Source organism: Bos javanicus, chromosome 27 (assembly GCF_032452875.1).
Source record: "Bos javanicus breed banteng chromosome 27, ARS-OSU_banteng_1.0, whole genome shotgun sequence".
NCBI classification, from domain to species: Eukaryota; Metazoa; Chordata; class Mammalia; order Artiodactyla; family Bovidae; genus Bos; species Bos javanicus.
In genome coordinates this window covers 26,267,032-26,411,210 of record NC_083894.1, presented here as the reverse complement: position 1 = coordinate 26,411,210, position 144,179 = coordinate 26,267,032, and the positions used below count along the sequence as shown (strand labels likewise).

The window sequence follows — 144,179 nt, the reverse complement described above, 5'->3', positions numbered from 1 at the left end:
CATGTTGGCCTCAAGCCCACTTCCAGAGTCTGCATCAGCCTCTTCCTTGAGTCTGTCCTAAGACTCTAGCGAAATGGGTGTGGATGGAGGTTCGACTGGCTGGAGCATCCACACAGCTTGCAGAGGGGCCTTTCTGGTGTGGGAGAAAGTTTCAGGGTAAGATGAGAAGAAGAGGGGGACACAGGCCGGGGTCTTCCTTTGTATTTGCCTCTTGCCTCTCAAAAGGTAGGGGGTTGGGGGAGACTCTACCTTGAATCATGTCTGGCATACAGCAGGCACTTGGTGAACAGGAATAAATGAATGTGTGAGTTACTCTTCAAAGCTTTTTTTATTTGAATTACACAGTCCTTTAAAGAAAACATCAGAACTTCCCCGGTGGTCCAGTGGTTGAGACTTCACCTATGTTTTAATTAATTAATTTTAAAAATCTTCATAATTGCTTTACAATATTGTGTTAGTTTCTGCTGTATGATGAAGTGAACCAGCTGTATGTATACTACATCCCCTCCCTCTTGGAGCTCCCTCCCCTCTCACCCCCATCCCACCCATCTAGGTCATCACAGAGCACTGAGCTGAGCTTCCTGTGCTTTGTAGCAGGTTGTCACTAGCTATCTATTTTACACATGGTAGTATATACCTGTCAATTTCAATCTCCCACCCTCCCCTTCCTCCACCGGCTCCACATGTCTGTTCTCTTATGTCTGTGTCTCCGTTCCTATCTTGGAAATAGATTTAGCTGTACCATTTTTCTAGATCCCACATATATGCTTTAATATACAATATTTATTCTTCTCTTTCTGACTTACTTCACTCTGCATGACAGACTCCATCCATGTGAGACTCCCCTTCTAATGCAGGGAGTGTCGGTTAAATTCCTGGTCAAGCAGCTAAGATTCCATATGGCTCGTAGCCAAAAAACCAAAACATAAAACAGAAGCAATACTGTAAAAAATTCAATAAAGACTTTAAAAAAGATCCACATCAAAAAATAATCTTTTTTTTAATAAACAATATCAAATCCTCAATGATTCAAATCAAAAGCAGGGCATATTCCTGGCTTTCAGGCTTGACCCAGTCTCCTTCAACTGTGAAATCCACAAGGCACCCCCATCCCCCTGTGTCCTTCATCTTTGCCATCCAACCTTCTGGGGGCTGGGATAAAGGAACTGTTACATCAGTTCACAGGAGCCTGCTAATAATACAGGTAGTGAGAGAGACTTTTAAAACATTGCAGTAAAAGAACTGTAAGGAAAGGTCAATAACTTTACTAAAAGGATGAATTTCTAATGAGGGGATTTGGGGGGATGATCTGTGCTGTCTGGAATATGTCGGGGTAGATTAGGTTTTGGAGCTTGTTATCACCTATCCTGCATGTGGTCCACCTGGTTCTTGCTGCTCAGGTAAAAACAGAGTAGAAACTCCTTCTTTTGCCAGTAAACTATTGGGGAAATGGGATTCCCTGGTGGCTCAGCTGGTAAAGAATCCACCCGCAATGCAGAAGACCTGGGTTCAATCCCTGGGTTGGGGCGATCGCCTGGAGGAGGGCATGGCAACTCACTCCAGTATTCTTGCCTGGAGAATCCCCATGGACAGAGGAGCCTGGCGGGCTACAGTCCATAAGGGTCACAAAAAGTTGGACATGACTGAGCAATTAGTTGGGCAGGTGATTTTGTTTCTGATGCTCACCAACCTGGTTTGCCAATTCCTCCCACGTGGGGAATGCACATTGGATCATGTTTGGGTGTAAACATGTGATCGTGTTTGGATTTTAAGCCAGTTTTTAAATTGGGATTTGGGGCGGGGACATGACAATATTTATGCTAACTACTACCTAAGGCTTCCTGACCCAGGAGAAACCTCTGAAATTTCACAGGAAGGGGATCCTTGAGATGTTGGGCCCTGAAGACTCCCTGTGGTTCCTGCAGAGATCTAAGGACTGTGGTTGGAAGGCTCAGGGTCACACAGACCCTGAGCCTTGCCGGTCCCAGGGCCAGTACACTGCTGCCTGTGCTGGCCTGCAGCTTTGATGCGTGTAGTCGACTCACCAGCACAGCCCAGAGAGGCTCAGGAGCCAGGTCTGCTGACTTCCAACAAGTTAAACGCTCACCCTACAACACTGGCTTTGGGGCTTCATCAGATGGGATGAGTGAGCGAAGAATGCATACAACCAGGATACACATCTCATTTCTTTTCTTCTTTTAGAAACGAGGACTAGAAACTAGATTCATAATTTCTGCTAGTTTCTGCCTCAACCTCATAAAAGCGACTATTGGAATACTTTCAAAGGTAATACTCAGAAGTACTGTTTATTGAGCAATTACTATGTGCCAGGCACTTTGCCCCTGTCATTCATTCTTCACAATGAACCGTCCTGGTGAGAATGATAATTCTCCCCATTTTAGGCAGAGATAATGGAGTAAAACATTTATTTACTTTAAAGATCTTACCCAAGGACACACAAGTAACCATCTAGGAATCTGCAGATCAATCTAACCGCACAGCCCGTGCTGTGGACTGCTAAGCTACTCTGTCTTTGTGATGTGGTTGCATTCTCACACTCAGTTACTTCATTCCACATGTGTGCCGAGGGCCTGCTCTGTGCGGGGCACTTTCCTCCACTCTGAGGACTATGACGGTGAACAAAACTGGATCCAGTCCCAGACTTATAGAGCTAACAGGCTGGTGAGGAGACGAACGATCAAACACCCACGCGTACAAAAATAAAATTGCACACGTGGGCTTCCCTGGTGGCTCAGTCTGCCAACAAGGGAGACCTGGATTCAGTCCTCGTCTGGGAAGATCCCACATGCCCTGGAGCAACAAAGTCAGTGGGCCACAACTATTGAGCTTGCACTTTAGAGCCCGGGACCTGCAGCTGCTGAGCCCACGTGCTGGAACTACCGAAGCCCGCACCCTCTAGAGCAGTGCTCTGCAACGGGAGACGCCACGGCAAGGAGAAGTCCAAGCACCACAGCTAGACAGTATCTCCCGCTTACCACAACTAGAGAAAAGCCCACACGACAGTGAAGACCCAGCACCGCCAAAAAATTCAAATAAAATTATTTTAAAAAATAAATAAAATTTCACATGTGACAAATGCTATAAAGGGGACCTACGGGATACTGTACAAGCCTATTGTGTTTTTGTTTGTTTTTCAATTTTTTACAGTTTTTAAAAATCACACAAGATAGTTGTTTTTAAGATTTTTGGTTTTTTGATGTGGACCATTTTTAAAGTCTGTATTGAATCTGCTACAATACTGCTTCTGTTTTATGATTAGGTTTCTTTGGTCCTGCAGCATGTGAGTTTAGCTCCCTGACCAGGGATCAAACCTACACACCCTGCATTGGAAGGAGGAGTCTTAACCACTGGACCACCAGGGTGGTCCTAAGTTTGATTATTTAAATTCCTATATTATTCTGTAGTTGTTTGACAGGTATCCATCTTGTTATTAAGATGATAAACTGCCTTTGGTTGGAACTGTATCTTAGAACTGACTTCCACAGGTCTGGGCACACCATAGATTGTCCAAAAACACCCGCTGGCCATGGGGAAATGTCTTTTCCATTTCTGCAATTCTAACATTTCTCATTAAATACTCTAAAATGTAGACAATGATGTACAAAATACCTGATCAAATCCTTCCAACATCTGGAGAAGCAGAGCCGAGGATGCGTATCCCAGCACTCTTCTGGAGTCAGGTTTTACACATAAGCTCGTGCATGTTCGGTCAGTCGCTAAGTCACGTCCGATTCTCTGTGACCCCATGGACTGCAGCCTGCCAGGCTCCCCTGTCCATGGGGTTTTCCAGGCAAGAATACTGGAGTGGGTTGTCATTTCCTCCTCCAGGGGATCTTCCCAACCCAGAGATCAAACCTACATCTGCTGCATTGGCAGGTGGATTCCTTACCACTGAGCCACCTGGGAAGTCCCACATGTACCCATCTGCTAACCACTCCCACATCCGTCCCTGGCAGGACCATCCTCAGTTGAGCCCAGTTAGCAGCACAAAGGTATGTGTCAGCCTGACTCAGAAAGCAAGTTGAAGCTGAGCTTCTGAGGTGGATGGCTGAAAGCCTGGGGACGCTCTTCCTGTGGTAGTACATATTCAAAGTGTGCTTTCTCTGTCACGTCTGCGTTCTCGCTGAATTCATCCTTCTTACAGTCAGACGTTTATAGCACTTACTACCTCTCAACATATTGTATATTTATTTGTATTGTCTGCTCTGATGGGAATGTAAACTTTGAGAATAAGGACTTTTTATTTCTGCGTTTTACTTGGGGGAGCATTTTATTGAAGTAAAGACACAGCATGCATGCATCATAAACCTGGTCAATTTTAAAATGTATTTGGCTGCTCCCGGTCTTCCATGTGGCATGCAGGATCATCTAGTTACAGCACGAGGCATCTTGTCCGGGCCCGCTGCATTGGGAGCGTGGAGTCTTGGCCCCTGGACCACCAGGGAAGTCCCCAGCCTGGTAAAATTTTGCAACATAAACACACCTAGGTAACCAGTACCTGTTTATCTGGAATAAAACATTCCCTCTCCCTAGAAGCTTTGTCACACCAAGACTCCCAGGACTGCCTTGGTCTTGCCCACTGTTGTAATCTGACACCTCCTTTGGTACCTGGCATACAGCAGGTGCTTAATAAACACAGATGGCTCCCAACTTACAATGGTTTAACTTGCAGGGTTTTTTTTCTTTAACTTTCTGATGGTATGAAAAAGATACACATTCAATAGAAACCACACTTGGAATTTTGATCTTTCCTCTGGTTACATACTCTGACGCTGGGTAGTGGCACCTGCCACAGCTCCAAGTCAACCACGTGATACACTTACAACCATTCTGGACCCATCAAGCATCTGGTTTTTCACTCTCAGTGCAGCATTCAATAAATGACATATACCCAACACTTTGCTTTAACATCGGTTTGTGTTAGATGATTTGGCGCAATTGTAGGCTAGTTTCAGTGCTCTGAGTATGTTGAAGGCTAAGCTATGATGCATTTTATTTTTATTTTCTTGGCTATGCTATGAGGCACGCAGGATCTTAGTTCCCCAACCAGGGGTCAAACCTGTGCCCCTGCAATGGAAGTGTGGGGTCCTAACCACCAGAGAATACCGTATGGTGCATTTTAATTGTAAAAAATAACTGTATTTATTTACCTTTGGTTGTGCTGGGTCTTCGTTGCAGCACAGGCTTTTTCTAGTTGCCGGAAGCGAGGGCTACACTAATTGTGGTGCTCAGGCTTCTCAGGCGCTTCTCTTACTGTGAAGCACGGACTCTAGGGGCACGTGGACTCAGTCGTTGCCACTCCCCAGGCTCTAGAGCACAGGCTCAGTAATTGCAATGCACGGCTTAGTTACTCCAGGGCATGTGGGATCTTCACAGACCAGGGATTGAACCTGTGTCTCCTGCATTGGCAGGGAGATTCTTTACCACTGAGCCACCAGGGAAGCCCCTTATGATGCATTTTAAACTGACAATATTTTCAACTTATGATGGGCTTACTGGAACGTAACCACAGCATAAGTTGAGGAAGATCTGTAATTGTTAAATAAATAAATCCATCCATTCATACATTCATAGTAATTAGGGGCCTAGTCTTTGCCAGGCACTGTTCAAAGTGCTGAATGCACTAAGAAAAATAAGTTACTCTCCCTTTCTTTAAAGATTCTCGATCAAGTGAACTCTCAGAGAAATGTTGAGATGTATCCCTGGAACCCTGTGGAGGAGAAGAGGCTACTTTGAAGGATGTTTATAGTTGCAGAGAAAGAAGGAATGTAGGCTGTAGCTCTGCAGAATTCCTCTGGTGGTTTCAAGTTTTGCATACATGGTTGTCTTTTCTGATGTATGCAGTCCAACTTGGTTGCTCACATAGCAGAAATGTTTACTTTTCTGTTGCATTCTTAACGGGATCATTGAATGTTAAAGTCTCTCATTGATCATCACATTGAAATTCCAACTGTATTAGAAGTCTTTTGGTTGCAGGTAACAGAAAATTCAGCCCCAACCAGTTGACATGATAAATGGAATTTGCTGGCTCCTATAACTGTTAAGTTCAGCTATATGGTGGTTTTGGAGAAGGCAATGGCACCCCACTCCAGTAGTCTTGCCTGGAAAATCCCGTGGACGGAGGAGCCTGGTAGGCTGCAGTCCATGGGGTCCCTAAGAGTCCGACACGACGGAGCGACATCACTTTCACTTTTCACTTCCATGCATTGGAGAAGGCAATGGCAACCCACTCCAGTGTTCTTGCCTGGAGAATCCCAGGGACGGGGGAGCCTGGTGGGCTGCTGTCTATGGGGTCGCACAGAGTTGGACACGACTGAAGTGACTTAGCAGCAGGAGCATATGGTGGTTTTAAGGCAAACCATGATCCCAGGCTCAATAATTTCAACACTGATCCAGTTTAATTTCATGCCTTTCTCTGCCTTCCAGACTACCTGTTATGTCCCAAGCCTGGCTTCTTCATCATCTCAAGATGACTACTAGCAACGTTCCTGGACTGAATCTTTTTCATTCATGTCCAGGTGGATAAGAAGTCACTTCCATAGAAAAGTAAGAAAGTTTCTATTCTTGCAATCTCCAGCAAATGTCATCTCCTCTTGCATTTTATTGGCCTGGAGTTGGATATTTGCTCATTTTGAACCAAGCACTGTGACCAGCAACATGGCAGGGTGTGATGACTGGCTTAAACCAAATAGGGTTTGCCCTTGGTGATGGCTGATTCGATGTATCAACTTGACTGGGACACAGGGTTTCTATACACTGATCAAACATTATTTCTGACTGTGTCTGTGAGGGTGTTTCTGAAGGAGATGAATGTCTAAATTTGTAGACTGAGTAAAGTAGATTGCCCTCCCCAATGTGGGTGAGCCTTGTCTAATCTGTTGGAGGCTTGAATTGAATAAAGGTCTGGGGGGAAAGAAGAATTTGCTTTCTATCTGTTTTTGAGCAACAACATCAGTTTCCTCTTGTCTTTGGACTTGAACTCAATCCATCCACTCTCTTGAGCCTCCATCTGCAAGCTCCATCTTAACCCCACACGAGCCAATTCTTTATAATTAATCTCTTTATATATATATTTGTTCTGTTTCTCTGGAAAACCCTGACTAATACACCCCTGGAGCCAGGAGTGGGATCAGATTTTTCCCAAGGGGCGTTGACTGCATGAGAAAGGAATGGATAAGTGATGAAAATTGGGATTCTGTTGTCATTGAAAGGAAGAAAGGAAAGAAGAAAAAAAATTGGCGCGAGAAAAAGAACAAGCATCTGTGACACTTGTACCTCTCCTCTCTTTTTTAAAAAAGATTTTTATTTTATTTATTTATTTATTTGGCCTCACAGCATGTGGGATCTTAGTTCCCTGACCAGGGATTGAACCCTCACTCCCTGCATTGGAAGTACAGGGCCTTAACCACTGGACCACGAGGGAAGTCTCACATCTCTTCTGTCTTTAGTATCAGAGCCTTAGTACTTAATGCTCTACACCCCCATACTGCCTCTTGTGATTTATTGCCTGTCCAGTGCTAGGGGCTATGGGAAAATAAGGCCTCGGAATGTCCCAGAAAGTAGAGTTTAATATGATATAGAAGGCATCCACAAATAGCTACAGTGGAAGGTAGTATAATGACTACATGTCATCAAAGAAAAATCAGTAAGGTGCTCCCTGAAGAAAAACTCCCCTCTGTGGACACATGGTACTCCCCTCCTTAACTGGGTTGCATACAACTTCTTGTACGGGTGCTGAGCATCTTTACCCTGTGGACAGGGGGTTTCACAGAAACAGCACATTGTGCAACTTTCCTTAAAACTAAGACGTAAGGGACTTCCCTGATGGCCCAGTGGTTAGCAGTCCACCTGCCAATGCAGAGGACACGGGTTCCCTCCCTGCTCTGGGAAGATTCCACATGTTGAGGATAGCTAAGTCTGTGTGCCACAACCACTGAGCCCATGCTCTAGAACCCACAAGTCGCAACTACTGAGTTCCTACGCCCAGAACCCATGCTCCACGACAAGAGAAGCTACCACAGCGAGAAGCCCGAGCACTGCATTGAAGAGTCGCCCCGCTGGCCGCAACTCGAGAAAGCCCACATGAAGAAACGAAGATGCAGAGCAGCCAAAAATAAATACATAAGTAAATTTTTGGAAAATTAAAATGCAATATGAACTAACACGGCTAAAATGCAAATCTTTCACGTCCAGGACTCTTACCACATCTTTCAGAATAACTGGAGGCTTAATTGAATGGAATATTATACAAACTTGAGCTTTAAAATGTACCCCTGAGTCTCCAAATATATTCCTGAAATATTTTTCCCTACATGGGAGAATATCTAGTAAGAACTTTTCTTCCTTCCAGAGTCCTAAAATAGTTGTTGTTGTTTTTCACACCTCCCTGCTCAACACTAGAGAGGGGACATGATTTTTTTGTTTTGAATTTAATGAGTTGTATTTTTAAAAACGCTTGACCTAGGACCTTGTGCCTAACGGGTCCTTGATCAATGCTGATTGAACCCAAGTCTACAACTACAAATGATCATCATGTCTGCCTTCTCCTTAAGATATTCTGCTTAATCATGCTGCTCAATATAAAAAAATATCCAATCAAAAAATAGGCAGAAGACCTAAAGAGATATTTCTCCAAAGAAGACATACGGATGGCCAAGAGACACATGAAAACATGCTCAGATTGCTAATTATTAGAGAAATGCAGATCAAAACTACAATGAGATATCACCTCACACTAGTTAGAATGGCTATCACCAAAAATTTGCAAACAATAAATGCTGGAGAGAGTGTGGAGAAAAGGGAACCCTCCTACACTGTTGGTGGGCTTCTCTGGTGGCTCAGAGGGTAAAGCATCTGCCTGCAATGCTGGAGACCTGGGGTTGGTTCCTGGGTGGGGAAGATCCCCTGGAGAAGGAAACGGCACCCCACTCCAGTATTCTTGCCTAGAAAACCCCATGGACGGAGAAGCTTGGTGGGCTACAGTCCATGGGGTGGCAGAGAGTCGGACTTGACTGAGCGACTTCACTTTCACTTTATGGAGAGAAGGGCAAAGCATCTGAATGCCAAGAGACAAGACCATCAAATTCTTCATCTTTCCCCAGAAGATTTTCCCTGCCACCACTTTCCCTTTCTGTCTCCCCTTCCGCATACAATTTCTATGTGGATGTAGCAGGTTCTGAAATCAAGGATAGAACTCAACTCTGTCAGGTGCAAATACCTGTCTTTTGAGGCAGACTCCACCTGTGAGGAATAAAGTGTGGTAAACACTCTATCTACCGTGATGGACGCTGGACCACAGGGGAAGGCTACAGGAGACAGGCCACCCATCAGATGTTTCCTCTTTCCAAGTGTGGAGCTCAGATGTGGATTGAGGCCTTTTAGTACTGGATAGAAGAAGTATTAAGAGACTCCAGAATGGAAATTCTTCTCACTTCCATGTCCTTTTAAAATTATCTGCCTCAAGATGGTTATAAACCTCTAGTCCTCAAAAGTCATTAGACATTTGACTGACACGAAGCAGACTCTCTTGTCTTAGGGCAGAAGGTGCTGTGTTGACTCTCCCCGAGAAACGTGACACCGGCTGGAGGCCTGAGGAGCGAGCGCTCGGTCTATGTGGCCTGGCCTTGTTCTTTGTGGTGAGTTAGGTTATTCAGAGATACCCTTTGGCTAAGAGCATCTAAAAACTATGAGGAAAAGAAAAATGTTTCATAATCTTCACGAAAGCATCAAATTACTGATCAAATAAAAACAAAAAAATCAGGCCAAAAGCTAAGAGAAAGCAGAAATCCAGAGGTAAACAGAGCACTCTTCTGTCCTCACAAAAGCCAGATGGTTCCGAGGAACTGAGCTCTCAGTGTGAGAGGGACCGAAATTAAAGCCCAGGACAGAGGTTTAAATGGAAGCCTCCACAGGAAGCGGGACTTTCAAAGGGGACGCCACCTCCCTGCTTCCACCTCCATGGGGTTTGAGGAGATTAAACTGGGCCAGAAGGAGCAAAGGAGCAAAACAAAATGCATGAGAAGTTGTAATTTGAGGTAGTTACTCCCACGGATTCAAAAGACTTGGGTGGTCTGAGAAATCCTAAACCCTGAATGAAGTTAAAATGGTACCACACAGAAGGGTACCTATGTGCCCGAAAGAAGGAAAGACAAATTCAAGTTCTCCTGAGGAAGAGTCCCTTCATTTTAGGCCACAGAGCATCTCCATAAACAGTTTTCCAAGGCAGTGAGCAGCGTATAATTTAAAATATCCAAGATATCCAAGCACACACGGAAACCAACAGAAACAACAGAGAACCATAAAAAGAGCCATGTAGATTCTAGATGATTAAGTTAGAGATGATAAATTATAAGACATCCTTACTTAGTGTTTAAAGGATATATTTTAGAAATGTCTGCAGAGATTAGTAAACTATAAAAAGTGTCGTCGGGCTTTAAAAATAAAAAAGTTTAAGTTTTAACTGAAATTAAAAATTCAGGGGATAGATTAAGAGTGCAATTGAAGAAACAATTATTGAAAGAGCAATGAACTGTTCTGAATGCAACACAAAATAAAAAAGATGGAAAATATGAAATAGAGGTTAAGAGACATGCGAGATAATGTTACAGAGGAATTCCAGAAGGAGGGAGAAAAGAATTGGGCAAAGGCAATATGTGAAGACATAATGCTCAAACATTTTTACCACTGCTCCATATACTTATCCAGAGATTAAGGAATCTGCTGAATCCAAGCAATATAACATACTTAGATATATTCAGATGCATCATAGTGAAATTATAGATAACTAAAAATAAAGAAATTCTTAAAAATACTCAGAAAAAACAGAGAGAAAAGATTGCCAGGAGCTAGATTGACAGCAAGCTTTCAACAACAAACAATGGACACCAGAAAAATAACGCTATATTTTCAGCATATTAAAAAAAAACAATTTGCAAGCCTACCATTGTATATCTAGTGAAAACACATCTTTTAAGAATACGGACACAATTGGGACTTCCCTGATGGTCCAGTGGTTAAGAATTTGCCTGCTAATTCAGGGGACACGGGTTAGGTCCCTGGTTTTGGAACTAAGATCCCACACGCTGTGGAGCAGCTAAGCCCATACGCAGCAGCTACTGAAGCCCACATGCTCTAGAGCCTGTGCTAAGTAATGAGAGAAGCCACCGCAATGAGACGTCGCTGAAAGACAACTAGAGGGCAGCCCCCACTCACCGCAACTGGAGAAAGCCCTCTCTGCGTGTGGGAGTCGCTCCGTTGTGTCCGACTCTTTGTGACCCCATGGATTGTAGCCCACCAGGCTCCTCTGTCCATGGGATTTTCCAGGCAAGGATACTGGAGTGGGTTGCCATTGCCTTCTCCACGGGATCTTCCCAACCCAGGGATCAAACCCGGGTCTTCTGCTTTGCAGGTGGATGCTTTACCATCTGAGCTACTAGGGAAGCCCACACAGTAACAAAGACCCAGCACAGCCAAAAGTAAATAAGTAAATCAATTTTAAAAAGAATAAAGGCAAAATAAATAAATAAACATCTTAGGGAAATAAAGATTGTTCACTCCTCACTAACAAAATCTCCTAAGTGAAGTGAAATGAAGTGAAAGTCGCTCAGTCATGACTGACTCTTTGCACCCCCATGGACTATACAGTCCATGGAATTCTCCAGACCAGAATACTGGAGTCAGTAGCCTTTCTCTTCTCCAGGGGATCTTCCCAACTCAGGGATCGAACCCAGGTCTCCTGCATTGCAGGCAGATTCTTTACCAGCTGAGCCACCAGGGAAACCCAAAATCTCCTAAAGGAAATGCTAAAAGATACTTGACTTAGGGGGAAAAAAGTGATCTTATAGGGAATGTACAAGACACAGAAAGAATGAAAAACAAAGAAAATGGCAAGTGCAAATGAACATTGGCAATATAAAATTGTAATAAATAATTTTAGGTTATGCTTTAAAATTGAATTAAAATATATGAAAAAAGTCAGTTTACAAGTAGGTAAGTGGGAATGGAATTTAAGTATTTAAGGTTTTTATAATGCCTGAAAAGAGGGTAAAGATACTGATTAACCTAAATTTGGTAAATTAAGTTGGAATTTCTAGGGTAACCACCAGAAGAATATAAATCAAGTATGTAACTTCCAAATTAGTATTTGTGAGAAAGATGGAATAATTTAAAATTCTCAGTTAAACCAAAAGAAGGGATATAGCTGTATAAGCATCCAAGAAAGCAGCACTTCCAGCTAGTTTTGAGTATATTGGAGGCCTGGAAAGAAGAGGTGATTCTGTTGTGAGTTACGTCTGTACGATCTGGCTGTGCACAATGGGCAGAGAACCCTGGAGTGAGCTGTACTAGTAAGATTCTTTCATGGGAACTTGAAAACATGACCAGGATGATAAGTAAGGCTAAAACACATGAGTGCAGCAGCTAAGAAAAACAAACAAAAAAAACGTCTATGAGCTTTGGCCCCCGAGGTCCCTGGAGAAGCCCTGGTCTCTGTCCCCCTGTCCTTTCCAAGGCCTAGCTGGTCAGCTCTTCCTTTGAGTCTGTGAACTCTCCCCTGTGCTTCCAATACCTTCTCCCACCAATCCCTTTCCCCACATTCTCCCTCTCTCTCTCTTTTTTTCTTCTTGCTTAATCGGCTTTGATTTGCTTTAAAACAAAAGAAACTTAACTGATGCCAAGAACCATTGGCTCATGCCAGAAGTATCTTCACTCTCTTACATAAAAGTCCAAATGTTTGGCATGGATGGCGAGGTTGTCTTCTTAGCAACAACTTAATCTGAACTGCAGCTGGATTCTCTAACTTATACCAAACATGTGAGATGAACATTCCCAAGATGCAGCCCAGATGGGTGGGCCTCCCGTGGGGGCCTTGACTCTTACTTTACACTCGCTATGAGGCTATGCTCACCGCTCTGTCATATCCTCCAAAACACATCCAATACCACAATGTACTAATGAGAAAACTGATGTTTTATTGGGGATTCTTTGGAGCCTGTGAAAGAAGGATCACGTCTCACACATATCACTGGGCAGAAACTGAATCCATTACCCCAGAGGACATCTTTGTCTTTTCCCATCAAAGAGCCCAGCTCTGCTGGTTGCCTCTTTTCTCTTCTTTCTTTCCTCCCACTCAACTTGCCTTTGCTTAGAAAACAACTTATAGTTACCAGGGGGGAAGGGGAGGGGAGAGGGATAGTTAAGGAGTTTGAGATCGACATGTATACACTGCTCCATTTAAAATGGATAACTAACAATGTCTTCTGCTCAGTAGCACGGGCAACTCTGCTCAGTGTTATGTGGCAGCCCGGATGGGAAGGGAGTTTGGGAGTGAATAGACACGTGCATATTCAAAGGCTGAGTCCTTTTGCTGTTCACCTAAAACTATCACAACATTGTTAATCTGCTATACTCCAACACAAAATAAAAAGCTAAAACAAAAAAAGAAAAAAAAAAAGAATTAGTTTTGTCATCCTAAGAAAGTCAGACTTTGCCCTCAGCTTGTACCCTCCACTCAGCAAAACAAAACCCCTACTCTTTAGCAGAACACAGTCCCTTGGCGTTGGGGATCTTGGTGTCTTTTCACCACCTTATTGGATGTGTTCTTCCTTGATCAATGGCAAGTCCATCTACAGCACTACCAGCACCTTGAGTACTGCCTGCCACAGTAGATTCTCGGAGGGTCATTGATGAATTTCATACGTCTTTGTACATCTCATGGGGGTGCCCAGGTGGCACTAGTAGTAAAGAATCCGCCTGCCAATGCAGGAGACATAAGAGATGTGGGTTTGATCCCTGGGTAAGAAAGATCCCCTGGAGAAGGAAATGGCAACCTGCTCCAGTATGAGTGAGTGAGAGCTGCTCAGTGGTGTCCTACTCTTTGCAACCTCATGATCTATACAGTCAATGGAATTCTCCAGGCCAGAATACTGGAGTGGGTAGCCTTTCCCTTCTCCAGTGGATCTTTCCAACCCAGGGACTGAACCCAGATCTCCCACATTGCGGATGGATTCTTTACCAGCTGAGCCAGAAGGGAAGCCCAAATACTAGAGTGGGTAACCTATCCCTTCTTCAGCAGATCTTCCCAACCCGGGAATCAAACTGGGGTCTCCTGCATTGCAGGTGGATTCTTTACCAACTGAACAATCAGGGAAGCCCTCTCCAGTATTCTTGCCTGGAGGATTCCATGGACAGAGGATCCTGGTTGGCTACAGTGTGTAGGGCTGCAAAAAGTTGGACACGACTGAAACGACCTGGGATGCACGCATGCATCTCATAGAGCCTAGAAAGGAGCATTGCAGGGACTGTTTGACAACTGGTCCTTGAATAGATGACTGCATCACCACTATTTAGGAGATTTTGTGAGAGAACTAAAGGTTGTGACATTGGCCTAAACACTGTAATGTATTCAAAGTAAGAAGCAATCAAATTAACAATGAGTATGTTAACAGAATAGAGTATTAACTCAATTTATCCATTGATTAAACTGCTTTCGGGTTCCAGGATGTGAGCCATATGGAATAAAATTTGGAATTTAGAAGAACAGTCAAGTTTTTCATTTCAAAGATAGTGGAAAGATAAACCATGGGAAAGGCTTCATTTCTCTTCACATATACCTTTTGAAAATTTTTGTGTATTTATTTATTTTGGTTGCGCTGGGTCTTCATAGCTGTGAGTGCGCTTTCTCTAGTTGTGGTGAGCAGGGGCTACTCTCTAGCTGCAGTGAATGGGCTTCTCATTGCAGGGCTCCTCCTGCTGTGGAGCACAGGCTCTAGACCATACGAGCTTCAGCAGTTGTGACTCACAGTCTGAGTAGGTGCTGCTTCCAGGCTCTAGGACACAGGCTCAATAGTTTCGGCTCATGGGCTTAGTGGTCCTGTGGCATGTGGGATCTTCCCAGACCAGAGATACAACTGGTGTCCCCTGCATTGGCAGGCAGATTCCTAACTGCTGGACCACCCAGGAAATCCTATGTATATATATCTTTAAAAAAAAATTATTGACTTACAAGTAAAATTCATACTGTGTCTATATAAGGCCAAAGTACCTAATCTAAGTAGAACTACCAGATAAAATACAGGACACCTGATTAAATGTGAATTTCAGATACACTAAATTTTTTAGTGTAAGTTTGTCCTGAGAATCACATGGGAAATACTTATAGTTTAAAAATATCATTGTTTATTTCAAATTTAAATGGCATATTATATATTTTTTGTTAAGCCTGGCAACTCCAAATCTATGAAAAAAATGTTCAGTTCATGGTATGGTCTAGACATTTGACATATCATCTGGATAAATTAATCTCCTTTTCATATAGATGTTTGGCTATCGTGTGTAGTGTTAAGAGCCCACTTTCTGCTATCTTTAACATCTCTTTGCTTCTCTCCTCTCTTAATGATAAGTATTGGTTGAAATAAAAGATTTTTCTTGCCATCCCCCCAGCTTTCAAGGACTCAGGGACCAGAAGGTCTGGGTAATTCAGTTCTTATTGACTTTCAGTGGAGGTGACAATGATAAAAGGGGTCAAAATGGTTAGTAAATATCTCAAAGTGTGAAAAAGCTCAAAGTGAGAAAACCAATTCACCCTTGACCTACTTTCCAATCTGAGTCTCACAGCCCTGGCCATGAAGGCCCATCCCAGAAAAACCAGTCTTGAAGAATATGTTCATAATTTTTCATAATGAATAATGGTCAATTTGAGCAAAAGAAACAAACATGCATTCTACATAGCAAATCCACAAGTGCTGGGATTCAAGGTATAGGATGTTGATGAAAGTGGAAGAGAGAAAATTGGACAAAAATACAAGGAATTTGTGTACAACAACCAAAAGCTAGAATAAGCTTGATGCCATTTTTTCACTGGGGTCCAGCTACATACACATAGAAATTTCATCAACCCATTTTAGTTAGAGGTAAAATTTATCTAGATTAGAGGAAAGTTTGATTTTAAAGGATCTTTAGGAAGGAATTCACTGATGGTCCATTGGTTAGGACTCCATGCCTTCACTACCAAGGATGCCGATTCAATCCCTGGTTGGGAAACTAAGATCCCAGAAACCTCAAGTTGTGGCCAAAGGAAGAAAGAAGGAAAGAATCAATTTTCTTCCTTTCAGGTGTATATTCTATTAGGAGTGAGACTGACAAGTGGAATTACTAAAAGTCCTACTTTAATGAATAGAAATGGGCTTCCCTGGTAGCTCAGCTGGTAAAGAATCCGCGTGCAATGTGGGAGACCTGGGTTAGGAAGATCCCCTGGAGAAGGAAAAGGCGACCCATTCCAGTATTCTGGCCTGGAGAATTCCACGGACTGTATAGACCATGGGGTCCCAAAGAGTCAGACACGACTGAACGACTTTCCCTTTCAAGAAATGGGTATGTGGTTAATATGACAAAGAACAGCCCTGAGCAGTGACTGAATTCTTAGGGCACTACTACATACATTCTCATCAACAAAAATACTAATAACATGTTTGAAATAAATTTATTGGATACAAGAGTGCTATACTACTCAACCATAAAAAATGAAATAATGCCATTTGCAGCAACATGGTTGAACCTAGAGATTATCATACTTAGTGAAGTAAATCTGACAGAGAAAGGCAAATATCATATGGTGTCACTCGTATATGGAATCTAAAATACGATACAAATGGACTTCTTTACAAAACAGAAATACTCACAGACACAGAAAACAAACTTATTGTTACCAAAGAGGAGAGCTGGGGGAGGGATAAATTAGGAGTTTGGAGTTAGCAGATACACACTTTAATATATAAAATAAACAACAAGGTCCTACTGTATAATACAGGGAACTATATTTAATATCTTGTAATAACCTATAATTAAAAAGAAAATTATATATATGAGTCACTTTGCTGTATATCAGAATCTAATCTGTTAGATTAAAAAAAAAAAAAATCTAGCTCTTTTTGTGTGTAGCTCTTTTTCATGGCGCCTTGGAGGCTGTCAGCCGCTTCAGAATGAAGCTGAACATCTCTTTCCCGGCCACTGGCTGCCAGAAGCTCATTGAAGCGGACCATGAACGAAAACTTTGTACCTTCTACGAGAAGCGTATGGCCACAGAAGTTGCTGTTGACGCTCTGGGTGGAGAATGGAAGGGTTATGTGGTCCGAATAGGTGGCAGGAACGATAAGCAGGGTTTCTCCATGAAGCAGGGTGTCTTGACCCATGCGAGTTTGCCTGCTACTGAGTAAGCGGCATTCCTGTTACAGATCAAGGAGGACTGGAGAGAGAGCGCAAATCTGTACGGGGTTGCACTGTGGATGCAAATCTAAGTGTTCTCAATTTGGTCATCGTGAAAAAAGGGGAGGAGGATATTCCTGGACTCACCGATACTACAGTGCCTCGTCGCCTGGGTCCCCAAAGAGCTAGCAGAATCTGCAAACTTTTCAATCTCTCTAAAGAAGATGATGTCCACCAGTATGTTGTGCAAAAGCCCCTAAACAAAGACGGTAAGAAACCTAGGACTAAAGCACCCAAGATTCAGCATCTTGTGACTCCACGAGTTCTGCAACACAAACGCCCGCGTACTGCTCTGAAGAAACAGCGTACTAAGAAAAATAAAGAAGAGGCTGCAGAATATGCTAAACTTTTGGTCAAGAGAATGAAGGAGGCCAAAGAAAAACGGCAGGAACAGATTGCCAAGAGACGGAGGCTGTCCTCTTTGAGAGCTTCTACTTCTGAGTCCAGTCAAAAATGAGATGTTCTAAGAGTAACAAATAAATAAGATCAGACATCAAAAAAAAAAAAAAAAAAAACCAGCATTGTAAATCAACTATAGTACTTCTTTAAAAAAAAAAAAGGAGAAAAAGAATGCTCTAATTCTTGGGGTGCCTGCCTGGCTCATGAAAATTCCTCTTTTCTAAAAATCAGCTCCAGAACCCAGGAGTGAGCTCCTGAAAGACTGAGTCATGCAATCAACTGGCCAAGCTGATCGATTGAAGGAAGACCTCTGGTCCAGGCTGGACCAATCAGAGTAGTTCTCTAAGACAATTTTTCCAACTGCAACTTAAATTCCGGCCCTCTTTGGAGGTGGAAGCCTGGTATGTGAGTCCTGGGAGCTGTCAGTGCCATGCGGAGGGATCTTGATTGCAGAAGGAGAATGAATCCAACAGGTAGGGAGAAGCAGAGACATGGAGCCTGTGTCCTGCTGAATTCCAGTCCGTGGTTCCAGCTGTCCCCAGGCCCAGCTGTTCCCCTGTGCCTCCCACTGCTGTGTGACCTGCTGTGTTTGTTTATCTAATACGTTCTCTTTTCCTGGCCTGTTAGCGAGGTTCCTGTCACTTGTAATAAAAGCATCCCGAGTAGTCCAGCATTGTGTCATGTGCTATGCTGCTTGTAGGGGGCATGCGGAGATGAACAGACAAGGATGCACACCCTTAAAGGACTTACAGTTCTGTGTGTCAACCATAATACAGGGTGGAAAATTATAAATGTTTAAGAGGACTCAAAAGCTGTAGGAAAGTAAAGGTGGGAGAAATCACTTCTACGGGGAGTCTTTAGGGACAACTTGTCTGAGATGGCTTTTGAACTCACCTCTAAGGTAAGATGAATTTTGCTCATGTGGCCATGAAGGAGAGAAGGCCCTCAAGATGGAGAAAAGGGACTTCCCTGGAAGTCCAGTAGTTAAGACTTCACTTTCCAATGCAGGGGGTGCAGGTTCGATACCTGGTAGGGGAGCTAAGATGCCGCATGCTTCGCAGCCAAAAAAACCAAAACATAAAACAGAAGTGATGTGGTAACAAATGCAATAAAAGACTTTAAAAATGGTCCACATTCAAAAAAAAAAGAGAGAAAAAAAAACATGAGCAAAGATTAAGCAGCAAAGTGGGGTATGTGTGAAAAATAGGCTTGCCCAGTAGGTCAAAGCATTGAGCCTCAGTGGGGAAACATGAAGATTTTTAAGCAAGACAGGAATGTGGTCTTTGAACAGTAGGTTGGAATGGAGGAGACGATGGGATCATGCAGCTAGGAGGTTCTTACAGTGTGCCAAGCTGAAAATAATAAATGTTCTGATTAGGAGAAGGCCAATAGGGAATGGGGGAAATGAGGAAACTCCTTACTTTGGATAATCACAGGGTTTTCAGTCCAGAATGATATCTGAAGAGCAGGGAAAAGGGACGGCCTGGGGACCCACGTGGTGAAACAAAGGCTGAGACAGGCCCTGTGGGGAGTATATTGTTGTTTCGTCTGGTCAGGTCTGACTCTTTGTGACCCCAGGGACTGTCGCCCGCCAGGCTCCTCTGTCCATGCGGTTCTCCAGGCAAGAAGACTGGAGTGGGTTGCCATTTCCTCCTCCAGTGCAGGGTTTGAGGAGTGACTGGAGCATTGCGTCATTGACATCTTCCTTGAGACTAACTAGTAAGAACTAGAAGTAAAACCAGGAACCAGGCTCCACGGTGGTGACCTCACAGCAGAGGAGAGAAGGTAAAAGGCACAGGTTCCCCACCAGAGGGACCTCAGGAAGCCTGCGAAAGACAAACACAAAAGAATCAAAAAACAAAGAGGCACAGAGAGACCGTTGTAGAAACGGTGGAGGCTGGGAACAGCTTACACGGGAAACTGCGTGATTCAGAAGTGGGAACTTTCCAGCCTGGGTGAAGAGGCAAGGAAATCCAGGAGGACATTCAAGCCACAAGAAGGGGGGACTTCCCTGGAGGTCCAGTGGCCGAGACTCTGCACTCCCAGCGCAGGGGGTCTGGGTTCCCTCCCTGGCCCAGGAACTAGGTCCCACCTGCCGCAACTAAGACATGGCACAGCCAAATAAATAAATGTTTTTTTAAAAAACAAATAAAGAAAACAACAAGAAGGGTTCGGTAGGGATAGGGGGGAAATGTGAGAGCCTGCAGAGCCCAGTGGAGAATTTCCAGGCTTCAGAGTGTGGGCCAGGAGAGATCCTGTTTGATTATCTGCCTGTGTCTTGATGACATTAAGCAGTGCAGATAAAGCTCTCTCGACCCAAGAAGGCTGAGGAACTATAAGAAAAGATCTATGGGTGTTTCTAGAATGTTGAGGAGCAAGAGACATCTGAAGAGTACCCTAGAGGGTGGCAGGCAGGAAGAAGGACTGGGGAAGCTGAGGAAGCATAGCGGCGTGGACTTCCTTGGAGTTGATGATGGACCAAAAAATAGTCAGGAAAAGGAACCGGGGAAGCAAGCATCAGGAGACTCATGTCAGTTTGGAATGGGGAGGGTGGGGAAAGGAGGTATGTGTGTGGAATGCTGTGCAAAAAGAGGAGGAACGTATCCTCCTGCAGATAAAGTCAGATTTTGACAAAAGGTGATGAAACAAGCATCTGAAGCAAAGATTGAGGGTATCAGATGGTTTATTTCCAAGAGATGACTGGTTGCCCAGGGGGCCTGGAGGAGAGCTCAGACTGAGCTGCAGAGAACCAGGAATGCAGGGGAAAAAAAGATGAGCATGGTTGATAATTTTTACAGTAAATTTAATGAAGTGAGAGTAGCTCAAGACTCACATTAATGATAAAGAAGCAGACATAGGAGGGAGTCGGGGAGGGGGGCTGGATGAAGAGGGTCAAAAGGAACCAATCTCTAGTTAGAAGATAAATAAGTACCAGGTATGTCATGCACAACATGATAAATATAATTAGCCCTGCCATATGTTACATATGAAAGTCAAGACAGTAAATCCTAAGAGCACTCATCAGAACGAAAAAGATGTTTCTATTTTTTTATGTCACACCTATATGAGATGATGCACATTCACCAAATTTATTATGATAATCACTACATGTGTAAGTCAAATTGTTACATTGTACACTTAAACTTATACGGTGCCATGTGTCAGTTATGTCTTAATAAAACTGGAAGTAAAAAATAAAATCAATTAAAAAAAAAAAACCTGTAAAAGTCATTTTGCAGAAAGGGCTTCCCTGATGGTTCAGTGGTAAAAAGTCTGCCAGCTGATGGAGGAGACATGGGTTCGATCCCTGATCCAGGAAGATCCCATTGGAAATGGGGCAACCAAGCCCGTGGCATCACAACGACTGAGCCTGCGCTCTAGAGCCCGGGAACCATAACTACTGAAGCCAGAATACCCTAGAGCCTGCGCTCCGCAGTAAGAAGCAGCTGCAATAAGAGACCCGTGCATCGCAACTAGAGTAGGCCCCACTCACTGCAACTAGAGCAGAAAAAAGCCCTCACAGCAACGGAGACCCAGCATTGCCAAAAATGAATAAATAATAATAAAATTTTTAAGAGTCAGTTTAAAAAAAGGAGACATAGAGGGACTTCACTGGCAGTCCAGTGGTTAAGACTCCAAGCTCCCAATGCAAGGGGTGAGGGTTAGATCCCTGGGCAGGGAACTAACTGCACGGTGAGACCAAAAAAAAAAGGAGATGTAGGCAGATGGGATTCTTTTGACGAGATTGTTTTCACAAGTGTGACACATTCCGCTCTTCCATGCTTCCATGTTTGAGCCCTGTATCTGCTTGGCAAATCACGCGTGTGTGCATGCATGTGCGTATGTGTGTGTGGGAATGCACGCAAGGTAACAAGAGCTCACTGCACCTTTGCTATGTCTGGAGGTAAGGGACCTATGTCCCCCCTTTTGATCGCGGTGGTAAACAGAGAAGCGTAAAAGATTCTAGAGCAAACAGCTGCTTCCCTGACTCTTTATTCTCTACCAAAAAAAAAAAAAAAAAAATAAAGGAATGCCAGGGCTGAAGGTGGAAGCAAAGTTTATCCAGGGCTGCTTTTGGAGACAAGCCCATTTTCCCTTAACAGCTTCTTTCCCAAAGCCTCGTGATCTGAGGATTATCACCCCTTCGGTCTTCTCCCAGCAGCGTGGATGGAAGATAACTCTGCTCCATTCATTTTCAGACCCCATGGCTCCAGTTCCCATGTGCCAGATGCAGGGAACCTGTTGGGTGTGGGTAGAGTCCTACATACAGCGACTCAGGCACGGGTTCCAGAGTTACGCCCAGAGTCCGTGAAGGCGCCCTGCTCTTCCGTTCCCTGCTAGCAGCTGCCACCCGTGTCACGGATGGGGTGGCAGCACAGGGCAGTGAAGAGGCGCCCCAGCTGCATCCCCCACTGACTGTGACCTTGGAAAGGTTAGCCTTTCCAGAGACTTGCGGTCCTCACCTGGATCACGGTTATGATGGTCGTCTACCTCATTTGTGATGACAAACGGGCACGGAGTAGAGAAGGAAATGGCAACCCACTCCAGCGTTCTTGCCTGGAGAATCCCGTGGACAGAGGAGCCTGGCGGGCTATAGTCCAAAGGGTCCCAAAGAGTTGGACACAACTGTTGTGATGCACACAATGGGCATGGAATACCTATCAATAGTGCCCATGAGGAGGGGAGCAGTTGCGGTTACTATTGTTATGCACGCAGTAAGCTTTCAGTGGAAAGGAGGAGGCATGGTGAGCATGGTGTTCAAGGACAGGGTGTAGACCTGGAGCACTGGGGTGGCAGGAAGACCCCAGGTCCATGGAGAGGACGCGGAGCCTTACAAACAGAGCGAGGCAGAGGACAAAGCCTTCAGGTGTGCCCTGGGTGGTTCTGTGTTTCTGTAACAAGGTTCCCTGGGGTCAGGCCTCACTGCTCAAAATGTTGTCTGGACCAGAGCTCTGGTACCCCCTGGATGCTGGTAAGGAATGCTGATTCTCAGGCCCCACCCCTGGCTGCCGGAATCAGCACCTACATTTTATTTGTATTATTTATTTATTTTTGGCTATGCTGTGCATGCAGGATCTTAGTTCCCTGACCAGGGATGGATTCCGCAACCTCTGCATTAGAGTTTTAGCCATCGGACCATTAGGAAAGTCCCAGCATCTGCATTTAAACAAGATGTTCAGGTGGTTCACGAGCACTTGGGAGTTTGGAGCTGAGGGACTCAGTTAGCCCCATTTATTAACCAGCCCCACCTTCCCATGAAGGTGGGAGGAGCTCACAGCCCTCACGATGTTTCTGGGTGACTGAGAGAAGATGCTGGTCAGAGAAGAAACCTCCAGGCTGGCTGCCCCCTAGTCAAACACCTCTTGGGGGCCCCTCTCCAGGAAAACCATTCGTATGGGAGAAGAGGGGGACAGATCCACTGAAACCCTGAGCGGTGCCTGGTGAAGGGAGAATCCTGCATAAACCATGAAGCAAATTAACCTCGTGGCAAGACTGAAAGCACCACAGCCTTGGTCAGCCCCGAGAGGCTGTGTTTGCAAAGTGCCTGGAGCCTTAGCCCTGTGTGTGTTGTGTTGTAAACAATCCTCTCCACAGTATGCATGGTGAGGAAAAGGTCTGCTTTCTTTCATAAACAGAACCGCTGTGCCTGCGTAAAAGGAAATACTAGATGATTAAGACCTTTTCTGAGAGGGTACAGAAACCTCTCTCTCCAAAGAGAGGGAAGGGCTTTTTCTTTACTGTGAAGTGAAACCAGTCTCTGAATCCAGCTTTCTCTTTCTCACTGCCCTGTCCACAAGAGATTTTCTCTGTTGATATTTTTAACAGAGAACATAAGTTTCCCGTTGACAGAGCCCATGATCTGCTCCTTCACCGAACCCTGGACCCAAGATGTAGACCTCTGGCTGTCCCGTAAACAGACAGGGCAGGGGGACGCCAGGACTTCCAGCAATGGTGCTACCCCAGTCAGGTCCCTGCCCAGCGCCTCTGTGAGGCGCGAGGCCCTTCCTAAGGGTTCGCTCCAGGGAGCGGTCCTGGCGGGGCCCCCGAGCCCGGGGCCGGGCCTGTGTGCTCTGGGCAGAGGCCCTGTCCATCAGCACTCCTCTGGGGTCTGTCCTGTTTTAGTCAGGAATGTTCCCCAGATAAAGAACCTGGAGGAATGCAGGCCCTCCATCGCAGTGACCCAGGGACAGCGGATCTTTATCACGCGCTGGGCAAGTGCAGGCAGCCCCTCAGACTACTCCATGTGAAACCCCCAAACGGGGATGACACTGAACTCAGGGCACTGAGTCCAGGAAAAGAAGGCGCTGGTGACGCCTTCCCCAGCTCACCTCTGACCTGGGGGGCCCAACACCCACTTCTTTCCCGGCCTGGCTCCTCCTCTGAGCCTGACCCCCCTGGGACTGCAGATTACTGAACAGTTATATTTAGCAAGTCCAGGGAAGGGACGAGCTGGTCCAGCCCACGAGCCCTCTTCCTTCAGAGACCCGGATTCCTTTGTCTTCTCCCTTCCCCTCCCTTCCTAGTCCTTCCTGCCGGCTGGCCCTTAACCCCTTCCTGGCCTGAGGACTTGCCTACTGGCCTCACCCTTAGGCAGGACAGACAGACTCTGAGAGGTGTCACCCAAGTGTCCAGGGACCCAAACTCCTGCCTGAAATTCTGCTCCATAAACCTCTCTTCTGGAACCTGAATATTTTTTGTTATCCAGTGTTTCCTCATAAAATTATGCAAGTACTCTTGGGAAGGGAAATGACAAGCTTTTCTTTTATCGGCTCACAGACTCTGAAGAATGGGTCCAAGTCAAGGCTTTGGAGGAGAAAGAACACACTGGAGACTGATAAGCCGACTTTTGGTGACAAGAGGATTGATGAGTCTCCCAAACCCACTAAAATGGAGCGAAGGAGTGAAAAGGAAAAAAAAAGCATAAATCCACAAGGGCCAAAATCAATGGACGAGAACTCAGAGGAGAGAATACACAACTTTGCTACAGCTGTGAATAAAATGAAAGGTCACCAGAATGGAAACCCTAAATGTGGATTTAGGGTTTGTGAGCGGGATGAGGGGTGAGGTGGAGTGTGTGGGAGGCAGTGCGCGCGAGAGCCCTGGTGTTAGGGGAAACGCTGACTGAAACTGCCCACCCTAGTCAGGCACCGCAGTAACCGTGTGTGTGTGAGGTACTTTATGACAGGGAGATCCTGGTAAGGAACACAGGACTAACAAGCCACCACCGAAAGGTCAAAAAGGAGACAGCAGCCCATATGTCTTACCAACACATGGTAAGAATTACCATATGTAAGAATTACCCAGAATCCTTCTTGCTGGCATCCATCTTGGCTGAACAATGCAGGCACCACCAGGAAGGACCCTGAGTCAGAGTGATTGGCCAGAGACAGCCTGGAGACTAATAGCATCACCATAATACCAGCTAGATGGGAGAAAAGTCCTCCTGGGTTCCCTGACCCTCCTGCTCTCCGCCCAGCTGCCCCCTCCCAATAAAGTCTCTCGTTCTGTCAGCACGTGTGTATCCTTGAACAATTCATTTCCTGGTGTCAGACAAGAGCCCTCTCTCCGGGCCCAGAAGGGGTCTTCCTTCCTGTAACCCTAGATCTTGCTTTTCCGCTAGGAAGGCAATAGGCACTATCTAAAACTGAAAAATCAAGCTGTAGTTGAGTAGGCTTATATTTCAAAACCACAGAGTAAGTACCAGAAAAAACAAAAGCAGAGGCCTCAGAAGTGCAGAGGGCTACATCAGGGATTCCCGCTTTTCCTTCCAAATCCAGCAGTGTTCAGTTTTTCAACAAGTTAATGTTTCTTCTTGTAATAGACATAAAATTCCTTCCCCACCCCCTGTCCCAAATGAGAGACATGAGAAGGAATAAGAGAAATGCTTTTGACTTCAGGTTTCTACCTGGGGCTGGCTCAGCTGGGATGTTCTGAGGTTTGGCCATTCCGAGGCTGACTTGGTTGAAATTTTCACCGTCACACCCTCGGGAGGAGGGCACAGCGCCCTGCCAATGTTGTTCTGAAGAAATGGGACTAAGAAGACAGTATTCTGCTTTTTCCCTGTTGGTTTGAAAGGCGTGAAGCTATAGGCTGCAGGTTGAGGTGGAGGGTTGGGGGAGGGAAGAAGGGGTTGGTGTGGCGTGGTGGGGAGGCTACGAAGAAGGCTGAAAAGGCCAAATTCAAAAGGAAGAATTTGCATCTCCTTTACTTCCCAGGGGTTTTCTATCTTCTGTAGTGGACTCCACACACCAGGTTGCCCTGCCCTTGGCGCCTCAGCCTGTATCTGGAGCGGGCACCTGGCCAGCGCCGGCATGGGTACCAATTCCTCCCGGAGCCCCAGTGAGGCCCTGTGGTGGCTGGAGACTGCTGGTCTGGGTGGGTGAGCTGGCTGCTGATGGGCAAATCCAGTTCCCTGATTTTTCCTGCGCAGTCCTCTTTCACAAGTGCAATAAAATCCGGGATCAGGTTGCCAGGATCCCCAAGCTAATAACTGGGAAGTCTTCATCCCTCAGGGCCATCGTACCTACCTGGCTGGCAAAATGCTTAGGAGGGAAACAGATTGGAACACTCTAGCTTGGGCAGCCTTGCAAAATGTGTGCAATGAGAATAAAATAAGATGATATGGACCACTTGAGAAAGCCCCTGACATATAGTCAACATTCAATAAAACATCCCTGACTACTCTAATGATAATTGCTGTCACCTCCTTTGGCCAGGAAATGTGCTAGAAACTGATAAATCTACCCTGTAGTCATTTACCAGAAAAGGCTTTTCATTTCTTAATTTAAAAAATAGTTTAATAAGTCCATTGTTTGTTGATAAGCACATCCCTGGATTCCAGCGGTTTCAGCTTTACAACACTGTGTGTAAAACAAAACAGCCAATCCTGGCAGAGCTAACTGGAACCTTGTCCTCTCCTGTCTGTCTTTGTCCTAACAAAGGCAGCTGGGAGTTCCCTGGCAGTCCAGTGGTTAGAAGTCCTGCTTTCATTGCCAGCCTGAGGCCTGGGTTCCATCTCCAGTCCGGGAACTAAAATCCCGGAAGCCAAAAAAAAAAAAAGAAATAAATAAAAGAGAAAAAAGAAAGGGAGTTAGCTAGACGATCTAATATTCTGTTGAGTGAACCTGTCACAATTTTTGAAACCATTCCCTAAGTGCTAGGTATTTGCTTGTTTCTTACTTTACACATTACTTATTGCGCTGGCTGGGCATTTTTGTTTCAAAAGTCTTTTGCCATATTTAAGATGATTTCCTTGTATTAGACTCACTACAGGGAACTATTAAAGGGGAATCAAGATTTTTAAAAGCTCTTGAATTTTACCCTGTAAGACTTGTGCTAATTTATAGTCTCAATGGGAGTATTGGATTGGATTTTATTGGATTCATTTAAAAAATAAGTTTAATTATTTGAAAAATAGAAAGGGCATTTTCTTTTAACCTAGAAATATTTATTAGGCTAGTGAGATTGAACAGTTGCTTGTATGTCTGCTAATCAGTTGTATGTCTATGTGAATTTTCTATTCATACCTTTAAGGCACTTGTGCCTATTTAGGAACGAATATGATAAACATAAATAATTATTGGGGCTTCCCCTGTGGCTCAGTGGTAAAGAATCTGCCTGCAGTGCAGGAGCCAGAGGAGATGAGGGTTCGATCCTTGGGTGGGGAAGATGCCCTGGAGTAAGAAATGGCAACCCACTCCAGTATTCTTGCCTGGAGAAACCCATGGACAGTGAGCTACAATCCATGGGCTTGCAAAGTGTCAGACATGACTGAGTAACCAAGCACACACACAGCTCACACATATACATTCCCCTAAGATTAGGAGATTTTACTGTGTCTATATTCCCCAACCCCCTTCTCTCTCTCTATACACATTACATGCCTGCACTTTTTTCCCCTCATAAACTTACTTTTACAACCTCCATAAATCATCCTAAGGTCAAAACTCTAAGGATTCACAATAGCCCAGGGGGTTGGCTGTGCCATTGCAGAGTTTGAGGAAAAAGCAGCAGACGGCTTCCTGGGTTTTTCCCCTCTGTGTGGGAATCTAAGCAACAGAAGTCTGTTGTAAACACAGAGGGGGGAAAAAAACCTAGATTTTTCACAGGGCCATGAACCAGGAAATACTGTTAAGTCTACAAAGTTCTGGCTCTCACTGACCACACATTAAACCTGGAGCACGTGTGAAGTCAGAAGAGACTAGGAAGGGCTGGGAAGAGAGTTGGGGAGCTGGCTGTCAGAGACCAGGGTGTCTGTGGACGACCTCAGGTTGGTCTTCCAGGACCTTTCCTGTAAGGAAGCAGGCAAGATGCAAATACTCCTGGAGGACAGGAGAGCGAATGTTTAGAGTAGTGACCGCCTTGACTCTGCAAGATGTTCCACTAGAAGAAAAGATTAATTTTGTTGGATTTAGGCAAGGAAAGTAATTTAAACACGTGAGGGGTTTTCGTTGATAAATATTGGAGTCAAGGATGACCCAAGAGTTCAGTTAGCCAGAGCGCAGGAGCTCTGGATCTCCAGGCTCTAGGTCTGTGTTCCTACAACTGCTAAGAGTCCAACCTTGCGCTTCCCTGGTGGCCCAGTGGTTAAGAATCCACCTTGCAATGCAGGGGACACGGGTGGATCCCTGCTCCAGGAAGATTCCCCATTCCGAGAGGCACCAAAGTCCATGCGCCACAACTATTGAAGCCTGGGGTCTAGAGCCCGGATGCCACAGCTACTGAAGCCTGCGTGCCCTAGAGCCTGTGCTCTGCGACAAGTGAAGCCGCTGCAGTGAGAAACCTGAGCACCGCAACTGGAGAGCAGTACCCACTTGTTTCAACTAGAGAAAAAACCCCACCCCTCCCCCCGCCCCGCCCCGCCCACTCAGCAAAAAAAGACCCAGTGCAGCCAAAAATAAAAACAAACAAATAAAAAACCCCTTCAACTGGGACTTCCCTGGCCCTCCAGTAGTTAAGATGCCCCTCTTCAACTGCAGGGGGGCACGGGTTTGATCCCTGGGAGGGGAGTGGTTAACTATTCTTAGACGCATATATGTGTGTGTGTGTGTGTGTGTGTGTGTGTGTGTGTGTGTGTGCGCGCGCGCATGCTCAGTTGCTCAGTTATCGCCGACCCTGTGGGATCCTTTAGACTATAGCCCACAAGTCTCCTCTGTCCATGGGATTCTCCGGGCAAGAATACTGGAGTGAGTTGCCATGCCCTCCTCCAGGAGATCTTCCCAACCCAGGGACTGGACCTACGTCTCTTATGTCTCCTGCATTGGCAGGTGAGTTCTTTACTACTAGCGCCTCCTGGGAAGCCCGTATGTGTGTGTATGTATTTGTATACATATATATATGTGTGGAATTCTATTGTTGTTTGAGCATAAAAGAAGCAACAGAGTGCAAGGACCTGTTAAGAAGATAAACAGCATCTTATGACCTTATTGCCTTTCTGACTCCCTTTCCCTCCCCTAGGAAAACCTCATCTGACCTCCCAGGGTACAGAGTCGTCCGATTCTTCATCTGTTCTCTTTTCAGTCTATTGTTTATGGTACACGTTTTCTCATTCTTTCATGGTTTTGTTTTTGACACTTAAAAAACCAAGCATTTGGAACTAAAGGCTCTTTTATCTCTCAAAACGGCTGTCATTTATTTTGGGTTTCCAAGTTGGGTCATCAATTTAGTTTCTTTTGACTGCTATAACAAATGATGACATGCATGGTGGCTTAAAACAATACACGTACATTATCTTACAGCGCTGGAGATCCGAAGTCTAACACAGCTCTCACTGGACTAAAGTCGAGGTGTTGAGGTGTTGGCAGGGCTGCGTTTCTTCTGGGGGCTCTAGGACAGAATCCCTTTCTTGCCTCTTGCAGCTTCTTGAGGCAGCTTAGATTCACTGACTTGTGGCCCTCCTCCTCTGTCTCCAAAGCCAGGGGCACGCAGCTGAGCCCTGCTCATGCTGCCATCTTGCTGGTTCTCTCTTTTGCCACTTCTCTTCCGCTTGTAAGGATCCTTGTGACTACATTACCACCAGGACAATCTCCTCCACCCAAGATCAACTCATCACAAACTTAAGTCCATCTGTAACTTCACTTCCCCTTTGCCATGTAATCTAGCAAGTTCACAAATTCTAGGAATTAGGATGTGGACATCTTTGCCTCCCACAGTCACACCAAGCTGTATCCAATTAGCACAATCCATTGCCCTGGCTACAGTCCTAGACAATAGCCTAATGCAGTCCAATCAGAGTGGATGTCCATGCTAGCCGGAAACGCTGGGACAGAAGGACTTTTCCCCTGCTCTAGATCTGTCCTGCCCAGTACAGGAGCCACTGGGCACATGAGGCTATCGAACACTTGAAATGCGGGTGCTCTGACTTATGATGTTCTTTAAGTATGTGAAAGTGAAAATGGTTCAGTCATGTCCGACTCTTGGCAACCTCATGGACTTTACAGTTTATGGAATTCTCCAGGCCAGAATACTGGAGTGGGTAGCCTTTCCCTTCTCCAAGGGGCCTTCCCAACCGAGGGATCGAACCCAGGTCTCCTGCATTGCAGGCAGATTCAGCTAAGCCACAAGGGAAGCCCTCTTTAAGTGTAAAACACATGTGAAACGCAGGCTGGAACATCCCTGGTGGCCCAGTGGTTAGGAATCTGCCTGCCATTGCAGGGGACCTGGGCTCCATCCCTAGTCTGGGAAGATTCCGCATGCCAGGGGGCAACCAAGCCTGTGCACAACTCTTAAAGCCTGAGCTTAGAGCCTGTGAGCCACGACTACTAATGCCCACACCCCAGAGTTCGTGTTCCGCAACAGGAGAAGCCACTGCAGTGAGAAGCCTGCACGCTTCTAGAGAGTTGCCCCACTTGGCACAACTAGAGAAAGCCCTTGCACAGCAATGATGACCCAGTGCAGTCAAAAATACATTAATAAAAATATAAAATAAATACTTTAAAAAAACACTGCATTTTGAAGACTTAGTACAAAAAAATGAATGCAAAATAGGTTATGAATTTTTTAATGACTACACACTGAGATAATGTTTTGTATACATTGGGTGAAATAGCGTATGTTGCTGGAATTAACGTCACCTTTTTCTTCTTGCTTTTTAAAAACATGACTACTGGAAAATTTAAAATCACACACAGGGCTTGCATTATATTTCTACCAGACAGTGCTGTGCTGGACGGTGCCCTGCATAGATGTGAAGCCTGGAATGATTGGAGCAGTTTGTGCCAGAATGTGGGGAGTCAGATTTGGATGCAGCGGAAACTGATGAAGGCAGAACAGAGAGAGGAAGGATTCAGCTCCTTGATAATATCACTGGGCCACTGGTTTAAACAATCTAGAACCTTCCAATCATAATCTTCCCAGTCTAACATCCACCCAGACTGTGGGCCCCCTCTTCTTCAGCCCCCTGGACTTCCCCAGGCTGCATCTCCTTCCTTTAGTCTCAAATAGAATGTCTAAATACAGCTTTGAGTAATTACAATTTTTTTGAAGTAGTGCTTTATAAAATGTTAAAAGTAGCACATATTCATTGTAGACAGTTTGGCCAATATATTAAAGTAAGACGATAACACTTCTGACCCTGCCACTCAGAGACTGCCCCTGCTAATGTTGCTTCTTCCTAAGTCAAGCAAACGTTCAGTCCTGGAACATGTAAAACTCAAATGGTGTTTAAGTCAAAAGGACGACAATCATGACATCATCCGGTGACCAGCATCCAGAATGTGTTTGCCCGCAAGACAGAGCAGCTGAAAGGGGTGATCTCCCGCTTTCTTCTTCTGGTACCTTCTCCTTTTCTGGGTCCCTCTGTTCATCTCCAGGACTTTGGAGGATTTGGGGTCTCAGTTCTCAAACCATGTCATTGCCAAGTCATCTTCAGGGCACACAGCTGCCGCCTCCTTGAAGATAGAGGGTTCCTTTGTCATTCTGCCTTGCGGTGACTTTCAGCCCCTTCCAGGCCTGTTCTGTGGCTCCCATCGTGTAGAATTCCTTTCGCTGCTGCAGACGTGGCTAGTTCATCCCTACCATCAACAGCTGAAGTGCCTCTGTAAGCCTCCTGTTTTTAGCGCCTCTTTCAATTCCAGTGGCCTTAAAGCAGTGTCTGCTTCCACCCAAGCAGAGTTTAGGATGCCTTAGAAAATTCTTGATTTTTCAAGATTGGCATAAAGCTTTGCCTGTAATGATACAGAAATCCCATAAGCGTAGGGTGAGAATCTCAACAATAACAGAGATACACGACAGCAGAAGACAACCCTGCCCCAAGACCCGCCTCCTGCTGTGTGCTCTTGCTTATAAGAAATTGCCCCCCAGAGAGCTTCACGTCCCCAAAATTTCCTGTCTCCAAAATGATATTTCGCACCAGTTTAGAAGGGGGCGACAGAGGGTGAGATGGTTGGATGGCATCACTGACTCTATGGACATGAATATGAGCAAACTCCAGGAGACAGTGGAGGACAGAGGAGCCTGGCATGCTACAGTCCCTGAGGTTGCAAAGAGTCACATACGACTGACCGACTGAACAACAGCATTGACCCAGTTCACCTGTTTTGCTGGAGTGACTTTTTCATGTGGGTGGGAGCAGGTGCGAATCACAGATCTGAAATAAGGATATTCTAGGACATTTTTTATTCAATTACATACTACGTTTTACTAAAAATTTTAAATTACTTTTTTTTGGATGTTGAAGGGTTTTAAAATTTTTTTTAATTAAAACATTTTTTTTAATTTTTAAATTTTTTTAAATTTTACATTTATTTATTTTTTAATTGAAGGATAATTGCTTTACAGAATTTTGTTGGTTTCTGCAAAACATCAACATGAATCAACTTTAGGTATGCATGTGTTCCCTTCCTTTTGAACCTCCCAACAACTCAGCAGTTATTTTATTCATAAATAGATTTAAGATTAAAGTTATTCATATCAATAACCTCAGATATGCAGATGACACCACCCTTATGGCAGAAAGTGAAGAGGAACTAAAAAGCCTCTTGATGAAAGTGAAAGAGGAGAGTGAAAAAGTTGGCTTAAAGCTCAACATTCAGAAAACTAAGGTCATGGCATCTGGTCCTATCACTTCATGGCAAATAGATGGGGAAACGGTGGAAACAGTGTCAGACTTTATTTTTTTTGGCTCCAAAATCACTGCAGATGATGATTGCAGCCATGAAATTAAAAGACGCTTACTCCTTGGAAGGAAAGTTATGATCAACCTAGATAGCATATTGAAAAGCAGAGACATTACTTTGCCAACAAAGGTCCGTCTAGTCAAGGCTATGGTTTTTCCAGTGGTTATGTGTGGATGTGAGAGTTGGACTGTAAAGAAGGCTGAGCGCCAAAGAATTGATGCTTTTGAACTGTGGTGTTGGAGAAGATCTCCTTGGACTGCAAGGAGATCCAACCAGTCCATTCTGAAGGAGATCAGTCCTGGGTGTTCACTGGAAGGACTGATGCTGAAGTTGAAATTCCAATACTTTGGCCACCTCATGTAAAGAGTTGACTCATTGGAAAAGACCCTGATGCTGGGAGGGATTGGGGGCAGGAGGAGAAGGGGACGACAGAGGATGAGACGGCTGGATGGCATCACCGACTTGATGGACATGAGTTTGGGTAAACTCCGGGAGTTGGTGATGGACAGGGAGGCCTGGCTTGCTGCAATTCATGGGGTCGCAGAGAGTCAGACACAACTGAGCGACTGAACTGAACTGAACTGAAGACTTTAGAAAGGTTCTGTATTACTTAAACAAAGGCAGTATTATAAGTTAGAAGTGAGGTTTTGCCGGTGTTTATATCATGCCCAGGAGCATAGGACTTGCTCAGTCCTGTGGCCCACAGCTCCAGGGGGCTTGTCTGCAGGGAAGAATAATCAGATGGGAAACAAAGCATGATTTGGTCATAGTTGGCCAAGCCCTCCATACTCCCAGATGTGGGTTGTCTTGGGGGAAATGCACTGGAGAATATGGCTTAGACCAGAGAGACACAGGGGAACTCTCTGATCTCTGCCTTCTTGAATCCAAGAAGGTTATCTGCAGCCTCAAGGTAATCAATTCAGCCCATTGCAGGCAGAGAGGAGCAGGAACAGAGACTTGGACAAGCCTGATTGCTCAGAAAAACTGAACTTGACCCTCTCTGTGTATTTTCCTAGGATGCAGAAGTCAGAAAGAGCATGAATCGGCCTGGGGGATAAAAGCCCCTGCCATGGGTGCTCACTACAAGGGAACAGAAAGGGTGAAGGGGAGCACTGGGTACCACCTTGATCCTCACAGGTACCCCGCAATGGAGAAAGTCTTAGTCCCAGTTACAGGTGAAGAAACTCAGAGAGGTTAAGTCATGTTATGGTTAATTTTATGTGTGAACCTGACTGCCCAAGGTATGCACAGAGGCCAGGGAGAACAAGATTTCCAGGTGCGTCTCTGAGGATGTCTTCCCATCGGCCTGCGGGGATGAAAGGAATCAGCCTGAGGATGAGCTAAGTAGAAAGAAAGTTACCAGCCTAGCATCTTATAAGGGCAACTTACACTACATGCAGAGACATAAGTCTGCCAAGAAACCAAAGATTCCTCTTTATGTGATTGGGGAAGGAAAATTAACTGAATTCAAAACATCTGCTCCTTTCTTCTGATGAGATTATGGAGAAAGAAAAGCAGAAAGCTTTCTGAGTAGGTGTTTAGAGGAACAGCTTACTATCTCTTATGGAATGGAACCTCTAGCCAAGTGCCATGAAGACATTATGGCCCTGGGGCGGGGATGATAACCCTCCATCCCCTGGAATCCTAAGTATGACAGCAAGTTAGTCGTTCCCTCTGCCATTCATGGTCCTAGCTCTTCCTCCTAGCAACCCAGATGCCCAGAGGACTCTAGTCATTTCAATGAAAGCCACAAAGTTGCTTTAATTCCCTTCTCCCTCTCTTTTTTTTTCCTTGGCCACGCCCTGTGGCATGTGGGATCTTAGTTTCAAGACGAGTGATCAAATCCATGCCCCCTGCATTGGTGCTTTGGGAACATGGAGTCTTAACCACTGGACCGCCAGGGAAGTCCTTCATTCCCTTCTTTATTCCCTTGGCGTGATGCAGTCCATGGGGTCGCAAAGAGTCAGACACGACTGAACTGAAGGGTACCTATCTTGGACATCCAGTTTTTCTGTTGATTCCCCATCACTTTTCAGATGACAGAAGATGTGTACTTCCTTCCCAGCTGAAAAGCACATATTTCTAAAAGCTCCCTAATTGGTGTTCCTAATAGTAGGAGCTTTAGTGCCTGCGGAAAGCTCCAAGGGAGAACTGTGAAATGAGATGTTAGGTCAGAACTTTCTTATCAGGCTGGAATTGTGGCTAAGGCTCAAAGCTGAGGACAAGAGGAGCTAATACTGACACAATTAGCCAATAACGGGCCAGACACATCCACTCCGCCCGCTGGAGTTCACAGAAAGTGGCAGAACAGGTTCCGCTACCACGACTGTGCTGCTCCAGACGGTTTCTATCGGAGACTGGGGACGAGTCAGGGTGCATAATGAGGAGCGGTTCTCTCCCCACCCTCCAAGGGAGGGAGATGCTCGCGTTCTGTGAACCCAAGCAAAGAGTTGATACCTTCTAGGGAATCACTTACAGGCAATAAAGATACCCGTGAGAAGCCCTGCTCTGGTCACCTCATTTCCCCCGCTGGACATCAGCGTAGATGGCAGACTTCTGGCTGCCTGTGTTCTGGTAGGATCGGCAACAAGAGAGCTGGAAAGAGAGCTGGAAAGAGAGCTGCTCTCGGGGGAGGGGCAGCAGCTGGAGGCTCCATCCCTAGAGCCATCGGCTGCAATGTGGTGGCTTTGCAACCTGGCGGGGCTGAGTGAGGGCCCCCACAACTCCCTTTCTTCCATGTTTCTGGTGAGGGCTGCCCACAAGAGGCATCTGTACGTGATGTGGAAGATGGAGGTGGGCTGGCAGCTGTGACTATTCCCAGAGGGTCCAGACAGGGCAGGTCCGGTCACAGCTCCCACTGGGTTTTGTGGATCCAATAGATCCATTACTGGTGCGGGAAGCAAATGGGCTGAAGCTCCAGCTCAGTGGGATCTCTTCCTCCAGCTCTTCCAAACCCTCTCCTGCAGGTCACGGTGACAATGGAGATGGGGTGGCCTGACGTGGACTTCAGTGAGGGGCAGGAGGAGGTCAGCTGCCCGCCTTTCCCCCACTTTGCATTCATCTTTCTTACCTTCTCCATCACCCACCCTGAGACTTTGGGCTTGGCCCCAGATCCAGGAGGGACAGCTGGACTCAGACTGTTTAACTAGCTTTCTCAGTCAATTTAACGCCCTTATTCAACATCCTTCCTAGTGATTCGGCTTCTCAGAGCTAGCACTGCCTGATACATGTCGCTTCTATCCAAAACCAGTCATCAGACTTTCAGATCACGTAGGGAAACTTGGTACAATAAAAAGAGCACAGTTCTGGGATTCAGATATGTGTTCCAATTTCATCTTTCGACTGACTTGCTATGGTCATGTCACTTAACCCTCCGAGTGTCGGTTACATCACTGTTACATAAACAGGGTGTGGATTCGGTGTTCTCCAAAGATGTTCTCAACTTTAAACATATAAGGAAACACATGACATTAGATTTGTAGTTATCAGAGGCAGCAGGTAGAAGGAGGGAGAACTGGATAAAGGTGATCAAAAGGTATAAACTTCCAGTTATAAGATAAATAAGTACCAGTATGTAGTGCACAATACTGATAAGTGTAATTAACACTGCTGTATGTTATATACTGGAGAAGGAAATGACAACCCACTCCAGTACTCTTGCCTGGAACATCCCATGGACAGAGAAGCGTAGTAGGCTACAGTCCATGTGGTCGCAAAGAATCGGACACGACTGAGCGACTTCACTTCACTTCTATATTATATATGAAAGTTAAGAGAGTCAATCCTAAGAATTCCATCACAAGGAGAACAGTTTGTTTCTATTTCTTTACTTTTATATCTACTGAGGTTACAGATGCTCACTAAACTTCTTACAATATTCATTTCATGATGTATCCATGTCAAATCATTATGCTGTACATTTCAAATTTATACAGTTCCATGTGTCAGTTACATTGCAAAAAAACTGTAGGGAAAAAAGAGTTTCTGAACTCTTTATAAACAGTTAAGAAAATTAAGTCATACAGAACTATCACTAATGGTTAATTCCAAATTTTAAAAACAATTCTCCTGCAACTCAGTTATGATAAACACTTTTGAGGACACATACAAAGTGCAAAACTGCTCTTCTTCATCCTTTGGGAACTTCCCCTGGTTCATGGTGTTACTGTTATGGGACCAACTCCTCCCCTTGCTCCTGTTAATTAGAACAGAGGGGACACCAGACCCCAAGGTGGGGCCCAGGTTTTCTCTCCTGGGAATTGAGAATTGGGACCAAAAAGCTGCCTGTCAGCCTCTGCTGGTATCTCAAGCTGTGGAAATACTGGGTGGCCAAATTTCCATAATCCTCCTGGAGGGCCAGAGAGGCAGAAAAACCATGTCCAAATTGAGAACAGAAAGGAGACCACAGCACATGCTCGAAGGGAAGCAAAGACAAGAACTGGGGTGAAAATGTCCTAATGGTTTCTGGTCCTAGCCTGGCGGCCTTCTGCTCCTTGGTTCCTTGAGACAACCTGTGATTTTATTTATTCCTCCTTTTAGTTTATGCTAACCCAGGTTCATCTTTATTACTGGTCCTTGAACTTCAACTGATAATCCAGTAGGAAGATGTATTTTTTCTTTTTTAAACTTTCAGTTCAGTCCAGTCGCTCAGTTGTGTCTGACTCTTTGTGACCCCATGGACTGCAGCACGCCAGGCTTCCCTGTCTATCACCAACTCCCAAAGCTTGCTCAAACTCATGTCCATCAAGTTGGTGATGCCATCCAACCATCTCCTCCTCTGTCATCCCCTTCTCCTGTCTTCAATCTTTCCCAGCATCAGGGTCTCTTTTCCAGTGAGTCAGTTCTTTGCATCAGGTGGCCAAAGTGTTGGAGTTTCAGCTTCAGCATCAGTCCTTTCTGTATTTATAAATTTTCCTTATTTTTATTTTGACTGTTCTGGGTCTTCCTGATGGGTGCACAGGCTTAACTGCCCCGAGTCATGTGGAATCTTAGTTCCCTGACCAGGGATTGAACCCGAGTCCCTTGCATTGGAAGGCAGATTCTTAACCACTGGACTACCAGGAAAACCTCAAGGTATATTTTTTTCAGGATAAAAACTAGCTTCAAACTGCTCATTGATTCTTTATTATTATGCTGCTTCATCCAAAACAGAAATTTTGGCTTTGAAAAGTTGCCTAGCCCTGCTAGAAAATGGACATTCTCAAACAGCTAATAATACTGTGTTTGTCTGATAGCAAGAGTGACAACTGTTTATTAGTGTTTCTATGGCAAGAAAGCCTTAACCACCCACCTGAACATTCTCAAACGAAAACACAAGGAGTCACCAACAGTCTCATACTGGGGCAGCGACCTTGGCACACACATGTAGGGTTCAAGTCCCGGTACTGCCATTTCCTATCTGTGCGCCCTTGGGTAAATGTATACACTCTCTGGCCTGTAATTACTCCATCTATTAAACAGACAATGCCTTCTAAACAAAGCTGCTGTGATGTTTACACGAACTGCTGTATGCCAAAGAACTTTATAAATTATAAAGCTCTTTACCAACGAGAATGGTAGATACTGAATATTATGCCTGTGTCGAAACAGAGTAGAAAACACACACAATAGAAGGAAGACAAAGGAAATACCGTCAGACAACAGGCTTCCAAATGAACAGCCAAAAACTCGATGGAAAATTCTCTTCCCCCATCCCCCGATTAATGTAAAATAAGAGTAACTGAAACAGCAGAAAGGATCTCCTTCTTCATGTTTACACTACGGCAGAGAAGTCATGTCATTCTGTCCCAGAAGGGAATCGTGTGGACGTGGGCATGAGCAGAAACTCTAGCCTACACACCAAAATGCACGTTCCTGTGGTTAGTTCCATGAGCCGTGGCACGTCATCCAGATATACAAACACCTCTGAATGTACATAACGCCCTTATAGGGTATACACATGTTTGCACAGAGAGTGGGGTTTCCAGAGTGAGAGCATATCCTGGGATGTCCCCTGGAAATTCAGACATATTCAGACATGAAAGAAGGGCCAGATGTGAGGCCACCTGGGATCTATTTACATGAGATGGTGCACACAAGGGACAATGATGGGACGTGCTGGGACAGAGAGCAGACCCCTCCGAGAATAAGACCACCTGTCTTTGGGAAACAGAGCCACTTATGGTGCTTTGGTAATGAAGGGCAGAAAGATGTAGAAAGGGACATGTACGCAAACCCACACACACAAAACCATATAAACTCATGTCTAATGTGTCCAGGGGTCATGGTCAAAGAGATCCGTCAAGCTGTCCTTGCCCCAGACAGGCCTGCTGGTCCCAGAACTTTAGGGTGCAGTGGAGAGCCAGTTCTGTACAGCATGAATATGCTGCCTTGGTGTCACCCAGATGTCCTCAGGATCCTTCTCTTGTGACCAAGAACTAAGAAGACGGCTACATCGCTAGAGTCTGTGTGGGCCAAGTAAGAGCGTAAGAAGATACTGGTGGATCTCACTGCTTCCCCACTTTAATATGGTGCCTGTTTATCAAAAGCAACAAAACCAAGAAAAAGGGAGATGATCGACGGTCCATTGTGATCCAGCCCTGCTGATCTCTCTAGCTCACATCAATCTCCCCTCACTGGTTATCTGGCCAGTGCCCATGGCAACTTCCTCCCCACCCAAGGGTGAGGCTGCCTGCACCCTCTAGAAAAACCCCTGTGACTCCACTCAAATGCAGAGGTTTGCAGGGCCAGAGTGTCCTAATGTACTATGACCCCCTCGGAGTGGTGTAGTCTTAACAGGACACATGCACTATCCTTTAATGTTCAAAACACTCTGTCAGCTCCTGAAGAAAACAAAAGCACTAATTTGAAAAGATAGACAAACATCGGTGTTCAATGCAGTGTTATTCATAACAGGCAAGACATGGAAGCAACCATCGGCAGACGAATGGAAAAAGAAGATGTGGCATATATACACAATCGAATATTCAGTTCAGTTCAGTTCAGTTCAGTCGCTCAGTTGTGTCCGACTCTCTGTGACCCCATGAATCACAGCACGCCAGGCCTCCCTGTCCATCACCAACTCTCGGAGTTCACTCAGACTCACGTCCATTGAGTCAGTGATGCCATCCAGCCATCTCATCCTCTGTCATCCCCTTCTCCTCCTGCCCCCAATCCCTCCCAGCATCAGAGTCTTTTCCAATGAGTCAACTCTTCACATGAGGTGGCCAAAGTACTGGAGTTTCAGCTTTGGCATCATTCCTTCCAAAGAAATCCCAGGGCGATCTCCTTTAGAATGGACTGTTTGGATCTCCTTGCTGTCCAAGGGACTCTCAGGAGTCTTCTCCAACACCACAGTTCAAAAGCATCAATTCTTCGGCACTCAGCCTTCTTCACAGTCCAACTCTCACATCCATACATGACCACAGGAAAAACCATAACCTTGACTAGACGGACCTTTGTTGGCAAAGTATGTCTCTGCTTTTGAATATGCTATCTAGGTTGGTCATAACTTTCCTTCCAAGGAGTAAGCGTCTTTTAATTTCATGGCTGCAGTCACCATCTGCAGTGATTTTGGAGCCCAGAAAAATAAAGTCAGACACTGTTTCCACTGTTTCCCCATCTATTTCCCATGAAGTGATGGGACCAGACTCAGCCATAAAAAAGAATGGCTGAGAAAGACAAACATTGTATGATCTCACTTACATGTGGAATCTAAAAATCAAAGCAAACAAAGAAAGAAAACAAAACGGAAGCAGACTCACAGAGAACAAACAGGTAGTTTCCAGATGGGGTGAGTTCTGGGTGAAATAAGTGAAAGGGATTAAGATTTATAAACCTCCATTTATAAAATAAATAAGTCACAGGGATGTAGTACACAGCATAAGAAATATGGTCAATAATATTGCAATAACTTTGTACACTAATAGACTCATTGTGGTGAACATTTCCTAGTTTATGCAAATATCAGATCACTATGCAGTACTCCTGAAACTCACATAATATTGTATGTCAACAATATTTCAATTAAAAGACTTACAAGGATGGGTGCACAATAATGCAAATGAATTTAATATCCCTGAACTGCACACTTAAAAATTATTAAGATAGTGAAAGGGAAAAGGTTAGATAATAGCAGGAAAATCCATCCTCAAGGCGAGAGGGCATGTCGACCCAAAGACGCAAAGAGAAGAATGCCCCAGCGTGCGGGAGAGAGAGAGAAAGAGAGAGAGAGCCCTTTGGCTCCTCTTTTTATATGTTTTTCCCTCCCCCTGGGCCTGCCCTATGCAAATTGGGCTAGCCAGAAATTCTGTTTGTTCTACCTGAAGTCGTCACTCGGGTCCTCGGACTTTCCTTTGACCTTCCTTTGTTCTATTTTCGAGGGCTTTTCCCTTCCTTGTCTTTTAGCCAGCACCATTTTGGACTCCTATTTCCTATTCTAACCACCCAACAGTATCATTAGCTGTCAGGGAAGTGCAACTAAGAGGGTAGTTTTATGTCATTCTATTTTACCATAATAAAAGAAAGACATTTCTCTCAAAAACCAAAACAAAACACTCCACCAACCACTTAATGGCTTCCTAGCTTTTTCTCTTCTGGATCACCAAAGACTCAAACAGATGACTCCACCCACCTTGGGAGGAAGTGCCATGGAAGGGAACAGGACAGAAGGAGGCAGGAGGCCCAGTCCAGCTGGAATATCTCAACTGTGTAAATTACAAAGTGGGTGACAAGCGAGACGTGACCAGGCTCCTCTCAGGGCTTGGAGGAGACACCTGAGCCAGTGAGGGCCCTGGTGCTCCATGGGGACTCCAGCCCTGCTCAGCCTTTCCTGTCTCGCTCCAGCCATAGGGGCCCCCTTTGCATGAACATGTCAGCTCGCTGCTCAAGCTTTTGCTTTTGCCCGTCTCAGCCTGGCACTTCTTCCCTCAGATCCCTGTACAGTTCCTTCCACATTTCCTTCAGGTCTCTGCTCAAATACCACTGGGTCAGAAAGCACTTCGCAGGCATCCTGTACAAAAGATAGCCGCCACCATTTCCTTCCCTCTCACCTGCTGTATTCCTCTCCCTGATTCGATATCAAGCTGTTTGCTGTCTCCCACATCAGATGTGACAGAAGAGACCCTATTTCATTCACCGCTTTATCCCCAGTAACGTCACAGTGCCTGGCACATGGTAAAGGGTCAATAAATACTGGTTGAACCAGTAGATATTTTAATAATTACAAGTATTACATTGTGAGTACTTGGTGACAGGCTCCTACTAGGTGGTATGATTCTCAAGAGCAGGAAATGTATTTATTCTTTCACTTGTTTTTTCCACCAAAGTTTCTGTGCACTCCATGTGTACTAGTCTGCTATAATAAAATACCCCGGACAAGGTGGCTTAAACAACACAACTTTAATTTCTCAAGTGCAAGATCAACCAGCTGTCAGGCTTGGTTTCTGGTGAGAGCTATTTCTGACCTGCACGTGGCTGCTTTCTCCCTGTGACCTCACATGGTCTTTCCTCTGTGTGCAAGCATGGGAGAGATCTCTGTCATCCACAGGGTCTCTCACTCTTAGGAGGACACCAATCCCAGTGGATCAGGGCCCCGCCCATATGACTTCATCTATGACTTCACCCTTAATTACCTTCCTAAAGGCCCTAGCTCCAAACTCAGTCACATGGAAGGTTAGGTCTTCAACACATGACTTTTTGAGGGACACAATTCAGCCCATAGCACTATGTTAGGAAGTGGAGGCGCAACAAAATAGTCCTGACCTCAGTCTGATTGGAATTTGCGACATTTACTACAAAGAGTAAAATGTGACAAAAACGTTCCCAGGTGGGGAGTTGCTACAGGCAGTTTGTCAGACAGCACTGTAGGGACTTCCCTGGTGGTCCTGGTGGTTAAGTCTCTGCACCCCCAATGCAGGGGGCCTGGGTTTGATATTGGTCAGGGAACTAGATCCCATATGCGGCAACTGAGACCTGGTGTGGCTAAAAAAAGTACAGAGAGCTCATACGGGGATTTAAAAACAAAAAGCACTGTGGGAAGCAGGTGACAGATACCAGCAACAGCAACAATAACGGTAGCTGATGTTTACTCTGTACTTCCTATGGGCCAAGCAGTGTTATAAACAAGAAACAACAGTGAGATAGACACCACTGTCCTCCGTCTACCGCAGAGGTGCAAAGGGGAGCTCACCAGGCTCTTCTGTCCATGGGATTCTCCAGGCAAGAACACTGGAGCGGGTTGCCATTTCCTTCTCCAGGAGATCTTCCTGACCCAGGGATCAAACCTGGGTTTCCTTCATTGCAGGCAGACTCTATACTGTCTGAGCCACAAGGGAAGCTCTCTCTGTTGGCTGAGTTGAAGCGACATCCCAGCACGGTCCATAACCTACAAGATCAGATACGGACTGTCTTGTACCGTGTGGTTACTCACCATCTGATTATTCATAATAACTGGTATTAGTTCGGTACTTGGCCAGTTTACAAAGCATTTCCATATGCCTTAGCTAAGTTAATCTTCATAATAATACTACTTGGTAGGTATTGTGATCCAAGGTTAAAATTTTTAATTTATTTACTCATTTATTTATTTATTCATATTTTTTTTGCCACACCATGAGCAGCATGTGGGATATTAGTTCCCCCACCAGGGGTCAAACTGTGCACCCTGCATTGGAAATGCAGAGTCTTAATTCCTGGACCACCAGGGAAGTCCTGTGACCCCATTTTATAGGAGAGGAAATGGAGAGTAAGAATGAAAGGAAAAGAAATGTCAGGAAATAAAATGGCTTTTCCTTGAATGAATGGGGGCTTTGGAAGCACCTGACTGGAATCCCTGGCCTTAGGCTTGGCCTCCACTAGCATGAGGTCCTGAGCAAGTTGCCTTGTCAAAGGAGTCCTTTCCTGAGCCCAGGCTTGTTGCCTGGAAGCAGGGTTTCTCAGCCTCGGCACCACTGACATTTGTGGGGGCTGTGCTGTGTGTCCTGGGATACACAGCAGCAACCCTGGTCTCTGCCCACTAGAGGCTAGAGCACCTTCCTCCCTGCTTTGACAACCCAAGATGCCTGCAGACATCTCCCAGTGTGCCCTGGGGATAAAATTGCTCCTGATTGAGAACCACCTTAGCAAGAGGCTGGGGAGAGCCAAGAGTCATAGAAACTCATCCCCCAAAACATGGTCATATATAGAGATGGGGCCCTGCATTCTGTCAGCCCTGCACCCATCAAAGGTCACCTTGATCTTCAAAGCAGGAATCCATACTTTGTGCTCAATATGTGTTTTATTAATGCATAACATTATAAATATTTATACTCACTTCTGCCACAGTCCCCCACACCCCTTGGCAACATTGGAGGGGCCAGTCACGGCAGCTGGGAGAGGGGTCAGGGACATGGCCAGACATAGAGTTCTCAGAGCCAGCAACAGGCTGATGGACTGGCCCATCTCGGGGATCCTGGGCCCACCTGGCCGTGGAGGGCTGGTATTGGGCCCTATGGAGCCCTGTGCACCTTCTTGGATAACTGACTTGAAGACCTGGGTTCTAGTCTGGTTTTTGTCTCCTGTGTGATTGCCATGAAGTCCTAGCTGGGTCTTGTCTAACCTTGGGTCAGTGATAACCTGCCTCACTTGCTCAACTGAGATGGAGTATATAGAGACTCTTTTAAACTAAGTTTGCTATGGTAAAGAATCTACCTGCCATGCAGGAGACACAAGAGACACAGATGTGATCCCTGGGTTGGGAAAGTCCCCTGAAGGAGGAAATGGCAACCTGCTTCAGTATTCTTGCCTGGAAAATTCCATGGACAGAGGACCCTGGTGAGTTGCCAAGAGTCAGACAAGACTGAGCACACATGCTCTTAAGGAAAATGAAAAAAAACGTGCTGTGCATCAGCTCTCGACATGAAGAGTGCCTGCTCTGGTTCCACAAGCCTCTGACTATCACCAGAAATCATGCCGGAGACACTCCTTTGTGTGAAGACAAGTCCAGAAAGAATCTGAAATCTGTATCAGCTTCCTGGAATTTTAGCCCGGCCTCCCAGATCTCACACTATCCAGCCCTGCCTTTACCATCGCTTGTCTCCCTGCCCCAAGTGTCCCAGGGAGACACCTACTTGAGCTGCAGACACTTCTAGAAGGAGGTCAAGGAAATCTGGGACCAGGAGTGGTTCCTGCCACCACAGCAACCCTGGGTGATCAGGACATCTGGGGAACCCAAGGAAGAAGCCGAGCTGTCTGTGTGAGCACACTCGATGCAGCTAAACAAGAAATGGTTCAAAACACACTTCTTTTCCCTCTGTACTTCACTTGGATGTTAAATTACCCCTTCCCATCTTAGTGTTTTTTTCAGAAATGGTCCATAGGAATCCTTTCTGTTGGAGGTTCGTTTTTCTTTTCATAGCAAACTCTACCCTCGCCGCTCAAACATAGCTTTCGAACTGGCTGGGGGGCCGAATTCAGTGAGTGGACTTACACTTACTTTTCTTTTTTTAAATACATTTACTTTTTTAAAGTAACAACTTCAGATATGCAGATGATACCACTATAATAGCAGAAATGAAGAGGAACTGAAGAGCATCCTGATGAGGGTAAAAGAGAGTGAAAAAGCTGGCTTAAAACTCAACATTCAAAAAACGAAGATCATGGTACCCAGTCCCATCACTTTGTGGCAAATAGATGGGGAAAAAGTAGAAACAGTGACAGATTTTATTTTTTCCAAAATCACTGCAGACCATGACTGCAGCCATGAAATTAAAAGACACTTACTCCTTGGAAGGAAAGCTATGACAAATCTAGACAGCATATTGAAAAGCAGAGACATCACTTTGCCAACAAAGGTCTGTATAGTCAAAACTATGGTTTTTCCAGTAGTCATGTATGGATGTGAGAGCTAGACCATGAAGAAGGCTTAGCACTGAAGAATTGATGCTTTTGAACTGTGGTGTTGGAGAAGACTCTTGGGAGTCCCTTGGACTGTAAGGAGATTAAACCACTCAATCCTAAAGGAAATCAGCTCTGAATATTCATTGGAAGGACTGTTGCTAAAGCTGCAATACTTTGGCTACCTGATGGAAAGAGCCAACTCTGTCAAAGACCCTTATGCTAGGAAAGATTGAAGGCAAAAGAAGAGGGTGGTAGAGGGAAGCAGATGAGATGGTTGGATGGCATCACCAAATCCATGGACATGAATTTGAGCAAAGTCTGGGAGATAGTGAAGGACAGGGAAGCCTGGCGTGCTGCAATCCATGAGGTCACAGAGTCAGACATGGCTTAGTGACTGAACAACAGTCACTTTTTTAAAGTCTATTTTATTTTATTTTTTTTTATTGAATTGTTGCTTCACCCCTTTACTTCACTGGGGATAAACCCTTTATGGTTCAATCTCTCTGGAGACAAAACCTCCCAACTCTTGTGTTTTAAAACAAATTTTCTTTAGGATAATTTACTCTCAATTGGAGAGGAAAATTTAAATTCCTGAAATCAAGGCTGAAAGGAATAGAACAAGCAAGAGGAGAGAAGCTGTGCTATTGAGTCAGGCTCCTCTCTGGGGACTTTCAAAATTGTTGGTAAAAAGCTATAGGAAAAAAATCAACAAATCAAAATGAAACAAGCAAGCAGATTTGACTGAAATTAAAGAGAAATTTTCTAAGTGAAAAATCTGACAAAGCTGCTTAGAAGTGTAAATCGATTTTAAGATTAGTTTTTAAGTTCTCGAATTTTTACCTATTTGTTTAATCAAAACAGCTGCTCCTATGAACTCTTGCTTGTTCTTCAGATAATACATGATTCATTCATTGTTCATCACACTTAATATTTCACTCTCTGGTGAATCATTGATTCTCCTTGGACTCCCTGGAAAAGTGTGGAGTCCATCTTTGGTCTCCCTAACCTCTGCTTGCTCATTCATTCATTCAACAAACATTTGTTCAGAGTTTTCTGTGCTTCAGATAGTGTAAAAGGCTGTGGGGACTCAGACCAGGAAGAATAAAGAATAAAAACTCATAATAAAGGGTGAACACCAAATAGTATACAGGAAAGAGCTACAGCAGAGAATCACCTATGAAATATGGAGTGACCACAGCTGAAGAACCATGAATGTTCCACTGAGAGCGTGGGATGACTTGGCCAATGAGGTCAATAGTTTTAATATCTCCTCTGCCCATATTATCTGACTCATTCATCTTTTCCATGAACATGCAAACAAAAATAAACCTCACTTTGCTTCTCATTGAAACATAAACATGAATTGGAGTTCTCTCATGAGTTGTGCAGAGAAGGCAATGGTACCCCACTCCAGTACTCTTGCCTGGAAAATCCCATGGACAGAGGAGCCTGGTAGGCTGCAGTCCATGGGGTCGCTAGGAGTTGGACATGACTGAGCAACTTCACTTTCACTTTTCACTTTCATGCATTGGAGAAGGAAATGGCAACCCACTCCAGTGTTCTTGCCTGGAGAATCCCAGGGACAGGGGAGCCTGGTGGGCTGCCGTCTATGGGGTCGCACAGAGTCGGACACGACTGAAGTGACTTAGCAGCAGCAGCAGCATGAGTTGCATTCCTTCTCATATTCTCGGTCCTCCCAAGAGGAGCCTGTAATCCAGTAGAGGGTCACAGACTTTGGAAAAAAAATTAGAATTTCCCACTATTTAATTGCTATGGACCTGGAAAGTGAAAATGTTAGTTGTTCCATTATATCTGACTCTGTGACCCTATGGACTATAGTCTTCCAGGCTCCTCTGTCCATGAGGATTCTCCAGGTAAGAAGAGTGGAGTGGGTTGCCATTCCCTTCTCCAGAGGATCTTTCTGACTCATGGATTGAACCCGTGTTTCCTGCATTGGCAGGCAGATTCTTTACCATCTGAGCCGACAGGGAAGCCCTTGGGCAAGTATAAGTTACTTGACCTCATTGGGCCTTAGATTCCTCATCTGAAAAAGATGGGACAAGAAAAATTAGGTGGCAGGCTGCTGTCTGTCAAGATAGCAATAATGTATATAAAATTACAGACTGTTACACAGATGGCTCCCAGTGATTCAAGCCCACTGGTATTCATGGCATTTAGGCCCTTGGGTAGTGTCTTCCCACACTGACACTGGGCTTAGCCTTATGAATCGCTTTGCTAACGGGACCTAACCGTGACACAGCAGAGGCTTGACACGCACGTGCACACTGGGGCTTACGCTCTCAAAATCCAGATGACTTACCAAAAGAGAGGTCCCAGCTTCCTGGCTGTCTTCACCAAGTGAGACCTTCCAGCTCCAGCCACTCCAGCTGCTGGAGGCAGTTTCTTTTTTTTTTTTTTTTGGCCACATTGCAACACATGCAGGATCTTACTTCCCCAACCAGGTATCGATCCCGTGCTCCCTGCATTGGGATCACAGAGTCTTAGCCACTGGACCACCAGGGAAGTCCCTGAATACAGCATCTTGATGGAGTCCGGGCAAGATCAGCAGAAGAACCACCCAGCCAAGCCACAAAATCATGAGAAGTTATAAGCGGTTTTGTTTTCAGCCACTAAGTTTGGGATGACTTGGTAAGCAGGAATACATAATGGATATATTAAACCCTACTACTACGATTTGTTTTTACTCAGAATACCTCTGATACCAAATATGTGAGGAGTTTTCCCACAACGACCAATTTCCCAACTCTCTGGACACCAGCTGGGTTTCCTCTAATTTAAGTTGATTCTGACACCAACTGCCTGAAGTTAGTGCAGACCTGATGGGATAAAGGCTCAGTCCCAAAGACCAATTGCAAGCCCAGGCCTCCCGTACTTCTAACCAATCAGCTGTAAAGTTGGGAGGTAGGCTCTCACACTGCCTCCTCAGGCTCAATAATTTGCTAGAATGGCTCACAGAACTCAAGGATACAACTCAGGAATAGCCAGATGAGAGCTACATCCCCAGCACGCCCTCCTAGCACCTTGATGTATTCACCAACCTGGAAGTTCTACAAACCCTGCACTTTAGGAGTTTGATGAAGGTTTCATTACACAGGCGTCTATATGTGAGTGCTAGGTCACTGCAGTCATATCTGACTCTGTGTGACCCTATGGACTGTGGCCCGCCAGGCTCCTCTGTCCGTAGGATTCTCCGGGCAAGAATACTGGAGAGGGACGCCATGCCCTCCTCCAGGGCATCTTCCCAACTCAGGGATTGAACCCACATCTCTTATGTCTCCTGCATTGGAAGGCAAGTTCTTTACCACTAGTGCTACCTGGCATAATTGATTGAATCACTGGCCCTTGGTGATTAACTCAGTCTCCACGAAGTCAGGGGGTGGGACTGAAAATTCCAACCTTTTAATCACAAGATTGCTTCCTCTGTCGGTCAGCTATCTAGGAAACCAAAAGAGTTACCTCAGTAGAATAATTCAGGTATGGTTGAAAGTGTCTTGTTATGAATAACAAAAGACACTCCTCTCATACTTGTCACTCAGAAAATTTCAAGCAAAGTGTTGGTTAATTTCTATGCATTTGTGAATGTTCCAAATTTCCTTCTGCTATTATAATTTCTTTGCATTGTGGTCAGAGAACAGAAAAGTATAATGGTACATTTACCTATATGTACCTATGATGTTCTTTATTTGTATAGATCGCAGTTGCTATCTAGTATCCTTTTCTTTCAGCTTGAGAAACTCCTTAAGTATTTCTTGCAAGGCAGGTTTGCTAACAAGCAATGCTCTTGCTTAAAAATATCTATAAATCCCTTCATTTCACCTTTATTTTAAAGAATAGCTTTGCTGAATATAGAATTCTTGGTTGACAGTCTTTTTCATCCCAACACCTTGAATATGTCACTCAGTGTCTTTTGGTCTCCATCGCTTCTGATGAGAAATGATCTGTTAATCTTACTGAAGATCCTTTCTTTGTGATGAGCCGCTTCTCGCTTGCTATGTTCAAGATTCTCTTTTTGTCTTTAGCTTTCAGTAGTTGGATTATGATGTGTCTGGGTGTTGGTCTCTTAGAGTTTAATCCACTTGGAGTTTGCTAAGGGTCTTGAATGTATAGACATCCAAGGGAGTTTTTATGAACTGCTTTTCCTCCTGTGTATAGGTCATGTTTTTCTTTTTAAAAATATATTTTGATTTATGTATTTTTAAAATTTGTGTGTTATTTTTTGCTGTGCTGGGTCTTTGTTGCTGTGAGCAGGAGCTACTCTGTACTTGCAGTACACGGGTTTCTCACTACAGTGGCTTCTCTTGTTGCAGGACACAGGCTCCAGGGCACGTGGACTTCAGTAATTGAGGCACATGTTCTCAGCAGTTGTGGCTCCCGGGCTCTGCACTGGCTCAGTACTTGTGGTGCTGGGGCTTAGCTGCTCCACGGCATATGGAATCTTCCCAGGCCAGGAATTGAACCTGTGTCCCTTGCATTGGCAGGCAGATTCTTTATCACTAAGCCACCAGGGAAGCCCCATACTTTTCTGTTTTTTTAATATCTTGTAATTTTTGTCAAAAACTGGACATTAAAAAAATATATAATCAGCAACTCTGGAAATCAGATTCTCTTCCCCCAGGGGGAGGATATTTTTTTTCCCTCCTCTCTCTCTCTCTTTCTGTTTTGCTATTTGCTTGCCTCGTGACTTTCCTGAACTAATTCTATAGAGTTTGTATTTTTGGTCATGTGTGGCCACTGAATTCTTTGCTCATTTAGCTTAGTGGTCAGCTAGTAATTGGATATTTTCTTAAATTCCCTGAACCAACATACACCAAAAGCAAAAATAAATAAGTGGGACTATATCAAACTAAAACATTTCTGCACAGCAAAGGAAACCATCAGCAAAATGAAAATGCAACATACTGAACAAGAGAAAATGTTTGCAAATTGTATATCTGATAAGGCACTAATGTCCAAAATATATAAAGAATTCATACACCTCAATAGCAAAAAATAAGCCATCTGATTAAAAAATGGACAGAACACCTGAAACAATATTTTTCCAAAAACTACACACAGTTTGCCAATAGATATGACATGAGAGATGCCCTCCATCATGCATCATCAGGGAGACACAAATCAAAACCCACTGTGACGTCACCTCACATGTGTTAGGATGGCTATTATCCAAAAGATGAGAAATAGCAAGCGTTGGTGAGGATGTGGAGCAAAGGGGACCCTTGTGCACAGTTGGTGAGGGTGTAGACTGGTGCAGCCACTAGAGTATGGAGTTTCCTCCAAAAAAAAAAAACAAAACAGCACTACCATATAATCCAACAATTCCACTTTGGTATGCCTCTAAAGAAAATGAAAACACTATTTCAGAAAGATATATGCAGTCCCATGTTTACAGCAGCATTATTTGCAATAGCCAAATAATCTTAGGGTCCATTGATAGAGAAACTGTGTTCTATGTATATAATGAAATAGTATTCAGCCATAAAAGAAGGACATCTTGCCATTTGTGACCACATGGATGGACTCTGAAGCACTATGCTGAGTGAAATAAATCAGACAGACAAAGACAGATACCATACGATCTCACTTATATTTGGAAAAGATTGGTGGTTGCTAGAGGTGAGGGGTAGAGAATGGGGGAAATGAGTAAACTGTTTGGGGTTTTTTGTTTGTTTGTTTAGTTTATTTGTTGATATAAATTGAATGAGAAAAGAATTCAGAATCCCACTCCTGGGCATATATCCAAAGAAAACCATAATCCCAAAAGATACATGCACTCCAATATTCATTGCAGCACTAAAGACATGGAAGCAACCTAAATGTACATCAACAGAGGAATGGATAAAAACATGCAGTACATGCGGAATATTACTCAAGCATACAGTGGAGTATTACTCAAGCATTAAGAAGAATGAAATAAAGCCATTTACAGCAACATGGATGGATCCACAAACTGTCATAGTGAGTGAAGCAAGTCAGACAGGGAAGGACAGATATAGAACAATATCACTAATATCTAATAAAAATTATGTAAGTGAACTTAATTACGAAACAGAAACTGATTCACAGACATCAAAATCAAACTTAGGGTTACCAAAGGGGAAAAGTGGGGAGAAGCGATAAGTTAGGAGGTTGGGCTTAACATATACACACTGCTATACATAAAATAGATAATAGAGACTTACTGTATAGCACAGGGAACGCTACTCAATAATCTGTAGTAACCTACATGGGATAAGAATGTGAAAAAAAAAAAAAAATATATATATGTATATAAAAGATTCACTTTACTGTACACCTGAAATTAATGCAACATTGTAAGTCAACTATACTCTAATAAAGTTTTAAAATTTTTTTATTAAAATTTTATTATTTGCTTTGATTTAAGGCTATATGTATTCATATTTCATATATTACAGGTCATTTATTATAGACACACAAAGAATTCGGGAGCAGTTTGGTTGGGTTATTCTAGCTGAGGGTTTCTTATTTCGGTCCGATGTCAACTGGGACTGCAGTCATTTGCAAGCTTGGCTGGGGCTAGAGGATTCTCTTTCTTTTATATTCAGCTCTACTGAGGTATAATTAGTATACAAAAAGTGGAACATAATTAATGTACACGGCTTGGTGAGAGGATTCACTTTCACTGTGGCTCATACACTGAACCAAGTTGGTGCCAGCTGGCAGCTGGGAGCCCCAGTTCCTCCCTCTGTGGACCCCTCCTTGGGGCTGCTGGAGTGTCCCGACAACATGGTGGATGGACCTCCCTAGAGATCAAGGAGACCATGGTGAAATCTGCAGTACCATTCATGATCTAGCCTCGAAGGCCACATGAAGTCATTTCTGCCATATTCTCCTGGCCCACAGGACCAGCTGTGACTCCCCGTGGGAAGGGACCACACAAGGGCTAGGATTACGGGGCGCATGGCTAGCACGTTGCCCTGTGGATGGGCTCAGTTCCTGGTCCCACGACTGTGCCAGCGCCACATCCTCTCTTAACCTCCTAGGTCTTGAGTGCTGTGGGGGTAGTTTTCTAGAGTCGCCCTGGCTCCTCAGGACTGCACCTTCCTAGGTGTCTTCAAGAGTTCTGAGAACTGTGCTTACTGTCGGCAAACACTGACCCCCATCATTGAGCTAACGCCAGGATGACTTACCTGCTTGCTTCTCTAAGGGCTTTTAATAGACAGAAACGAGTTAATGGCCTAGTACCTCATCTGTCTGTTACACTTTAGATAGGCAACATGGAAGTGTGATTTTTTTAATTAATTAATTTATTTTAATTGGAGGCTAATTGCTTCAAAATATTGTAGTGGGGAATAGTGATTTTTTTAAAGAAAAAAACACAGTATTTTTATTTAATTCTTCAATAACCACAGTTGCTTAATAATGGTATGTGTGTGCTTATTGGGCACTGAATGGTTTCTCAAAGCCCAGAGTCAAGTTTAATATTTCCTGTTCCATGTTGACTTTTACATAGTAATTTTATTTTTAAATAAAAGAAAAAAACTGATGAACACTTTGCTTTAAATATGGTACCATTACTAGCAATATTCCAAAGAATATCTCATATATTCTTTTTTTATTGGAATATAATTGCTTTACAATGTTGTGTTAGTTTCTGCCGTACAACAGCGTGAATCAGCTCTAAGTATACATATATCCTCTTCCTCTTGAGCCTCCCTCTCACCCCCATCCCACCCGTCTAGGTCACCACAGCGCACCGAGTTGAGAGGAGCTCCTGCGCTAAGATAGCTAGCTTCCTACAAGCTTATAGATGGTAGTGTATATATATGTCAATGCTGCTCTCTCAGTTCCCCCCTTCTTCCCCCCATGTAAGTCAGAAAGAGAAAAACAAATATCCTACATCAACACATATATATGGAATCTAGAAAGAACTTATTTGCAGGGTAGGCATAGAGGTGCAGATGTAGGGAACAGACTCATACATACATCCCTATTCACGTGTGCGAGTGGAATTGCTGGGCATACACATTTTCACTCTTAACAGACAACACTGCTCTCCATAGTCACTGTACTCATTTATGGTCTTGCCAGCCCAGAAGAGTTCCCCTTTTCTCTACATCCTTGTAAACTTAATAGTATTAAACTTCCCAATTTCTGCCAATCTTATGGGTGTAAGTACATCTCATTTATAAAAAATTATGGCAAAACACAGTTAAATTTTTACCTGGATCTCACTTTTAATTTCAACTTTAAAGGAGATAATTATAGATTCACATACATTTATAAAAAAGTAAAAGAGAGATCCCTTGTTTAATGAATTTTTATATATGAATATAACCACCACTGAAATCAATATATAAAATATTTCCAACACCTCAGAAGGCTCCCTTGTGTGCTCGCCCATCAATACTCCATCAAAGGCAAGTTATAGTGGTTTACCTTTTTATTTCACGGTAATAATATAGAGTATTCATTAAAAAAGGGGGGAGTTGGATCCAGTGAGGTTGAGAACCCTTGGGTCTAGAAAAACTTCCTATAGCTGGTGGGTTAGTCAGGAGACGCTCTTCCCACCCTCAACTTATCCCAGTGTCTGTCCTAGACTGAGTTTGGCACGGTACCCAGATAAGCACCACATTCAAAGAGAATGATTATTTTTTTTATAAGAATTGATGATGGTCTTGGAACCCCACCACAACCGCCATGCTGTTTCTCATTTTTGTAGCTATTGTGCGTTTGGTAGCTCAGTCGGTAAAGAATCTGCCTGCAACGCAGGAGACACGGGTTCAATTCCTGGGTTGGGAAGATCCCCTGCAGAAGGAAATGGCAATTCACTCCAGTATTCTTGCCTGGAAAAAATCCCATGGACAGAGGAGATTGGTGGGCTACAGTCCATGCGGTTGCAAAAGTCGGACACAACTTAGCAATTAAACCACCATATGGGAGAGGAGCCAGAGGAGGAACACTACCCCAAGAAGCCCATCTTAGAACACCAAGCAGAAACTGGGCGCCATGTGAGAGCGGAGTGACGCCCAGGCGCGGGGCTGGGACCAGCCGTGTTCTCAGTGTCGTGGTTTAGCAGCGATTGGTCACTTCTGATTACAGAGAGAAGGCAATGAAGAGTTTCTGGGAGTGAACATGTTGACTGTGCGTAGAGAGTTCTGCTGGACACTTTGTGTTGATTGTCTCATGGGATTCTCACAACTATAAAGCAGGAGTCACCTCTCTTTTTCTCTGGGTAAAAAATAAGAGCAGTTCTTTTGAATCAGGCAGACAGGGATTGCATCCTGGCTCTGCCGGTGAAACAGCCGTGTCCTCAGCCGCATCAGCCACCTTCCCCAAGACACAGGCCTTGTCCACTCGCTGAGCTGTCTCCCATCTCAGACTGGATAACACAGGTGAGAGCTTTTACTCCATGAAGTGAATATATGTAATATCACCACTCACTGATAAATATTTAAAACGCAGCTTGAAAAAAGTTAGTGTTACTTGCTCAGTCGTGTCCAACTCTTTGAGACCCCATGGACTGTAGCCTGCCAGGCTCCTCTGTTTATGGGATTTCCTAGGCAAGAATACTGGAGTAGGTTGTTATGCCCTCCTCCAGGGGTTTTTCCCAACCCAGGGATTGAACTGGGGTCTCCTGCATTGCAGGTGGATTCTTTACCATCTGAGGGAAGCCCAAAACATGGCTTGCTAGAGGTCCCATAAGGGTGTCATGGCTTCTGTGAGCAGGACCCCCGGCTTCAGAAAGGAAAGAAAGCCTTCAGAGTCAGAAGCAACATGGGGCTACCCCAGCCCTGTCCTCTTCCTGGCCCTGTTCTTCACCAACACAGCGTAGACGTGAAAATAAACACTCCTTGCTTAGTAGAACTGCCACATGGGCCACCCCACCCTGGCTGAGGAGAAAGCCTGCTGCCAATCAACATCTTAACACTCCAGGCTGAGCTACACTTGGGGAGCCTGGTGCCCCCTGCCTGTGGGGCCAACTAGCTCTGATTAGGTGTCCCTGATGGGGAGACAGCGTGCCTGCAGTGGAGAATTGTTCAGAGTCAAACAGAAAAAAGTGGTGAACGGAGCTTCCTTGCGTCTGCTCGTGACTCTCTCCCTCCTGCTCTGCCTGCTTCCCAGTGCACTCTCTGGTGGCGCCAGGCCCCTGCTCACTCTCCACTGGCTCACGTCACTCTTCCCTCTGTGCCCTCAGAGCCTTCTCCTCATCACAGCACTCGCTCCACAGTGAATTCTTCTCTCCTACAAAACTAGCCCTTAACCAGGCCCTCAGACTTTCACGCTGGCCCTCTGAGTTCACTGATAAAGGCACTAACTCTGGGCACACGTGTCTGCTGCAGGATTTGCCTCGTTACACGTGAACCAGATGTCAGCTTAGGCTCGTCCCTCACTGGCACCTCTGGGAAGTGCACAGCTCGCACAGCTGTGCGGGGAAGCCCTGGCATCAGCTGCTGTGCTTTACTTGCTGTGCACTTCCCGCTGCCTGCCATTCGGCTTGATCTCAGTGAACACTCATTGACTGAATACGTGCATAAATCGATGACCTACTGAGGGACACTACCAGGCTTGCCAGTCCACTCACTCTCACAAGCACGGTTTTGAACCTACTCTCCTCTCCTCAGATCTCCTCACTCAGGAAGTGATCTCGCTTCTACCATACAGAGACACAGATATGGCTGGGACAGCAACAGCCACCTCTTCTTCCCAACACCAAATGAAAGCCTGTCTTTTCCTTTCTCGTCCTCTTGTTGTGGCAAGGATGACAACCCTCCCATGAAAGCGAAGTCCTTCAGTCCTGCCTTGAATCTTGGCCAAGAGCCCTCTGGAGGAACATAAATCTTCTCTCTCCTGTTTTCAGCCTTTGGCTTCTGGATCTTTCCTATTGATTTCATAACGCACACAAGTAATTTCCAATAAGAACAAAACAACAGGCACACACGCATACCTTTGCTACGTTATCTCCACTCACGGTCTCACAAGTCAAACGGCTGGGTCACATTCTGCACACTGGCTGCCAGGAGCCCACCCACGTACAGTGACAGAAAGTTTGAGATCTGAGTGTGGCTCTTGGACTGGGAAGTACCTCCAAAGCAACTGCTTTGCAGAGGAAAATCCAAGTTCCTTGGTTTGGAGTAGGAAGCCTAGCAATATCTGATTCTATTCTGTTTTTCTGTTTTCTCTCCTGCCTCCCTTCCCCATACACATACTCACGCCCCATAACCAATGTACCACTATAGCTGGCCTCTCTATGACTACAGGTCTCTATAGGTGCTGTTCACATTCTAGAATGTTCTTCCTCCTTTACCACCCGAACATTATCAAGAGACTAACTCAGATGTCATATCTTCTTGAGTGGAAAATAAACTGGATTTTAAGTTTCATTTCGCTGAGTTTTATCAACTCAGTTGTCATTGTGGTCATACTTTATCATTTCTGCTGGGCATGTAGGTATGTCTCACAAAAATGAAACATGCATGGTAAACTGCTATTAGTCACCACAAATTCCCATGAACTAGCATTCCTAAACCCTGACAGTACAATTACTATTGACAGCAATATAGAAGATACATAAACTGTTTCAAGAATCCATTTAGGTTGGGGCTTCCCTGGCAATCCAGTGGTTAAGACTGAGCTTCCAGTGCAGGGACTACAGGTTCCATTCCCGGCAGGGAACTAAGATACCACATGCTGCAGAGCTCTGCTGAAAAAATAAATTTTTTTTTAAGTTTAAAGAAAAGTAAAGTTAGGTTGTATGAAAAAAGAGATGCTTTTGACCAGACTGATAGTTGCAAGTTATTGCTAGCTGGGCGTGCTGCTACCTAGATAAAGACTACATTTCCTAGCCTTCCTTGCAGCTAGATGTGGCCACAGGACTAGGTCTCTGCCCTGGAATGTGAATAAAAGGGTAGGTGCAACTTCTGTGTTTGCTGCTTGAAAGGAAATTGCCCACCCTCCTCTTTTTCTCTTTTCCTTTCTTAGGTTGAAGCATGGATATGGTTATGACCCAGCAGTGACTGTGCAATTAAGGATAATATCCTATCAGTCCATCCTAAAGGAAATCAGTCCTGAATATTCATTGGAAGGACTGATGTTGAAGCTGAAGCTCCAATACTTTGGCCACCTGATGCGAAGAACTGACTCACTGGAAAAGACCCTGATGCTGGGAAAGATTGAAGGCAGGAGGAGAAGGGGATGACAGAGGATGAGATGGCTGGATGGCATCACTGACTCAAAGGACATGAGTTTGAGTGAACTCCGGTAGTTGGTGATGGAGAGGGAGGCCTGGCGTGCTGCAGTCCATGGGGTCGCAAAGAGTTGGACACGACTGAGCGACTGAACTGAACTAAGGATAATATCCTACAGATGATGACACACAACAGGATGAGAAGAAGCCAGAACCCCAGCTGACCCACCAATCTGGACCACTCTGGTCTCTGGTGTGAGAAATAAATAAATTTAATTTAAGCCACTGTGTATGTGTATGTAGACAGATGTCTCTTTAACATAGCAGCTTAACCCTACGTTGCTTTCTGAGGTGGAGTAGGCAGAGAGCTTCTCCAAAGCAGAGATGAAATCTCTGTCATCTTTTTATCTCCAGCCCCCAGCAAAGCACCTAATTAAAACAACAAAAACAACAAAAATTCAATAAGCCTTTCCTGATTAATTGAATGGATGCCTGGACTGGTAAGAACTAAGGCCATAAAAAGTGAATTGGATTAAATCTGAAGGGCCTGGGACGTCCTGGTTAGGAATTGGGACTTTACACGGCCCATATTAGGGGTCCATGGAAAGTTTTCAGAGAAAAAGAATTTCACGTGTCTGTCGTCTCAGAATCGTGTTAGCTGGCGACACCTGCTGGCCACTTGGAACCCTGCACCTAGCGCAGGCTGCAACTCCAGGGAAGAAGAGATTAAGCAGTTGTCAAACACTGTTTAAAGTTACAAATGGGAAGACAGCAACCTTGTGATAAGTAAGAAAAATTTGGAACTACTCTGGGCCACTCATTGTGATGGGTCCTGTAGGAGGGAGGCAGCAAATTTTAGACATGGTTCTTGGTGTGGAAATTTTAGGTGCTTTTTTTTTTTTTTTTTAAACGTTTCTGTCCTTTACTCTTGATAAGCTTCTAAAAAATACCTGTTCAACAGCTGGTCCAACTGACACAACAGCTGGCCCAGACAGGGCGACACCTGAAGAGTCTGATGCCCCGGCTGGACCCCCTCTTTGAGTGGTGACTCGCCTGGCTGGAGCCCAACAGGAGCTTTTCTGCACATAAAACTACAAGTCATCCACCAGCTGCAACAAGACACCAGCCAAACAAGGGTGGAGGTTCTGCGCCCAGAGGCCAGCATGCCGTTTCCTGAGGACCTGCGCATAGAGGAAGAGGCTGGTTACAGTCAGGCCTGGGAGGAGCCCCTAATGGGGAGACAGGGACAAGGAACCTCACAACCCCCAGAGAAATGGAGAAGGGGTTATGGAGAAGATGCAGCAGGGTGCCCAGTCACAGCCCCCGCTGGGAAGGAAGGACAACAGCCGACTGCTTAGTAAAATGGTCTGTTCTTGTCGGGGTGGGGAAGCCTCTTGTGCCCTTTCCTGCCTCCTGTCTTTCTTTCTTGTCTATTTGCATTGGCTTATGCTTTTCTCAGGCTTCCCTTGTGGCTCAGCTGGTAAAGAATCCGCCTGCAATGCAGGAGATCTGGGTTCAATCCCTGGGTCAGGAAGATCCCCTGGAGAAGGACATGGCAACCCACTCCAGTATTCTTGCCTGGAGAATGCCATGGACAGAGGAGCCTGGCGGGCTACAGTAAATGGGATTGCAGAGTCGGACACGACTGAGCGACTAATACACACACACACACATGCTTTTCTCATTTCTATTAAAGGAGTAAGTTAGTTGAGCCAGCTTGTGATTTTGATTAAAAAAACAAACAAACAAGGAAACACAACCAAACCAAACAAAAAGCCCACACTGTAATAAGAGATGATCCGTTTTCTCAGATGAGACAGTACACTGAGGTCTTTGGCTGGACCCACAGGGGAGATTTTTCTCAGTTTTGTTTTGAGAGAAGATGTTCTAGTCCTAAAAACCAGTCTGATCACCCCTAAGGGACACCGTGCGGCCCCTGCAACGGTCCTTTGCCCTTTAACTTCTGCCTCCAGGAAGGACACTCAGAGAAACTTTCTGACCCCTTTTAGCAACTGGATAAGACCATGCATTTCTCTGTGACAATATACCTGAGTTTTAAAAGTTTTTTCAATTTCATATTTTTGTAAGCCATTACAGATTTCTAACACAGCATATAACTAAACTTCAGATGAATGCCCAGATAAAAAGTGCTTTGGGAATCACAGGAAGGGAGATGGATATAAGATGATGAGGCCTTTAGGAGGCGGTCTGTGCGTGGAGGAGAGCGGGCATTTGGTTAAGCCTTGGAGGGAAAACAGTTAATAGTAGGCTCCTACCCATTCCTATCCCTTCTCCCACCCTTTCCTTAAAACTCTTCGCCTGGCCTCTGCAAATGACAAAAGAACTCGTTTTTGAGATGATTTTTAAAACCCTTGATGAACTGGTAACTGGCCACCCCCACTCCCCACGCAAGTCTGTCTAACCAGGCACCAGCGTTCTCTCCACCAGTCTCCATCGGACAGCCCAGCTGCATGAGTGTCTAAACTAAAGGGACTCAGCATTCCTGGAAGCAGGAGTCCCTGTCTGGACTGTGCAGAGTTGGCTTTTTGGGAGGGAGGGGTAGTATGGGGTGGGAGGATTCCTACAATGAATTAAATTACAAAAAGCAGGCAGCTGCAGCAGGAAGGGGCCTGAGTTTTCTGCCAAAGGATTGGAACCTGTTTTGACGGCTACGCATCCCTCGTGCACGGAAAAGGTGCTTTTCTGAGTCCTTGTTCCCAGCTGCTGGCCCTCGCTCACCAGGCCAGGCCTCCAGACCTGTTCAGGAAGTGAAGCTAGGATGAAGGCTTCCCAGTCAGTGTCCGGTTCCTTTTGCGTCATCCCAGACTGTTCCTGGGCTGGACTCTCTGGACCTCTCTGAGGTTGCTTCATCAGGTTGGCCAGACCTTCGGCCCATCGCTGGCTCTGTGACCCCACTTCTGGCCTTGTCGCTCACCTCCCTCCTCACCGCAGCAAGAGGCTCCTCACTGCATGCTGGCAACGTCCTGATGCGGAAGACTGGCGGACCCAACCAAGAATGTTCAGAGTGACCGGTAATGAGGCTGACCCGTTACTGTCTAGAGCAAAGTGTCAATTTCTGCCTTGGGGCCAGTGAGCACTGGGGTTGAGGGACGGCTGGGTGGCTTGGGGTTGGGTGGGAGGCCCTGTTAGCTTTCCAAGCTCGGAGCAATGAGGCTGCAGAGCTGAGAAGGGAGAGTATCTGTACCTACACCTAGCTCTGCCCTGGGGGCGGGGGGAGGGGCGGTGCTCCGCAGCCCCACCTCACCCTGATGCACACTCAGAAGGTCAGGAAGGTGAAGGAGATGTTTACACCCAAGTGGGAGGCTGCTGGGCTTGGAGCCTGGTGACCAGCCACTCCACTCCCGCATTCCATACCCATGTCAACTCCAAGGTAACAGACATTGGTCGTGCGAAGCCACTCAGTTCTGAGGTTGCACAGCAATTGATGAGCAACACAGAAAGTGACGCTGGGACCTTCAGAGGACGTGAAGGCCCCTCTGGGGAGGTGTGGCCCGCCTGTCTGCAGTGAACCCCAGGAGCTCTCTCCTCCCACAAACCGCACCCTCCTTCCAGGTTTCATTCACAGTAGTCCAGGGTGACTGTTTTCTCTTGCCACTCTGACCCCATAGTTCAGAGGTCCCCAGCCTCCGGGATGCAATGCCTGGTGATCTGAGGTGGAGTTGATGTTATAATTAAGTGCATGATAAATGCAATGCCCTTGAATCATCCCGAAACCACTCTCCCTACTCCCGGTCCGTGGAAAAATTGTCTTCCATGAAACCAACTTCTGGTGCCAAAAAGGTTGGGGACCACTGTCATAATCGTAGGAAAAGTCATGAAGCCCCTTTAAGACTCTGCTCTCCAGCACCACCCCTCCCCCAGCCCCAAGAGAGGAATCCCTCACCACATACCTGCCTCATGATCTCCTGGAACCTTCTAGCCCCTTAAAGACAATGACTCCATGGACCCCTGAGACATCACCAGGTCTCGCGTGCTGAAAGTTATCGACAGCATCCCACTCACACTTTGCTCATCAACCTTGAGCTTCAGCCTCTTATCTGAGGAGAACCTCTCCATCAGCAATCAGCTTTTACAGCAGATACAGCACCTCTCTTTTAAAGGAGGTTTTGTGACAATATTTTCCTTAGGAGAGTAATCTAAGATGATTTCGGAAAAAGTGAAAAATCCATACAGCGATCGCTGTTAAGGTATGCGTGTGTTATCCAAGCAAATTCACTACAAATAGTGAATAAGAAATGAAGCACTGAAGTAATTTATTTTGTCATAGCCAGAGCTTGGAAATGAACTGCTTTGCACCCTCAAGGCTTTGTGTAATTAAGGCATTTCCTGGCAAACAACAGCTTGGGTATTCTAGAAATATTCTGGACGCAGATGTGAGGGAGGAACGGGATCTTTGTGGGCCTGTTTCTGCCTGACCAGAAAGAAACAGCCGTGAGGTGGGGAGGATTGTGGAGAAAGGAAATAACACGAAACACCTGCGGCCAGTGGGACCTTTGCTCACTGCCTGACGCCTGTGACCCCCAGCTCTCGCCCGCCCACCCATCCCCAGATATCTCACTGCCCCCACAGGGGAACCACGACCCCTTCCCCACTCAAGTGCCCGAGCTCTGCCTACACCCACCACCCTCTGAGACCACAGCCTGCTGGAATTAGTTTGCAAGCGCTGCTGTAAATAATGCCATCACCTGGGTGCCTTAAAAGAACAGAAATGTATTCTCTTACTGTTCCGGAGACTCGAGGTCCAAACTGAAGGTATCGGCAGGGTTCGTTCCTTCCTGGGGGCTTTGAGGAGCATCATCCCTTGCCTTTCTCCTGGTGGCCGCCACTGGCCCCTGGCGTTCCTTGGCTTCTAGATATGTCCCTCCAACCTGTCTCCACCCTCACGTGGCATTCTCCTTCCGTGTGTGTGTGTCTCCACGTGGCCTTCTTTCAAGGACTCCAGTGATTGGACTGGACTCCCACCTTAATCCTTAATGAGCATGACCTCATTTTACCATATTACATGAGCAAAGACCCTACCTTGAAATAGCATCTTGTTCTGGGGCTCCAGGTGAATCTAATTTGGGAAGGATGCTACCCTGTACATTAACGTTCAAACAGTCCACATTTTAATCATCAGTCTTGACAGCCCCTGAGTTATACCCATTGGATTACAAATCCTCCATCGTGAGAAATAAAGGCAAGGGAAGAGATCACGAAAAGAAAGGCTTGACACCCAAACTCTGCTGAGATATATTGGATTAAACAAGTTTTCTGGAGGCCCCAGGAAGACCTGGATGAGGATTTTGAGGTCTTCCTTGTTGCTTGGAGATAGTAGGGGAGCAGTTCTTTGCAGGAGGAAAGTTTCTAAAATATGGAAAATGAAAGCAAATCTCCTGGAATCATAAGGGTGGACCACAGCTACCTTAGGCAAGAAAACAATGCATGACTGTTACACAACCTGTAACATTGTCTTTAAGAAGAATTTTAAGGACGTGGGAAAATGCTTACACTGTAACGCAAAACAAAAAAGACAGGACTCAGAACTGCACCGCAGCACGAGCTCGACTACACAAAGAGGAAACGTTTCCAGAAAATAAGGATGGTGCCAACTGTGAGGTGGGGAGGTGAGCTAGAGACCTATTGCCTTTTATTTCACACACTTCCGTGTTGCCTGAATATTTTTTCCCGAAACTTGGATGCAAGTGCTCCAAAGATATATAAACTTCCAGTTATATGATAAATAAGTACCTGGGATATAAAGTATGATTCATATAATTAACCCTGCTGTTATGTTATATATGAAAATTTGTTCTATATGAACATTTTTAAGAGAGTATATCCTGAGTTCTCATCACCAGGAAAATATTTTTCTTTTCTTTTGTATCTATATGAGTTGATGGATGTTCACTAAATTTACTGTGATAATCATTTCGTGATGTGAGTCAAATCATGATGCTGTACACTTTAAACTTATTTAGTGTTGCATGTCAATTATATCTCAATAAAACTGGAAGAAAAAATAAACTTTAAATTTGAAAATGGGTTTAGATTTACAGAAAAGTTGTAAAGATAATTCAGAGAGTTCCCATATATCCAGTACTCAGTTTCCTCTATTGTTAACATCTTGCATTTGTTACAACTAAGGAACAACTTTAGTTAACCAATGTCAACTTTTTTTGGCTTCGTGGCATGTGAGTATCTTAGTTCCCCAACTAGGGATTGAACTCACACCCTCTGCGATGGAAACACAGAGTCTTAAGCACAAGACCACCAGGGAATCCCACCAATATCTATTCTTTCATGGGATTTTTAAAGTGTTTCATCTAATACCTTTTTCCTGTTCCAGGAGGAGCCCGTCCAGGACATTAGAGACCGTGTCTCCCTGGGCTCCTTTAGACCATGACACTTTCTTAGGCTTTCCTTGTTTTTGGTGAGCTTGACAGTTTTGAGGAGTTCTGGTCAGATAATTTGTAGAAGGTCCCTCACTTTGGGTTTATGTTTTCCCTCACGATTAGATTGCAGTTATGAATTTGGGGGGAAAAGACCACAAAAGTTAAGTGTCATTCTCATCACGTCACAGCACAGAACAGATTACTTTAAAAAAAATTACTTGGTTTGTTTTTATTTGTTTTGGCCACACTGTGTGGCCTGCAGAATCTTAGTTCCCCAACCAGGGATGGAACAAGGGCCACGGCAGCGACAGGGCCGAATCTTAATGCCAGACCCCCAGACAACTCCCTACGTTACTTTCTGAATGAAACATACAATAAAATATAAATACGGATCACGCTACAAAAATAGCAATGTCTGACTCTGAGTGCAGATTATGGGGGTCTTCTTAATATCTTTCTTTACAGTCTTATATAAAAAGCATAAAGTATGTTTCATAATTGGAAAAAGAATTAACAACATCAGAAATCCAAGTGCAAACATCCAGGGAGGGCAGCAGAGGGGCTTGGCCGTGGGGACAGGGCAGAAGGGTAGGAGGCGGGCCGGGTCTGGTGCGGGAACAGATGTCAGCGTGACGGGGAACATGCCAGGCCAGCTGCTGGGAGCAGTCAAGATTACTAATGGCAGGACAGAAAGTAACAGCAACAAAAGGAGATGAGGGCTGGGGCTGGGAAGACAGTGCTAATGAGAACACTGAGAAGCATTCCAGGCAAAAGGGTCACCCAAAAATGTAAGCAAGCCTGGAGCTAAGATTAGTTATGGCCAAATAAGTCTTGTAGGATTCAGGGGGTGCAGGCCTCTGGGTGAAGGCTCGGGCACCTCTGCGTCTCCGAATCCGGCAACGCAATGCTTTGTGTAAATACTGACTTTTTAGGGAAGACAGAAAGGAGCCTCTTTCTTTTTCCACTGCAGGGATTAAGGAAAGTTTATTGATATTTAAACAGGCTGTTTCTAATCTGGGCTTATTTTAGATCTAATAAGACTGTTATCATTATTTTTTAATTGGGTACAGAGAAGGGAATTCGACGTCAATCCGTGGGTAAAGTATTTTTAATTGCTTTGAAAGATGTTACGTTAAAACTGAGATTGTAGGTCACACGCAATTCCCAGGGCACTGGTCCCACAAAGATACTCTACTGGAAGTGGTTATGTCTCCCCAACTTTTTGGTCCAGCATTAAAGTGACTGGGCAGATGGGTTGGCATGCATATAATGGTGCAAATGACCATCACTTCCGGAGAAAGCGGCCTTCCAAGTATGCTTGGCAAACTCCTATTCCTTCTTCTGAAACCCAAATCAAGTGTTGTGTGACACCTCAAATTCTCTTAGGCTTCAAAATATATCTCAGGTGGTAAAAATCACCTCCTTTTCTACCTCACAAATTATTCCAAGAGACAAGTGAGCCGGTTTTCATGAAAGTGGTTCGGAATCCAAAAAGCACCAGCATTTGCTGGTGATGTTATTGTAAAGATATCTGCAGGGAATTCCCTGGTGGTCCTGCGTTCTCACTGGAAAGGGCATGGGTTCAGTCCCTGGTCAAACACCGTAGTGTTCACTGTAGCACTATGTACAATAGCCGGGGCATGGAAGCAACCTAAATGTCCATCCACAGAGGAATGGATAAAGAATACATGGTACCTGCACACAATGGAATATTACTCGGCCATAAAAAAGAACAACAGAATGCCATTTACAGCAACACAGGTGGAACTAGAGATTGTCATACTGAATGAAGTAAGTTAGACACAGAAAGACAAATATGATATCGCTTATATGTGTAATCTGAAAAAAAAGTGGGTACAAATGAAATTATTTACAAAACAGAAGTAGAATCATGGATGTAGAAAATAAACTTATGGTTACCAGGGGGTAAGGGAGGTGGGGAGAGATAAATTGACAGATTGGGATTGACAGATACACACTACTATATTTTTATATAATAAGATAACTAGTAAGAACTTGCTGTATAGCACAAGGGACTCTACTCTGTTATGGCCTGTTATTCTTTAGAAAAGAATCTAAAAGTGTGGATATATGTGTATATATAACTGACTTACTTTGTTGTACACCCGAAACTAATACAACATTGTAAATCAACTATACTCCAATTAAAATTTAAAAAAAAAATCCCTGGTTGGGGAACTAAGATCCTACAAGCCACATGGTGCAGCCTAAATAAATTTTAAAAATCCTTAAATAAAAATATCTGCAAGTTAACGATATGTGCCCATAGGTAGGTAGCTGCACCTCGATGCAAAGATGCATCTGGGAGGGAGAAAGTTGACCAATGTCAACGATGGATAACACTACATATTTGAACCCGGCTGGACGTGTGGCTTGCATCCCGTCTTCCTGATTCCTTCCACCGACTGCTCAGAGCTGGGACCACTGACTTCTCTGATGCTCACCCTTCAGTGCAGTTTCCTGAGTCAGTGCTCAGGCAGGCAGGAATTAGAGTTTAAGCGCCTCCCCCCTGCCCCCAATTCCCATGGGTTTAGGGACCCTTGGCCTCCAAATGACCCCCCAGTTTCCATCTTGATTCCACTGTGCTTGATGGCCAGTCCCATGGAGAGGGGTCTGGCCAGTCCTGGAGCCTCAGAGAAGCCCAGGCTTCACCAGCACCGGAAAGGGCTTCTGTGCGGCTGCTGACGGCTTTTCCTGAGAGGTGGAATTCATCTAAGGTACAGGCTAGGCTCAGGTTCGCCTGAGCCCTGGATTTCCTGGGCTGCTTCCCCCTCTCCGGGTGGGAACTTGCTGCCACCAGAGACCTAAAGGGGCTTTCTGAGCTGACCCTCTGTGGTCAGCCACTCCCTCACTCCCCTGTTCCACGTGCTGGGCCCAGGTGGACCCCCTCCTCCCCACCTTCTTTTGCCAAAGAAGTGCCCTATGTAGGCACTGGTCCTAGGTTTTAACAACTTTCTTTACTAATTTGTTGTTTGGCTCTAGAAATATTCAGGTGTGATCTCTCCCATTACACTCTCCAAATCGCCAAACTTCCACCAATAATTGAATAGTGTCCTGCTGTAATTCAGAATCTCTGCTCTCATTTCAGATATACTGAGGACCCACATAACAATAACAATCAGATAGTGACTGTTTCATTGCTATATTAAAAATGGATAACCAACAAGGACCTATTGGATAACACAGGGAACTCTGCTCAATCATGTGTGCAGCCTGGATGGGAGAGGGGTTTGGGGAAGAAGGGACACATGTCTCTGTATGGCTGAGTTCCTCTGCTGTTCACTGCAAAACCAAAGTTTGAAGTTTGAAAGACAAATACTGACTGTTGAAAGCACCCCCGCCCCGTGACAGCGCCCCCTCCCTGCGAGGCGTGTCATCTTCTCTTTACCCGTGAGGACACTAAGCCCAAGAGGCTAGCCCAGGGCGGACAGCTGGCGGGTGACAGAGTTGGGATTCCACCCAGAGCCGTCTGGACCCAAAGCCTGTGGTGGTGGCTGTGTGTGACCCAGATGAGCAGCTGATTCAGGTGTATAAACTGCCGTGGCACAGACAGAAACACAGCTGAGTTCCTGCGACGGACACAGGTGGTGACACGTATTTTGAAGCATGTATTACATTTCCATGTTATGTGTTATCTTCCTCCTCTGGAAAACCCATGTCCATGGGTCCAAAGGGCCCATGTCCATCCTCTCCTGTCTCCTCTGGCAACACTTTGCCTTTTGTATCGAAAGCATCCTGAGAGGAGCTGTGGGAAATTGAAAGAACAGTCAGATGTAGTTTCTGTCTTCAAAAGGTCTTAATAAAGGAGATAAATGGGAAATTAAGTGAGTGCTGAATGAAACTTTAAACTAGTCCCTTTTCTGTTTCCTTTTGGCTGCCTAGAAACGGCACTGACTCCATTTATTCTGCGGAATATCTCAAATTGGAGAAGGGCTTTGAATTCAACAGCTTTGAATTCAACAGCCAATGGCTGCGTTTTAGGAGTACAATTTTTGTGTGTGCTTTAAGGGGCAAGGATAAGACTTGAAGGGTGCAGGGAGGGGTGTGATACTGTCCATTGCCATGAAAGGTAGTTACAGTCTGCCCGGGGACTCGGAGAGGGTAATCGGTTTTACATTTGGTCACCCTGGAAGCCATTCCACTTCCCAGTTCCTCCAGCCTGCCTTAGAATTATTGTTGGGTTCAGTTAGCAAAGCTTTATTGATGGCCCACTATGAAGCAGACAGAGTGTGGGGGAAAACAGGGTGTTAAAGTTGAAGGGGGCACAGTCTCTGACCTGGAGGGGTTTATCAGTGAGATAGGACAGATTTGTAGGTAAAAGATGGTTGGCTCAGTGCGGAGGTCAGGATGAGGTGCTAGAAGAGTCCAGGGAAGGGATCTAGCCCAGTGTCAACGTGTGGTGTAGTATGCTGTGTGTGTGTGTGTGTGTGTGTGTGTGTGAACATATGTGTCTATCTCTGTGTTTGTCTATATGTATATCTATATGTTTTGTAAAAATTAAGTAGAAACCTCAATTTCTTTTCTTTTTTTTTCCAACTTTTTTTTGGCTGTGCTACATAGCATGTGGGATTTTATTTCCCTGACCAGGGCAAACGAGTGCCCTCTGCAGTGAAAAGTGGAGTCTTTTTTTTTTTTAATATAAATTCATTTATTTTAATTGGAGGTTAATTACTTTACAATATTGTATTGGTTTTGTCATACGTCAACATGAATCCGCCACAGGTATACACATGTTCCCCATCCCGAACCCCCTCCCACCTCCCTCCCTGTACCATCCCTCTGGGTTGTCCCAGGGCACCAGCCCCAAGCAACCAGTATCATGCATCGAACTTGGACTCTTAACCGCTAGACTGTCAAGGAAATCCCCCTCGATTTATTTTAAATGGAGTTGGGAGAACAGAAGGGGGAGCTCTCAGGCCCTCTGATGACCGCAGAGCCCACCAGGAAGCAGAAAGACTCCGTTCCTGGAAAGCTCTCAGCCAATGGAAAGCCACAGACTCTGTGTTTACTCCAGCTCTCCTCTTCCTCTGCCCCCACGCCCCCCTTCCCACCCCTGCCACCAGAAAAGGGATCTCTTTCCCCTGACTCACCATGGCTCAGACCCCTAGTTGCAATTGTGGGGGTGCAAGAAATTCTCATCTACTCTGCCAGGTTCTTCTGGCTGGTCTAAGAATAAAATGCACATGAGACAGATTAACAAGAGGCAATCAAACCAAATTTCAATAATATGTATTCATGGAGGAGACCCAGGAAAACTCAGCAAGTCATGAAAATGGGGCCAAGCCCTCACCTTGAACAGCCAAAGGCAAAAGAGGCTGTTGGGGGTGTGGTTTAGGACTTCAAAGGGGAGGAGGGCAATTCCCAAGGAGATGGAAATGCAAATGTTTGGTAAACAAACGTCTGTCTGCTGGGCCTGCAGAGACGCTGGGACCCAGATTGGACCCTGATCTCTAGGGGTTTTCCCTACCACTCTGGTCCGTACTTTCTGCTGAAGTCTCTGGGGCAGCTCTATTCCGGGAACAGACATCTCTATGCAAATTCTTTTAGGCAGTTAGTGGGAAGGTCAAAGTTTCTGAGTTTTTTGGGCCTTGATTGTTTCCAGCTTGAAATAATCCCCAAGACTGAGAGGCATGTTGTCTGTGATAGTCGCTCACTCGTGTCCGATTCTTTGAGACTCCATGGACTGTAGCCCACCAGGCTCCTCTGTCCATGGAATTCTCCAGACAAGGATACTGGAGTGGGTAGTCATCCCCTTCTCTAGGGGATCTTCCCAACTCAGGGATTGAACCCGGGTCTCCTGTATTGCAGGCGGATTCTTTGCCATCTGAGCCACCAGGGAAGCCCTAGGGTGGCAAGTTTTGCTCCCCTCCACAATTCTCTGCTGATCCATCTTTCTTGGAGAAATGACAGGCAGTCTGTCTGTTTTAGGTCAACAAGGTATACACCTTCCTGAAGACAAGACACCTGACCTAAATCTTGAAAGGAGATTCCAATCAAAGAGAAGGGCAGAGCCAGTACAGAGGTGATGGATGACAAGTTGAGACCCATCAACTGGAATGGGAGGTGAGAGGGGACAGGGGTTAGGACTGGGGGGCCCATAGTTGTTGGCTGAAGTAGACGAGTGAATCCTGTAATGCACTGGGCCCTGGGAAGCAGAGGAAAGACAAGGTTAGATTAGCCTCTTGGAGCATTGCTCTGGTGGCCACCTGGGGACCAGAGCAATGAGGGTGGAGGTGGGACACTGAGCTTAGTCATCAAAGGAAACAGTCCAGGAGAGAGGCCACCAGAGCCTGAATTCCAGGAGGGGACAAAGCAGTGGACAGAAGGTCCCACACTACCCTGCTGTCCTACAACCCAAGTGACACTTCTGTCTCCTCCTCACCACCCTCTGTCCTCTCTGCCCCCCTGCCAGCTTTTCCCCAGCCTTCTGATGAGTCAGCCTTTGCAAGGCTCCCCTTAAACAGCAAGGAAGCCAGAAGTAGGAGAGGGGAAGAGACGGATCAGAGATGGAGCAGAGCCCCCCAGGCTTTCCTACCCCGAGTTCATATCCGATCACCACGTAATGTCATTTGCTCTTTGCAGTTGATTAAGACCATTACTTCTCTATTGGCTTAATTGAATTGCTCATCTAGACACGTATGAGGGGTTGTTGTAGTGTTAGTGATTCTAGTTTTTCTTCTCCCTCCTTCCCTTGCCCTCCTCTGCCAGGCTCCGGGTTGTCCGGGTAAAGACTGACCGTTCCCCGGGGGTGGTGTCTAATGGCTCCCAAACAGGCTTCCACTGTGAGAGTTTCCACATTGAGAGCTTCTTCTTTGCTTTTAGAAATCACTTCAATAAGTACCCACCAGATTAGATTCTTATGCAGACAGTATCTGTTGTGGGGATGGAAGAGAATACAAACATAACAAGACTGTTAGGAAACGGATCTGTGGCTTTCCAGCTTTCTTACTCTCGTGGAATCAAAAGCACAGGCACTTTTGAGCACCTGGCCTGTTGAAAGCACCGCCCTTGGGGGTGGGGTTGGTGGTGGATGAGGGGACAACCTAACCGGGAGGTTAGGTCCACAGGCCCATGGAGCACAGGGAGCTGCGGTGGACTCTGCCCAAGGGACTGGGGCTTCTTGTGTCTAAACTGAGTTTTTAAACGCTAAGTGGGTGTTTGGCAGGCAGAGCCAAGCGCATTTAGAGCTGAGGAGACAGCGTGACCAGTAGGATGGGGGGATTGGGGAGTGACCAGAATGCAGCTGGTATAGTCACCTGCAGAGGCCCTGGCACACCACACACTGGAGTTCAGTTCAGTTCAGTCACTCAGTCGTGACCGACTCTTTGCAACCCCATGAATCGCAGCATGCCAGGCCTCCCTCTCCAACTCCCAGAGTTCACTCAAACTCACGTCCATTGAGTCAGTGATCCATCCAGCCATCTCATCCTCTGTCGTCCCCTTTTCCTCCTGCCCCCAATCCCTCCCAGCATCAGAGTCTTTTCTAATGAGTCAACTCTTCGCATGAGGTGGCCAAAGTACTGGAGTTTCAGCTTTAGCATCATTCCTTCCAAAGAAATCCCAGGGCTGATCTCCTTCAGAATGGACTGGTTGGATCTCCTGGCAGTCCAAGGGACTCTCAGGAGTCTTCTCCAACACCACAGTTCAAAAGTATCAATTTTTCGGTGCTCAGCTTTCTTCACACTCCAACTCTCACATCCATACATGACCACTGGAAAAACCATAGCCTTGACTAGACGGACCTTTGTTGGCAAAGTAATGTCTCTGCTTTTGAATATGCTATCTAGGCTGGTAATAACTTTCCTTCTAAGGAGTAAGTGTCTTTTAATTTCATGGCTGCAGTCACCATCTGCAGTGATTTTGGAGCCCAAAAAAATAAAGTCTGACACTATTTCCAGTTTCCCCATCTATTTGGGCTTTACTAAAGTACAAGCAACTGGAAGTAGTTGAATGTGTGTAGAAGTGGTGGATTGTGTGTTTTCGGAAAAATAACTAGAGAGACATGAAGAGAGGGGAGTGATGAAAAGCAGTTTTGAAGCTTTTAGAGGATGCAGGTGATGAAGCCTGCTTCAGGAGATGGGATGGAGAGAAAGGGACAGTGTCTTGAAATATTTAGGATGTAGAATTGAGCTCTGTTGGCTGCTTACGGTGTAGGAAGGAGTAAGGCATGACAGAAAGTTTGCTGGTTTGGGGGAGTAGGTCCCTACCATGCACTTGGATACCTGAGGAGAGGCTAAGATAAACTAGTCATGTTAGGTGAATCGAAGGATGTTTCTCTGGTGGCTTCAACAGTAAAGAATCTGCCTGCAATGTGAGACACCAGGGTTCAATCCCTGGGTTAGGAAGGTCCCCTGGAGAAAGAAATGGCAACCCACTCCAGTATTCTTGCCTGGAGAATCCCATGGATGGAGGAGCCTGGTGGGCTACAGTCCATGAGGTTGCAAAGAGTCGGACACGGCTGAGCGACTAACACTTTACAGTGTCGGGTGAATCTCAGGATGGAATTGCCTACAGATTTGGCAGAAGGGAAAAGGAAGAGCTCAAGGAGGACATGTGGAGAGAGGCTTATTCTTCGCACTCAGGTGGACTTTGCTGGGTCTCCTAACGCCTGCAGTGCTGCCACTGGTGCCAACCGCTGTATGAACTGGCACTGAGTCAAGTGGGACTCACTCCAGACCCCCACCCGTGAGGCACTTCTGGGAGGCTGGTCGGATGAGAGCGCACACTGAAGGCAGTACTAGAGGGCTATTCAGTGGAACCTGCAAGAAGGCAGCTGGAGCTTGGATACCAGGAGAGGCCCAGGTTGGAAATCCAGGCTGCAAACAATTACCAAATGAGGCAGCTGAGGCCAGGGGTGTGTGTGAAATCACTCAAGTAGAGCTCCCAGACAGAAACCCAAGGAACAGCAGCGTTTAGGGAGAAGCTGGGGAGGTGGTAGCCATGGAAACTGCGGTGTGAAGAGGACAAGGGGAGAGCAGAGGCTGGGAATCGGCCGCAGGGTGGACCAGGCTGGTTAAAGGGCGTTTCACCAGTGAAGCCAACGAGGGGAGACCAGCAGAGTGGGAGCAAGCAGAACGGGGCAGGACGGGGCAGAGAGGAGGGTGAGGGGTGGTGGTTAGCCCAAGTGACCAGGACCCTTGTGCCCCTGCCTGTGCACTAACTTCTTTTCCAGGCCCAGCTTAGTTTGCTCTGGGCCCATCCTTCCCGGCTCTTGACCCTTGGGGGCTCCAGCCTCTGGGATCAGAGGTAAAGCAAGGAGGGTGTATAGCCTCCCTTTACTTGTCTCTGGATAAGAGCTTCTGGACCACTGGGCCAATTCCACTCTTTCTTGTTTTGCACTGAAAGAAAAAAAAAATCAGTGTAGATACCACGCAGTGATATTTCCAAGCATGGCTTTGATCTTGAGGTGGAAACATTCCAGGAGAAAAACAAGAAAAAAGCTTCTTAACAATCTGCTGCTTGTTGGCTGAGAGACTGGGTGTTGGGCTGATTGGTGGAGGTCTCAACGCTCAGCAGTCAGGGAAAAAGGCTCTCCCATGGCCATCAGAGGACCTGAGTGGCGTGTTCTGAACCCGACCGCCTGCTACTGCCTTCTCGGCTAAGCACCTCTAACAACTACCATATGTTAGCTGGAGATTTTACTTAAACAACAATCCTGATAATGCCATAGAAGGCTTGTGTACCTAGGTTCACATCACAAGCATGTTTTGTTTCTTTTTTAAAAAGATTTCCTTTTTGGATGTGAACCATTTTTAAAAGTCTTTATGGAATTTTACAACACTGTTTCTGTTTTATGTTTTGGGTTTTTTTTTGGCTCCGAGGCATGTGGGATCTTACCTCCCCAACCAGGGATCAAAACTGCACCTCCTGCATTGGAAGGAGAAGTCTTAACCACTGGACCACCAGGGAAGACCCTGAAATCATGTTCTCTATGTGCAAACAAATTTAAAATACATTTGTATGAAGTTTGAAATTCACTTCTGAAGATTTTAATGTGGGGTTGTACTGGGGGATGGTTAGAGAATTTAATAATGATGGAAAGACTCCACAAGTCAAATTATTCTCTTAAATTTTCTGCTTTGCATAATCACAATGTAAATAATGTATATGTTCGTATTAATGCTCATTTCTTTGGTTAAATAAAAATTCCAGTGGACAGGAGGCAGCTTTTATAGGTTCTTAACTATGAATGAAGTGAGATAGGGTAGTTTTTAGCCTGATAAAAATCCAGGAAAATTACATTCATTTTGGTGCATTGGAAGCAAATACAGTTTTTTGAGAAAAAGTAGAAAGGTATTGGGGTTTCTCTAGTGGCTCAGTGGTAAAGAATCCTCCTGCCAATGCAGGAGACATGGGTTTGATCTCTGGATGGGGAAGATTTGCAGGGGAAGGAAATGACAACTTATTCCAGTAGTCTTGCCTGGGAAATCCCATGGACAGAGGAGCCTGGCAGTCCCTGGGGTCACAAAAGAGTCAGACACAACTTAGTGACTAAAACAACAAAGACGCATTGAACCCACACATTTTCTTTTCAGGAAATGAGTATTTTTTAATTGGTCAATGATGCAAACTGTCCATGTCCACATTCCCTTCTTTATCTTTTCAATTCCGAATATATTCCCTCTGCTGTTCCTCCTCTCACCTCCAATTTTGTTAATCTCATTAAGATAGACTTACTAAATGATAATAGCCGATGATGGTTTCTGATAGGTGAGGAGGTGCGAATGAATACAGAGATGAAGGGACATCCAACCAGTGTGACTGAAGGAGGAGGACTCATATATGGGAAAATCTAGAGGATCTCATTTTGACAGTATTATTTTGACAGCTCATTCTCCTCTTTCGAGGTTTTTTTTTTCCTTCTGGACTGAACTTGAATCATTGGGGTCATTCTTGTTTGGACGCAGTTCAGTTCTCATTTACTTACTGAGCACGTATGCGTCATGCACTGTGCTAGATGCCTGGGGAGAGGGCAGGCTTTTACAAACCACCTTCTGGTATCATCTCAGGTGAATCTCAGGATGGACTCTAAGGATCTGGCAGAAGGCAAACGGAAGAGCTAAAGGAGGGCATATGAAGGGAGACTTGGCCTTCGTGCCCAGGTGGAATCTGCTAGTTTTCCCCTGGTGCCGGCGACAGCCTGCTGTACAAAGTGGGACACTCTCTCCAGGCTTCAACGCAAGACATTTCTGGGAGACCTGCAGGGACTGCGCTGGGGCCATCGGCTATACAAGCTGGTCCTTGAGGGCAGCGTCTTAGATCCAGATGAAGGATAACAGAAAAGTCCCATTTGGTTCAATTCTCTGTCTCTCTGACCTGCACTGGAAATACCGTTTGAGAGTCTCCCAGTTGAAACCTTCCATTATCGGTGATGGGGAAAATGGAAATTACTCTCCCCCCGACTTTTTAAGGGCTTCCCAGGTGGTGCTAGTGGAAAAACACGCCTGCCAATGCAGGAGACATAAAAGATGAGGTTCAATCCTTGGGTCAGGAAGATCCCCTGGAATAGGAAAAGGCAACCTGCTCCAGTATTCTTGCCTGGAAAGTCCCATGGACAGAGGAGCCTGGTGGACTACAGTCCATGGGGTTGCAAAGAGTTGGACACAACTGAGCACACACATTTATTTGGTTGCTCCGGTCTCAGTTGCGGCACACAGGATCTTCGTTGCAGCTTGGGGATCTTTAGTTGTGGCATGTGGGAACTAGTTCCCTGACTGCATTGAACACGGGCCCCCTGCCTTGGGAGCTCGGAGTCTTAGCCACTGGATCACCAGGAAAGTCCTTTTTTCTTGTGTGTCATGGCTACCAAGAATCACGGAAATGTTTTTCAAACCAAAATACTGGGGACCTTATTGTCTCCAAACTTTCTAGTCAGAGATGGAAGAGCTAAATGTATGGGAAAAGCACATTGCTAATTTAATCATTCCTTTTTATTTGCTGAAACGCAAGGTTCAGATGATCCTGATTCAGAAGAGGGAGTTTGGTGTGGGGCTGTACCAGAAGACACCAACCCAATGACATTTTGTTCCAGAATTATTTTAAAGCCTTAAAAATGAATGTAGCTGCAATTTCATGTGGCGAAACAAAATGGGTATTTGAGGGAATTCCCTGGTGATCCAGAGGTTGGGATCTGTGCTTTCACTGCCAACGGCGCAGGTTCAATCCCTGGCCGGGGAACTGAGATTCTGCAAGCTGCACAACACAGCCAAAAGGAAAAACAGGAAAATCTAAATTAAAAAATAAATAAAATGGGAATTTGAGAACAGAAATGTAATATTGGTTATGAATCATGATAACACTGGCCACCATTTATTAGCCCTTACCATGTTTCAGGTTTCCTGATAGGTGCCTTATAAACTTGCCCTCGAAGCCCAGGCTGATCGTCAGAGATTAGCTGGTTCTTGAGGTCAGGTTTTCTGCTTCTCCTCATTTTCCCGCTTGTCCTGTTCACATCTGCTTTGTTAATCTTAACGTGAACACATCTTTATCTTAACCCACTTCAAGTTTCTTTTGGAAAAAGGCAACATCCTGATGAATGAAATACATTTTTAGAATGACTTTTTTTAGAGTGATTGATTTCAGTTTGATTCAAATGCTAAAGAATTTATGGCTTTACCGAAAAACAACCGCCATTCTTGTTCAATTATTCTGCTCATTTCTACTTTGTAAACAGTGTTCTTTTATGCAAACAAAGTTGGAAAGCCTGGATCTGGGCCCTGCAGGGGCAAAGGCCTTTCCTCTGTTACTAAGTGTACACTAGGGTCCTCAGCTTAGTTTGACTTACAATCTTTCGACTTTAGGATGGTGTGAAAGTGATACTCAGCAAGTAGAAATCGTACTTCGAATTCTGAATTTTCATTTTTTCCTGGACTAGCGGCCTGCTCCCTGGTGATGCTGGGTGGCGGGAGCGAGCCTCTGGTCCTGGTGAGCCCTGTGATCGCATGGGTGAACAATTAGTACACTGACAATCATTCTAGACCCACAGGGCCGCCCTGTTTTCCTTTTTCGGTACAGCGTTCAGTCAATGACATGAGAAGCTTTGTGATACAGGATTTTGCCCAACTGTAAGCAAATGTAAGTGTTCTGAGTGTGTTTAATGTCTGATTCTTTGAAACACCATGGACTGTAGCCTGCCAGGCTCCTCTGTCCATGGGAATTCTCCAGGCAAGAATACTGGAGTGGGTTGCCATGCCCTCCTCCAGGGGATCTTCCCAACCCAGGGATGGAGCCCAGGACTCCCTCATTGCAAGCAGATTCTTGACCAACCAAGTCACCAGGGAAGCTCGACTAAGCACACAAGTTAAAGTATTCTGAGCATGTTTAATGTAGGCCAGGCTAACATATGATGTTCTGTAGGTTACATGCATTTTTCAACTTATGATGGGAGTATCAGCAAGTAACCCCACTGCAAGGTGAGGAAGATCTGTATTGTCTGGTGGGGCTTCAGAGGGAGGCTGTGGCATTTCCACACCTGCCTGTGCATCATGAGCGACAGGTGGGGTGGATTGTGGTCTAGAATGAAGCTCACTCTCCTTTATAATACGAATAATGTGTCTTCACATATACATAATCTTTACACTTGTACTTCATGGACGATCTATATGTGTGTGCCTGTAAGTACAGTTATGTAGCTGATCATTTCTCTGTTTCATTTCTTCCTGAGTTGCCCTCCATAATTATGCAAAATACTTGTGCACAGTAACCTAACTAAAATAGAAACTATTCAAAGAGAATTCAGATTTCCAGAGAGGGTGGCTGCCCAGTGAGTGACAAGGACTCTTAACGAGGACTCCAGGAGGATTGGCCACACCTTCACTCGAGGGCAGGAGCCTTCTCTGGCTGGGAGCTCCCTCCTGTGACTCTGGCAGTGGTGAAGCGGGGACGGATGCTCCCTCTGGGGCTGGGGTCCCATTGTCTGCCCCACGCATGCTGCCTTTGGGAGAGGCAGGGAAGGGACATCAGGTCAGGTCATGGCTCAAAAATCCATGCTGTTGACTTCAGACCCTCTCAGGAACTTCCAGGTACCTTAAAGCGAACTGCACATCAAAGCAAGTGGCCCTTAGACTCGGAGGGGAGGCAGCTCAGGATCCCTAAATGGAGCTCTGTTATCAAAAGGGCCCTTACGCGGTGAGGTGCTGAGGTAAAACCAGTGCGTTCTGACTTGCTGTTGGCGTGTTTGTGTTTTAACACTTTGGTGAGTTCTTGTTCTGACCTGGAGAAGCTAGGAGTAAGATGGGGGGATGGACCTTAGAGTGATGGAAGGATTTTCATTCATTTTCTGACAATCCTACTGCCTGCCTTGCCTGGGAAAATGCTTCTTTGCAGTGTCTAGTAGCACAAAATTAAACCAAATAGTCTTTGTGTATTTACACTGGGGCCTCAGTTATTTAAAAATATGGATAGGAAAAAAATTAGCAGAAAATATAATTAAATAGTACCAGTGATTTCCTCACGTTGAGGTGGGTGTCTTTTTTCCCCAAGTTTTGTACTAAATGGGACATATTTATAATGAAACTGAAATATGGGGTGGGGGACCACCCTGTTTCGCAATTTATGCTATACATTTTGTCTGAAAATTCCATCAAATGTAGTATCTTCAAACCTGGGGGCCGTGTGTCACCTGGAAAGCTTTTAATCTTCAGAGACTGTGAGGTCTAGAATGGGGGTGCTGATGTACAGCCCAGGTAGAGGACCCTTGAGCTTGAAACAGATAGTGTAGGGGGTCCCTGGAGAAAGAGAACCAGGAATGGCTTTCTCAACATAAGAAAGTAATTTTGGGCTCTAAGCCTAGCCACAGTGTTTGCCTTAACGTGGCTCAGTAATTAACGATGCTAAGGGAACAAGGAATACAGGAACCAAGAAAAGGCAGTCAAGCAATAGTGAAATGATAAAGCAGAGTCCTAGCTCTTTCTCAAGGGATATACATAATATTGATTTATGTCTGAGTTCTGCAGGAACTAAGGCTCCTTTCCATGTGGAAGCCAGAAAGTGCTGACTCGACCCTCCTGATTTCAATCAACTAAAGCTTGGCCTCTGTCGACCTTTGCCCCATTCGATACTGAATTTTCTATTCTATGCTGAATTTTCCTCTGCTCAAAGACCTTCATGAGTATGTATGTGCCTTTAGCTTAAGACCTCCCCAGTTTTGCTCTTCAGAGAGAGACTGCTTTGGGAAAGATCCCTAGTGTTCTTACTTGCTGCAAGTAGTAATAAATCCCTCCCCCTACTGATTACTCTGAAAGAGGTGAATCCCAACTTGTAGAACCACATATATATTTTATTTCACAAATCCTCTCCCATTTCCAAGAATGCTATGAGTTCTGTGTATATGAGTTCTGTGCTTGGTTTTGCTTTCTGGCCTGATGCCTGTCAAGAGAAAAACCCAGTTTTTAGGTAACAAGCTAATGGTTTCCAGACTCCCTCATTAATCTGGGTATAACCCTCCTGTGAAGGCCATGACAGCAAGACTCTGGCTGGAATCAGAAGCTGAAGGGAGTGTCAGCAGCCACCCACTACTGTGAATGGATAACAGGGCGTGGGTCCCCTGGGTGCCTTGGATTGAACAGATTCCCCAGGGTGGTTTCCACATCCTTTATTAATCTACCAGATACTGGAAAATAGTCAGTTAATTTTCAAAGCAATATTCATTTAAATTCATTAAAAAAAAATACACATACAAAACTCATAGCACTCTTGGAAATGGGAGAGGATTTGTGAAATAAAATATATATGTGGTTCTATAGGTTGGGATTCACCTCTTTCAGACTGATAAAAATAAACAGGCCAACCATGACAACTTTTAAGCTAAATATTCAAGGAGGCAGTGGTAAAGAATCCACTTGCAATGCAGGAGACGCGAGTTTGATCCCTGGGTCAGTACGATCCCCTGGAGAAAGAAATGGCAACTCACTCCAGCATTCTGGGAAATCCCACGGACAGAGGAGCCTGGTGGGCTACAGTTCATGGGGTTGCAAAGAGTTGGCCACGAGCAAGTTCTGGGAGATGCTGAAGGACAGGGAAGTCCGGTGTGCTGTCGTCCATGAGGTCGCAAAGAGTCAGACACTGAGCAACTGAACAGAAACACTAGCGACTAAACGACGACGTCTTTTCGGCTAGCGGGTGTGAGGGTGGGCTTGGCAGTGATGGTGATGCTGGCCAGGATCTGAAACTGTAACAGGAGAAGTGACGTAAGTCACTCAAGGCTTGGTTTGCAATAAAGATAACATAGTGGAGATTCTGATCTAAAAGTAAAATCAGTGAGTTTTCTCTCTTAATTGTCTTCTCCACAGGACATGAGGGTGTTTCATTTCAGATTCTAGAGACTCGGATAAATGAAAAGTTCCTGAAAGTCAGGTAGACAGACAAGCAAATTGATTTTCAGTTGACTGGAGTATTAGACACAGACCAGATGTCCCTTGGCCTCTGCTCGCCTTTCCTGAGAGTTGTCTCTGCTCAGACCCAGGGGCAGTCACACTTGGTCCACAGGATCCAGCTTCCTGGCTAGAGTTGGATGGGACTAGCAGTGGGACTAAGAGTCTCAGTCCTGAGAGTTTTGCACTGGGGCTGTGAGATGCTATTTAGTCATCACCGCAGGGCAGTGAACGGAGGACTGGAAACTAGGGAGCGAGGGCAGGCACGCGGTCAGGGGCCCGCATCTGCAGTGGTGGTTGCTTTGCTCAGGGACCAGCCAAGCGGACAATTAGAGAGAGAACGAAAGCGAGGGGCGACGGCTGCCGGCTTTCTGGGCCAGTCCTCTGTGGGTCCCAAGGCAGGCTGGATGCCCTTGGATTCCATCAGCCACCTCGAGAGCCTTCCATAAAGGCCTTTTTGCTTAAACTAGTTTGAAGTGATGTCTTTACTTTGTGACCCAAAAAGTGTTGACTAGAAAAAATGGTAACCAAAGCAAAATGTGTAACTTAATCAGGAACTAATAGTGAGAAAGAAACGTCAACAGAAGCAGACATTATGAATGTATTAGTCATTTTTCCCTGATGAAAACTTTAAAGCAGTCATTTTTAGCTTTGGGGGGTGTTAATGGTTAGAATTCTTTAAGAAACTCATGGAAGTTACAGACCCTCTCTTCAGAAAAAAACCCCACATTTTGCATATAATCCATGGACCAGAGATTAAGTAGGTTAGGTAATTAGTGTTTTGATTTGAGCCTTAATAAATGGGGCTTACATACATGTTATTTTCATTATATCTCCCAATTATATTATAAGCTTCTTTGTAAAGGATAAAAGATTTGTTTCTCTGTAAATTTAGTTTATTACCAGATGGCTCAAATGGTACTGTTCAATAAAGTTATTATTATCTGTTAAACTACTGGATATATATTTTATCAAAATACTTTATAATAGGACTTCCTTGGAGGTCAAATGGTTAAGACTTGCTTCCAATGCAGGGGCTGCAGGTTTGATCCTTGGTCAGGAAACTAAGATCCCACATGACATGGGACACAGCCAAAAAAAACACCAAAAAAAAGCCCCCAAACTTCGCAATATTGAAAAATACTTTTTCAATTACTAAAATACTTTTTGCATACAAACCATGATTTGTACCCCGAACATCATTAGTCATCAATGAAATACAAACTCAAACCATAAGACACCACTACTTCACATCCACTAGAATGGTTAAAATAAAACAGACAAATATTACCAAGTGTTAGTGAGGATGCAGAAAAACTGGAGTCCTTGTTTGCTGCTGGTAGGAATGTAAATTGTGCAACCACTGTGGAAAACATTTTGGCAGTTCCTCAAAAAGCACAGGACTTCTCTGGTGGCACAGTGGGTAAGAATCCTCCTGCCAATGCAGGGGACATGGGTTCGATCCCTGGTCTGGGAAGATTCTACAGGCCACAGAGCAGCTAAGCCCTCAGGCCACAACTAATAAGCCCCTGTGCTGCAGCTACTGAAGCCCACGTGTCCAGAGCCCAAGCTCTGCAACTGGAGAAAACTCAAGTGCAGCAGCAAAGAGCCAGCACAGCCAAAAATAAATAAATAAAGCAGTGTGTACATGTCAATAAATAAATAAATAGAGCAGTGTGTACATGCTGATCTCAGGCAAAATTTTTAAAAAGAACCTATAAGATCTCTAAAAAAAAATAAAGCTAAACGTAGTTACCACATGACCCAACAATTCCACTTCCACTTCCAGGTATGAATAAGAGAAATTAAAACTCGTCACACAGAAAATATGTGCATAAATACTCATACCAGCATTATTTATAATACCTCCCCCCCAAAAATTGCAACAACCCAAATGTCCATCAACAGATAAATGGATAAACAAAATGAGGTATTATCTGTATGCTGGAATATTATTCAGCCATAAAAAGGAACAAACTATCAATATACGATATAACTTACATGACCCTTGAAAACATTATGCTAAATTAAAGAAGCCAGTCACTGAAGATCACATATTATATGATTTCATTTATGTAAAATGTCTAGACCAGGCAAATCATAGAGGCTGAAAATAGATTAGTGGTGGCCATAGTTAAGGAGGAAGCACTGCTAATGAGTATGGGGTTTTCTTTTTGTAGGATAAATTATGCCTCAAACTGCTCTAGAAAAATCTTCATTGGGGATCTCAAAAGCAGCTCTAACTCAGGAGTCCAACACTAAATTCTTGCTCTTTCACATCAATCTTGTCTTCTTTCTATGCTCTGTGGAGCTCAGAATGGACCACAATGCATCTGCTTAAGCAAAGTGGAAACCCCTGGGTCATGCTTGGCATCTTGTCTCTGCCCTGCCTGCCTCCCCCCAGCAAGGTTTAGTTCATCCCCGAATCTTTTCATTTTTATCTCATAAATCTCTCCTTAGTCTTTCCTTTTCTCCATACCTTTATTGTTACATACCAAGCCTACATACAAACATCTCTTGCTAACAAAATTTCCTTCTGGTCTACTCACTCTTACCCCTCTTCAACCTACCACCCACGCAGTAGCTGACAGGGCCGGGTTGCTCAGTAGATGGACCAGGCTCGTGCTGGTCCCACAAAGCAGGCCACAAAAAACTGAGGCAGGAAGCCTGCCGTGTCGTGCCTGCTGTCTGTGGCACACAGTTGGCGTTGATCCAGGACCTTGCTTCAGACGTAAACTAAGAGCCCCTCCAGGTGGAGGCTTCCCAGGTGGCACAGTGGTAAAAGAACCCGCCAGCCGGTGCAGGAGACGCAAGAGACACGGGTTCAACCCCTGGTCGGGAAGATCCCCTGGAGTAGGAAATAGCAACCCACTCCAGTATTCTTGCTTGGAGAATTCCATGGAAGGTGGAGCCTGGTGGGCTACCATCCATGGGATCACAAACAGTCAGATTACATACTGACCACAAGCATGCAGACCCCAGATTGGATGGAAACAGAAGACTGATGATTAAGATTCCCAAAACACCATCCTGTTATCTCACCACCAACCAATCAGAAGAATGTCTATGAGTTGATCACAAACCTGTGATCCTCACTCCTAATGCTGCCTTAAAAAAAAAACCTTTGCTCCAAAGCATCAGGGAGTTCAGCTCTTTTGAGCATGAGTTGTCCATTCTCCTGGATTTGTGTCCAGCAAATAAATGCTATACTTACCTTCACCACACACACACACAAACATTGAGACAACTTTCTTGAAAAATTTTGTATTTTGTATCGGTTAGGATACAAAATTCCTGCAGGTAATAGAAACCCCAGCTAAGACAGTGAGGAAATTTATTCTCTCTCCTAACAAGTTCAAGGTTAGGTAGGCCCTAAGGTAGGCTCAGCCATGTCTTGAAGCGCCTACGTTTTCCCTATCTTTCCATTCTGCTGCCTCCCCTCGTGGTGATAAGGTGGCTGTCAGAGCAAATACGCAGCCTATTCCCCTAAACACATCCTGTGGTAGAAGGAAAATCTCCTTCCCAACTGTAAGTTCTTCCCTGAGCTTGAATTGAGCGAATCTAAGTTACATGTGCACTTGTGGACCAAGGAAAGGCCAAAAACTTGTTGGCCTGGACTGACTGAGGATTACTTGTGGATTAGGTGGACAGCTGAACAAAACATGAGAATGTGCGGAGAAGGAGGAAGAGGAGACAGATGCTTGCCCCTGATATAATATGGCTCTTCTCCTATACAAAGCTTGAAATATAGGGAAGGGGCCTTTGTATACTGCAGAAAGAGGAAGGTAATTTAAGCAAAGCAGTCATACTACAGTATGACTTCCCCCCTTATTTCAATATTCAAAACCCAATGCATTTGATTTTCTGTCACCCGGCACAAACGAACTTTAATAATTTGTTTATAATAAAGTAAAGAGCTTTCTAATTTTTCTTATTACATTATGACAAAGTTAAAATGTAAAAGCTGGTGTATGTGATCAGGTGTGGGTCATTCTTTTCCCAATTAAAAAAATATACTAAACATGATGGCAGAGCTTCATTGACTACAGGAGTAAATAAAAAGTCACAGTCTTTCCTTCTGGGCTGTAAGCATTTAAGCAATATATTGATATATCACACACCTACAATTATGCCAGCCTTAAGTGAAACGGAAACATACTTCAGGCACAGTTACAGGATAAGTTGAAAGATCTGAAACCATCTCTTCAGATAATGGGCTTGGGCACATTATATGTAGTTAAGTTATAAAATCTACTGTATTAAAAATTAAGCACGTTTAACCCAGAAATAAGGACTTTCGTGTAATCTTTATAAAAATGAGGCTACTGATTTTTAAAAAAGTACTTACGTCACTAGCAAGCACTGCTGCTGCTGCTGAGTCGCTTCAGTCGTGTCCGACCCTCAGCGACCCCATGGACTGCAGCCCACCAGGCTCCTCCGTCCTGAGGTCTAGGTAATTCACGTTCCTATACCTGTGTGCGGTTGGCAGCTGCTCGTTATGTCATACTGTGGAACCTCCCTGCCCCTGTGTCGTCAGGATCTGTCGATGGCCAGTTAAAGAGAAAAGTAAGTTGAAGAGAAAGGCAAGTTAAAATGGGGAATCACAAAATTATAATAAATGTGCTTATAACTTTATTTTTAACATAAAACATATACATAAGTTCATTCACCCATCATTCCTTTGATATCAGGCTAAGACCTCGTCTCTGAACGGGGTCTCCTGATTGGGGTGCGCGTAAGATATCCATTAGCACAGCAGGTAACCTTGTCAATTTTAGTTTCAGCGCAGTGAGGACTCAAGACACTTGTGGAGCAAACCAAGGGCAGAATTCTAGATTTTGCCCTTTCCTCCCACCCAAACTTTCACATCTGTTCTGTCCACACTTGATTCCACAGCATCTTTTTTTTTTTCCTGATAGCAGGTCTTTCTCAAGCATTCAACGTAATCTCAGAGAGATTACGACTCTCTTCACACTCATATTTGTTTGATTTTGGTAACACTGCATGAAATTATGTAATTACTGAGTACAACTTGCATAAACAAGTTTGGGAACAAGTGACTGACTTTGAAAAGCATACAATGCCGGGAGAAACGTGACTAGCCCATCAGGAACTGGCCTACTTACTAGCTGTAAAAAGTTTGTGGGCCTTCCTCACCATTTTTCAGAAAGAACAGAGACTGGTTCAAACGTCTGAACCACAGGAAAGCAGAGTCGGTTTAAGAAATAGAACATCTAAATTCAGAGACTTAGCCCTCACACTCACATGAAGTTAGTGCAGACACTCTTCCGGAAGGGATGTTAACAAAGATCTGGCCAATCTTCCTTTGCTATTAATAGGTCCCTAGTGGGACCAGCAACGCTTCTCTGAGCCCCCATCTGGATGTGTGCAGTGGGACTGGTTCTGCCCCTGGTAAATACTCTAAAATATAAAATATACCTACCTTCCTTTGAAGGAGGCAGGCGAGGAACTGTTCCTAGTTTACGTTTAATAAAACACTTAAGTCTAAAGTAGCCTTAATATAGGTTGGATTACTAAGGATAATAAAATTCTCTAGGAGAACCCATCTGCTAGCCAAAAGGGGGGAAAAAATGATGCTGTTTCTGGTGCCCTCTTGTGATAAAACAGCAGGTCTACAGTGGGATTATAAACCTTTAAGATTAAATTATCTTCATTTACCTTCATTAGGAGTTGAACACTAAGAATTAGACAGCAAAATGATAAAAGAGGTGGTGCTTGAGGATAAGCCATGAAATTAGAAGTTATTTCCTCTCTACCCTCTTAATGTCTAAAATGAAATTGTATTACTTTTAGAAGTAAAAACAATGAAAATACCACCACAATTTACCACCACACTTAATTAGTAATAATAAGCAGAAGCAGTTTAAAGTTCTAGATAGAATGACTTGTAGTCTTAACCTTAATCCCTCTTTGAGTAATTCTTATTGAATCCAGTGGGAAGACCAAATCTTTTATGTTCCTATTGTTTTGTCTCAGGCTGTTTAAAAACTCTGAGAGACAAAAACCAAGCAAGACAAATCCACAGCTGTTTTCCTACTAGCATTTAGGAAGCTCACCAAGTTATAGAATCTCTATCTTAAAAGGTTTAACTAGCCTTCCTAATGGCAGCATTGAGTGGGGTAAAAGTTATGCACTCTGGAGCTGAAATGCCATTGACTAGGGGAGTGACTATTGGAGAAGGAAATGGCAAGCCACTCCAGTGTTCTTGCCTGGAGAATCCCAGGGACGGGGGAGCCTGGTGGGCTGCCGTCTATGGGGTCGCACAGAGTCGGACACGACTGAAGCGACTTAGCAGCAGCAGCAGCAGCTGAGTGACTCTGGTTACTAAATCTCTCTGCACCTCAATTTCCTCATCTGTAAAATAGTTGTTATAACATTACCTCCCTGATGATTAGGAATATTAAGTTAACGTCTAGTTAGTTATATGTAAACTGCTTTAAACAGTGCCTAACATGTAATAGGTTCTATACAAGTTTAACAAATACAGGCAAATTTTTTAAATGTCAGTGAGTTTACTAAGTATATATTTTGGCATTATGAACAGTTTTCATATTATTTTCAACATGCTCTCATTCAGCACCCTTATCCTTTAAGATTTTTTATTAATACTTTCTACTTAGCCTAGACAAGTTAAGTTAGTATTAGTCGCTCAGTCGTGTCTGACTCTTTGTGACCCCGTGGGGTGTGCCCGCCAGGCCCCTCTGTCCATGGAATTCTCCAGGCAAGAATACTGGAGTGGGTGGCCATACCCTTCTCCAGGGGATGTTCCCTACCCAGGAATCAACTGGGTCTTTTGCATTACAGGCGGTTTCTTTACTGTCTGAGCCACCAGGGCAGCCCAGACAGGTTAAACAGAGGCTTAATGAAATGCAGGCTAAACTTAGGACAAGTAATCTAAATGTCTAAGAGGACAAGGTTTATATGAGGTAAGGAGACGAAGATCTTGAACAGGGAATTCCCAGCTGGTCCAGTGGTGGGGACTCCATGCTTTCACTGCAGAGGGCCTGAGCTCACTCCCTGGTCGGGAAACTGGGATCCCACAGGATGTGAGGCCGAAACAAACAGAAAAGAAACCTTGACTGATGTCACGTGTGTGCCCATCTTAGACAGCAGCCCTTCCTAAAGCTCCCCACAGCGTGGGGGCCCCTAACAGATGCTGACGGTGCACCAGGAGGATCCGGGTGGAAATGACGTGTGTTTGTGGATGCCGGCAGTTTTAGAAGATGAATATCGACTCTTGGATGTTCCAAGAACATCAGTTCTTGGCTCCTTCAAAAGGTGGAGCCTAATGACCCCCTTGAGTGTGAGATGGACTTAGTGACCTGCTTCTAACAGATAAAATGAAGCGCAAGTGGTGGTGTGTAATGTTGGAGAAGAGGTCTTTCCTCGCTTGCATCTGCAGGCAGCTGAGGGCAGAGGACACCTCTGGTCACTGAACGGCTGACATCTCTTGGATTCAGCGCCTCCCCTCCATGGGTTAACACTGTGTTCACGCTGTCACATTCTCTTTCTCTGTATTCCTGGTAAACCGACATTTTCTGTTAACATCTTCTTTCCTCAAATGAGTTAATGGCAATTAAAAGCCGCAGTATACCTGATAAACGCTGAGGCTCTTCTCACATGAGTCAATAGTCTGACTCTCTGGGGATATCTTATTACCAAGTCCTCAGGAGGGATCCCGCGGCTGTCTTCACATACTACTTGCATAGTTTGGAGCACAGGGCAGTTATGAGCACATCAGAGCTTATCTAGATATAATATTCAGAACTGGCACAGCATTTCAAGGGTAGTTTTGTAATTTCTGCTCTTTTATGTAGAAATTTTTGTGATCAACAACATCCTAAGGCGATCACCAGGGCTTGAAAAATGACTAGACAGAAGTTATCAAAAACAGTACATTTATGTGATGTTCTTCTCTTCTCAAACCACTATGTGTAGCAGTATACTTTTCTAACTTGAGTCATGAATATTCTTATCAAAATAAAGTCATTCACATTTGGAACAAAGGCTAATTTGTACCAGTCAGTTTTGGAAATTCAGAAATAATTTTTTACCATCCACAATTAATCTTGTGATAACTTATAATGGATAAGAATATGAAAAAGAATACACATACATGTATAACTGAATCATTCTGCTGTGCATGGGAAACTAACACAACATTCTCAACTGTATTTCAATTAAAAAAATGTTTCAAGAGAAAACATTTTAGCATTTAATGTCTTACTATTAATCAACATCTACTAATTAAAAAGTTACTATGTTCCATTAATGGATGCACTTGAATTATTAAAAAAAACCTTGGAATTACAATAAAATTCTCAATATTTTGCCCATTATGTAATCAGGTAAACAGAATCATGCCAAGGTTGATAATTATTAATTAGTAATATGCGCCAAAATAATTTCATATATTTATAAATACATCAAAATCTCTTCTAGTTTCATTGTCCTCAGAAACCTAAGAATATCACTCAATGGTCATTTACTTGTCATTTTCATTAGACACCATTCTTTTTGACTTCATATTCTACTGAATACATCTTTCCCCGATTACTTATGTTTTACTAAAAAGAAAAAAAAAATATTCTTGGGAACATAATGAAATCTAAATTAATTCAATAGCTGCTGAAATTTCACCTGAAATTTTAGACAGCCACAAATTCACAAAAGGAAAATGTAAACACATTAGCTTTAATATTTAACTAGTATACAATAAAAATTAAAAAAGCTATTTTGGGAAAGTTGATGCAAGTAGAAAAACTGATTAAAGTAAAAGTCCTGTCATCAACATTTTTATTTAGTTTAGTATTTGTTAGAATATAAATACATAACAATATCTTCTTTTTTATCATGAGTAGTCTTTTACATAACTAAAACTCATGGCCAACATTTTATATAACATAAAACATAGAACAAAAAAATCTGTAAATTATCAGAATGGGACAAGGACATCAGAAAATAATACATTTTATATAAATTATAGAGGACAGTTACAATGCAAATCTATTACTTTCTTCTCTAATTCAATTTTACAAGATAAAGTCAACAGGTGTTTCGTGGACTGTTATGAATGCACAAACATGTGGCTCTTTCAAAAGACACCAGTCAAAAAAGAAAAGACATTGGTCAAACACAAATATTATCTTGATGTCATCTATTGTTCTTAGTTCTTAACTGGAGTTGAGCTTCCTTTCATGGTCTTCTTTAGGTGATGGTAGTTTGGCAAGATTTTCATCAGGAAATCCAGCTGTAGTGTCTGGGGCTAAAAAGATAAGAGAATTTTAAGAACTGGCCAGCAGGAAGCAAAGTTGAGAGCATCAGGTAGAAAGGATTATCACTACGTCATGGATTACAGGTGATTTTCACCGATCTCTGTTTTTGGACTGAGGCATGCCGAGTCAGCTCCCTGACCAGGGACTGAACCTGTGCCCCCTGCAGTGGATCCCATTCACTGACTTAATTTTGCTTCCCTGCTTTTTCAATTTACAATGAACATAAATTAAGTTTGGTAATAAGAAAAAGCCAAAAACTTTTGCATGTAAAAATGTATGTTTATCAGTTTTCAACCTTGCTTTTTGTAGATTTCATCTTGGCCTCTAAGAAGTGAAAGAGTTTCAATTACAGTAGACGTCATGAGTACACTGCTTTCTATATGACAGAGCACACAGCTATGACACTCATCTGATCTTCACTCTTCATACGTCAGCTTTGCTCACACTTGGCCTCACTGTAAAATTCACTTGGGGTACTTTTAGGCCCTTTGTCCTAACCACTTTGGTTCAAAAAGTCTGGGGATCATTTGTAGCAAGGACCTCTGTGTGATCCTTATAATTGGTAAAACATGGAAAACGGTGTTGCATACATACCATTACGTATTAAACTTCAGATATTCTTGCTCACTTAGTTCTAATCTCCCTTACCCCAACTCCAGCTTCATCTCTCCCTCTTCAATCATTTTGCTGTTATGCAGAAAGATAGTGAAAAAATACTAGATTTGTTCTTATTTCTTTTTTGGTCCAAAGAATAGTAATACTTGCTTATAATAATAAAAGCCAAAGATTACAGAATTAGAATAACCCAGAAAGAACTGACATTTTAATTTCTGATAAAATATGGCTAAGAATCAAAAGTGCTAAATGTCTTGCAAACATTTCTTTGGGGGAGGGGAAGGAGGCTGCATAACTAAGGAAATATACTGACTGTGCCAAGCAGTAAGGTTAAAACTTCAATCAGAATGCCTTCTGTCCAAAGGAAGCTCCAAATGCTCTATCAATACTTATCTCCTACTCTAACATCAAACTCCAAATGCACACTCGCCATTATTCTTGGTTATTAGGAGGGGACAATTCCTCATAAGCCAGGAAAATATCTAAATATACTTGCATATTCACAAGCTGCATTTATTTTCAGGCCAACTATGTCAGCAAACTGATAGGTGGACCCAAGCTGGGTGTAAAGTAATTTGGTAGGTTCATTTCTTACCCCTGAAGGTTGGTATTTTAGGAGCAAATCAGTGTAGTTTGTAAGGCTTGGAGATGCACCTTCAGTGAAAACACGTAAGACTAGGAGAAACATCCCTGGATGTTCTCTTCCCACAGTCAATATGTCCCTGTCATCTTTGGACGTATTTCTGATATTAACTTACTGCTGCTACTGCTGCTGCTAAGTCGCTTCAGTTGTGCTGGACTGTGTGTGACCCCACAGACGGCAGCCCACCAAGCTACGCCGTCCCTGGGATTCTCCAGGCAAGAACACTGGAGTGGGTTGCCATTTCCTTCTCCAATGCATGAAAGTGAAAAGTGAAAGTGAAGTCGCTCAGTCGTGCTCGACTCTTGCCCCATGGACTGTAGCCTACCAGGCTCCTCCGCCCATGGGATTTTCCAGGCAAGAGTACTGGAGTGGGGTGCCATTGCCTTCTCCGGATATTAACTTAAGGACTCAATAATTCTGTTGAGTCAACAAATAAATTGTAGTTTTAGGAATGTTCCTCTGATGCTTTATTTTAATCACTTGCTTTTAAAATAACAGACTCGCTGCCCCATTAAAACATTTATGTGGTATTTTGGGAAAATTAGCAGCCCTAGAAAGGATGCTACCGACTAAAGAGGTTCTAGTACCTGTGGCCGTTCAGTCTGCACCCGACGCAGGCAGTCTCCACCATAGATCACTGTGTTCTCAGGGATGACTTCAAACGTGTTCAGGTTGCAACAGGCCCCGATGATACAACCACTCGTCAGTATCACATTTCTGCCCACATACGCTGCAGGGAAAACACACAGAGAGCGACTACAGAGGACAGTCGGTGACCAGAACACTGTTTTCCTCCTGAGATGATGCAAGCATAAAAATACAAACTGTCCTTAAGAAACATATTAAAAGAAGTACTTCAGTCCAGAGTTTGTACAGCAGAGAGGCACGAAGCAGGCTAGTATTAAGTGGATTCAAAACAGAGCTCTGTTGTGATCTGTGTGACCTGTACACGCTCTCAGCGAGTTTATCTCTAAAATGGAGCCCATCCTACTTCACAATGGGCTGTAAGGAATAAATGAGATAATAAATGTCAAGTGTCAAGCACAGGTCTGACACACGGTCAGTATACGATAAATAGAAAATGACAGTGATACTCATCATCATCATAACTGGCAATCCAAGTTAAATAAAAACCATTGCGTAGGTTAACAACAAGTCTTACTATTTTAAAAAAGCTCTTCTTTCATGCCATCCAAGACTAAGAAAGGAAAGGCACTATTCTAAAGAGGTCTTGGCCAATGCAGGTTCGTTGTATGAAGCAGGGCACTCAAAGCCGGTAGGGAGAGAGGTAGGTGGGGAGTTCAGAATGGGGGGACACATGTGCGCCCATGGCTGATCCATGGCGATGTATGGCAAAAACCACCACAATGTTGTAAAGTAATTATCCTCCAATTAAAATAAATTAATAAAAAAAAAAATAAAGAGGTCTTGGGCTTCCCTGGTGGCTCAGTGGTAAAGAACCCACCTGCCAATGTAGGAGACATGAGCTCCATTCCTAATCTGGGAAGATCCCACACGCTGCAGAACAGCTAAGTCCACGCTCCACAGCTATCGAGCCTGAGCTCTAGAGCCCAGGAGCTGCAACTACTGAGCCCGCGCGCCCTAGAGCCTGTGCCCCAACAAGGGAAGTCACTGTGACGAGAAGCCCGAGTACCTCAACTCGAGAAAAGCCCTCGAAGCACCAAAGACCCAGCACAGCCAAAAATAAATAAAAATTTAAAAAATGAATAAAATGACTGTATTTGTCCTCTTAAATAGATAACATTATTTAGAAAAATAGACAAGTCTTATCATTCCGGTTCTTTCTGGACAAGCTCTTGGAGTCACTTCCCAGCAGTGGTGGCAATTCAGGAGACCCCTTGCCTAGCCCCTCCTATGATAAGTAGCTTACATATGTTTCTAATGGGCTAGGGGAAAGCAGTCCTGAAATTAAAGAAAGCAAACTAGTAGAGAAACTGGTTTTTTTCCTTTAATGCAACAACAACATGAATCAACTAAATTACCATTGACACTAGTTTTTAGTAGAAATCGTTTTCAAATCTTTCACCTGAAGGTTTAATTCAATCCTGATTTAAACATACACAGTTAGAAATTTAATTTAGTGGATAAAAAACATGATTAGATGAGGTTCCTTAAAGGCAAATAATTTGTCTCACGGCTATGCTAGCCCACTCCCAACCATGCCTGCTGTCCTTCCAAGCACGTGGCTTCGTTGTGGTTTGCACTTAGGCTGTTTTTCAGAACACCACAGAGAGAGAGGAGGTAATCACTTCTCACAATATAGTTCCAAACGTAGCTTACCTTTTGACTCGATAACATTATTATCTCCTATTTTCATGGCTTGGCAGTCTGTAAGCCAGAGTTAAGCACACATTGTGAACGTGTTCATCTTTTTCTTTCTGATTCACTCTCCTCGTCCTGCAGTGGGGCGGACCGAAGCCTGAGAGGGCCCGCAGGCTGGGCTGACCAGAACCCCCTGCCCAGGGCAGCAGGCAAGTACAGTTTAATTCTTTAAACAGAAATATCTCGAAGGATAAATAAATGACTTCTGTATTTTTAAAGAAATGAGTACCTTATATCCCAATTTTATGAGTATTTTCATAACTGTTTTAAGAAACATATTTTCATAATTGTTTTAAGAAAATTAAAACTGTCTAACACCCAATCACATAAGGGCAGCACTGTTAACAGCTTGACATATCTTTACATTGTAAAGATATATAATTCCCTTTATATAACTGGAAATCAAACTGTATAAAATAAAACTCTATAACCTTTTGTAGCTTATTTTATTCAGTTCACCTACCTTTGCAAGCCTTATTCCATACCATCAGAATATTTAAAAACATAATTTTATGTGACTCCTTAATGGTTCTAATGGTCTATCTTATAAATGAAGCTTAATTCATTTAAATATTTTGCTATTGTTAAACCTTTAGTTTTTTCCTTGAAGTATTAATAGTTTCTCTTATAAAATAATGTTTTGCTCACACTATGAAAAGATTTTACTCACATTATGAAAAGATTTTACTCTTTTTAGAGCATGAAATCAGCAAAGGCACTGGTAACACTCAGGAGAAAAACATCAAAGAACGAAATATTTCCAGCCCATCCACCACTTCCTTGTATCAGACAACAACACACTGTCAACCTTTTAAAACTATACAGAAATCACAAATGGGCAGAGCTGTGGCTCTTAAATCAGGACTGAAGCCAAGATTACTCTGCTTTGTGTCCAGTGCCACTCAGTCGCTGACGGACAAGACAATCACTGACTGTCCGTCACCCGCTGACAAGACGCAGCAACACGGGAAGACGGCTCCTAAAGGTGAGTGCGTGTGTGTGTACGCATGCACACCTGAGAACAGCATGCTTCCTTCACTCTCTGAAGTTACTCAATGTAAATAAGTCTTTTCAAGAGATGGATGGCCTAGTCCTAAAAATATAATTCATACATTTATTTATATATATACATAATATATGTCACATGTATAATTAAATAATCTATTATATATAAAGTGTATGTATGTGTGTATATATATACACACGCACACACATATAAAGTATTTGATAGATAAACTATGACAATTTCTACAGAGGAGATTGGGTACTGAAAGACAGTTGGGAATGATTTCTCTTAAATTATTGCAAAGGATACAACAGCCAACTTCAAACACATTATTGGTGCCAATGATCATAGGTTTGGGTTCTGGATCTTCTGCATCAGGAGTGATATTATCAGGGTGACTATAAAAAGAAAAGAGAAATTATCAAAAAGTCAATAATGCAATAAGCAATTCTCCTGTTACAGAATTTGGGTTCATTCTCTCAATTGGACCTCTATCAAGCTTGATATATGTAATGACATTAAGTAACTTCTTAATCCAAGTGAATTATTTATCCTCTATGCTGGAGAAGACTTGATTCTGAATTGAAAAAGAACTACTGCAATGTAAAGAAATCACAGGTGCGTATAGAAGGTCAGTCTTCCTTTGTTTATTTTTTAAACTCAAAGCCCAGGGGACCTTTCCCAAGACAAGGTAGAAAAGAAGCTGGCTGGGACTTTCAGCTTGTTAAATTGGAATCAAAATCATGCCTAACTTGAAAATTTTCCATTCCTAATAACCATTCAAGATTGTGAAATGTAAACAGATATTCATGTAAAATAATCATTTTATGCTGTTACGTGGTTAGCTGAAACATTTGTAACAAAAAAATGTTTGCAGTCTAAGAGAAGGAAGCCATTTAAAATTGGTGCTTTATCTCTGACAGCTGAGTTACTGCAGAATATAGCTGTTGTTAATTGACTTCAAGGTGCCAAAATATATTTTAAAAAGAAACTGCTTAATATAGTAAGAAACTCCCAAAGCCTAAGTAAGCATTAAGACAAATCAATCTCTTTATCACAGTTAAATATTTTCCCAAGGTCTTTACTACAAATTCCATACACTGTTGCTATAAATTAGGTATAAGCTTGAATTTCCTGCCAAAATTTTATCTAGCTTTACAGATGCTTGTAAAAATTTCATAGGTATTACAGTCTAGTTGACTAAGATCATACATATTCTAATAGCTTATAATTTTTTTTAATCTTTAAAGTTGAAACATTGCCTCTAGGACCTCCAGTTTTTCAAATATAATTGTGAGTGTTATCCCCACAAGGCACACAAAAATATACATCAGACTGAAGTTCACGTGTCCTGGTATGAGTAATAACATGGCAGTCAGGATCAAGCCATCCCATCAGAAGACGACTCAAGGCTGGGAGCACAGCGCAGGGCCACTGGGTGTCCTCAGGAGACGCCTCCTTACGGGACAGAAGAGGCTGGCACGTGGAAGGGAAGAGGACCAGACCCAGACTCGGGGATTCCAGTCACCCACCTATGAGCTGCTTCACCCTGGACAAGCCTCTACCCCTCTGGTCTGTAGCGTCCTCACTTACTAACTGCTTGTGTTGAAAAAGATCCTTAGTGTCTTCCTGGTTCTCAGACAGTGGGCTTTCCAGATGTCAGCTGTAAAAGGTCCCTACAGATGGCTGACATGAACGGAGACTCTCTCTGCGGCAGCTCGTTCAGAGCATGCGTAAGGGTGCTACTCACGCATTTATGATGAGCGCCTGCTCCTCTATTAGGTTGCCTTCGCCGATCACTATTGGACCGGCTTCTGCGATGATTCGTGCTTTAGGGTGGATCACTGTCCTGGGTCCTGTTAAACGGATGGGAAAGAAATTACTTGTGGAGGCCGAGCTTCTAAGGAGGCTCTTGGGAGGAACGTTTCCTAAAGCGGGTACCAGGTATCCCAGAGGGCACGTTACAAAGGCTATCACTGTAGTTTGGGCCAAATCTCCAGCCCAGGAGAGGGGACACAGCACAGGGCTTTGGAGCCGGACAGTCCGGCTCACCCTCTGTTGTGAAGTCTCTGTTATCTCAGTGGTGAAATGGGGGTGGTGATAATACCAGTCCTGCAGGGTTGTTGTAAGAATTAGATGAAACACTGTTTGTAGACAATGATATTTTGGCACAGAGTTGGCAATAAAAGTTAATTCCTTTCCTTCTCTTCCCTCCTAAAGGTAAGGCTCTCGTTGCTTACAACACTGGAGCTTGCTTATGCTGGTGAACCACATAGCACTTTCTCATGCTGGTGTATTACAGGATTAGTCCTTTTATTAAGGGAACATGATGAAATATGGGTGGAATGAGAGTTAGAAAACATGGAGACTAACCTGACCTTTGTTACTCTGTCACCATCCTTATTATAAGCCTACTCAGTGGAAGAAGGCAGAGCCCTTGAGTCTGGTCGAGGATATGATTTTAACCAGTTGAAAAGGATAAAGGGAGGCAGAGGAAGGAGCCAAGCGTGGTTAATGGACTCTGGCAGTGGGAGAGCTGAGCTGAGGCAGTGACTCCAGCCTCACGCTGCGGGGCAGGAAGGGCCCTCATCGCATCCCTTCACCACCGGGGTGGAGGAGGCCCTGCACGGCCTAAAGAAGGCCGTCGGTTCCGGACTGTACCATTCCCTTCCTCCGCTCGACTGACCCAAAGGCCTAGCATTTGGCTGATAGTGAAGCCACTGATGAGAAAGCATCACCTCACCGCAGGCACTCCCTCCCAACCTGCCCCACCAACGCAGATCCAGGCCGTTCTTATCTGTAGACACGGGGACAGGAAGTTTTGCTTTGTACAGGATGCAACTGACTCCGACAGCACGACAGAGTGGGCAGAAGCGCTGGCACGAGGGAGGGAGGCAGGCAGACGACGCTGCCCGTCAAATTCAGCGATCAACTGCTTCAGTCGACTGCACTAATCAACTGTTAATTTACTCAACAATCACTATCTGCCAGTGACAGGCAAGACGCAGGGCTGCGTGTTACAGGGAAACAAAAAGGAACGGGTGCTACTGTTGCCCTCTGGAGCTTTGTTTGTCTTGAAAATCGGGAAGACTTAACACGCTCACTCAGAAATGTATTAAAATAAATAAGGAGGTGTTCCTGGTGCCCAGAGAACTGGAAAGACTCTCAGGACAGCTTATTTTTTTCCCCAACAAGAAGAGCTGGGGACTGATAACAGAGGGTGGGGCCCAACATGGGGTGCGGGGTCAGGGGACACATAGAGGGTGGCTTTGTTCTTTGTGGCACCTCCGGCTCCCTAAATCCTCAGTTGCTAAAGTAAAACTTTCCTGGCAAATGCTCCTGTTTAGGATAGGAGATTTCAGAATAGAAGATGGGGTCACTCAGATCCCTGGGAAACTTCTCAAGGTGGCCAGGACTGTGACCATGGGTGCCTTTTTCCTTTGGTTAAAAAATATACACACATACACGTAATTATAAACATATACACACACATACACATAATTATAAATACACACATACATACACATAATTTTAAATACACACACATATATAATTATAAATATACCTATATATAATCATAAATATAACACACATACACATAATTATAAATATACATACACACATACACATAATTATAAAAGGAATACCTGCTTACCCCAAAAAACTCAATCAAAGTCAAAAGTGAAAGATCCTCTCTCCTCCTGCTGATCTCATTCCCTGGAGGTAACTATTCTTAAAAGTTTGGAGTATTACTCCAGACTTGAGTACTAGTGTATATTTAAAATCTGTAAATATGACTGTATATAAAATATATTTCCCTAGAAAGTTAGAAGATAAGTTCAACTTAAAGGAGAAAAAATATGAATTTTACATACTAAAATATGAATTTCAAAAACTAAGGAATGGTACTTATTCTGCAACTTGCTTTTTCACCTAAAAAGTTATCATGATTTTTTTCCACATAAATTGTTGAATATTATTTCACATTATATTAATATACCATGATTTATTTAACCAACCCCTTAATATAAGGCATTTAGAAGAATTACCACTTCTGGGGAGAGGTGCTAAAACAATGTTGAAACAAACACTGGATTCCTTTGAAATGAGAAACTTCTTATAGGTCCTTCCAGCTGTGTGAAGCAATTTAAAGCTGTGGTTTGCACAATACCATATTTATATTTTATGTCAAGATATTCTATGATAAAGGGACACGATCTTTCTATTTTCGGTTCTTTATAATTAAAGCCCCAGCCAGCAACCACATCCCTTGTCTAGAAAGTCCAGGCTCTGGCCTTTATTACTGAAAGGCTGTGTGCTTAGCCTCTCAAATGCTTCAGTTTTCTCATCTATAAAAAGATGAAGTCTATGATAGCCTATCTCACCAGGTTGAAGTGTGGATTATATTTGGAAAGGAGATCATGGGGTCTGGCCCATAGTTCTTCAAAATGGGAGGTTCATCACTATCTGACACTAAGAGCTAAGAACTTTATCACAGTAAACAAAATAACTCTTTCTGGTCTGAGAAACAGAAGAAAAGGGACTGCTTTATTCCCCTGATACTCAGGTAACAGGGTGAAACCTCCTTTTAAACAGGGAAGAAATTCTTCACCTTACTGTAAGACAGTGAAACAGATTAATAAAAATTTTCCCTACTGGCATTAAAAATCTGACAGGAGGAAGAGGTCGTCCTGGCTATGACAGAAAGCAGATCCTTTACCACAGCTAGATTAGTACCCAGGGGCACAAGATATTCTGCTGGTCCTCAGGCTGCAGCTTTTGACAACAAGCAGTCTTGCAAAAAGCTACGTGAGAAAAGGCTGATAAGACAAAGGTTACGCTGGGACCTGTGCTTCTTTAAAAGTTCCTCTAAAGTACAGGTTTGAAAACAACTGATATTTTCATTTTTTCCCTTTTAAAAATAATGTTGGCGCTGTGTTAGCCAGGTATTTTATTATTATTATTTCTTATCATTCTTAACAAGAGGGTTAGTAAATAACTGGAAAACTGGTTCTAAGTCTCAGGGCCTTCCCTGGGATAGAAAGCACTACAGGAGACCAGTGAGCAGATTCCATGAGACGTTTAAGAAAACACCTCCACCTGGTGGTCACACTGCCAAACTACAAGTCCTGGAGTTCTGAAGTGACGTGAAAGGTGAAACTGTTGCTCAGTCCCTAAGCTGTGTCCAACTCTTAGTGACCCCAGGCACTGCAGGATGCCACACTCCTCTGTCCTTCGCTCTCTTCTGGAGTTTGCTCAAACTCATATCCATTGAGTTGGTGATGCCATCTAACAGTCACATCCTCTGCCACTCCATTATCCTTTTGCCTTCAATCTTTCCCAGCATCACCGTCTTTTCCAATGAGTCAGCTTTTCTCATCAGGTGGCCAAAGTATTAGAGCTTCAGCCTCAGCGTCAGTCCTCCAATGAATATTCAGGGTTGATTTCCTTTAGGATTGACAGGTTTGATCTCCTTGCTGTCCAAGGGGCTCTCAAGAGTCTTCTCTAGCACCACAGTTCAAAAGCATCAAATCTTCAGCACTCAGCCTTATGGAGTAGCCATACAACTCACATCTGTATGCCTACTGGAAAAACCACAGCTTTGAATATATGGACCTTTGTCAGCAAAGTGATATCTCTGATTCTTAATACACTGTCTAGGTTTATCATAGCTTTTCTTCTAAGGAGCAAGCGTCTTTTAATTTCATGGCTGCAGTCACTGCCTGCACTGATTTTGGAGCCCAAAGAAATAAAATCTGTCCTGCTTCCACTTTCTCCCCTTCTATTTGCCATGAAGTGATGGTACCAGATGCCGTGATCTTAGTTTTTTTAATGTTAAGTTTCAAGCCAGCTTTTTCACTCTCCTCTTTCACTCTCAACAACAGGCTTTCTCCTCTTCATTTTCTGCCAATAGAGTGGTATCATCTACATATCTGAGGTTGCTGACATTTCTCCCAGCAAACCTGATTCCAGCTTGTGCTTCATCCAGCCTGGCATTTTGCATGATGTACTCTGCACAGAAGTTAAATAAGCAGGGTGACAATATACAGCCTTGACATAGTCCTTTCCCAATTTGGAACCAGTCCGTTGTTCCATGTCTGGTTCTAACTGTTGCTTCTTGACCCACATACAGGTTTCTCAGGAGACAGGTAAGGTCATCTGGTCTCCTGTCTCTTAAGAATTTTCCACAGTTTGTTGTGATCCACATGGTCAAAGGCTTTAGCATAGTCAATGAAGCAGAAGTAGATATTTTTATGAACTCCCTTGCTTTTTCCATGAGCAATGAATGTTGGCAATGCGATCTATTCTGAATTGTGAAGAAACAGCAAGGTCATGGGTGACAAACTAAATAGCTCCCCTTAACCTCTTGAAGAGCTTTTTTGGGGCAGAGACTAGAGAGGTTAGTTTTTAAACATGAACTGCCATATCAGATCAGATCAGATCAGCCGCTCAGTCGTGTCCGACTCTTTGCGACCCCATGAATCGCAGCACGCCAGGCCTCCCTGTCCATCACCAACTCCTGGAGTTCACTCAGACTCACGTGCATCGAGTCAGTGATGCCATCCAGCCATCTCATCCTCTGTCATCCCCTTCTCCTCCTGCCCCCAATCCCTCCCAGCATCAGAGTCTTTTCCAATGAGTCAACTCTTCGCATGAGGTCGTGACTGCTAAGACTTAAGTTTGGTGAACTTCTTAAAGGAAACGTCTGACCAGGTGCTTTGTCTCTGCACAGCGCTGGAGGCTGGCCCCAGAAAGCCTGATTGCCCAGCACTAGTGCAAGACGCGGGCAGCAACCTCTCGCTGAAACGTGAGCACAGTCTGCTCCACACTCTTCTGCACGCAAGTGGCACTTTCACCTAGGACGGGTCTGAATTCAAACCAAGTTGAAGGGTCTTGGGGTTAAAATGCTTTAAAAATAAAAATCTGTCACCATGGAAAGTTTTTGTTAAAAGGCTGTCGTGAACTTTCTGGAGCTCTTTCTGGCAGGGTAGTTTGTGTATTTTCTTACCAAATGTGCTGAAACCCTATTTGGCTTATCTCCTTGTTTGGATAAATGTGTCTAGAGTTGGAGCTGCCTTACTGGCTGATGAATTATTTTTCTAAATGGTTGGCTGGGCTTGACGCAACCTAGCCAGAAAGACATTCCTTGCATCGTATTTCCATTCCCTTCAGTTGGTAAAGGGTATTTTTCCTGTCTGTCTTTGCCACAGAAAGCAATCTTTGTGGACATTTTCATATGTCAATAAATAGTTCCAAAAGCCACAAGGTCTCTTGAAAATGAAAACAATTCCTTTGGCCTATAAGACGAAGTACTTTTAACAACTGTTTTATATTCGATGCATTTCTCAAGTCAAAGCCACTGTTTTGCCTTATTGAAAAAGATTTCCATATAATGTTGTACATATGAAACTTATGTAATATTATAAACCAATGTGACCTCAATTTGAAAAAATTTCCACAATAAAAGGGAAGCTTTTGATCTGTATTAAAAACTCTAATGGAAAGAACAACAACGTAGGGCAAAGTGCTTCCATCACAAAGCTGTGTCCCTGCAGGCGCTCTGCCTTCACACCAGGAGTCCCCAAGTGTCGTCCTAACCCCAGGAGTCTGCCTCCAGGCTGCAACAGGACCGCAGGACTGTGCACGGACGCACCTTTCTAAGATGGGTTTCAGCTTTTAAAACAAAATTTTCAGAAAATAACACAAAACCCATGAATCAAGGCAGTCTGATTAAAAGCAGGCTTAAAAAAAAAAAAAAGCAGGCTTGATAGTAAATAAGATGAAACCTTATTTACCCAAATTATAATTAACGAGGGAACTGTTATTTTTCCTAAGCTCTGTTTCCTAACAGACTCTAATGAAAGGGGTCAGGTTCCATCAGCGCCACAGACATAGGGTTTCTGGTTAAGGAATACACTTCAAAGCTTCAGACTAGTTTCTTTGATAAACCAAATACTTGATTTTCTAGGAAAACAGAAAATGTAATGTTCTACTAACTGAAACACAGCAAGGTAAAACTGACGAGGGGATGCAAAGTTATGTAAAACATCGTGAAATCTCCCTATCTATACTGTAACAGGAGAAGACTTACATTAGCTATTCTGATAAATTAAGCAAAAACAAAACCAGCCATAAGTTGAAAAACAACAGCCCATCGACAAAGGGATGGATAAAGAAGATGGGATACATATACATAATGGAATATTACTCAGCCATCATAAAGAATGAAATAGTGCCATTTGCAGCAACATGGATGGGCCTAGAGATTATCATACTATGTGAAGTAAGTCAGAGAGAAAAACAAATACCATATAATGTGATACGTGGAATCTAAAAAAATGAACTTATTTACAAAACAGAAATGGAGTCACAGATACAGAAAACATGGTCACCAGGGAGGAAGGGAGGGAGGGATAAATGGGGAGATTAGGACTGATATATACACACAACTATACATAAAATAGGTAGCCAGTAAGGACCTACTGTATAGCACAGGAAACTCTACTCAATACTCTGTAGTGACCTGTGTGGGAAAAGACTCTAAAAAACGGGGGGTATATGTACATGTGTAACTGATTCACTTTGCTGTACAGCAGAAACTAACAACACACATTATAAATCAACTGTACATCAATGAAATTTTTTAATACATAAAAAATAAAAGTTTCCCTAAGAAAATTCCACACCCCTCCCCCCCAAAAAAAGAAGGAAAAAGAATACGGCAGGGAGAGTGAGTTTTCATCAGGTAACTTATCTCTACTCTCTGCTCTGATTTAACTTTATATCTACCAAGAGCTTTTTTTAATCTGAGATATTATATCAGAAAAAGCAATTAACAGTACAAAAAGATTAGAGATTATTTTACACCAAATACAAAAGTGATAGAAATGACTATCTAAGTATCAGTTCTGGAAAATTTCCATATTTATATATACAATTAAGAATCAGAAACAGGCACAATGAAAATGAGGTAAGAAATATGGAGCATGGAACACTGGGTAACTGGGTTATACCAGAGTGATACACTGGGTATCACTCTGAATCTTTTCCTTAGTTTTGAAAATTGAGGTGTTTCTGTAAAGTGAGAACATTTTCTGATTTTAAAAACCTGGGTCAAAAATAAACCCAACAAAATATTAACTTAGATCCATTCAATGATGAAATTAAAGTCACTAGTTAAAAAAAAAGATTATTATCATTTCTTATGCTACAATCCATCTCTGAAAATCTGTACTGAACAATAATTTTATATTTTAACCACCAGAGGGGTACATGATCACCTGATCAGCTTATATGGAAAGCAGATTTAAATACCACATTTCTTTACATAATTTCAATGTTCAAGGAAGGCAGGAGGATAAGAGGGATAAAGAAGAGGGAAGAGCACCAAGACAAGAAAGACAGGGAAAACAGGAAAGTGAGTGCTGATTCCGGAAACCCCCAGGCCGCAGTCCTACGCAGCGGTCCAGCTCTCCCTGGCACAGGATAAAGCCTTTACTGCTTTTCTAGGGAAGCTTCTGCAAGGATAGAACCTGTTATTTCAAATCTGAAACACACACACAAACATATATGTATACTTGTGTGTACACTTATGCCTGTAGAGATATCCAGACTATCTATGTGTCTACTACACAGTAGATACTGAACACATTGTTTAAAGTAGGGAAGAAGTAGAAATGAGAGGGAAATATCATTACTTTAGTCTTGCTAAGTCGCTTCAGTCGTGTCCGACTCTGTGCGACCCCACAGACGGCAGCCCACCTGGCTCCCCGGTCCCTGGGATTCTCCAGGCAAGAACACTGGAGTGGGTTGCCATTTCCTACTCCATATTTTTTTTTTTATTTTAGTCTTACTTTCCTTCTAATTATAGAGTACCCTGCGAATTAATATTAGGTGTTATCCCTCGAATCATGATGAAAACCATAAAAACACTAGAATAAAAATGCAGAGGAAGAGAAACATGTGGCTAATTTCTCCTCACAAAAAGTCTGCAAGTGGTTTAAAAGTTAACACAGGACTGAAAAGAAACAGAGTCACCTTCTAAACTTTGAAATTCTGTCCATTTAAAATAATTAATTAGATCCAACCTGGGCAAAGCCCTAATTATGCTCCATAATACTGGCACAATCGTCTAGTTTTATAAGACATGATCCCGAAGTGGCTTAGACTTACTAAAATTACAGAAATTTTTTTTTCTTTTGTAGTTCCTGTTAGTGTAAGGGAACAAGGCACAGTTTCTCTCTGAAAGTGCACTTAGTTTCCTGAAAGCTCTACTCTGGTAACACTCAGTGGCTAGTAAATATGCGCGCACGTTAATAAAGCTACCAGGGTACCATGTCCAGTGAAACGTATGGAAAAGATCTAGTGGCTAAAATGTGCATTTGGGGGAACTCAATCATGTTCATATAAGCAAGTTGCTGTTTAGTCGCTAAGTCGTGTCCAACTCTTTTGCGACCCTACAGACTGCAGCCCACCAGGCGCCTCGGTTCATGGATTTCCCAGGCAAGAATAAAAAAGGGTTGCCATTTCCTTCTCCAGGGGATCTTCCCCACCCAGGGGCTGAACCCACATCTCCTGCAATACAGGCAGATTCTTTACCACGGAGCCAGCAGCGAAGCCCATGCTGCCACATGTTAAATTTTTCATTTCATTTTAAAAGCTGGACTTTACCTCTAGAGCAAGGCTACACTGATTTTACAGTGCAGCTAGCCAACATTTATTGAGTGCTTACTACATGTCAGGTATTGGGCCATGACTTTCATAAATATTCTCTTATTTAATCCTTCAAAAAGCTTTGAGGAAGGCACTCTTATTTTGCATGTGACAAAAGCTGCTTCCGCTGAATATCCATTCTTCCCTTTTTCTATGTAAGAGAATCCAATACGGGGGCTGCAATGTGTCGGGTTTAGACTACATCTCCCAGCATTCTCCGTAGCTAGACGTGTCCTTGAGGTCAGGCCCAAGGCAAAGAGTGTTGTGGAACCTTCAGGAAGACTACCTAAGGGGAGCGGACTCCACTGGGAGGCGCACCCTTTAGTTTCCACTCCTCTCCTTTCTGACCCAGGACACTCTTGGTGCTCCAGCCATCACGCCCTGGCCTGTGAGGCGCAGGTCCCGGACAACCAACTGACAAGACGTGAACTGCCTACCCTTAGGCTTTTCATACGAGAGAGTAACTTCTGTGTGTTAAGCCACCACTACAAGCTGCTGACCCTAATTCTGATACACGCAATTACACAGAAGGGGAAAATGACAGAGACTAAGTGATATGCCTGAGGTAATCCAGCAGATAAAGAGCAAGGATGCTAACCCCAGGTCCATCAGACTCTGTGGTTTACACTCTTAGAAGAGTGTAAGCTCTGCTATATTCACTGCTGGGTCCAGAGTGCAAGCACAGGTGGGAGCATAGGGCCTGGCACACAGTAGGTACACAGATGTCTCTCGAATAAATTACTTTATTATACTGCCTTAGTTTATCAGATGGGAGTTTAAACACAGACTCCATCACACTAAATTATTTGAGAAATATTAAACACTTAGAGAAATACATTGCTTTGTCAATAAAATTAGGAGCTCAGTCAAACACAGAAAATAATACCTAATGAACTGTAAAGCACAGAAATAAACTAAATAACACCAATTCTTGAGAGACAACACTTATAGGCTATTCTCTTACCTATAGTGACATCACCTCTGATTTCGCTCTCTACACACACAACTGCTCCAGGTGCGATCTTCACGCTGCAGGAAGAAAAAAGGAACATGCATCATGGGTAAGGTTTAAAAATATTGTTATAGGAGCTATCCTGGCACTGCAATGATAGAAAGGTTAAAACAAATTGATGGAAAAATGAAAAGTAAACTGTAAGATTTAATATATTATAAACTTCTCAGGTGATACACCATCCATCAACCTAAAATCATTTATCACGTGTTCTTAAAATGCTTGAGAAGAAAAGAGGCACTGGACTCTTTTAATACCAACATTGTTTTTAAATAGCAAAAAGCTCAAAACAATCTAGGTATTCATTAGTAGGGACCTGGTTAATGCGTTATGGTATAGTACGAACTAACATACAGCATAAAAAAGAAGGAACAATCCTGTGTGTAGAGAGTCCGGATGACCTCCAAGCTACATTGTTAAGTCAAAAAAATTGAAGCCAGGGACTAGAATCAGAGGCTCCAGCATACAAGGACAGAGGGGAACATTAGGGTAATTGCTGTGCATCGGTCTTAGAGAGCAAAGACAGAGGACTTCAAAGGGAAGTTTCTAGGAAAAAAGAAAAAAAACTGAAAGATTATGTGATGAGCACTTGGGGAAAAAGTTAGGAGGCATCTGACATTATCTGTTGAAAGATTTGAAAAACATCAGTACGTAGAAAAGAAAATGAAAAATGGAAGTTATTTGGTTAAATTTTAGATGAAGTCAGTTTGAGGTACCCATGGAGAAAGACCCAGTATATCTAGATCTGGGGCTATGAGAGAGCGCTAGACCAGAAATATAGCTGAGAGTCAGCACAGTACAAACTCTTTAACATGTTTCTCCATCATTCATATTCCAGAATCCACCCAATTATTCCCTAATATAAATGCAGAGTAACACCAAAAATAAATATTTAAAAAAATCACCACTTCCATACTGATGTGGAAAACTTAAAAAAGACATGTACGGATTTTTCTTCTGTAAATTTAAGTGAACAAATCTTCCTCTCACATAGTATTTTTAAGGCTCTAAGTAAAAAGAATATCCATCAGAACTAAGAATCTGGCTAAGAATCTGGCTGCCAATGCAGGGGACATGGGTTCGATTCCTGGTCTGGGACAATTCCACATCGTTGTCGTTGTCATTAAATTGTGTCCAATTCTTTGACTCCATGGACTGCAGCATGCCAGGCTTCCCTGTCCTTCACTATCTCCCACAGTTTGCTCAAACACATATCCACTGAGTCAGCGATGCTATCCAACCATCTCATCCTCTGCTGCCCCCTTCTCTTCTTGTCCTCAATCTTTCCCAGCACAGGCTCTTTGCCAAGGAGTCCGTTCTTTGCCTCAGGTGGCCAAAGTACTGGAGCTTCAGCTCCAGCATCAGTCTTCCATTGAATATTCAGGGTTGATTTCCTTTAGGATTGACTGGTTTTTTATCTCCTTGGGGTCCAAGGGACTCTGAAGAGTCTTCTCCAGCACCACAGTTTGAAAACATCAATTCTTTGGTGCTCAGTCTTCCTTGTGGTCCAACTCCCACATCCATACATGACTACTGGAAAAAACAGTAACCTTGGCTATACAGACCTTTGTTGACAAAGTGGTATCTCTGCTTTTTAACATGCTGTCTAGGTTTGTCATAGCTTTCCTCCCAAGGAGCAAGCATCTCTGAAATTAAAAGGTTCCACGTGCCATGGAGCAGTTAAGCCTATGCACCACAACCACCCAGCCTAGAGCCGATGCCCTGCAACAAGAGAAGCCGCTGCAACGAGAAGCCCACACCTCGCAACTGGAGAGCAGCCCCCATTCACTGCAACCAGAGAAAGTCCCCACACAGCAATGAAGACCCAGAATACCAAAAATAAGTAAGTTAAAAAAAAAATACTGATAAAATAAAAAACTTATAATCCTTAAATCTATCTTTAAGAAATGTCCAGAGGAGACACAGCTATGTCTGTCTCCATCATTTTCACAGGCACTGACTCTCTACAAGGCACAAAATAATACAATTTAAAAATGATCCATCGGGGTTACTACATGTCACTTGTCTGCTGAAATCACAGAAAATATATAACCTTTCCATTGAATAGAAGGAAAAACTTTAGGTCCTGTAGACTGCATCCTATGCAGACACCACTGCCATTACACTGCAGACACAGGGATGGACTAGAAAACAGAAAATACTCCAAACCTCTCATTTTCTAGATGGGGAAATTGAAGCCCAGGGCCTTGAAACTTCTTGAAGCAAAGTTCATTCCCGGGACATCACTGTCCTAGTATTAATGAAACACAAGTCCATGTAACTCACAGTGAGGCCAAACAATACTAAAACGTCAGTTTGGAGCAGAGAAAGGTTTACTGTAGAGCCAGGCAAGGAGATGGGTAGCTTATGCCTTAAAACCCCCAAACTCCCTGAAAGCCTTTAGCAAAGCCCTTTTCTAGGAATTGGGGTCGGGGCATGGTTAGTTGTTGCCAAACATCCTGGTGTCAGATCCTTTGTTCTTGAGGTTAGTTCATGGTCAGGTAACAATGTTCCTGTAAAACTCTACCAAATAAATGTTATTCTCTGTTCTGACAAGGCCCAGGTCCCAAGGCACCACTGTCACCCTCCAAAGTCCAGGTCCTGGCTAAGAAGAGGCAGATATCCATCAGATATCCATCTGTCCCCAGACTCTGCCTAGCCGTCATCGCTGAAGGAGACAGGCGCCCAGGACCCCAGTGACTCTCAGGCTCCTCAAGCCACCCTTAGGGCAGAGGCTGGGTCCTGCAGACTGCATCCTATGCAGACGCCACTGTTATTATGCTGCAGACACAGGGATGGGGGAGAGGTTCGCAGCCGCTCAAGACCTGAGCCTGGCCAGTGGGAGGCCTTGGCCAAGGCTCTGAAGCCCTGCAGGACACAGCCCCCAACTGTTCCCAGGATCTGCCTCTTACCGGACTCTCTGCCTGAGGCCTGAAGACCACCACTCTGCTGACTGAGGGAACCACTAACTGTCTCTCACTGACAGCTGGCAGCTTGTGGGAGGGGCCCACTGCAGCACCCATGGATGGCTGAGCAGGACCGCTAAGGGTTGCTCACCGACAGTTGGTTGCTTATGGCAGGAGCCCAGTAACTGCTACCTGCCTTCCCAGGTGGTTTGCTGGTAAACAATCTGCCTGCCAACGCAGGAGATGCAAAAGAAGCAGGTTCAATCCCTGGGTTGGGAGGACCGCACCCCCTCCAAAAGATGGCATGGCAACCCACTCCAGTATTCTTGCCTGAAAAATTTCATAGACAGAGGAGCCTGGGGGGCTGCAGTCCATGGGGTCACAAAGAGTTGGGCAACTGTTATCTGGTAAAGGGGCGGGGCTTAAAGGTGTACAGCAACAGTCCATGCTAAGGTTTGTGCTCAGCCCCACTCTAAAAAACACAAACATCAATCATCCCTTTTTTGTTAGCTGGAAGTTTCCTGGAAACAGCCTGTCACTTTGGACAGTTTCCTGTGTCAGCTGAATGATTTTGCCCTTGAAAATGGTGATAAATGTATCACCATTTATAAACACTTTTTCTCCGATCCTTTTCCCTTCAGGTGGGTTTGTGTGTAAAAAAAGCAATCTTATTAAGCTGTGGACAAATAAATTAACCTCTATAAAACAGCTCATTTTACACATGATTTCCAATCCTAGTTTTCCATTCCCTCAGCCTCCTTCTTGCTATTTCTTTTTTTAATGAAAAAAGCATTATCTAATATTTAACTGGGCAAGTTATATTGGCAATTATACTGGGCAAGTGAGAACGGAAGAGACTCAAAAGTGCCCTGTCTTCAGTTTTATGCCCAAGGAAGACGCCCCAGGTTGCGTGCGTCAGTCAGCATATTTCTTTGTGAGGCAGGAATAATAAAACTCAGGAGTGAAGGGGCGGAGCCGGGAGCAGACAGCCGAGGGAAGACTTAGCCGAAGTCCTAACTAATAAAATATCAACAGTAACCTCATCTCCACAGTACTCTCCTATATACTGTGCATAATATTCCTAGCATATCTGTTCCTCTTTAGCTTATGCAAAAGATTACAATTATCTGCCTAAATGGATGAAAAACCTAAATGTTAATTTACGGCCGCCCCCAAAACGAGGCTTGTCGGTGTTCATTTTCTAAAAAAGTCAGCAGAGGGTGCTCAACTTTGCTGCTTTGGGAAACGGTTTAACTGAAGCTTGTCTTGCATCCCAGCTGTCCCTTTCCACCGACAGCGCCCAGCAGCCCCGAGGCCCGTCCCCACGCGTTTACCAAGCAGCTAGCTTTGGCCCAGGCGCGGGCCCCGCTTTGAGTCTGTCTGCACATACACGGAGCGCCCCCGACGCACAGGGAGGGTTTGGGGGACCGTGGGTGATGGTGACCCAGGACAGCTACAAGGGTTCGGAGCGCCGCGGGAAACGGGAGGGTCCCTCCGTGTCCCAGGCGACGGGGACGCCCTGCATCCCCAGCAGGCCCGCCCGAGACAGCGCGGGCGCGTGGCGGAGGGCCAGCGAGGCCACGGAGGGACCACGAACCAGGACCTTCCCCTACCCCATTCCGCATCCTTTCCCGGCCCTTGCTACCCCCAACCCGTCGCCTCCTCCCTCCGCGAACGCCAGGTCTGGGCCTTAGGAACCATCTGGGCCGGGCGCCTGGAATAAGACACCACCTAAGTCCCCACCACTGGCGACCAAGAGCAGATTCCACCCCTGCGGGGAGGAGAGGATAGGACCTCAGACAGCGACCCACCTCTTTTGAGTCTTCTCCGCCATGGTTTCAGCTCCTGTCTCTAGCTGGATCGACACAACCGCCTGGCCACAGCGATGATCTCTGTAGGTGATTGTGGAGCCTGGCAGGACGGGGAAGGGGCGGAGCCTTGGCGCTGCTCGCGTGGGCGGGGGCGGGGCCGGCTCGCGTTGGAGGTTTCAGTTCTGCGTGAGCCGGCTCCAGCCAGGCGGCGGTGTTTGGCCGCGATCTGATTGTTAGTGCAGTAAAAGGATGGGCGGACTCGGATTTAAAACAGCCGTTAAATCAAATCCAACGCAAGTCATTGTGACCTCACTAAGCCCCACTGTTCATTCTCAGTTAAGTTCCTTAAGGATCCTCCTGCTAAACCTGGGCTCTTTTCCCTTTCAATGTGAGTTGGTTCTCCACCCCTACTCCCCACCCCCACCCCGTAAGTTAAGTACCCTCTACCTGATGTCTTTCTCAGGTTAATCTCTAATTCTGCCCTTCTTGCCAAGCTTCACACCTGATTATTCGAGTGCCTACTTGACCTGGATGCTGCGAGGTCTTATGAAACCTAAAATGTGCAGAACAGAGCTTTGGTGGCACAGTGGTAAAGAATCTGCCTGCCAATGCAGGAGTGGTGAGTGAGTCGCTCAGTGCTGTCTGACTCTTTGTGACCCCATGGACTGTAGCCTGCCAGCCTCCTCTGTCCATGGAATTCTCCAGGCCAGAGTACTGGAGTGGGTAACCATTCCCTTTTTGCAGGAGGCTCAGGTTCAATCTCTGGGATGGAGAGATCCCCTGGAGAAGGAAGGACTCTTGCCTGAAAAATTCCATGGACAGAGAAGCCCTCAAGCTGCAGTCCGTGGGGTCCCAAAGAGTTGGACACGTCTGGAGCACCTGAGCTCGCAGGCATTTCTCTCTAAAGAATGTAAGTTGGTCCTCTGATCTCTGTCTCAATAAAGGAATCCACCATTCACCCAGTTGCTCAAGACAGAAACTCAAGTCATCCTTGATTGTCTTCACCTGTCCATATATAATTGACCAACAACTTCTGCTTGTCCTGGGCTTCCCTTGTGGCTCAGCTGGTAAAGAATCCACCTACAATTCAAGAGACCTGGGTTCCATCCCTGGGCTGGGAAGATCCCCTAGAGAACGGAAATGGTAGCCTCTCCAGTATTCTGGCCTGGAGAATTCCATGGACTGTATAGTCCATGGGGTCACAAACAGTTGGACACGACTGAGTGACTTTCACCTCTGCCAGTCCTATGCTTACAGTTTGCATCATTTACTATCTCTAAATCTCCCTCTGTAGTCTGCACCTTCTACCCTTGACCTCTAAAATCACATTTCCATCCAAGCTATTCTTCTGTAGCTAAAATCATCCTTTTAAAAACCAAATTTAGTTGTTTTTTTTTACTTCTTTTTCCTTTTAAAAACCAAATTTAGTTTAGTTTTTTTTTTTTTTTTTTACTTCTTTTTCCTTTTATTTTTTATTTTTTTTCTTTTTCCTTTTAAAATTGCCATTACCTCTGGGCTTGATCCAGCCCCTGCCCACTTCTCTCTTCTTTAATTTCATGTTCCTCTTTCTCTTCTTTGAAACAGAGCAGGACCCTATGATCCTTACCCCAATGTCCTCTGCCTGCCTTTTGTCTGTTGAAATCTCAGTCAAAACTTATTAGTTTAATCAGAGAAATGAGAAAATGTGGAAACAAAGGGTAGCGGTCAAAGGAGACCAAATACTAATGATGTACTCATTAAGCATAGTCAGGGAACTTTAGTTCCTTCTCAAGGGCTATGGATAATATTCTGAGCCATATGCTGTGAGCTGTCTTATAGACACTGAAACCCCCACCAGGTGGAAGACGCTAACTACACGATGACCAGACTGTAGCTGTGACATAAGCTGCCACAGTTTCAAGAACTGGCCTCAAAGAAATGTAAACAACTGACCCTGGAACTGAAGATTAACTGTATTTAAAACAATCAAGATGAAGCTGGTCAGACCACCAGTGACCAACTTGAAGATGATCGTAAGAGCAGACTGTGCTGTTTCTGCATGTAGCCCCCTCCCTCAGTCTATAAAAGCTCTTGCCCCTCTGGTTGTCAGTGGAGGGGGAACCACCTTTGGACAGACATCTGTCCTCCCCCACCCCCGTTGCCAGCATCCGAAATAAAGCAAACTTTCCTTTCCACCTGGCCTGTTTATTGGCTTTTGAGTGGCGAGGACCTGGACCCGAACTTTCGGTAACATAATCACACTTTGATTCTCCAAGAAGCCAGTTTGAATTCAAACCCAAACTGCTTCCACCCGCCCTCTACCCCCACCACTCTTCTGACTGTTTAAGTCTCATGTTCAATGTATTAGTCAGGGTTCAGCCACAGAAACAAAAGCATTAGGAGATAATATAAGAAGAGGCTTATTGCAGGGAATGGTTAACGTGATCGTGGGGGTTGGTTAGGCAGGTAAGAAATCTGCAGGGCGCATTGCAACACTCATACATGGAGCGCAGCCACTGTCTATACAGGTAGAATTTCTTCAGGGAAGCTCCAGCTCTGCCCCTAAGGCCTTTTAACTGATGCAGGATCTTAGTTCCCTGACCAGGGATCGAAGCCATGTCCCCTGCAGTTGAAGCACAGAATCCTAACCCTTGGACCATCAGGGAATTCCCACTTTGGCCCTACTCTTTACTCAACACTGGCCACAATACCTGACACATGGTTGATACTTAAAAAAAAAATTGAATAAATATATGGATGAATTTAGAACATCCTGTTGTCTCCAAGCAGGTAAAAACCTATTCACTTTTAAGCAATGTCTAAATTAATTTAAAAGACTTCCATGGCATGAGTAACAGCCGGGGTTCTCCAGAGAAACAGAAGTGGTAGAAGATAATATAGACACACACACATTTATTTTAAGGTATTGGCTTACTTGATCAGACTGGAAACTCAGGGAAAAGTTGATATTGCAATCTCATACCCAAAACCTAAATGTGGGAATTCAAGCAAGGTTTCTTTGAGGCAGGATTTCTTTTTGGGGGGAGAACCTTGGTCTTTGCTCTTCAGACCTTGAACTGATTGGATGAGGCCCGCCCACATTTTGGATGGTGATTTGTTTTACTCAAAGTCTATTGATTTAAACGTTAATATCACCTTAAAAATACCTCTGCTGCAATATTTAAACTGGTGTTTGACCAAAGAGCTGGGCAGTGAAGTCTGGGTTGATGCAAAATTAATTGCAAGAGCATGCTTATAAGAAGGACAATTTTATCAATATTAGGTACAGTGTCTAGGACTATAAGCTTTTGAGAAATCTATAAATTATTTGAGACCTGAAAGTAAAATGTGCTGATTCCAAAATTCAAGAAGAAAAGTACAAGTAGGTATTAATAAATATTTAATTCAATGACAAAAAGCATAACTTTTCCCTATTAAAATAAGTGCAGCTCAATTCTTCTGAACCTAGCAACTATATTCAGTGGGGGCTGTGGTTGCATTTTAATATGTTTAATATGATGTGAGCTTATTCATTGCTTAGGGAGCCCTTTTCTCCCATTAGTTGTTCTACTGTTTGTCTAGGGTTTTGTGCCATCTGTGGCCTGGAAAAAACTATCCATCTGGGAACATCCTTCCAGAGCCAATTTAAGCATTCCCCCTTCTCTACTTCCCTTGCATTTGAAAAATTCCTTATCTCTGTAGATGATTGCTTCTTTATTTATTCACTGCAGTATGCCAGTGATGTACTGCATCAATAGTTCCTTAATGAAAGTATTTGTTGCCTCTTCCTTCTTCCTAGTCAATTCAGAGCTACTGGAGGGCAGGAGCCATATCGTATTCATCGTTCTATCCCAAGAGCTTAGCACAGGTCTCTCATAAATTGGCAGCCCAATGGTGCTCATCATTTTTATTAATCAGTTGGTTTACCTTCAACTACATCTAACCAACCAGTTTATCCTCCGTGCTTTTATATACAGTATCTAATCTTCATAACAATCCTCTTGAAGACAAAAGAACAATTTTGCTGAATAACTGGCATTATTGCATCTACTTTTAAAATGAAGGCTTTCAGTCTCAGAGAGGTAAAGTGATTTGCTCAGAGTTCCTCAGCTAACAGGAGGCTTCCTTTCATGCTTTCTCTACTGTGAAGAGCTGTATCTCACTAACAGGTGGTCCTTGCCTTTAAGATTTTTTTTTTCCTTAAGATGATATTATATCAGGCTATACTTTCCTGTCTCTTATTTAAGGCTGCTTGTTCTTGCATGTACCTTCAGAGATGAAAAACGGCTGGTTAGGGACAGCACGGTGATGCTTGGCTCGGTAGATGGACCTCAACTCGCCATGAGGCTTCTTATTCTTGTCTTACTTTTAAGCAGTGTCTCTTGGATTGCTTTTCCACACCCTAAAGAAAAGCTTCTCTTTAAATATTCCTCTCCACATGTTTTCTTCCTTAAAGACTTTCGAATTTTAACAAGCACTTATTGAACATATCATACACACCCAGCACTGTTCTCAGTGCAGGCAATACAGCAATAAACAAAACAAAGTTCCTCCCCTGTAGAGCTCCGAGGGAGACGGGCAATAAACTAATCTAGAAATAGATATACAAGGGCTGGTGACCAGTACTATAAAAAAGAATAGAGCAGAAGGAAATAGTATAAGGAGCGCAGGGAGGAAATGGTTGGGAGAGTCTTCCTAGTCTTTGAGAACCTGCCTCCCTTTCTCACAGCTCATGTTCTTGCTCTCCCTTCCTAATCCAGCGAGTGAACTGTCCTCAATGGGAAAATGAGATTTTTCATTTACTTAGTGAAAAGAATATGACAGTCAGATGACTGGAAAGGCAAATACTGCAGTATGTAAACAAAACCAGAACTTCTGAAAGCAATGCTTTTGTGCATGTCCTTGTTAAGTGATATAATACCAAATATGTTTTGGTTTCTATAGTGAGTTCCCTTTATCAGAAAGCCAACTTTTTATACTGCTTATCTCCAGTGCTTTTGTTTGCCTTTTGCTCACCCTTCCTAAACCATATAAAAAGATCAGAGAACCTGGTTGAGACTTCTCTTTCAGGAAAGCATCAGTTAAGGACTCTAGGAAGGACAGCGTCTTTTGTTCCAGTTCACGATGGATTGGCTCCAGCTGTTCTTCCTTGATCCTGTATCACTTTATCAAGGAGCTGCTTTTCCTTTTGCACTTCTGTTTAATCATCTCTGCGTTATGGATTCATTTTCCACTCAGGCCAGGTAGGTTTGATGGCTAATTTTGCTCTTATGTTTAGGTTGGAGTGCACATGTGAATATTAAATATTAATTACACTGGTCATTTTTAAGTTATCATCATATCATCACTGCCACTGATTATTGATTGCTTGATTATGCATATGTCTAATAGAGTGAATCAGAATTGGAAATTGAAATCATGTCTGCCCTGACTCAGCTAAGTTTGATAAGTTCACATTAAAAGGGAAAAGGGTGAAAATAAACCAGGGAGAGATGAATGTTGGGGTGACACAGATTTCCTCAAATGGATGCATCTATAAATCAACCATGCACTCCAGATGTTCTTGAACAGTCTTAGTTTCATGGAATTCTATGATATTCAATAAAATTAAATTTTATTAAACATGATTTTTTAAGTGCCTTTGTATGATTTCCCAGAGAAATGAAATAAGTCAAAAACAATTTTCTTAGATTAGTTTTTTCTCAACCTGGGATCTAGTGATTATTGTCACTAGAGATTTGATGGGCTTCTCTGATAGCTCAGTTGGTACAGAATCTACTTGCAACACAGGAGACCCCGATTTGATTTGTGGGTCGGGAAGATCCACTGAAGAAGGGATAGGCTACCCACTCCACTGTTGTTCGGCTTCCCTCATGGCTCAGCTGGTAAAGAATCGACTGCAATGAGGGAGACCTGGGTTCAATCCCTGGGTTGGGAAGATCTCCTGGAGAAGGGACAGGCTACCAACTCTATTATTCTGGCCTGGAGAATTCCATGGACTGTATAGTCCACGGGGTTGCAACAAGTTGGACATGACTGAGTCACTTTCACTTCACATCAGAGATTTGATAATGATTAAAATGATTTTTTATAACCAATCAACTTGATACATTAGAGACAGTCCCTATTTTGTAAAAAAGTTTTATGAAAAAAAAAAGTTTTATGGTATATCCTTTTGCAAAGTTAAAATCCATTGCCAAAGTTCTACCTCCTAATAATTCACTTATTTCTGAAATGTGGATTTTTACATGTTGGGGGTTCTTATGTAAAATCTGGCTATATCTAACAATCAGGCAGGCTGAGTTTGATTACACTGTGGTAGACTATTACATGTACACAGCTAGTTGGGGGCTCTTTACCTTTGTTTCAGAGATGAAGGAAACAGTTGTAAAAAAAATAAGTTTCCTATTGAGGAAGAATCACTAACAATAAAGCAAAATGAATGCAAGAATAAGGGTTAATTCCCATAGGTTAAGATTTCTGGCTTTGGAGTCAGCTTGATGAGCCCTGGGCCCTCTCTTCCTGAGTGTTCTTGTATATGTGAATAAACTTGGTCTTTATCTGTAAAATGGAAATAACAACAATAATAATATAATCCTCATGGGGTTATTTTAAGGGTTAAATAAAGAAATTTCTTATAAAGGGATTATTGGCCCAATGCCCAGAATAAAATAAGCACTAAAAAAAAAATCATGCATCTTGCATTGTACACGTGTAGACAATTTTTTTCTTTTTTTAAATTGTTTTCTAATTGGAGTGTAATTGCTTTACAGTGCTGTCTTTGTTTCTGCTGTACCACAGCATGAATCAACTCTAAGTATACATACATCCCCTCCCTTTCGGACCTCCCTCCCTCTCCCAAACCCACACCGTCCCATGCCCTCTCGGTCGTCACAGAGCACTGAGCTGAGCGCCCTGCGCTATTCAGCAGATTCCCAGCAGCCGCCTGTTTCACACATGGTGGTGTGACTATGTCAGGGCTACCCTCGCAGTTCGTCCCACCCTCCCCACCCCGCTCTGCGTCTGCAAGTCCATTCTCTACGCCCGAGTCTCTATTCCTACCCTGCAAATGGGTTCATCGGTACCGTTTTTTTAGATTCCATGTGCATGTGTTAATAAACAATATCTGCTTTTCTTTTTCTGACTTAACAGTGCTTACAAATCCCCAGGGCAGTTGCTTCAGGTTTCACTTGTGCTGCGTAAGGAATAAGTGTTTTCCCTTATTTTTCGATGGCAAGGGGGCGAAGGCTTAAACCACAGTGTTCAAAGCCCTACACATAGGCTCAACAAGCGGTTCAGGAAGGGCCAGGGCCTGTGTAATGGAGCCTCTCACACTGAGGAACCTACATCTCCCTCAAGAAAGGAAGACATCTTTGCAAAGGCGTGTCTGTCCCAAGCACACGAGCCAAGGAGCCTCGATCCACACCCTGGGGCATATTCATTCATTTTTCCTGTCCCTGACTCCTCAGTCCCTGTTTCAGATGGTTTCTTCTGACCTTTTTGTTCAGATTTATTAACTTGGCACCAACTAAAAGGAAAAACCAAACAAACCTCCATATACTGTGGCAAGAAGAGCTGAATCTTCATTATGTGGAATCTCCAGGGCCTCAACTGGTCCTCGAGTTGTCCACTGGCTTCCGAGGGAGACAAGCTCCCAAACCATCGATGTTGATGTGGGTATTTACAACATTATAAAAAGTGCTAAGTCATGAGGCCTTAAAGTGCAGCAGGGTGGATTAAGGGTAGACATAATGACAAAATCACATGATATCATTACCTAATCTAAAAGAATGATACAAAGGAAGTTATTTACAAAACAGAAAAACTCACAGGCACAGAAAACAAACATGATTACCAAAGGAGATAGCTGGGGGTGGGAGAGGAGAGATAAATTAGAAGTTTGGAAGTGACATACACACTACTATATGTAAAATCGGACAAGGCAATGGCACCCCACTCCAGTCCTCTTGCTTGCAAAATCCCATGGACAGAGCAGCCTGGTAGGCTGCAGTCCATGGGGTTGCTATGAGTCGGACACGACTGAGCAACTTCACTTTCACTTTTCACTTTCATGCATTGGAGAAGGAAATGGCAACCCACTCCAGTGTTCTTGCCTGGAGAATCCCAGGGACAGGGGAGCCTGGTGGGCTGCCGTCTATGGGGTCGCACAGAGTTGGACACGATTGAAGCGACTTAGCAGCAGCAGCAGCATATATAAAATAGATACACAACAAGGACCTACTGTATAGCACAGGGAACTGTATTCAATATCTTGTAACAACCTATAATGGAAAAAATCTGAAAAAGGATATATGTGTGTGTTTAACTGAATCACTTTGCTGTTACACCTGAAACATTGAAAGTCAACTATACTTCAATAAATTAAAAAACAAAACAAAACAAAATATTATACTGATGGTAGCAGCTTTACTCGAATAAGGATGTACTGTAAGATTTTATTCGTATGCATTTAGAGAGTAGGCTAAACTATGTATACAGATGACAAAAATTATTAAATGATACACAAAGACTTTGTCATTGAATTTTCAAACACTTATTATAGCGAGGCATTGGATTTTCCTGGCAGTCCAGTGATTAATGCTCCCAATACAGGGTGCATGGGTTCAATCCCTCACGCCTTTGCAATGGGTTGGGGAACTAAGATCTCACATGTCACCTGGCAATAATAATAATAACAATAAATTTTAAAAGGGACCCACTGAGCCTATCCCTCCCCTTAACCTTCCCTCTGAAGGCCAGGGCAGTGTGACTATGTCAAAGGAAAGAGACCCATCTGGCTGAGATGACATCTGGAGCCCTCCTAGATCCTCAAGCCTAGATTCCCAGAGCTTTTAGGTCACGCAGAAGGCACAGGGCTGTGTGTGGCCCTACGGGGAAACATTACAGACCTGTCCCCACAGGACTGTTGGGGACAAGTGTTCTCACTCCTATGGTGGACATCAAAGAGGGGTGACCAGGCAGGAATCACGGTTCGCCTCCCAAGGAAGTAGTTCACAAATCCACCCTGCCCTACCTCCCGCATTTCTCTCCTATACCGCTGTGACTTCTTTAGGGGTGGAGTGGGGTCCACCTCCATCGGGCTTCCCAGGTGGTTGCCACGGGGACTGACTGCACTGCTTGGAGGCGGGCTCAAGGCCAGGCTGTCGTCTGTGTTCCAGGTACCTGTTCCTCCTGGCGGGAGGCGGTGCCCTGGCCGTGGCTGCTATGGGTGCCTTCGCTGTGCTGGTCTTCATCCCCGCCCTGTGCACGGTGGTCCTCATCCACTCGCTTGGCCCCCAGGATGTCCACAGGCCGACCTTCCTCTTTCAGATGACCTGGCAGACACTGTGCCACCTGGGTCTGCACTATATGGAGTATTATCTGCAAGAAGCTCCTTCTACAAGGTAAAGCAGCCCATTCCTGCACTGGTACCAAGCCACCAGGGTTTGCTTCCACCCAGATGGTGGAGAGGACCTGGGCATTGAGTTTGAATCCGAATTCTTCCGTATCTCAGCAGTGTGATCTTGAGTGAATCAGTCAACCTCTCTCAGCCTTCATGTCTTTTTCTGAAATAAAGGATGTGTGTGTGTGTGTGTGTGTGTGTGTGTGTGTGTGTTGGGGGATAACAACGCCTATCTTGCAAGCTTCTTAGGTTAGAGGTAATGAATATACCGTAAGTCCGCTACCCATGAACGAACTCTACTCCAAGAGTGTGTTCGTAAGTCCAATTTGTTCAAAAGTCCAACAAAGTTAGACTAGGTACCCAACTAACACAATCAGCTATATATACTGAAATAGGTTTATAATACTTCTCACACAAACAGTACATAAAAAACAAAAAAATAAAGAAAATGTTTTTAATATTATGGTACAGTACCTTGAAAAGTACAGCCCCTGGCACACAGGGGCTGACACTGAGCACCCAGGCAAGTAGAGTCACTGCCAGGAGGAGGGAGAGGAGGTGGGAGATGGTAGAGCGGAAGGATCGTCAGCAACAGGAGATGGAGGGCGAGCTGCAGTTTCACGCACACCTGATGTTAATGGAATGTATGTCCATGTCTGAAAGTGTGCAACTTAAAGGTTCATATGTAGGGGAGTTACTGTATAAACCTATTCTAGTAAGGGGCTTCCCTCATAGCTCAGTCAGTCAAAGAACATGTCTGCAATGCAGGAGACCTGGGTTTGATTCCTAGGTCGGGAAGATCCCCTGGAGAAGGAAATGGCAACCCACTCCAGTATTCTTGCCTGGGAAATCCCATGGACTGTAGCCTGAGGTCGAAAGAGTTGCACACAAATTAGTGATTAAACCACCACCATTCTAGCACAGTACTGTATAGCTGATTCTGTTAGTTGAGTACCTAGGCTAACTCTGTTGGACTTAGCGAACAACTTGGACTCACAAATGCTCTCTCTGAACAGAACTTGTTAGTATGTAGAAGACTTACTGTAAGTGTAAATGTATGACTGCTAGCCTAGTAACTACCATGAGCTTCCTACGTAGCACGGTGCCTGGCACCAGCTGTAATTATCATTGTGCCCGAGAAAGAGGGTGAACCAGGAGTCCCAGGCCCCCGCCTGCAGGTGACTAAGCAGAGGACACACACCTCAGTGCAGGTTTAGACACCCAGCTGGCAGCCTCCCTGCTGTTTTCCGGTAAGATAGGGAAGGGCCAAACTGACTGTCAGCCTCTGCTGAATTTCCGCACACCTGCTCCGCAAGAGTTTTACTTTCACTGAGACACAACTCTCCATCCCCTAGAAGAAGAGAAGTCACCCAATCCAGGAAAGAAAATCAGGTGCCAAGCAAAGTCTAGGGATGTGTTTTCCTGAACCAGTGAGATCAGCAGGATTAGAGGGAAGCAGGCACCTCTGCCATCCTGAGGGCTGTTGCTCCCGGCTCCACGGTCTCGTGGTGAACTAGAGTGGTGACCTATCGAGGGGAGAGTCACCTCTCTGATTCTAGCTGCCGTTGGCTCCTGCACTTTGCCATCCCTCTGCACCCAGGATCCTTTTCTTTATTCTATTTTCACCAAAGGCTCCAGGGCTTGCTTCTCTGAGGAGAAGGCACGATGGCGGGTGGGTAGGGAGTGGGGAGTCCCGACTGGGATGTGGTGACCTAGGGCTACCTGGGGGGCCTGGAGGAGCAAGTCGAACAGGATCTGGCTGGATGGGAAGGAGGCTGAGCCAGAGCTGAAGTGGGAAGATGCATTTGTTTGCTCTGGCCCTCATACAGAGGGCTGTGGACAGGTGGCTTCAACAACAGACATTTTATTTCCTCTGGAGGCTGAAGCCCAAGGTCAAGGTGTTGGCAGGTTCAGCTTCTCCTGAGGCCTCTCTCCTTGGCTTGTAGATGCTTCTCCCTGTGCTTTCCCACGGTCTTCCCTCTCGGCGGGTCTGTGTCCTGATCTCTTCTAAGGAGACCAGTCACCTTGGACTAGGGTCCACCCTCACGACCTCATCTTACCTTAATTACCTCCTTGAAGGCCCTAGCTCCAAATACACACATCGTAGGACCTCCAGTGGTCCAGTGGTTAAGACTCCATGCTCCCAATGCAGGGAACGCGGGTTCCATCCCTGGTTGGGGAACTAAGATCTCACGTGCCACGCAGTGCAGCCAAAACCAAACCAAAACCAAAACGAATAAATGGAAAAAAAAAAAAAACACCCAACATTCTGAGGTTCTGGAGGTTAAGAGTCCAACATATGAATTGAGGGTGGGGTGGACATGTTCAGCCCTTAACAGAAGGTGAGTGAACAGGGGTTAGTGGCCGGTTTGCTTACTGTTTGATAAGTCAAGTAAGGAGGTCAGTTGTCCTTTAGTTCTCAGACACAGAAACAGCATTGGTTGGGAAACAGAACCATTTTCTCCTCATAGGACAGCAATCCTGATTGTCGAGTGTGTCACTGTAATTGTCATTAATTTTCTCCTTGACAGTCCTGCCAGCAGGATCTTCTCTACTGTGAGGGCGAAGCAGGAAGAGCTCAGGTGTCTGGTCAGGAACACGCCTCGAATTGCTAATGACTCAGCGAACACCCTGAACCTCTAGCATGACTCCCTGTTCCTCAGCTCAGATCCCAAAGCCTGCAGAATCTTTCATTTAAAAAAAATTTTAAATTGGAGGATAACTGCTTTACAATGTTGTGTTGGTTTCTGCCGTACAACAACTCAAACCAGTCAAAACGATATATATGAAAAGTGAAAAGTATTAGTTGTTCAGCCATGTCTGACTCATTGCAACCTCATGGACTATAGTCCACCGGGCTCCTCTGTCCATGGGATTCTCCATATACATCCTACCTCTTGAGACTCCTTCCCACCCACACCCCCCTAACCTACTCCTCTAGGTCGTCACAGAGCACCAGGCTGAGCTCCCTATGTTACAGAGCTTCCCACTAGCGATTTGTTTCACACGTGGTAGTGTATATATGTCAATGCTATTCTCTCAATGATCCCACCCTCTCCTCTCCACACTGGGTCCACAAGACCATCCTCTATGTCTGTGACTCTATTCCTGCCCTGCAAATAGGCTCATCGATACCATTTTTCTATATTCCATAGACATGCGTTAATATACAGTATTTATTTTTCTCTTTCGGACTCACTTCACTCTGTATAACAAAGCCTGCAGAATCTTACAGTCCAGATCTTCAGCTTCCTAGACTCTCTTCATTCCTAAGGTTCTGTTTCTTCTGTGGCAAATTTCTCCCAGGTCCCTGATCCTAATCTTAATAAGCCACTCTCAGAGATAACATATTCAATGTTTCCCCCATAATATTCCTTGTTTTTCTTTTATTTGCCTCTCTGACTAAGGATTCATCTCTCCATTTATCCTTCCATCCTGCTCAGAGGATCCTGTGGCTCTGAATTAAGCCAAGAGTCTTTGGGGCAGCACTGCAGGGTACTAGATTGGTCTTACATGCTTTTTAAAAAATTAAAAAAAAAATGTTTGGTCACCCCTCCCCCCATGGCATGTGGGATCTTGGTTCCCTGAAGAGGGATTGAACCCATGACCCCTGCATTGGTAAGTGGAGTCTTAACCTCTGGATCTCCAGGAGAGTCTCAGATTGATCTCAATTGTCTAGAGCCACCCATTTCCCCAGGGATCTTGTTTGAGCAATTGGATGGAGCTAAAATAAACTATGGAATGTTTTACTTAAAAAAAAAAATGTATCTCTTTCAGGTTCTGCATCACTCTCTCTTCGCTCATGCTCTTGACCCAGAAGATCACATCTCTGTCTCTGGATATTCGTGAGGGGAAGGTGGTAGCACCATCAGGACGCATCCCTAACAAGAATTCTTTGTCTGAGCATCTGCGTGCGGCTCTTCCCTATCTCAGCTACTTGCTCTTCTTCCCTGCCCTCCTAGGAGGCCCGCTGTGTTCCTTCCAGAGGTTTCAGGCTCGAGTTGAAGGGTCCAGCAGTTTGTGGTCCAGGCACTCTTTCTGGGCTCTGACCTGGAGGGCGCTGCAGATCCTGGGACTGGAGAGTCTGAAGGTGATCGTCAGCGGGGTGGTGGGCGTGGGGGCAGGACTTGGAGGCTGCAGGCAGCTGCAGTGCGTCTTCGTCCTGTGGTCCACAGCCGGGCTCTTCAAACTCACCTACTACTCCCACTGGCTCCTGGATGACACCCTCCTCCGCGCAGCCGGCTTTGGATCTGAGTTAGGTCGCAGCCCGGGTGAGGAGGGACTCCTCCCCGATGCGGACATTTGGACGCTGGAAACGACCCACAGGATAGCCCTGTTCGCCAGGAAGTGGAACCAGAGCACGGCTCGGTGGCTCCGACGCCTGGTTTTCCAGCAGCGCAGGACCTGGCCCTTGTTGCAGACATTCCTCTTCTCGGCCTGGTGGCACGGTCTCCACCCGGGACAGGTGTTTGGTTTCCTCTGCTGGGCTGTCATGGTGGAAGCCGACTACCTGATTCACGCCTTCGCCAGCGTGTTCATCAGCTCCTGGCCCATGCGGCTGCTCTACAGAGCCCTGGCCTGGGCCCACACCCAGCTCATCATCGCCTACATAATGCTGGCCGTGGAGGCCCGGAGCCTCTCCTCTCTCTGGCTGCTGTGGAATTCTTACAGCAGTGTCTTTCCCACGGTGTACTGTATTTTGCTTCTCCTGTTAGCAAAGAGAAAGCATAAATGCAACTGACATCTTTCCCATCCCTCCTCTCATATGCCCATGAAACAGACGTTAGAAAGTACCAGATGGCACCTGTGTGCATGTATTTGCACTTTTCCATGATAAAAGTTGTTTTTTTTTTAAGTAATGGATGTATATACCTGATGTCTTGACATGGAAATCTGTCTATCTACTTTAATGATCTATTATTGATGCTGATACTGAGGATCCAGAAAGGAAAAAGACATAATTTCGTCCCTTAGGGGTTACAGTTTATGTGTGGAAGGAAAGTTTAGGTTTAATATGATACATAAAAATATAAGGCACTTTAATGTTTATACATGGAATCTAGAAAAATGGTATGATGAACCTATTGCAGGGCAGGAATAGAGACTCGGACATAGAGAATGGACTTCTGGGCACAGAGAGGGAAGGAATGGGTGGGATGGATTGACAGAGTAGCACTGAAACATATACATTACCATATGTAAACTAGATAGTATGGGAAGTTGCTAGATAACACAGGGAGCTCAATCCAGTGCTCCGTAACAACCTAGAGGGATGGGGTGGTGGGGTGGGAGGGAGGTTCAAGAGACAGCAGTTCAGTTCAGTTCAGTCTCTCAGTCGTGTCTAAGTTTGCCACCGCATGGACCGCAGCACGCCAGGCTTCCCTGTCCATCACAAACTCCCGGACCTTGCTCAAACTCATGTCCATCGAGTCAGTGATGCCATCCAACCATCTCATCCTCTGTTGTCACCTTCTCCTCCCGCGTTCTATCTTTCCCAGCATTGGGTCTTTTCCAGTGAGTCAATTCTTTGCATCAGGTGGCCGAAGTATTGGAGTTTCAGCTTCAGCATCAGTCCTTCCAATGAATATACCGGATTGATTTCCTTTAGGATGGACTGGTTTGATCTCTTTGCCCTCCAAAGAACTCTCAAGATTCTTCTCCAGCAGCACAGTCAGAAGGCATCAATTCTTTGGCACTCAGCCTATTTTATTATCCAGCTATCACATCCATATGTGACTACCAGAAAAACCATAGTTTGACTAGACGGACCTTTGTCGGCAAAGTAATGTCTCTGCTTTTAAATATGCTGTCTAGGTTGGTTATAGCTTTTAGCAAGTGTCTTTTAATTTCATGGCTGCAATCACCATCTGCAGTGATTTTGGAGCTCAAGAAAATAAAGCCTCTCACTGTTTCCATTGTTTCCCTGTCTATTTGCCATGAAGTGATGGGACCGGATGCCTGATCTTCGTTTTTTGAATGTTGAGTTTTAAGCCAGCTTTTTCACTCTACTCTTTCACTTTCATCAAGAGGCTCTTTAGTTCCTTTACGCTTTCTGCCATAAGGGTGGTGTCATCTGCATATCTGAGGTTATTTATATTTCTCCCTGCAATCTTGATTTCAGCTTGTGCTTTATCAAGTCCAGCATTTTGCATGATGTACTCTGCATATAAGTTAAATAAGCAAGGTGACAACATATAACCTTCACATACTCCTTTCTCAATTTGGAACCAGTCTATTGTTCCATGTCTTTCACTTTCATCAGGAGGCTCTTTAGTTCTTCTTCACTTTCTGCCATAGGATGGAGTCATCCGCATATCTGAGGTTATACAGCTACATGTATACATATAGCTGATTCAATTTGTTGTACAGCAAAAACTAACACAACATAGTAAAGTAATTATCTTCCAATTAAACCTAAATTTTAAAAAATATAAGGTGCTGTGAACAAAGTAGAAATGGCATCTACAGATGGTCTCCAACTTACAATGGTTCAGCTTATGACTTTGCAACTTAACAATAGTGCAAAAGCAATACATATTCAGTGGAAATCATCCTTGGAATTTTTATCTTTTCCTGGCTAGTGATTTATGGTATAAGGCTCTCCTGGGGTGCTGGGCAGGGCAGCCACAGCTCCCAGTCAGTCACAGGATCATAAGTAACTTGAACCTTCCCTGGTGGTCCAGTGGTTACGACTTTGAACTTCTAAAGCAGGGGCATGGATCTGATCCTGGATCAGGGAACTAAGATCCTACGTGCCGTGCGGCACAGCCAAAAAAAACAAAACCACCAAGAATCTGAAAAATTTGGTCTAAAAATGGCAAAGCTGATATTATCTCAGAGAGATATGTTAATAAACTGAGAATCCAGCAGACTAGATAGATAATCACTTACATAATTAAATACTTAAAATTATTTAAATTCTTAAATACAAAACTGATTCATGAAATATATCCCATGAAGAGACTGATAACAAGAAGTAAACACTATTTTAGTACAACTTTGAGGGTCTAGTCCTTTTTCTTGGTATATAACTTCCTCTGTTTCTTCTTCTGTTAGGATTTAAAATATACTGAGAGAAAGAGGTCAGGACCTCCAAGTTCCAGCGAGCAATGTCATCTTAACTAGCATTTTCCTAGCACTACCACAACTGTGGGCCACCTGGATTATTATCTAACTTATTTTTTTTTCTTCAAATCAACTTTAACTTACCTTACTTTTAAAAACTTTGTTTCCGAGTAGTAGCATTGGCAAAAATTGGCTTTGGTATACTAATTTTATTCTCCTTCCGAGCTCACTAAAAGAAACACATCCTTGCTTGAGTGAGAAATGTTTGTGTACTGCTTAAAATCATCTGCTTATCCCAGGATTATGTTTGTCCCACCAAAGAAAGAATTATGCAGGTATCTAAGCTTCTAATACAGAAAATTTTCATCCTCAAAATATAAAATTGCAAAAAGCTTTTAATGTCTAAAATTTAACAAAGGTAATACTAAGAAGCTATAATACATATACACACATGCTGCTGCTGCTGCTGCTAAGTCGCTTCAGTTGTGTCCAACTCTGTGCGACCCCATAGACGGCAGCCCACCAGGCTCTGCAGTCTCTGGGATTCTCCAGGCAAGAACACTGGAGTGGGTTGCCATTTCCTTTTCCAATGCATGGTAGTGAAAAGTGAAAGTGAAGTCACTCGTCCTGTCCGACTCTTAGGGACTCCATGGACTGCAGCCTACCAGGCTCCTCAGTCCATGGGATTTTCCAGGCAAGAGCACTGGAGTGGGTTGCCATTGTCTTCTCCATATACATGCATAGATCACTTAGAAAGTTATGTCAATATCACTTGCCATCATTAAGGCAAACAAACAGCCCCTGATCTCAGCACACAGGACTTAGTGCAACAAGTGTTAAGTACCTTAAACAGATGGGATGAATGTGTTGTGGCCTTGACCGGCGTGGTTCTATATTTTCTCTCACTACACTCAATACCCCAGAGGAGACAACGTGGACAAATGGGGTTTCCAGCATGGGGAACAGTCAAGGAGGATACAGTAGATAGCCTAGGGGGTGTTATTACAAAGGAAAATAGGGACTTTCCCAATGGCTTAGCGGTAAAGAATCCACTGGCCAATGCAAGAGACACAGATTTGATCCCTGATGTGGGAAGATCCCACGTGGAACAATTAAGCCTGGGAGCTGCAACTAGTGAGCCCACGGGCTGCAGCTATGGAAGCCCGAGAGGCCTAGAGCCTGTGCTCCGCAACAAGAGAAGCCACTGCAACGAGAAGCCTGGGCACCAAACAACTAGAGAATAGCCCTCGCTCACGGCAAAAGGCTGTGCAGCAACGAAGACTTAGCACAGCCAAAAATAAATACATAAAATGATTTTAAAAAGGAAAATAAATACAGTATTGCTGTATAAATTTGATAGCCTATTACAACTTTTAACTTCATTTAAATTTTTGAATCATCTACCTGTTGCATTTATCAAACCATACAGTAATAATATACAGAAATGCCACTGATAATACACAATAAAAATTATTCGAAGTGGTGCAACAAATCTAAGACCATCACAAGCACTGAAATGGCAATCTTAAGGATTAATCCAGAGAAACAAGTGGGATGGTGGTGCTGGTGGTCTCATAAACTCGGAGAAACATTAATCATTGCAGCATTATTTATTATAGAGAAAAATATTTAGCATGAGGAAAATGGTTAAGCAAATTATGATGGCCTCTTTCAGAGCTATTAAAAATAAATGCTTTTTCTAGAGGTACCTCTGGGGAGCTGGCTACGTGGATGCATGTGTTCTCCAGGTTATGAAAACCCTTCAAGCTATACACTTAATATCCATGCAACACACATACATACACACACACCCCCCCAAAGATACACACCAAAAAAAGATCCATGCAAGTTTCTGTATATATGCTACACTTTAACAATTTTAAGTGAGTGCTCTTAATAATTAGGGAAATGTATATGAGAGAATGTTCAGCTTTAAAATGAGTTGGTTAATGAAGTATTTTAAATTGCAACTTGGTCTCCCCAAATCTCTCTCCTTTTCTCCTAGGGATCATTTCTGCTCCTCTGATTGGTTACAACCAGAATATTTGCTTCCTTCTTTTTCTATTTCCATTTCTGCTCCTCTGATTGGTTACAACCAGGACATTTGCTTCCTTCTTTTTCTGTTTCCATCTACCAGGAAGGGTTTCATTTAGCTGGAGAGTATAAAGAAAAAAGAAAAAAAAAAGACATTTAAAAAAGAACAATGCAATTTGAGAGAATTACTCTAAGGAGACATAGACCCTGGAACTGTCTGTCTGCAGGGGAGATCCTTGGGATCCCCAGAAGGGCAGAGAAAAGAGACTGTGTCTTCTCTCCCTTCCTCGTTCCCTTTGTTAGGACTCAGCTCTTTCAGTACAGGATCCTTGGCAACTTTAGTTTCTCTTTCCTTGAGTTGCTGATTATCAGTCCCAAGACCCTGCTCACAGACTCCCAAATGCCCTTGACTGATAGCACCTGCTCATTCTTCTCGTTATTGACCTCATGGCTCTGACCTTGCTGCCAGAACTGGATTTTTTTTCCCTATTGCTTGCTCTAGAAGTGGTCCCCAGGCCACCCCTACTTTCTATCTCTTTCTGGCTTGTACGTTGACCAATCATGCTTATCCTCTACAAATGCAAGGAAATGGCCAGTAGCCTCTGCCCTGTGGGCAGCAGCCCTGGTCAGATGAATTAGATTCTGTGGGACAAATACTAGAGTCAGCCCCTGGAGGGCATACACTTCCTGACCGCTGGTCTCCCACCTTTTGTGTGTGTGTTAGTCATTCAGTCATGTTCGACACGACACTTCGCGACCCCATGGACTGTAGCCGGATAGGTTCCTCTGTCCGTGGGATTCTCCAGGCAAGAATACTGGAGTGGGTTGCCATTCCCTTCTCCAGGGGATGTTCTTGACCCAGAGATCAAACCCAGGTCTCTGCACTGGCAGGTGGATTCTTTACCGTCTGAGCTTTACCAGGGAAGCTTTGGCCTCCTACCTTGGTATCCACCAAATTACTCTAAAGGGTCTGGGAGGAGCCCTGACAGATCCTTCCCACAGCCCTCCAGAGGGGACCTCATCTTGTTGTTTGAAAGCATCATCCTGTGAGATTCTGGTGATTTAAGAAATCCCTAAAAAGGGGATAAGCCGTAACTGAAAAGCTCAGAATTCTCGTGTTGACACAATCAATAAACAACCTGTAACAATGAGTAGGAGAGGGTTTTATTTGAACCAGGCTGAGGACTAGCTCAGGAGAGCAGTCTCCAGTGAGGAAAAAAGTGGTCTGGAGAAGCATGGTTTTCACTATAGTTTTATATCGTGTCAAAACGTAGAGCCTACGTCAAACACGACCTTTCTTCAAGGTTTCAACAGATGGTTACAGATTAGCACGTACACAGTGAGTCAGCAGGACCCTGGCTCTGGGAAGGCAAGCTTATCTTCAAAGGAGTGGAACGCTGCCATCACAGGAAGGGGAGTTTATAAGGGCAAAACCCACAAGGCTACAGTTAGATGAAATTTTATTAAGAATTACAATTGGAACTGGCAAAAATTAAGGATACTTGTTGAGTAAGAACTGATTGGGGCCCTAAATGGTTGCATAGTTACAAGGGGGAGGACTCGAGACCACAAGGTTGCAGCTGGCAGGTGTTGTTCTGAAGACAGCTCGTGGTGTCCTTGGGTTGGAACGGTTTAAAGAAAGTTCATGTTCTCAGAGAGGCAGAGAGGTGTCCGAAATCAGATTCCCAGTGGCCACCATTTTTATACACCCAAACTGTGATTACTCAATTACAATTTCAATTTGTCATCCCAAATTGAAATCTTAATTAAGAAAATATTTAACAAAAATAAACTACAAACTTTGCTTTCCTAAGAGGACCAAGGAACTATAGATGCTATTATTTGTCTAATGAAATAACACTGCCTTAGTAAATATTCCATGAAAACTTGAGGCCACCTCTAGCCCTATTGTTTTGGATCTGCTGGGCTCACAGGGCAGTCCCATCCCCCTGATGCATGTGCGGCCATGCTCTCGCGCTGGCATTCTTTTAATCTGTTGGCAGATGCCATGACCAAAAGGCAGCCAGTGGCTCTAAATGGGCAACCAGGTTTAGTAATCCACCTACTGTTCAATGTCTCCAAAGGTGATGATCCGATCTTGCTTTTTTCTATCCATGTAGCTTTATAAAGCAAACTGTAGGATTCACACATGCACGTCCAGCCTGTTGATCCATCAATCTTCGACTCATCAATTCCATGAGAATTATGGAAAAGGAGGCCCAGATGGAAAGTGTTGAGGAGTATGTCCTGGCAAGAATTTGGAGATCTTGAAAGTCAAGTTCTACCTCTGCCCAAAGGATGCAACTCAGCCCATGTGACCAACACCTTGCAGGCAATGAACTCTTTTCCTGGTTACCTGAGAGACCCTGGCAGCCAACCCGTCAACTCTGGGTGAAGGGGAGTGGATCAAACAGTGAGGAACAGGTTGATGGTGAAGCAGGTTCAATGGCTGTGAAAGAACAGATTTGACAATTGTATTCATGGGAGCATGGTAGAGACCAACAGATTATGGGCATGGGCATTGTAATGACGAATTGCTAGAAAAGAATAAATGGCAATCATGAGTAATTATCCTGAATAAAATGTCAACTATTAGACTAACAGATTCAAGTCACTTCCAACAGATTCTTCATGTTTTTATAAATTAGCAGATGGTACAGAAACTTGGTTTCCTCTAATCTCTGGGTTCAGCACTGAAGGTGAAGGGGCAATGATTATTTTTGATATGAACTTTCTCAACTGTCCCTATTTCCCAAACAATAAAACTATGCAAAAAAAATGAACACAGGCTTCACCGAAGAACAGACACTTCATTTTTGGCTATTAGGTAACATGCTGTTATTCATAATAACACCAGATTCAGAGTACTTAAATAAAAAAAGAAATTAAAGTACAGGATAAGAGGGTTAGGGACAGAAGAGAAATAAGGGAAGAGTGGTCAAAAGAAGGGTGCTGGTCTGTTTCTGAATTTTACTTCCCTACTCTTGAGATTGGGCTTCCCTGGTAGCTCAGACAGTAAAGAATCTATCTGCAACGTGGGAGACCAGGTGCCTGGGCTGGGAAGATCCCCGGAGAAGGGAATGGCTATCCACTCCATTCTGGTCTGGAGAATTCCATGGACAGAGAAGCCTGGCAGGCTACAGTCCACAGGGTCACAAAGAGTCGGACACGACTGAGTGAATTTCATCCGCACTCTTGAGATCAGGCTTGGCCACCCACTCCAGGCTCTGGTCAGTGGGTGTGTGGAGCACGTGTGCCCCCAGGAAGAAGTTCTAAGAACCCCCATGTGGGTCTCCATGTTTAGTCTCTTCTGCCAAGAGGTGTCAGCTCAGTCTCCCAAGAGAAGATGCCAGAGGAGAGCCACCCGTGATGGACATGTGTGTGTGAAAGTCACTCAGTCATATCCAACTCTTTGCAACCCCATGGACTGTAGCCTGCCAGGCTCCTCTGTCCATGGATTTCTCCAGGCAAGAATACTGGAGTAGGTAGCCGTTCCCTTCTCCAGGGGATCTTCCCAACCCAGGGATCAAGCCTGGGTCTCTTGAATTGCAGGCAGATTCTTTACCATCTGAGCCACCAGGGAAGCCTGAGAATACTGGAGTGGGTAGCTTATTCCTTCTCCAGGGGATCTTTCTGACCCAGGAATCAAAGTGGGGTCTTCATGCATTGCAGGCAGATTCTTTACCAGCTGAGCTACCAGGGAAGCCTGTTATGGACATGTAGTGAGTAAGAAATAAACCTTTGTCGTGTTTCACCCTGAGATTTGGGCAGTTGTTTTTTCTTGCAGCAAGTTGAACCTACCCTGACTGCTACAGGAGGATTTCCCAACACCTCTGGTCCCAGTTCAAAGATCAACTATTAATTTCCCTAGTGGCTCAGATGGTAAAGAATCTGCCTGCAATGCATGAGACCTGGGTTCAATCCCTGGGTTGGGAAGATCCCCTGGAGAAAGGAATGGCAACCCACTCCAGTATTTTTGCCTGGAGAATTCCATGGACAGAGGAGCCTGGTGGGCTACAGTCCATGGGGTCACAAAGAGTCGGAAATGACTGAGCTACTAACAATGTGACCGTACAACATTAATGAATACGCCAATAGGCAAATCAAGGTTTTTCTGATGTAGAATGCATGATGTTCTGATGATACCAAATCCCAACATTTTAGTATCTTCATGGATAGAAGTAGGGGAAACTGGTGTTTGACATTATCAATAAATTTTTAATTCATTTTAACAGCGCTTGTTCAGGGCGATGGAAGAAGCAACATTTTGATGAGCTTCCTGGCCACATGAAACAAAATCTTCCCTCTTGGATTAAAAGGGTTGAAAGGATCATGTGGTCGATTATGAGTAACCCTATCTTCTCTAGGGGCCAAGCTGCATTTGCGTTGATTGCTGTGTTTTGGAGGTGGGGTCTGGACTCAGGCAAGGGGACCTTGTCCAAGAATCCCTCCCATCTAGGGGAGGTAAGATGGTGCTGGCAACTTGGGACAGGTCAGTGCCAGGGAGGTAGGACTCGGGGCAGCCTCCAAACAAGCCCATGGGCAATAGACTCTAGAAGCCAGAGTCCAATGCCCAGTTGTATGGTTGGTTTGTTTTTGTGGGGGGTAGGGGTGGGGGAGGGGAGGGTGTATAGTAATCCTCTCTTCCTCAGGCCTTCAGTAAAAAATTATGTAAAGTTACAGCTGGGCTTTTGATGTGCTTTGCAGGATCCTATCCATGGTCGTGAAAGTGAAAGTGAAACTCACTCAGCCGTGTCCAGCTCTTTCCAACTCCATGGACTACACAGTCCATGGAACTCTCCAGGCCGGAATACTGGAGTGGGCAGCCGTTCCCTTCTCCAGGGGGATCTTCCCAGCCCAGGGATAGAACCCAGGTCTCCTGCATTGCTGGCAGATTCTTCACCAGCTGAGCCACAAGAGAAGGGGACAAAGGTCCACGGTTGGGGTGCAGGATTTCGGGAGAAATTTGCAGTTTGCAAAGCAATTAGAAGATGGTAAATGGTGGCTGCAGAGAAGTGGAAGCCAGCCCAGGTTGGCTGAGGTATGAGTGACAACCAAGACAAGTTTATGCAACATAGAAGAATTCCTAGAATTTCTAGGAATACTTTGGAAGAGGAAAAACATAAAAGTAAGAATGTTAACTGTCACATAGGCTGGAGGCTTGAATGGTTACTTATGAGCTTGTTTAGGATTCTCTAGCCTGGAAAATCCCATGGACCGAGGAGCCTGCAAGGCTGCAGTCCATGGGGTCGCTAAGAGTCGGACACGACTGAGCGAATTCACTTTCACTTTTCACTTTCATGCATTGGAGAAGGAAATGGCAACCCACTCGTGTTCTTGCCTGGAGAATCCCAGGGACGGAGGGGCCTGGTGGGCTGCTGTCTATGGGGTCGCACAGAGTCAGACACGACTGAAACAACTTAGCAGCTGCAGCCCCTCAGTTTCTGCCTACTTCCTCTATAATCACAGTCACTTTATAGATACAATGTAGTAGAGAACTTCAAGATACTTTCTTCTGTTTGTTGTCACTTCACCTTCCTTTTTTAAGGGAGAATATGTTTTTTAGGGCTTCCCTGGTTGCTCAGTGGTAAAGAACTCACCTGCCAATGCAGGAGACATGCATTCAACCCCTGGGTCAGGTAGATCCACTGGAGAAGGAAATGGCAACCCACTCCAGTATTCTTGCCTGGGAAATCCCATGCACAGAGGAGCCTGGTAGGCTACAGTCCATGGGGTTGCAAAAGAGTGATTAACAATTTCTAAAATTTTTAAAAATTGACGTATGGTTGACTTATGGTATTGTATTAATTAGTTTCAGGTGTCTGCTATATATACTTTTTCAGATTCTTTTCCCATATAGGTTATTAAAAAATACTGAATACTGAATATTGTCCCCTGTGCTATACGGTAGGATCATGTTGTTTATTTTACCTATAGTACCATGTATATGTTACTTCCAGTTTCCTATTCGCCTTCCTTTTCATTTACTTTGTGGTTTTGATGTCTGGTTCCAAACATCTATGGAATGAGTAAGTGCTGATGGTGGCCATGTATCGTTCCAGGTGGGAATCTAAGCATCTCATGGGATGGGGTATGCTTCTCCCCTCCTTTCCACCCATGCAGACAGCAGGTTCTAGGTTCAGTCTCAGGACAGGATGCCACAGGGAGAGAACATATTGCAGAAAAAGTTTATCAATAGTAAGTTTACTGTATTCACCGTATCTTTGAGTCAAATCTATTGTTATAGTTAGAAGAGCCTTGAGGAAAAATAGTTCTCCAGCGTTCAGTCCTGGGGAATCCTAACTGGGTTTAGGTGCGAGAAATGTAAAATGTTCTGTGACTTGACTTCATCAACCTGATTTTGTACGACACTTGGCAAGACCTTCTCGGCCAATGGATGGCTCCAGTACTTGGAACTGTAAGCATGGAGGTCTTTTTGTTTTGTCAACTGTTCCCCTGAAGGTAAATTCTGTGAATCTGTCTTCTTCCATTGGGCTCTCCTCAACTGCTTGGTTATCCCTGCCTGGGTGCTCCCCTTTGAGACCCCTGGGTGGAACGTCTGCCACTCTGGAGTGAGCATTCTGCCTAAGGGTAGGTGCAGTGTGTTCACTGCCAAAAAAGATGTGCTGCCAAGCAGGGTCTCCTGGTGGCTGGCCTCCTGGACTTGGATGTTCCCGTTCTCCCTACTGCAGGATGCGGGTTCTTCCCACCCTAGAGGGTGTGAGACGGGGATGGGTGTGTGTCTGGTGTAGGTGGACCTGCTGGCCTGGCTGCTTGTGCTGCAGCACCCCACATAAATCCCCTTGTGACTTTCCTCTCTGTACGTTGCCCAAACCTGTCCTGGCCCCGGGTTCCACCACTTGCGGTGGTACCGGGCCTCCCCAGCAGGACTGCCACCTATTAGGGTAGTGTTCACCCACGCACCTGCCACCCATGTTTCAGGCGACAGCTTCTCTCTTCAACTCAATCCCCGATGGTTTCATTTTCTCAGGAATTTCTTAGCTTCACATCCACCATGACTTCCCCTTCTTGCTTTAAAAACGTTTAGCAATGTATTTCTTTTTAAAAAATGTGTACCACATCTCAGTTCCAAGACAGGAGCGGAGGGGGCGGTAGGATCACATGTCCTTATCTACTGGAAGCACGTGTCACAGCAGCTGGCAGGGTCTATTAGAGTCAACAGATCTCCTGATTTCCCCAAAGTACTGTGGCACTGACAGGGAACAAGGAGGTTAACAGTGTGTCTGCAAATAGATTATCTAAAGAGACTGGATTTTCAGTTTGTCTCCTTGTGTGAGAAGGAACTGCTTATCAGTACAGAGAACTGCTATGAGAAACAGTAAAAACGGCTAACGTTGAACAAGCACAGCTGCTGTGAGCCCTCTGCGTGTCATCCTTGAACCCCACAAGCACCCTATGAAGTAACTACTATGATCACCCTCCTTTTATGGATGTGGATATGAGACCCAGAAAGGAGAAAAACCACACTTGTGTGACGTATCTAGTGTTAAGAGCTTGGGGCCAGGCAGTCTGACTCCAGAACCCAGTGTAACCTTGAGGACAAGACATGTGCTACCATGTCACCCCTCAAGGAACTGACAAACCAGTTACAAGGTCAAAGGGTCAAGAGTACCGTCTTGTCTGGTAAAGGTTTTAAACAAGGCAGATGATGATATCCCTAGGTTACCCATCGATGTAACGAACCAGTGGTTGGGACATGGTGTCCACCTCTGCCGTTTACTTTTCGCACCCTCCCTCATTACATCTCTTTCACCCCAAGCCCCTGACATGCACAACTGACAATCTGGTAGTCACCCTTGACTCTTCGTTCCCCCGCACAAATTCATCAGTGGATCTGCTTGATCATTTACTAAGTCTCACCACCTCTCACATCGCCATTTTATGTGGGACCCAGAGATCAGGGTCAGAATCAAGAAGCCCTGCGATCACCGCTGCTGCTGCGCCTGCCGCCTTCTGCACCCCAGGGAGCTGAGGAACCACGGCCAGGACGCTGCCCTGGAGACCCGCTCCACGACCCTGCCTGCAGCAGCAGACCGGCCAGAGCAGGACAGGAAACTCCCTCCAGCTCAGCTTTGCTTCCCTAACCGTTTCTTCCGGTGAACCCACACACTCCTTTGGCGTGCATAGGATCAGCTTCCTGTGGTCCATTTTTGCGTCTTAGCTCAGTAGACTCCTAGCTCCAAGAGGGACCCCGTGCCCTCATCTTTTCATGTTCCCCAAGAGTATCTAGAATGCAGTCCTTTAGTTCATAGGTTTCACTGGGAACAAAGAACTTTTCCAGGATTGAGCTTTTTTTTGGGGGGCCACAAATTGTCTTGTGGGATCTTAGTTCCCTGACCAGGGACTGAACTGGAACCCAGGCCCTGCAGTGAAAGCGTAGAGTCCTCACCACTGGACTGCCAGGGAATTCTCAAACCAAGCTTTTCTTAATCATTAGGAGACTAACATCCTTCTTCACTGCCATACCCATAATTTGGTTTTAGAGCTGATTCTTACCTATGTTTTGGAGCACGATGAAAATAAGGAAAAATCTATCCAACTTAGTTTAATTCCAAGAAATTGTTCAGCTGTGAACAGTTTTAGAAACAATCTTCAAATGTTCAATGTAAGTATACCTAGCTTTCAGGAAAACATCTGCCCATTTTGGAGGTTCACAAGTCTACACAAGTTCATTGACACTTATTCCACATTACAGTTACATAATATTAAACATTAAATTGATTTGACAAGAGAAAAAGACATTTCTGATATTAAATGCCAAACCATAAATCTAAATTATAAAGTACTGTTGTTTAGTCGCTAAGTAGTGTACGACTCTTTGTGACCCCATGGACTATAGCCCATCACACTCCTCTGTCCATGGGATTTCCAAGGCAAGAATACTGGAGTGGGGTGCCATTTCCTATTCCAGGGGATCTTCCTGACCAAGGCTTCGAACCCTGCCTTGCAGGTGGATTCTTTACTGATGAGCCACTGGGGAAGCCCTATAAAGTACTGGGTTGGCCCAAAAGTTCATTCATGTTTTTGGTAACATCTTATGGAAAATCCAAAATGAAACTTTTTGGCCAACCTAATATTAATGCTCTTACAAATACATATGCAAATACTTGTTTGTTCTATAAAATTTTATTCTATTTGATGGTTCCTATGGCTATAAACTGTGACAGTTTTTCTTTTACAGTATTAGCCATTCTACTGAAATTAAAAATTCATGAGTTCTCTTTTTAGTACTGCCTCTAAATACACAAAAGAAAACAGAACTATAATTGAAAGAGGAATGTTTTATGGTCTTCATTATTTGATTTCCCCAAAATCATATTAAAGCAGACTCTAAGACCCTATAATTTGAATTTTTTTTAACATATAATGAGATTGTAAGTAGGACAATTGGGGCAAGATTCTTTTTAAGATTCATTTTTGATAAAAGAGAACACTACTTTTCTCTGTTCACACTGTACCACACAGATCAATGTTTTTTTAACATTTACCTGTTTGAAATGTTTGCAAAAAGCAAAATGCTCTAATGACAAACAATAATAAATTATAATAAAACGTGAAGTCATAAAAGAGTTCTGAAAATTAAGAACAAGTACAACCTTGACATTAGATGGTCAGTAGCCTTGTTATGTCAACAAAACCTTCTACAGTGTTTTTTAAAAAGGTTAGGTCAAAGTTCTACTCCTCCAAATTACCAGTCCTTTGACTACAGCTCAGTATCATATGGCTTCACTGTAGTATTTATTACTACAGTTTCACTTTTATTTTGGAAGTGAAACTTCTGCAAGATTAACAACTAATGTCCTCCCTGTTTTATAGCACATTCTTAAAATGGGTAATGCACTTCAGCAACTGAAGTGTGTTGTACGTTTTCATTTCAAAAACACCCACAAACTAAAGCGGATATTTAAAATCTTTATTGTTTCATCATCAAAAGTTCTCTTTCCATAGAAGAATGGCAATGCAGGGTCAGTGCACATTCTATGGAAAATTCAGCCCTCAAGTAATTTTAGCCTAGAAATCAGAGACAGCACTATGTCAAGCTAGTGTGCAAGGTCAAAGACACAATGCTGCCAGGGTGATTATTATACAGAAGAAATCCGCAGCTGCTAGAAAAAGAGTCTACGGCCAAGGAAGTAAGACAGTAGCGGTGCACCGCACTGACACTCGAGAACAGAAAACAGGGCAGGACCAGAGACTGTACTTTTGGCAAAAAGAAAAACTTGAGTAGATCACAGGCACTGAGTTCCCAACTCTACCTCCAGCTGCCTGCTCCGTGAGCAGCTGTCCCTTCGTCTTTAGGCCTACCTCGTGACACCGCAAGCCGCCTTCAGCTTGTGTGCAGATGCGACAGCCACACGCCGGCATTTCATCCTGCTGCCCATCTCACAGCTCAAAGTAAAAACTTGGGTTGGGCAAAGAAGCCTTGAGGCATCTCTAGTAGAAAGTTGAATAAATCCACAATCTGTTCCCATTTTTTTTGAGAAATCAACTTTATAGAATGAGATAGTTGTTGTGATTACTGTTTCATCTGAAGCCAAAACAGATTTTTAAGTAAGTATACTGAATAAACATACAAACAAATGTCCTTAACAAAATACTGTCAGACCTGGACTATTTTCAAAACTCCTGAAACAAACACTGATCATTGCGGGAGAGGCGAGTGACCACGACAACTTGATCATGCCTGGTTACTGGGAATCTGGGGGTCAGGTTTGCCTCTCAAGCTGCCACACAGCTGGATTTGGCTGCTTTGCATGAATTCACACAATCAAGGCCATTTATAAAAGGAAACAGTGTATCTCTGAGGGTGAAAGAAAAAAAATGTTGAGAAGTACACAGGAAACTCGTCTTAAGTATTGTAAAAACACGTAGGATACAACCTTAGGGAATAAGTACTACCATTCCCATGTTCTAGATCTTAAGGTGTTAATATATGACTGGCAAGACTAAGAAGTCACTTTAATCACCTCAAGGCCTTCTGTGTGGGGCAGGGACACTCTGAATGTATGGCAGAGCACTCACCTTTAATTTAAGGTGTTACTAAACTGAATGGGAAAATACACTTTACTGAATACATACAGTGTATAAAGTCAGTCACAAGGAGGAAGCAGGAGGAGGTATTCTAGTACGTAGGGTGCAAACATACTTCCAGTGTCAGTACAGTTCCCCGTGTGTCCCTTTACCCACACAAAACATGAAAGCCTGAAAGATCAAAAATTTCACTTATAAATAGAAACATGATTTTTAAAAAATGGAATTTCAACCTCGTTTCTTCCTGCCATGCAACTCACTCTAACTATAATAAACATAAATAAAAACCATGTCTCAAAAATCTGTTTTTACACCCTTACCTTTAACCCTAAGTTCTTCTAGCAACTGAGAATAAAAGCACTCCTTTGCAACAATTCCATAAAATAATTTTCAATTCACAAAACACCTGCTTTCTGGCAAAACCAGCAACTATTATGGAGGGCACGGCATTAACACTTGGCCCCTCTGAGGTATAAATGCAGCTAGATTTGCATTGAGTATATAGTCTATAAGGTATGCTAATGGTCTGCATGTTTGCATAAAATTGGGAGTGATGTCATCCTGACTGAATGAAAAATTTATTTTTATAACTATGTGTAGTAATGGAGGTTAAACAATTTTAAGGGAAAAAAAATGTATTTAGCCCAGTAGTAGCCAGCAGAACTCTAATGCCTAACCAATGCAAATGGTTATTACATTTAAAAAATGTTTAACATTGCATATTGATTAAAAAAAAAAACTGAACAGGAAAAACACATAAATATTTTAAAATCAGCAGGACACCACAAAAAACATACTAGAGATAAGTGTGAAATCAGTCAAGCTCCTCCAAAAGAGAAAATCCTTTTAATCCTTCAGCAAGTCTCTGTGAAAATAGTATGCTTACAATACAAGTGAGAAGGGAGCACCTGGAACACCCCCGAGAGGCCTGCTCCACTGCTCAGCATCACTGCCCTGTCTCCTGTGCGCGGACGGCCGAGAAATGACAAGAAGTCCATGTGACAAGAGTTCAGTGATTCCTTTCACCACTGCTGCCAGCTGAAGTCATCGTTGCTTCCAAAGACCAAGAAAAAGCCCAGGATAGTTGCAAAGATGACAGTGTTTCCTGTGAGGACGAGTGCACAAGCTCCCCACTCGATCTACAGATGTAAGACAGAAATGCTCAGTTAACAGACATGAAAAACAACAAGGAAATGAAAAGCGATCAAGGCTCCAGTTGTACGCCAACCACGATCCAAAACAAAGATGACTTGTAATAATGACTCTGACACTGCTGAACACATAATGGCTGTTCCTGTAGACCTGGCTATTCTTGCAGACCTGTGATTCCTTTAAAGAGACAGAAAGGCATGGAAGATAATCATTTTTGAAAAGCAAGCTTGACTTCTGGGTTATGAAGAGGCAGCATAGAATTCTATGATTTTCTGTTTTCAGAGAAGTTTGCTTCAAATCTTCCTTAGAATCTAAAAATTTCACCTGGAGAGCAGACTATAAGCATCAGAGATGCACATGTGCTCGTGTATGGTCTATTAGAGAGGCAGGGGGAGTCACTGCCCTGTGTGTGTGGAAGGGTGGCCAGCCTGTCTTCTTTGCTATCTCCATCTTCCCAGACACGGAGGAGCGAATCTGACTGGTGAGTCAGGGAGGTCTCTTCTATTCTTTGGTACCTTCCCACCTGCAGAGATTTCCTCAGGTCTTCAATGTTGAAAGCTGTACAGGGTAGGCCTGGGGTTGTGCAGCACTGGGCGAGTCCATGCCCCCAACTGTTACCTATCTATTTAAGTTCTTGGCCGCACCATGTGGCATGTGGGATCCTAGTTCCCTGACCAGGCGTTGAACCTGGGCCCCTGTATTGGGAGCATGGAGTCTTAACCACTGGACCACCAGGGAAGTCCCCATGTGCCCAATTCTGAGAGTGAAGTACTGGCATGCCAACCGCTGCTGCCAATGCATTTCAGTATTTTTACCAATTAACAACAACAAAAGTAAGATTTTTCTCTCTCATCTTCTAGGTTCCTATGTCTCTCATCTCTTTTTCATGTTATTTAACAGACTTTTTTCCCTGAGAAAAACTGAACATAGTCTACTGCAAAATTGTGAGTAGGAGAATGCTGTCACTTACCAAATTTGCTCTGGCAAATACGATAGGGAGGCCAAAAGCTGAGACCACAATGCCTGTTGTAAGAAATATGGCGAGTTCCTTACAGGCGTTACTCATAGCATCCGTATCGTCCACTAGTCTTCTCGCTATGCAGTATGGAATAGGTGAAAGGATATAGAAGAACAGAACAAAGAGGGGCCAGTATTGGCTAGAAAAGGAAAAATAAGTTAATGTAGTTTTTGCTGTCTTTGTCATTTTCCTACACACAGAATATACTCTTTTTTAAAAATAAGGACCAAAGTATACTGCAAGGTACAAATATGACATTGTTTAAATATAAGCTATAAGCTGAACACTGAAAAAGAGAAACATTTTGAGTCACAGTATTCCTAAAGTCAACTATGATACACTGATTAAATATTTCTTAAATGAAAAGAAAATGCTTTATGATTTTTAACAGTTGGAATTAAGGCCCCAAATTAAAAATATTTTTAGGTTATAAATAAAAAGGCATATGAAAAATGGCATTGTTAACACAGTAATTTTTAAAATTCAAGATTCATAACCTTGACTTCTAAAATCCTGCTTTGGCATGAAGCTGGAACACCCCCAAACTTTCCTTAGTTCACTAGGAACTCCCAAAATACTGCATACAGAAAATGAACTGAAAGTAATACTGAAGACTTTCAATCAGAATGTCAACTTTATCACAATAAAAATCATCTAGCTATTGTATCGTGCCATGTCCTTTCCTGGTTTGGATGATATAAAACACTTATGTAAGATATTACCACTGGGAGAAGATGGGTGAAGGGTGCCAGAACTTCTCTGTGCTATTTTTGCAGCTTCTTGACAGTCCATCATCATTTCAAAATAAAATGTTAAAATAAAATAGATGGCCTTAAAACTGCCATAAAATACATATCATAATGGAGATTTGCTTGTACTTAGAGGCTCATGATAAGCAAAGATTTATCTATGTGTTTCTCCTAAAAATCTTCTGCTGAATATTTTGAGAATGACAACAAAAAATTACAAATGGGCATAAGTTTAAGGGAAAACATATGCAAAAAATACAAAATGACAGTAAGTGAAAAATCCAGGTTACCTGTGTCTTCCCTGTCTTCTCTTTCCCAGTTCTACTGGTGTGGGTCTTTCCAGATTCCCATATGGATAAACTTTAGAGATATGAATGAATCACTGCACTTTTAAATTTAATAAGATAGCCTGTTTAACAGATTAGCAACCACAGCCCTTTCTTGTCCCTTATAAGACGACCCGGTATTTGCATCAGTGGATGTACTAATTTATCATTTTTCTTTTGATAGACCTTTAGGATGCTTCCAGTTTTCCTGTTGTTGTTGGTATTATAAACAAGGCCGCCATGAATATCCATACTCTCCCGACACACATATCTTTGTAAACATCTTCAAATAGATTTGTATGAGTTAATTCTAAGAAGTGGAAGGATACATTTTGAGAGCTACAGGCAAACTGGTCACCCAGGACTTGCACCTGTTTGAACTTCCACCCAGAGTACATGACAATGCTTGTCTGTCCTATCTTTTACCTTTGCCCATTGATTTCATGTAACTTAC

General features: G+C 44.1%; 3 protein-coding genes, 2 long non-coding RNA genes and 1 pseudogene across 6 annotated transcripts in view; 3 read left to right on the top strand and 3 right to left on the bottom strand.

Annotated features, from left to right (window-relative positions):
* Positions 1–17,798, top strand: part of LOC133239959 (small ribosomal subunit protein eS6-like) — a 24,683-nt pseudogene extending 6,885 nt beyond the window's left edge.
* Positions 17,799–67,350: 49,552 nt separating this feature from the next.
* Positions 67,351–84,961, bottom strand: LOC133239958 (uncharacterized). The gene is made up of 5 exons (XR_009734055.1): positions 76,556–84,961; positions 73,512–73,570; positions 70,969–71,104; positions 69,323–69,398; positions 67,351–67,977 (listed from the first exon to the last, which is right to left on the bottom strand). It is a non-coding gene; the product is annotated as an uncharacterized LOC133239958 (long non-coding RNA).
* Positions 84,962–88,504: 3,543 nt separating this feature from the next.
* Positions 88,505–111,029, bottom strand: DCTN6 (dynactin subunit 6). Of its 2 annotated transcripts, XM_061404394.1 has the most exons (8): positions 110,948–111,029; positions 106,183–106,247; positions 96,256–96,361; positions 94,815–94,903; positions 93,458–93,505; positions 91,744–91,886; positions 90,547–90,585; positions 89,800–89,888 (listed from the first exon to the last, which is right to left on the bottom strand). In XM_061404394.1, the coding sequence occupies exons 1-7, from the start codon at positions 110,968–110,970 to the stop codon at positions 90,574–90,576; spliced, it is 486 nt and encodes a 161-aa protein (XP_061260378.1). In that variant the 5' UTR covers positions 110,971–111,029; the 3' UTR covers positions 89,800–89,888; positions 90,547–90,573. The 2 variants fall into 2 exon arrangements, with proteins under 2 accessions (XP_061260377.1, XP_061260378.1); XM_061404393.1 differs by lacking the exon at positions 90,547–90,585 and having other exon boundaries at positions 88,505–89,888.
* On the top strand, positions 110,941–113,123 carry LOC133239957 (uncharacterized). Its single transcript, XR_009734054.1, has 2 exons — positions 110,941–111,030; positions 112,785–113,123. It is a non-coding gene; the product is annotated as an uncharacterized LOC133239957 (long non-coding RNA).
* Positions 113,124–115,856: 2,733 nt separating this feature from the next.
* Positions 115,857–126,772, top strand: MBOAT4 (membrane bound O-acyltransferase domain containing 4). Its single transcript, XM_061404389.1, has 3 exons — positions 115,857–116,169; positions 120,106–120,330; positions 124,107–126,772. Exons 1-3 carry the CDS (start codon positions 116,051–116,053, stop codon positions 125,068–125,070), a joined length of 1,308 nt encoding a protein of 435 aa, XP_061260373.1. The 5' UTR covers positions 115,857–116,050; the 3' UTR covers positions 125,071–126,772.
* Positions 126,773–139,348: 12,576 nt separating this feature from the next.
* LEPROTL1 (leptin receptor overlapping transcript like 1) overlaps positions 139,349–144,179 on the bottom strand; it is an 11,806-nt gene continuing 6,975 nt past the window's right edge. Inside the window, exons 3-4 of the mRNA XM_061404392.1 lie at positions 142,603–142,789; positions 139,349–141,619 (exon numbers count right to left, since the gene is read on the bottom strand). Coding sequence (XP_061260376.1) covers positions 141,503–141,619; positions 142,603–142,789 — 304 coding nt within the window. The 3' untranslated portion in view covers positions 139,349–141,502. The remainder of the gene's footprint in view (positions 141,620–142,602; positions 142,790–144,179) is intronic.

Coding starts and splice junctions, on each gene's coding strand:
- DCTN6 (XM_061404393.1), bottom strand. CDS start 110,970: ATGGCGGAGAAGACTCAAAAGAG. Junction 96,362..106,182: donor CAGAGGTGATGTCACTATAG/GTAAGAGAATAG, acceptor TCCGTTTAACAG/GACCCAGGACAGTGATCCAC. Junction 89,889..91,743: donor TGCAGACTGAACGGCCACAG/GTACTAGAACCT, acceptor TTATCTTTTTAG/CCCCAGACACTACAGCTGGA.
- MBOAT4 (XM_061404389.1), top strand. CDS start 116,051: ATGGATTGGCTCCAGCTGTTCTTCCTTGATCCTGTATCACTTTATCAA. Junction 116,170..120,105: donor TCATTTTCCACTCAGGCCAG/GTAGGTTTGATG, acceptor TCTGTGTTCCAG/GTACCTGTTCCTCCTGGCGG. Junction 120,331..124,106: donor CAAGAAGCTCCTTCTACAAG/GTAAAGCAGCCC, acceptor TATCTCTTTCAG/GTTCTGCATCACTCTCTCTT.